Genomic DNA, 144,179 nt, shown 5'->3' with positions numbered 1-144,179 from the left:
GAAGTTATTCCAGGTTCGTGCTGTGTGATAACAAAACGCTGCTTCACCATGTTTTGTTCGAACCCTTGGGACGGTCAGTAAACTGGGCCCAGATGTCCTCAGGGTCCTAGAAGGTTCATATGTCATAAGCATGTCAGAGATCTATTTGGGCCCTGAGCCGCAGAGTGATTTATACACAAGCAGCTAGATTTTGAAATCAATTCTCTGACTCACAGGTAGTCGAAGAGGAAGAAGAAGGCTTTATTTGTCATATGCACAGTGAAATTCATCCTCTGCATTTAACCCATCTGAAGCAGTGAACACACACATACCCAGAGCAATGGGCAGCTATGCTACAGTGCCTGGGGAGCAGTTGGGGGTTAGGTGTCTTGCTCAAGGGCACTTCAGCCCAAGGCCACCCCATCCATCCATCCATCCATCCATCCATCCATTATCTGTAGCTGCTTATCCTGTGCAGGTTCGCAGGCAAGCTGGAGCCTATCCCAGCTGACTATGGGTGAGAGGCAGGGTACACCCTGGACAAGTCGCCAGATCATCACAGGGCTGACACATAGAGGCAAACAACCACATTCACACCTACGGTCAATTTAGAGCCACCAATTAGCCTAGCCTGCATGGGAGGAGGAAGCCCACGCAGATATGGGGAGAACATGAAAAATCCACACAGAAAGGCCCTCGTCGGCTGCTGGGCTTGAACCCAGAACCTTCTTGCTGTGAGGCGACAGTGCTAACCACTACACCACCATGCCACCCCCAAGGTCAACTCATGTTAACCTAACCGCATGTCTTTGGACTGTGGGGGAAACCAGAGCACCTGGAGGAAACCCATGCAGACACAATCGCAGTAATCTAACCTACTGGAAATTAAGGCATGGGAAAGCATCAATTCACTTCATAACATTAATTTGTAGTCGAGTTGACTTTCAAAAAACATGAATTATAAATATTCACATAGAGTAAGACTAGGTTTGTACAATTAGACATATTTCGATTAACATTTGAGCTTTTCAAACTGTTTTCATTACGGACCTCGGTGTTTAGTCACGTTTTATCTATTCATGTGTGTGGTTTTTTCATTATCTGACTTGTGTAGGTCTACAACCATCTTACTTTTTCATGTTAAAATATCTTTGATAGATCACAAAAGGATTTTTAATGTGGACAGCCACCTGATATTTCGACCCTGGCAAACAGGAAATGACACACAAAGACAAAATCAAAGTTCTTGGAGCCTGAGAGACATAGCATTTTTTTGTACATGACAATTAGCATTTATTTTCAAAACACAGGCTTGTAGTACTCGAGTCCGAATCGTGCCCTAATTTTAAGGACTTGTGACTCGACTCGGACTTGAGCACTGATGACTCGGACTTAGACTCGGACTCCTGCATTAACTGCATTCGGACTCATAAATTGGAGACGAGGACTCAGATTTTTTTTTTTTTTTGTAACACACCATAATAATTTGGCATAAGATATTTATATTTATACCTACATTAATTATATATATACTAATTTCATACAAGAGAATGCACATTCACCTGTTCATATGTCATGTTCAAGAACAAATGAACCTTAATGGTGCTAAAATGCCTGGAGAGAACGCCGCTAGGATTGTCCGCTTTGCTTCTACAGACTTCTCGTGCAGTGGGAAAAAATGCACTGCTCTGTACAGTATGTGTTCCATATGTAGAAGAACTATCGAGGAGATGACAGGGACAACCTCGAACTTCAATCGTCATTTGGCAAGACCACACCCAGAGAAGGAAGTGACACGCTATGTTCATTGATCTGTTGATAGTGGGTGGGGCTCGCTTGATGAGCGATGAACTAGCTAGTGTTAACCCTAGTGTGAAGATGAACACATGCTTCCTTTAAATCACATGACACCAGTTCCTGAAGGTGCTACAGTACCTACCCTCTTCTGCATACCTGAGCTCACAGACATGCATGACTGGATAGCATCACGCTGATTCAAAGATGAAAGAGAATGCCATCCTGCTCATCCGGTAACTCCCACCAGTTTTGCTCTCTGCCCTGGATGGATGTTGTAACTCACGCTCTCCCAAACCACGTTTCTATTGTACTGCTTGTAAACCCCATGTGTAGTGTTTCTTTTATTTCGTCATTCCTGCCATTTCTCTTGGGAGAACATAATGATCCTGGAGTTGACTCTATTTCCATGATGAAGGCATCACACTTTATGAGTCTTTGTCTCGAGACTATGCAGTGTGTCTAGATCCAGCCCTCAAGAACTTGGTGTATTTGTTCTGCTTTGTCTCTCAGAGGAACTTTGTAACAAACGTACAGAACACAGAACACCACGTCTCCCTTTCAGACAGGGTTCCAGGTTGAACTCCTTCAGGAACTGAAGATCCCTTAGCTGTTAAAAGATTCAAAGAACCCTTGAAGAACCCTAAAAACCTGGCTTGACTTTGTTTCCTTTCAGTGGGTTCTGTATCAGAGATGGATTTTAAGAAATCTTACAAACTTTAACTCTTAAAAGAAAGCCTGGGAAAATCTTTTTTTTTTAATTTATTTATTTTAATCCCAAGAGTTTATTAGTTGTACCATGGCCTCATCCAGCTGTTAGTGTTCCGCTGCACCACCCTGTTAGTGGTCACCAGCAACCCAGTGTTCGTGGGTAGAAAGGAAGTGTCTCATGTAGTATGAATGTTTACGGTTAATTCGTCAACTGTGTCAGAATAAAGTGATGGCCGTTCATGTCTGTTTACTAACCTGATAAATATCCTGATGCTAATGCGATAAAACGAGAATTTCCACCGAAATGTGTTAGGTAACTGCTTTCTCTGTAGCTGAAGCCTTTTTCATTTCCTTGCTTGTTTACTCACCTGAAAAATATTCTGATGCTAATGCGATAAAACGAGAATTTCCACGAAATGTGTTAGGTAACTACTTTCTCTGTAGCCGAAGCCTTTTTCATTTCCTTGTTTGTTTGTTTGGTTAGGGGTTTTTTTTTTGCAATAAACTACACCCACATCAGCCATGATTAATCGCATTCTTCATTCCTAACCTGCAGAATCAGAATCTAATTTTAGCACAAATTTATGGGTGATTCTTAGACTACGGGTACTTTTATGTTATTTGGTCATATTTTAAAAAATACTTATAATTTTGGACAAATTCCACTTTCTTTGTCACACTACCAATGAAACCCACTTAAAAAAAATTTACTAGCTTTCTATTATGATTTTTTTCATACTTTTCAACCTCCTGGAAGGTGTCAAAATCACTGTTTTCTCCTTGTCGCACACCCAGACTTTTAAACTAAAAGACTGAAAATAAAGTTTAAGAATATGACTTAGCTGGTAATTATTAATGTACCTGTATTAAATAATAGTCACATAAATACAATGTCATATAATATTTCATTTGAGTCCATCATTAATATATTTTTTTATACAAAATATACCTGTTGCACAGTCTTGGCGTCATTTCCACCACAACACTGTAATGTCCCTTTAAAATGTTTGTGAGAAAGATTGTTTGTGTGGTTAACATGGAAATCTACACTGACATCAGAGCACATGTCGAACATGGAGGGCATTTAAATTTTCATTAAAAACTACTGAAGAAAAATCAAGGTAAATATTGCTTGATCAGTAAATACATTTATTGTACGTCATTTCCAAACATGCTGTACTGTCATGGGTGTTTTTAAAGAGATGAAAATTTTAAGTTAAATAAGAGTATCTTGCATACATGAAATGCTAAGTATTAATTCAAAGCTAATCAGTGAAGCCATCTTCCATTTTTTCACAAAAAAGTGTAGAAATGTCATTTCCACCACGGTCATTTCCACCACACTGCTCTCTGTGGTGGAAAAGACAGTATGTGGTGGAAATGACATTTAGGATGATAACGTTCAGGTGACATGGATTGTGAAAGAAGATATATGTAATACTTAATATAATAGAACATGTTACATAATATTAGAATAGAAATTTTTAAATATTATACAATATTAATATATTTATTTCATTTAATCTTTTTTTAAGATGCCGCCTAAAACAACAAAACAAAGGTCACAAGCCTATAGGGACAAGATAAAAGCTGACCCTACAAAATATGAGGAGAGACTTGTGAAAACTATGAGCCAGATTGGTCAAAATCGTTTTTATTGGCCACAAAGGGATGACATAATTTGGTACCAAACCATGAATGTCATAGGTCTTATCCCTGAGCCGGTACCAGTTACCAAACGCCACAAGGAAATTATTGTGTCAGTTTGGAAAGAAATCTGTGAGACATTAGAATAAGCCCTGACTCACACACAGAGATACAAACTCTCTCTCACTCTCTCTCATACACTCTCTTTCTCATACACACCCTCTCTCATACACTTTCACACTCACTCTCTCTCATACACTCAGTCACACTCTCTCTCTCTCTCTCTCTCATACAGTACACTCACTCCCTCTCATACACTCACTCATTCACTCTCTCATACACTCACTCGCTCTCATACACACACTCTCTCTCTCTCTCTCTCTCATACACTCACTCATCCACTCTCACACACTCACTCACTCTCTCTCATACACTCACTCATTCACTCTCTCTCATACTCTCTCTCTCATACACTCACTCTCTCATACTCTCAGTATCTCACTCTCTCTCTCACACAGTACACTCACTCTCTCATACACACTCTCTCTCATACTCTCATACACTCACTCATTCTCTCGCTCTCTCATACACACTCTCTCATATACTCTCTCATACACTCAGTCACTCTCTCTTTCATACAGTACACTCACTCACTCTCTCATACACACTCTCATACACTCTCTCTCATACGCTCATACACTCACTCATACACTCTCACACACACACTTATAGGCCTAGACTGTTACACCCATCTAAGCCCCCTTCAGGTTCAGCATTGTGGGCCTTGATACCCTGTTTTTAAGACCCTCTGTTAGGTCATCTTTCTATGAGTAGGCAGTTCCATGATGTTCCATGATACAAATCATACAATTTCAGGAGTTAGTTACAGTTTCAAGTACAGAGTGTTCATTTAAGAGACCAATTAGAAATTTTCAGAATCCACTTTTTAATATTTCTGCCTTAAGCCATAGGTTTAATGAGTTATTTGCAGCCTATGAACTGTACTCATTCATGTTTGAGACATCAAGTCAAACTGTTTGATGAAATTCAGATATTGGCTTGGCACTAAACTAAAAACAGGTGTGTTTAATTATTTTGTGAACTGTGAAATGAGTTTTATAATTTTTCTAATAAATATACTTTTATGTCAATTCATTGTCATTTCCACAACACCTGGTCATTTCCACCACCACGTCATTTCCATCATCACACATATTTTTTGAAAATATTCAAACAGTTCTCATCACACATTAAAACTATATGCACAGTTTCTGAGATCTTGTGTTATTTAACATAAAAAATAATACTATTTATTTTCTAACAAGGTCCTACCCAAACCAACGTTAAGTTTCCCACTGTGACAGGTGTTCAATACAGCATTTGGTCCATAGGACAGTTAATTTATCTCATTTAAAAATGCATGGTTGTTTTATATCATGGACAAATGGGTAAAGTTACTTACAAACATGATCCTAAACAATTATTAAATGGTGTAATTTATTCTGCTTTTACTTTACAGTTGTAGATTGAGATGTGGTGGAAATGACGTTTCTTCACTGCGGGTCAGATAAAATGTCAAAAATAACAATTTGTCTTGTAATCTAAGTTTGAACTCTTACATATCTTAAAACTAGGTATGTTATTTAAATGTATGATACTGAATTAGGTAAATTTTGAAAAAGTTTTTTTTCATCAACTTCACAATGGTAAAAGTGCCCCTAGTTGAAGAAATGCCCTTATATGATATAGCTTCTCTAAACAGTCATAATTTGCTGGTTAAGGTGTGTTTGACTCAGAAATAAATTCACGCTGTAGGAATGTAGCTTTCCAGGAACAGGTTTGGGTAAACATGGGCAGCCATGTACTGGCAGCATCGAGCATACTCAGAGAGCAGTTAATAAATTTGACTAAACACGAAGGATGTGTTATGTAATGCGAGGCAGATACATTAACATTTCGTTCAACCTACATGTGGTTTTCATTCACAGCCGTCTCAGGATACCGCCTTTCTCTCCACATGGGATGGGCGTCTTAGAAACTCATGACTGCAAAGTAGAGAGAGATCACTGAGCACATGGCCATGCAGTGAGCTCATTTTAACGAAGCTCAAGTCATCCTGAAACTTATAACATCGTAACCTGTTATTATGTCCATCTGAATTTACAGGGGGCGGCATGGTGGTGTAGTGGTTAGCGCTGTCGCCTCACAGCAAGAAGGTCCTGGGTTCGAGCCCCGTGGCCGGCGAGGGCCTTTCTGTGTGGAGTTTGCATGTTCTCCCCGTGTCCGTGTGGGTTTCCTCCGGGTGCTCCGGTTTCCCCCACAGTCCAAAGACATGCAGGTTAGGTTAACTGGTGACTCTAAATTGACCGTAGGTGTGAATGTGAGTGTGAATGGTTGTCTGTGTCTATGTGTCAGCCCTGTGATGACCTGGCGACTTGTCCAGGGTGTACCCCGCCTTTCGCCCGTAGTCAGCTGGGATAGGCTCCAGCTTGCCTACGACCCTGTAGAACAGGATAAAGCGGCTAGAGATAATGAGATGAGAATGAGATGAATTTACAGGTGACAATATTAGCCTTATTCAATCTTTAAACTGCTATGTATCTTAGTTTCATTTTATTCATCAAAAATGTAAAATCACAGCACTCGATTTTCAACCTGAAATATTTAAACCTGGTTTAAAACAGTATGAAGAAAATTCACACACATATACACACATACATGTCAACCTTTGGTCAATCAAACCTGTATAACCAACCTCCAAAATCCGTATTTCCCTTATAAAATCCGTATAAGATGCAAATTAAAATAATTTACCTAAAATTTGAATGATAATTAACAATGATATATCCAAGTTACTTTTTATTCAATATTAATAACAATAAACCTTCAGAATGAATACAAAGCTCCAATGTTCGACAAAAACACAAAGTGTCACTCTAATGTTCTGAATTGTACACCATGACAGCTTTTTTAGCACTCTGCACCAATACTCACTAGGCTGCATGTCACAGCAAGTGTCTGTGTTGATCTTGCCGGAGTGCCCATTCAGAATCTTTTCAGTTGCTAGTGAAAGTCGCTCAGGTGGAAATACGCGTTTCAAACAAAATGTTACTTCCCGGTTGGCGGGATTCTCGCAATGTGGTGTGCGCATGATCAAAAGTGGAACGAAGTCTCGCTACCACAAGATAACGCGCGATTTCATAAGACTCTTTACTGGCTAGACCCCGAAGCCGCCGCCAGGCGCCGCTAAAACCGCCATTTAGAATTTGAGCCGCCGCCAGCCAATAATTTTGTAAGCCAATTTGAGCCGCTATCTAATAAAATTTGGCTGAGCCACTAAGAATTGTGTACATCAAATAATGGGTTTATCCACATCATGAGCTACAAGAAAAGTGACACAAACATGATCAACTGTACACACTAGTAGTAACACAATAGAGACGTATAGGCATACACTATAGAGATTTAGAACTGATATCACAGCACAGAGAGCCACCACAAGCTTGCCGTTGTGACTACCTGTCTGGCTTCCCGCCCCTCACACCGTTACCACGATACACTGGGGAACCCGGGAACCCACCCAGAGCATCAATCGACTCCGATATCGACGAGATGGCTGCATTCTTTGCCGCTGCTGAGGGAAAGTGTAAAGGTATTTTTTGTTTGTTTGTTTCACATACTTCGAGATTGATAAAAAAAAAAAGTACTCCACCACTCTACTTTCATCATAGTAAGATAGCTGCCAGTCCTTCACTGGTCATTGCTAGTGAGAGTAGATAGCTAGATGCCTTCCTCGAACAATCCAGATTAGCTTATTATTAGCATTGAACTACAATCTTGCTAGATTTATATTTACAATGAAGTAAGAGACCAGGGGACCTGTGGTAATTTGCTATTTATTCCCCCCATTTGTTTGATCCGTTCGCCCGGATATATGCCACACAGTGACGTCCAGTATCAGCCATTTGTAGCCATAAACATTTTGGTGGCTGCAGCAGCCATTAAGGTTTTGGCTGAGTCAGCTAGCCAGCCAATACTGTACTGTTTGCGCCTCGACCGACCCTTTTGCCTGTATTCTCATTTTTGATCTAGCCTGCCATTTTGGATTGTTTGCCTGTGTATAGTATATTGTCTCACTGTATATATATTCTGCACCTTATTAAACTGTATACTTCTGCACATACATCCGCCTCCCTCGCGTACGTGACATGGAGATTATTCCATACGACTTCGAACCAACTGAGAAGAGTTGGAAAGACGACAGGATAAGGACGAGTCCGTCACGCTGGTATTTACGTTATTACTGTGGCACAATTAAAACTTGTCAGATCACGCGGCTGATGGGTTTTCAAAATAAATGCATGCATGTATTTTTGTGATAAATACATATTATACTGAGCGCATTTCCCACATAATCCTCACTAAGGGTTCGGATAGCACTACAAAATGGCGTCCCCACTATATAGTGCCCTATATAGTGAGTAGGGAGTGATTTCGGACAAAGGGAAAACTTCCAGCTTGATTACGTCAGCATTCGAAGGAGGGCGCACGTGTCTTTTGACAACGTTGGCAGATGTCGGTCACTTTGATTTCCGCTGTACGTTTTACTTCCGTCCTACGATGTCTCGCACAGGTCTCAACGAATCTCGTTTACGGCCATTGCTTTGACATCTGGACTGATATATTACAGAGCATGTTTCAAACACTCATAACTTGCTATAGCAGCGACAAAATAGCTCTCAAAAATGCATTCCGATATTTAATAAATTGAGATAAATAGAATTTTGATAATAAAAAATTTACCTTCAGTTCCCCTTTAAGAGGATTTTGGGAAACCCACTCCTGTCCATTTTTCTCTGACCTCTCTTATCAACAAGACGTTTGTTTCCACCCACAGAACTGTCACTCGCTTGATGCTTTTTGTTTTTCGCACCATTCTGACTGTCTATCAGACCTAAAGTTGTGGATGCAGAATAATTTTCTCAAACTTAACACAGATAAAACAGAAATCATGCTTATTGGCCCCAAATCTTCATTGTCCAAATCCTCCAGCTTCAGTCTTAACATCAACGGTGCACTTGTTAAATCTTCACCTGTTCTCAGAAACCTTGGAATATTGCTTGACCCCTCACTCAACTTTGATCCTCACATTAAATCCCTCATCAAGATTGCTTTCTTCTGCCTCCGGAACATTGCCGCCTTTGCCCTTTTCTTTCCATTAGTGATGTTCAAACTTTGGTCCACTCCTTCATTATGTTCCACTTAGATCATTGCAACTATCATTTCATTGGCCCCCCACTAAATCCCTTCAAAGACTACAATACATTCAGAACTCTGCAACGAGACTCATCACCAGAGGTGGACAAAGTACCCGACTTCATTACTTAAGTCAAAGTCCAGATCCCACTGGTCAAATGTTACTCCGATACAAGTGAAAGTTGTCCAGTCAAATTTTTACTTAAGTTAAAGTACTGAAGTACTTAATACTTAAGTATTAAACATACAATTTCTGTCAACACATTGTTGTATTATTGACTCATCACTTATAATACCTCATGCCTCTGAAGCAACCTACGGGATTATTTTGTGAATTCACAAAATGAACGCATGCTGTGCCATCATGGTGGTTTAACGTTAAGCTAGCTAGTCAGTGATGCTCCATCTGACATGCTAGCAAACTCTTTTCAAACTCGAAATCATATTGGGTAGCTAATGCTACCCAAAGAAATGAAAGATTTCTACATTCTGTTTATTTGGCAAGATTATGCTAAAACATATTTCTGAAAGGACTTCAGGTAAGATAACGTTATTCATGTTAGCATAACTCTGTTTTTACATGCTAACTAACAGTGTCCAAGTTAACTAGCTATGTGCAAATGTTAGCCGTGGACAAGGCTACGGCAACTTGGCGGGCAAATCCATAGAAAGTCGTTTGACTAACCAGACTGCATAGCTACGTTTGCAATGTTATCACTAGCTCTAAAAGCACAGACAACTTCATTGCAAGCTTTCTCTTGGAATAAAACGTTTACATACATCAGTATGCTTCTGCAGGTTGGATGGCAAGTTTTTGTAGGCCGTGATGTGGTTCATTTTAGGCAAACAAACAAACGTTTAAAATGAAACAAATCTTTAATCCTTTCAGAAAACTGAAACATGGGTTCATGAGCCATGAGTGTGTGCATTCTCCAAAAGAACCGCCTCCTTCCATTCTGCCATCAACTGATCGAGTTCAAATAACGCTACTGAGAAATCACTGAGCTTGATTTTATACAGTCTATGGACGTGAAATGATCCGAGTGATTACTGATCGGCTGTCTCAGTGTCACCTGGGAAAAAATCAATCGTGTTTTAGAAAAGAAAAGAAAAAACATCCACTTTCAAAGACACTTCATAGTAACGAGTAATGAGGACCTGGATAGAAATGTAGTGGAGTAAAAAGTACGATATTTGCCTTTCAAAAAGTGTACTTAAGTACAGTACTCAAGTAAATGTACTTTGTTACTGTCCACCTCTGCTCATCACTCATACCAAACCATCTGCTCATATCACCCCTGTTCTTTCTCAGCTTCACTGGCTACCTGTTCTTTTTTTTTTTTTTTTAATCTTTTTTTGGGCTTTTTTCACCTTTATTGGATAGGACAGTGCAGAGACAGGAAACAAGCGGGAGAGAGAGACGGGGAGGGACGGGAAACGACCCCGGGCCAGAACCGAACCCGGGTCCCCGGATCCACGGCACGGCGCCCCATCCACCCGAGCCACGACGCCCCCTGGCTACCTGTTCTGTCCAGAATTAAATATAAAATCTTACTACTCACCTTCAAAGCTCTCCATAACCTTGCTCCTTCTTACATCTGTGAACTCCTGACCCCTTACATTCCATCCCGCTCTCTCAGATCCTCTAGCCATAATCTCCTTGCTGTTCCTCACACTAGATTCTCTACCCTGGGTGGCAGGTCCTTCAGTGCCACGGCCCCCAAGCTCTGGAATTCCCTTCCTCAACCTCTCTGTGACTGCTCTTCTCTTCTCTTCTCTTCTCTTCTCTTCTCTTCTCTTCTCTTCTCTTCTCTTCTCTTCTCTTCTCTTCTCTTCTTCAAATCTCATCTCAAAACCTTTCTGTTTCATGAACATTTCTCCACCAGTGCATAAACTCACCACTCTTTAGCAACTTTTTTTTGTGTGTGGTGTTTTCTTTGACCTATGTAAAACGACGTTGAGTTTGATAAAGGCGCTATATAAATGTAACTTCTTCTTCTTCTTCTTGTTACCTCGCCCGCGATGGAGTAAGCGGAGCGAGGTATTGTAATCAGTGCGGTTTGCTTGTTTGTTGTGTGTCTGTCCGTTAACAATCTAGCGTCTAGATCAGGGGTGTCCAAATTGATCCATAAAGGGCCGTGTGGCTGCAGGTTTTCATTCCAGCCATGCAGCAGCACACCTGATTTGGCTTATTCAATCAACTGACACACCCACCCTTTAATCAAGGGTGGGTGTGGCTGCAAGTATTTGACTGTGTGAAGACAGTTCAGTTGATTGAATGAGCCAAGTCAGGTGTGCTGCTGCATGACTGGAATGAAAACCTGCAGCCACACGGCCCTTTATGGATCAGTTTGGACACCCCTGGTCTGGATGGTTGCACCGAGTGACTTCAAATTTTCAGGGTAGGTGGGCAATGATCCGTAGATTACCTGAATACACTTTGGGGGTTATCGGGTCAAGGTGAAGGTCAAGGTCATCGGAAAGGTCAACCTTTCGGTCAAAATAACATATTTTCCATTATAACTCAAAAATAGTTGCCGATAGACAAATGATTACTTCATGAGCATATAGGAACTCCCATATGGCCTTTCATTTGGCACCATGATCTTTGACCTTGAGTGACCTTGAAAGGTCAAACTCAAGGTCATGGATTTTCAGAGGGCTGTAACTTGAAAACGGTTGACGGTAGACAGATATTTACCCATATCAACTTATAGGAAGTGCCATATGGGCTTTCATTTGGCACCATGACCTTTGACCTTGAATGACTCTGAAATGTCAAACTCAAGGTCATGGATTTTCATTGGACTATAACCTGACAGCTGATGACTGAGAAATATTACCATTATCAACATATAGGTATAAAATAAGTGCTGCCGGGAGAGGTTTGTTTTGCTTGGCAACACTTATCTCATCTCATCTCATTATCTCAAGCCGCTTTATCCTGTTCTACAGAGTCGCAGGCAAGCTGGAGCCTATCCCAGCTGACTACGGGTGAAAGGCGGGGTACACCCTGGACAAGTCGCCAGGTCATCACAGGGCTGACACATAGACACAGACAACCATTCACACTCACATTCACACCTACAGTCAATTTAGAGTCACCAGTTAACCTAACCTGCATGTCTTTGGACTGTGGGGGAAACCGGAGCACCCGGAGGAAACCCACGCGGACACGGGGAGAACATGCAAACTCCGCACAGAAAGGCCCTCGCCGGCCCCGGGGCTCGAACCCAGGACCTTCTTGCTGTGAGGCGACAGCGCTAACCACTACACCACCGTGCCGCCCGGCAACACTTATTATTATTATTATTATTATTATTAAACTCTAGATGTTTGAACATCGTGAACATTAACTGAAGCTCTTGATTTGTATCTGCATGATTTGATGCATCGTGCTGCTGTCAAAGGATTGGCTGATTAGAGAACTGCATAAAACAGCAGGTGGATGGGTGTTCCTAATAAAGTGACTCAAAGCATATCAGACCAGTAAGTATGTTGGTTTGATTTGTGACACAAAAAATGACCAACACACTTCCTGTGGTTACACTGGTATGGTTATGATGGTTAACTAACAGTTAGAATAAATACACGAAGACCAATCTCAGCTCTCCTACTGGTACCGGAGGGAGTCTCTTCCTCTTGCTCTAATGGGGAAAAAAAAAGGTAACTCAGGGCCAAAATCTCCCAGGTTGAATTCAATAGAAAGAATACAGTTATTGTCCTGAGGAAAACTGATATCTTAATAAATATGAGTAGTATCCAGAGTTTTTGTGTTATTTTAATCCAATCTCTTCGTGTTTTTCTATTGACCAACAGTACTACTTCTCTGTAAACATCTGTGTAGAATTAACTTGGTGAAGAAAGGGACTCTTGACCCTCTTGTTTCTCTTCTCAGCAGCTAGGGAACGGATAAAGTGAAATTACAACTCATCCATACACACTGTAACCACAGTGGGCAATAAAGTCACATAATAAAGGTTTATAGAGTAGAGATTGTGAAATCATTGACACAGAATAGTACGCAGAGAGCACATAAATGTCGAACAGATCCTAGTCACATGATTGTGTATTACAGTTTGTTTATATATATATATATATATATATATATATATATATATATATATATATATATATATATATATATTTAAAAATATTTAAAAATATTTAATTGCGATTAATGTCGCGACTGTCATAGTTAACTCGCGATTAATCGCAGTTTAATCGCACATTTTTGTCACATGAAAAACCATGTAATTCTCTTATCAGCATAAAAAAGTGAATGGGCTTGCTCACCGTTCGAACTACGGGGGTACTCGGGGGATCCGAGATCCCCTGAAACAGACATGAGATCCCTTGAAAACATGATTTGGGAAATGTTGGGGGGTCTCTAAAATATTGGCAAAATGATGTTTATTGACATAGCAATCATGTGTAATGGGAAGCATTTGCATATCCGAAGTGAGCGCGCGATGGAGATCCACGCTCTGAGACAAGCGCAAGTACCCCCCCAAGGGAAAAAAAGGGACCCCCCGAAAATATCGGCATAGTTCGAACACTGGTTGTACCAATGCTTTTTTATTTTTATTGCAGAGCATAACACGTCTTGTCACAGCCACTGCAAAGTGGGGCTGGAGCCGCCGATGGGAAAACGAAACCTAAGCCGAGCACCGTGGCTCTTCGGGGGAGGGCAGAGGACTCTGGCTGTGCGGGGCGTGGCATTACAGTCTAGCTGCTATCGTTTTTCTAAGCAAAGTCTCTGTTCCAAGTTCCTGGCAGTTTCAAAAGCTTATGAAAAACCTACATCATGTCACAAAGCGTTAATCTCGCGATAAAAAAATTATCGCCGTTAAAATTGAGTCAAGTTAACGCGCTAATAACGCGACATTTTTGACAGCACTAATATATATATATATATATATATATATATATATATATATATATATATATATATTTGTTGGCACTATGTTTTTAGGCTAAAATAATTTGGTTGTTTTTATTAATGTATTTTTCAAATCATAAATTATAGTGGGCGGCACGGTGGTGTAGTGGTTAGCGCTGTCGCCTCACAGCAAGAAGGTCCTGGGTTCGAGCCCCGGGGCCGGCGAGGGCCTTTCTGTGTGGAGTTTGCATGTTCTCCCCGTGTCCGCGTGGGTTTCCTCCGGGTGCTCCGGTTTCCCCCACAGTCCAAAGACATGCAGGTTAGGTTAACTGGTGACTCTAAATTGACCGTAGGTGTGAATGTGAGTGTGAATGGTTGTCTGTGTCTATGTGTCAGCCCTGTGATGACCTGGCGACTTGTCCAGGGTGTACCCCGCCTTTCGCCCGTAGTCAGCTGGGATAGGCTCCAGCTTGCCTGCGACCCTGTAGAAGGATAAAGCGGCTTGAGATAATGAGATGAGATGAGATAAATTATAGTAGGGCGGCACGGTGGTGTAGTGGTTAGCGCTGTCGCCTCACAGCAAGAAGGTCCGGGTTCGAGCCCCGTGGCCGGCGAGGGCCTTTCTGTGCGGAGTTTGCATGTTCTCCCCGTGTCCGCGTGGGTTTCCTCCGGGTGCTCCAGTTTCCCCCACAGTCCAAAGACATGCAGGTTAGGTTAACTGGTGACTCTAAATTGAGCGTAGGTGTGAATGTGAGTGTGAATGGTTGTCTGTGTCTATGTGTCAGCCCTGTGATGACCTGGCGACTTGTCCAGGGTGTACCCCGCCTTTCGCCCGTAGTCAGCTGGGATAGGCTCCAGCTTGCCTGCGACCCTGTAGAACAGGATAAAGCGGCTAGAGATAATGAGATGAGATAAATTATAGTATACACACATTAAAAATTTAAATTCCTAAGCAAACCACAGAAATGTCTTGCGGGTGCTAAGTTGGTGCTTTGGCTAGCCTTAGGGTAGCTCCAACACCCCTAAGCCCTTCCCTGTTGTCACCCATGTTGTCAGTCCTTTCATAGCCACCTTGCAACCTCTTCACTCCACCTCAACCTCCTTCTGAAATCAACAAATGCCCAGGACATGAACCTGGACATAGAATTAACAATGTTTCTCTTAAACAGGTCTGTAAACGCAATCTGTATACGACTTTGTTTGAACTGTTTGAATGGCCAGCTTTACACAACAAATCAAGTAAATATCTTTTTTTATCACAAAGAAAAGGAAAGTGAAGGCACTCATGACCACCCTCGTGTATCAGAGTAAAATTCAAAAGTCTTAGTCCCCATTTCTTTTTTTCCATACAAACTTTGTTATAGATTTCTATTTTATGATTTCTACATTATCGAGTCAAAATATTACAAAAACATTTTCAAGTTTCAAACGTTGGGTTTTTTCCAGCACAAAATTAAATGTTAGAGAAAAAATATTCGTATCTGAGCAGCATATTCCGTAAGAGAGCACTTTTCAGATTAAAAAAGAAAACATAATGAAGGCTACTGGGTTTTGTTGCAAAATGAAGAAGCGAGTGTGACAGTCAAAGTGTCCAGAAGAGCTGTGGCTGGTTCTGGAAGATGATCAGTAAAACCTACAGCTCATTTCCTTATCAAACTGCACTCATTGCACCCGAGACTACGACTTCTTTTCTTTCTTTTTTTCTTTCTTTTTTTTAAAGCTAGACAGCCTTTTGATTTCATAAACTCAGTGACATTTAGTTCCCTCTGAAATGTGCTCATTGTGATATATGTTTATTTCTGTAATATCTCACAAAATAACAGGCCATTCTGTGGCTGGGAAGTTATTTAATTTGAGGGGATTAAAGCAAATAATGTGCATGAAATCACTCGCTTCGCGCAGTCAAGCAGACAGAGGAAGTCCGTGTGTGTGTGTGTGTGCGCATGCGCAGGTTTACCTTTGAGCGTGCACTGACAGTTCCATCATTCTGTCGCTAAATGAACAGCTGATCACACCGAGGTGCTCGCTGACCGCCGATATTTATTAGTTTGATATTTCCTGTATTTCCTTTCCTTTATATATAACATAACGTCTTTTCTTCTCGCTTTCCGTTTCTGTAGTTGGTCTTTTACGTTTCATTCGCACACTCACGTCCTCCATTTTTCTCTCCTGTTTCAAATTTGTATCCCACAATGCCTTGTGCGAACGGGGAAAGACCACCATGTGATGCATGACGTAGTATCTTGAATTGGGTCATGGTGAAGCAGGAAAAAATATCGGAGAATTTAGGGCCATGTGGCCTTAAATTCATTAATTGTTCTATTAAAAAAATCTAATAAAACTGGAAGTCTGTGATTCAAATTCAGTAGCTTTCAATCCACTAAATAAAAATACTTGGGTATCGGGAAAATTCTTTTAATGACCTAGACTTGACAAATCTGAAAGGCAGTCTATCTTTCAAGCAAAGGGTTGTCTCACACCAAATACCGACCTTGTTTCATTTATTATGGCTTACTGCTTACTGTTTATAGTTTTTTTAAAATGTTGATGTGCATGTTTATTGTGTTATAACTTGGTTTTTAAGCAGTTTCATATTTTGGATAGTGATGCTAACAAGGCTCATGTGCTAACACCAAAGCAAAGAAAATGAGGACACCGTCAGCACTGGTGATCATTCTCAGAAATCATTATGAGGTGAATTGTGCATGTTTATAGTGTTATAACTTTGGCTTTCAAGCAGTTGAATGTCTTTGTGTGCTTGAAAGTGATACCCTGACAGTCCTTAGCTAAGCTAATGCTAACTCTATTTGAATGAAAATAGTTTCTTGGGGTGGATGGAGCTTTGTGTACATACATGTCAACCTATACGGAATGTCCGTATTTTATACGGATTTGATTCAATAAACGTAGTATACGGGCATACAAATAAAGTTATACGGATTCTTTAAAAAAACTTCAATATTTATTCAATATATTCAATTCCCACAATGATAAAAGAGTGCATAACATTTACAAACGTACTGTACACCACAGAAAGCACAAACAGCCAGTAATAGACCCCGAAGCCGTTTGTTTTCAGGATAATGGCTGGCTGATGAAATTACACTGAGTGCAGAATTATTAGGCAAGTGAGTATTTTGACCACAACATCCTTTTAATGCATGCTGTCCCACTCCAAGCTGTTTAGGCTTGAAAGCCTACTACCAATTAAGTATATCAGGTGCTGTGCATCTGTGTAATGAGAGGGGGTGTGGTCTAATGACATCAACACCCTATATCAGGTGTGCATAATTATTAGGCAACCTCTTTTCCTCTGGCAAAATGGGTCAGAAGAGAGATCTGACAGACTTTGAAAAGTCTAAAATTGTGAGATGTCTTGCAGACGGATGCAGCACTCTTGAAATTGCGAAGATGTTGAAACGTGATCACCGAACAATCAAGCGTTTCATTGCAAATAGTCAACAGGGTCGAAAGAAGCGTGTGGGGAAAAAAAGGCGCAAAATAACTGCACATGATCTGTGGAAAATCAAGCGTGAAGCTAACAAGCAGCCATTAGCATCCAGTTCTGCCATATTCCAGAGTTGCAACATTCCTGGAGTGTCAAAGAGTACAAGGTGTGCAATACTGAGGGACATGGCCAAGGTAAGGAAGGCTGAAAAACAACCACCACTGAGTAAGGCACACAAGATAAAACGTCAAGACTGGGCCAAGAAATATCTTAAGACTGATTTTTCTAAGGTGCTGTGGTCTGATGAGATGAGAGTGACTCTTGATGGGCCTGTGGCTGGATCAGTAATGGGCACAGAGCTCCACTCCGACTCAGACGCCAGCAAGGTGGAGGTGGAGTACTGCTATGGGCTGGTATCATCAAAGACGAGCTTGTTGGACCTTTTCGAGTTGAGGATGGACTCAAACTCAACTCCCAGACCTACTGCCAGTTCCTGGAAGAAACCTTCTTCAAGCAGTGGTATAGGAAAAAGTCAGCATCTTTCAAGAAGAACATGATTTTCATGCAGGATAATGCTCCATCTCATGCGTCCAAATACTCCACTGCGTGGCTAGCCAGTAAAGGTCTGAAAGGTGAAAAAAATAATGACATGGCCCCCTTGTTCACCTGACCTAAACCCCATAGAGAACCTGTGGTCCATTATAAAACGTGAGGTCTACAAAGAGGGAAAACAGTACACCTCTCTGAACAGCGTCTGGGAGGCCGTGGTTGCTGCTGCACACAATGTTGGTCGTGAACAGATAAAGAAATTGACAGAATCTATGGATGGAAGGCTTTTGAGCGTCCTCATGAAGAAGGGTGGCTATATTGGTCACTGATTTGTTTTTGTTTTGTGTTTGAATGTCAGATATGTTTATTTGCAAATCTGGAGTTGTCATATCAGTGTACCTGGTGAAAATAAATAAGTGAAATGGCTACATATTTGGTTTTTATTAAGTTGCCTAATAATTCTGCACAGTGAAAGTTACCTGAACACATGCATATTCTCCTAAAATGGCCAAAACTAAAAACACCCCACTCTAACTTCCATACATATTCAGCTTTGATATTTATGAGTCTTTTTGTTTGATTGAGAACATAGTTGTTGTTCAATAATAAAACTAATCCTCAAAAATACAACTTGCCTAATAATTCTGCACTCCGTGTACATCAAAGGCTAAGCGAGGACAAGAACGATAAACAGGCACAAGGATCGTGAAACAGGAAATCAAGACAACGGGTAGAAAGGCTCAGTAATGCATACATGCATATCGTAATACTTCGCGATGCAAATGCATCAGCACAGTCCTTAAATAGGCAAACACAGTTCCTTAATTGAGCTCAGGTGCGCCTTGTTCACGGCATGCGTGCTGAAGTTCACTCGGCGCACGTGCAGCCCAAGGCGCGCCTTCAGGTGCACGCGCCACAGCATGCAGGACTGACACTCCATCACTGATGGAGCTGGCAAATCTCAAAATTAATCTAAACTGGAATGATATGGTGATCTGGCCTCTGTGTAAACAGTTTTCAAAATGGTGGCGCTGACACTTCACATTTGAAGTCTCGCACAAGTCTCGTGAAGATCGCACCGATAAGCAACGCCTGCCGTGGACCAAATGAACTACACTCAACATGGCTAAAAACCGAAAAGGCTGATAAGTGTCACATAATACACGGAGTGCAGAATTATTAGGCAAGTTGTATTTTTGAGGATTAGTTTTATTATTGAACAACAACTATGTTCTCAATCAAACAAAAAGACTCATAAATATCAAAGCTGAATATGTATGGAAGTTAGAGTGGGGTGTTTTTAGTTTTGGCCATTTTAGGAGAATATGTATGTGTTCAGGTAACTTTCACTGTGCAGAATTATTAGGCAACTTAATAAAAACCAAATATGTAGCCATTTCACTTATTTATTTTCACCAGGTACACTGATATGACAACTCCAGATTTGCAAATAAACATATCTGACATTCAAACACAAAACAAAAACAAATCAGTGACCAATATAGCCACCCTTCTTCATGAGGACACTCAAAAGCCTTCCATCCATAGATTCTGTCAATTTCTTTATCTGTTCACGACCAACATTGTGTGCAGCAGCAACCACGGCCTCCCAGACGCTGTTCAGAGAGGTGTACTGTTTTCCCTCTTTGTAGACCTCACGTTTTATAATGGACCACAGGTTCTCTATGGGGTTTAGGTCAGGTGAACAAGGGGGCCATGTCATTATTTTTTTCACCTTTCAGACCTTTACTGGCTAGCCACGCAGTGGAGTATTTGGACGCATGAGATGGAGCATTATCCTGCATGAAAATCATGTTCTTCTTGAAAGATGCTGACTTTTTCCTATACCACTGCTTGAAGAAGGTTTCTTCCAGGAACTGGCAGTAGGTCTGGGAGTTGAGTTTGAGTCCATCCTCAACTCGAAAAGGTCCAACAAGCTCGTCTTTGATGATACCAGCCCATAGCAGTACTCCACCTCCACCTTGCTGGCGTCTGAGTCGGAGTGGAGCTCTGTGCCCATTACTGATCCAGCCACAGGCCCATCCATCTGGCCCATCAAGAGTCACTCTCATCTCATCAGACCACAGCACCTTAGAAAAATCAGTCTTAAGATATTTCTTGGCCCAGTCTTGACGTTTTATCTTGTGTGCCTTACTCAGTGGTGGTTGTTTTTCAGCCTTCCTTACTGTTAGAACCTGTGTCTGTCTCAGTTCAGATGCGTTGACGTAAGAGCGCTCTGGAGCAGGGTTAAAACAAACCACACGAGTTAAATCAATCTGGTTTATTCAAGCACTGCTCAACGATACACAGAAAGAGCAGGGTTTATATACATCAGAAGCTTGCGTGACAAGATAAGTAAGGGGCTCGGGGGCACAAGGTCAACTCGCCAGATAAGGAGTCGTTTTTATTATACATGAAAGAGCAGACCATACACCCCCTAGAACAGGAGGAACCAGGAATGTGGTTTCAGCGAAACTAGAAGGTACAGAGAAAACAAAAGAGTATGTTCTCGCGATTATGCACGTTTACCAGGGTGTGAAAGGGTCATAAAGCTCAGGACAGCTATGCACGAGAACACACACAATCTTACAATCCCCTCTTTTATACTTTGTTTACAGAGTATAACTACAGTTTAGACTCTAACGTATTGACAGACATAACAAGACTGATTAGTATGTTGTTTAGCAGTCCAATTGGCAAATCGCCAAAAAACGTTGTCCTCGTGGCTGGCTTGAGCGGGATTCCCTGCTCCAAGCGCTAAGACCAATACCAGAAGGAAAGTCATACTGGTCACTGACTTTGTTCTTTCTGTGTCCACAGGATGTAGATAGTTGAAGGTAGCCCAGGCTCACGTGTCTTCCAGATTCCTCAGTTCAGAAGTCTGCGGGACGCACCGACCATCCCCTCTTTGTAGATCAGCCGAAACCGGATTATTCCAGATGCTGGGGAGAGGATCCCTGAAAAGGCCGTCAGCTATTGTCACAGCAACTTTCTGAAACACAAAAACCTGTTAAGCATCAACAATATAGATTTCTATTACATTGGAGCCTTCTTTATTCGACTGGCATGAATCCACTGTGGAAAAAGGTCAGTTAGTACAGCCGTTCGAGTTACAGCGAGCACATCCGTGGGTTCACTGTAGGGCGGTTCCTCTAGAGGAGTGCCTAATTTAGCGAATTTCTTTACCAACACTTTATCCCCTACCTCAAAGGGGTGAGTGGGTGCCTCAGGAATGGGAGGCTTTTTGGAATTTAGTCTCGTCCAGTACTCATCCAACACCCGCATGAGACCCACGGCGTACTCACTGAGATGTACATCAAGATCACTCGTTCCTATAGCCTGCATACCTCTGCGCCAGGGTGTAGGAAAAGGCCGGCCCATCACGAGCTCGTACGGAGACAGGTTGTCGAGGGCCACTTGAGCGGTCATTCGCATGTCAGCGAGGACTAAGGGTAAAATTTGTACCCAGTTTTTAGTGCCGGTTTCTTGCATTGCCTTGCGCAGCTTACCCTTGATTGTTCTATTTGCGCGCTCCACAATGCCGGAGGATTGTGGATGGTACGGGATGTGGAATCGCCAAAGGATTTTTAGGTCCTTACATAGTTCTTGGGTCACCTTAGAGGTGAACGGCGTCCCTTTGTCAGAGTCTATCCCTACCGGGAGGCCATAACGCGGAATGATTTCTTGCGTCAATTTGTTTACCGCCGTGCGAGCGTCTTCTTTCCCGCAAGGGAAAGCCTCCACCCATCGTGAAAATTTGTCGACCATGACCAAGAGATACTTAAAGGGGCCCTGTTTTGGCATGTGAGTAAAGTCAATCTGCCATTCCTGGAACGGCGTGTCAGGTATGGGAAGGTGCTGATGTACCGCGCCTGGTTTAGATGGATTATTCTGGGCGCACGTTAAACATCTGTCTAGAATGTGATGTACATCGGTGTGTATTTTGTCGATGCAAAATATTTTGGATAAATCCTCCACTACCCCCCTTCGTCCGCGGTGAGTGGGACCATGAAACTCGCGGACGAGGAAAGGAGTGCAATGTCTAGGCAAACAAAGGCGGCCCTGAGCATCGATCCGAACGCCGTCAGACGGCTGCGCGCCGCATGAGTCCCAGAAATGGTTGTCTGAGGCCGAAGCGGAGGCCTGGAGGGAGATCAAGTCAATGTCCGGAAGAACGGCACTAATCATACGGCTGGATGAGACCAGGGAGAGAGTAAGCGAAGGCGGAAAAACACCGGAGGCAGCCGCGGCTTTGGCAATGCGATCGGCGAGAGAGTTTCCCCTGATCTCAAAAGAGTCCCCAATACAATGAGCACGAGTCTTAACAATGGCTAAAGAGCGCGGGAGAAGACACGCTGTAATAAGATCAGTAACAAGCGAAGAATGAGAAATGGGCTTACCGTCTGCAGTGGTGAACCCACGCGAAGCCCAAATCCGACCAAAGTCGTGAGCAACGCCGAAAGCGTAACGTGAATCAGTGTAGATAGTGACGTCTGTGTCCTGGGCAATAACACATGCACGGGTTAGAGCGTATAGTTCGGCAGCCTGAGCCGAGGAGAAAGGAAGAGAAAAAGCTTCAACAGTTTCATCAGGAAGGCGGCACACAGAATAACCACACACAAAGACGCCGTCAGAGGGGCGTGAACACGAGCCATCCACGAACAGCGAATCACCTGAAAGTAAGGGGGTGGAACGTAAGTCGGGGCGGATACTTGTCTCAAAAAGAATGCTAGAAATGCAGTCGTGTGTTTCAGAAGGAAGAAAATCATCCTGTGAATTGAGGAGGCGCTGAAGCGCGTGCGCGAGAGAATCAAAGGAGGAGGAGGGCTTAACAGTAAGGTTTTCGGTGGCCAAAAGAATAGACTCGTATCCAGAGCGACGCTGCGCAGATAAATGCTGGGTACTGAGGTTCTTTAAAACGTGCACTACATCATGTGAGGTGTGGAGAACGAGCGGGTGAGACAAAACCAGCCGTTCAGCGTCCGTGACCATGACAGCACATGCAGCCACCGCCCTGAGGCAAGCAGGGAGGCCCTGTGCCACAGAATCAAGAGTTTTAGAGAGGAACGCACAAGGCCGCATACCCCCCCCGTGCTCCTGCGCCAAAACCCCAGACGCAGTTCCCTGCTGGTTGCACACATATAAATGAAACGGCAAACGGTAATTCGGAAGTCCGAGAGCAGGGGCCGAGCATAAAGCCTGTTTCAAGGCCCTGAAGGCCGTCAGCATCTCATCAGACCACACCAGGGGCTGAGTCAAAGGGTCCGAGTGCAGAATTGCAGAGCGCAGACACTGTTCCACCTATGACAAGTCAGGAATCCACTGGCGGCAGTAATTGATAAGTCCCAGAAAAGCCATGAGGGCGTGTTTGGTGGCAGGCACCTGAGTGTCTAGGATGACCTGCACACGCTCGGGGCTGAGCCTGCGGGAGCCCTGGGAGAGATCGTGACCCAGATATCGAACAGTGGGGAGGCAGAACTGAAGCTTAGTTCGTGAGACCTTGAAACCTTCTTGCGCCAGAAGAGAGAGGAGAGCGAGTGTGGCTTTAGCGCAAAGGTCCTCGTCCTCCGCCGTTACCAGAAGATCATCCGCGTATTGGAGCACGGAGGAGCCCGAGGGGAGGCACAAATCGGCCAAGGCGTCCCTCACTACGGCTGTAAAAACCGCGGGGGAATCGACATATCCTTGGGGTAACCTGGTCCATGTGTACTGCTTTCCCCTGTGCGTAAAAGCGAACAGGGGCTGCGTGTCGTGGCCCACAGGGACGCTGAAAAAGGCAGAACAGAGATCAATTACAGAGAAAAAAGCATGTTCACACGGAATCGAGGCCATAAGAGAGGGAACGTCTGGAACTAATGGGGCGACTGGGATAATTAACTCATTAATCTTACGCAAATCCTGGGTGAAACGCCACGTGCCGTTGGGCTTCTGCACCGGATTCACTGGGGTGTTATAAGGGCTGACACAGGGAACAACCACACCTTGCTCTAGGAGAGAACATAAAACATCATCAATGCCAGATAGCTTAGCGGGGGAAAGGGGGTACTGTTTCACATACACAGGCGAGGAATGTTTAATGACCGCCTCGTAAGGGGTACAGTTAACAAAGCCCACCTCGTCCTTATGTTCCGCCCAAAGAGAAGCTGGGAGATCAGAAAGAGAGGGTGTGAGGCAGGTAACGGCACAAGCAGCATTGAGAAGGTTATGGGGGAGAGAAAGAGAGGTGAGGGCAAGAGCAGCCGACGAGGTTTCGTCTGGTATGTCAACAACCATGTGTGAGCCACTAAAAGAAATAGAGAGCCCTAGGAGGCTCATGAGGTCCCGTCCAAGCAGGTTAAAAGGGCAATCAGGCATGCAAACAAAGGAGTGAGAAAACTTCAGTAAAGGATCAAGGGCACAAGTAACAGAAAGGGGGGGCGTGCAACTGGAATGGAAAGGAACCCCTTCTATTCCCACAGAGCTTACAGACCGTGTAGATAAAGGACCCGCATATTCCCTCCCCACTGAGGACATGGTAGCCCCGGTGTCGAGTAAAAAAGGATATTCAGTCCCTGCCAGGCATAAAACAATAGTGGGAAGATCTTCGTTAAGAGGGGAGCTGAATAAAAGATTTAACATAGCAACGGTCGGGGTTTCATCGCTCTGAGGGCAGCCCTATGGGCGGGCAGGATCTCTCTGCCCTGTGGGGCTTGAACCGGCGCGCATGACGGGTTTCTCGCGTTCCTGCTCATCTCGCTGTTTCGCATGACATTCTCTTATCCAGTGCCCCTCTTTTCCACAATAGTGGCACTTTCCATTTCTCCTCCCTCCCCCGCCGCGCGGTCCCGTTCGGCGACCCCTCTCCTGTCGTCCCTCCGCTCGTCCGCCCGGCACGACGGATAAACATGCTTTATTCGTTTTACAGTCTAAAAGACCATCGCTCTCCAACGTGCGCACCCGCTCCCCGGCCTGACGGAGGACCAGATTATTCCGGTCACTCCAGTGATGTTTTAAAACGCTCTGTATTTCGGGGCGACAATTAGACAGAAAGGTGGACAAGAACATTGGGTTCGGGTTTGCCAAATCAAGTTCAAGACCTCCCAAATGTTGCCAAACTTCCCCAAAGCGCTTCCAGAAAGCCGACGTCAGCTCAGAACGCTCCTGTTTGCAATTAGTGACCTGTGACAGGTCTCTATTTGCTTGTTTTAAGGCGAGCAGGTATCGCGTCAATTGCTCACGAAGCTGCTGCAGTGCGTTCGGCGTGTCCTTCCAAAAGAAGGTAGTCACGGTGCGCCGACGCGGGCGACCGTCATCCCCTTCATACTCTTCCTTAATATTTTCAGCTTGATCATTGACGGGGGCGAGAACCTGAACGTTTTCTAACAGGGCTGTCTCATCATATGCGCCTCCTAATTTATTTTGCAGAATAAACCGGTAATCAGCTCCCGTAAGCTGACAATTACGAGAAACATTAATTAACTGATCAACAAAAAGCAAGGGCTTATCGGGTGACGGAAGAAGCGAGATGATGTCCTTAAGAGCCGACGGGGACGGAGGAGTTATATCAATACCACTGCGCTTTGCAACCCATACACAAGCAGCGTTTTGTGGCGGATAAGGACGCGAGCCGGCGTCTGGACCCACACCATCGGGATTATCCCAATCGTCATCATCAGTGTCATCATCGGTATCGTCACTACTTTCTTCGTCTTTGCCGTTCTTGGCTGATGCAGGCGCACCCTTTATCCCTCCGGGACGCTGCCCTCTGTCAACCGTGGGGGGGGGGGGCACGCAGACACAGCAGCCAGGGACGGATAAATTTTAGGAATCGTTTTTGCAGCTGACGGCGATTTACCAGTAATTTTTCCAGCCTTACTATAAGGTGGAGGTTTACTATCTAATGAGGCTGGAGGAGCAGAATGAGATTTGGATTTTCCTAGCGCCGCCTCCTCCGTTTCCTTGGTGACGGGTGCAGCCCGAGGCTTCGGGATGGATTTCAGGACTGAACGGGGAGTATAAGCCTGTTTAAAATTATCCCAAATCTTCTTCATATCATACCATTTGGCATATCCTTCCCGCATATACGGGCGATCCCATCCGGGGTCCCCTAATCCCTCATAAATCATGCGATAGGCTGATGCAAGATAACCAGGATCGAAAGTACCTCGGCGAGGATATGAAGGAATTTGAGGGTTGGCCTCGGTCCAACCTGCCAAATTATCGAGCCAGGGAGAAACATAATAAGCGAAACCGCACCTAGTCATCCATTCGGCCGGGGTTTCCCCTGGCGCAGGCTTAGGGAACGAGCTCCCCATCGTACAATGACAACAAACGGATCTGAAGAGGAACAGACAACAAATATAGTACAAATTTGTATAGCGCGCTCTTCCTGGACTCGAACCAGGGAAAACTGTCCTCCGTAGGACACTACGAAACTACTGCCAACCAGGTAGTCAATCAAACATGTCTTACCTGATTGAGAGTATCACGTCGGGGTCACCAAATTGTTAGAACCTGTGTCTGTCTCAGTTCAGATGCGTTGACGTAAGAGCGCTCTGGAGCAGGGTTAAAACAAACCACACGAGTTAAATCAATCTGGTTTATTCAAGCACTGCTCAACGATACACAGAAAGAGCAGGGTTTATATACATCAGAAGCTTGCGTGACAAGATAAGTAAGGGGCTCGGGGGCACAAGGTCAACTCGCCAGATAAGGAGTCGTTTTTATTATACATGAAAGAGCAGACCATACACCCCCTAGAACAGGAGGAACCAGGAATGTGGTTTCAGCGAAACTAGAAGGTACAGAGAAAACAAAAGAGTATGTTCTCGCGATTATGCACGTTTACCAGGGTGTGAAAGGGTCATAAAGCTCAGGACAGCTATGCACGAGAACACACACAATCTTACACTTACCTTGGCCATGTCCCTCAGTATTGCACACCTTGTACTCTTTGACACTCCAGGAATGTTGCAACTCTGGAATATGGCAGAACTGGATGCTAATGGCTGCTTGTTAGCTTCACGCTTGATTTTCCACAGATCATGTGCAGTTATTTTGCGCCTTTTTTTCCCCACACGCTTCTTTCGACCCTGTTGACTATTTGCAATGAAACGCTTGATTGTTCGGTGATCACGTTTCAACATCTTCACAATTTCAAGAGTGCTGCATCCGTCTGCAAGACATCTCACAATTTTAGACTTTTCAAAGTCTGTCAGATCTCTCTTCTGACCCATTTTGCCAGAGGAAAAGAGGTTGCCTAATAATTATGCACACCTGATATAGGGTGTTGATGTCATTAGACCACACCCCCTCTCATTACACAGATGCACAGCACCTGATATACTTAATTGGTAGTAGGCTTTCAAGCCTAAACAGCTTGGAGTGGGACAGCATGCATTAAAAGGATGTTGTGGTCAAAATACTCACTTGCCTAATAATTCTGCACTCAGTGTATACCAGTACGAGTCACGGTATAAGGTTAATAAAACCGAAAACGTAATTGAATAACACGTTAATTAAGAAATAAAGCAAGTTTAAAAATGACTTCAGTTCCCCTTTAACACTAAGAGCATCTTAACTAGGAGAGAGAGCATTCGTTGTGCTGCTCGCCCTACCATTTAATGATGATCTTTGTGCTACGACGCTTTTGGGAAACTCAGGCGTGCTTGGTTCGAGCTTTTTTTGCCAGGAAGGATATAGTAACTCATATAATCTGTCTTTACAGCCGCGATGAGCAGAAAAGCATCTCAGCATGCAACAGCAGAAAACCACATTGCATTCCACTCCTGCAGCCAAGAACAGGAATCTTAACATCAAAAACAAGTTCCGATTAAAGTGGCTACAGAGTGTACAGCAACAACAAAAGAACACACGTGCAGTTGATGAAATGAAAATGAGTCAAGGTGTGGAAAACCTGAAACCCATTTACATAATTACCGTATGTGTGTGTTTGGGTGTGTGTATGTGTGTGTAGGAGGAGGTTGTCTTGATCAGTAATGGGTTGGGTCAGTGAATTAAAATATAATTATGTAATTCATGGTTAATTATGTAATTATCCACCATGACTCGTTTGTATGTTTTAAACCTCTACAAATATCACAGCATAATACATTAGAACAACAAATATGTATGTAGGTATCAGAAAATGTTTTAGGCATTGTATGTAATTTGCGTTAGCAGCGCTGGCGCAAACTATTAGTCTCACTCAGGCTCTTTCTACTTTATTATCCTTCTTATTATTATTATTGTAATTTTTTTAGGACGCTCCCTTATTTCTGCCTCAGTTTTCAACCAACCATCACCAAATTTCACATGAAGAATACCGCTGGGCTGAATTACACTGCTATGACTTTTGGTGCTGATCTGGATCAATGATCCGGAATGATCCATGAAAAACGGGCTTTTTTTCAATCACTTATAACTGTCAATTTTCATGATTTTTTCAATCAGTTTTTTTTATTTTGTTCAGGGCAAAAGGGTGCAATTTTTCCTCACTAAGTGTCATTCTCTATCTCTTAATGTTCCGGATCTATAGGGTACGGTGACCAGACATCCCGGTTTGTAACATTTAGAGCAAATTATTGTGACTTTAGTCACAGTCTTGATCTAGTTTCTCTTTGAAATTTGGCATATTTGCTGGAATATGATAATCTGGTGACATTAAGAGAAGATTTGTAACATGAGATTATTTCATACAGTGGTGCTTGAAAGTTTGTGAACCCGTTAGAATTTTCTATATTTCTGTATAAATATGACCCAAAACATCATCAGATTTTCACACAAGTCCTAAAAGTAGATAAAGAGAACCCATTTAAACAAATGAGACAAAAATATTATACTTGGTCATTTATTTATTGAGGAAAATGATCCAATATTACATATCTGTGAGTGGCAAAAGTATGTGAACCTCTAGGATTAGCAGTTAATTTTAAGGTGAAATTAGAGTCTGGTGTTTTCAATCAATGGGATGATAATCAGGTGTGAGTGGGCACCCTGTTTTATTTAAAGAACAGGGATCTATCAAAGTCTGATCTTCACAACACATGTCAACCAACAAAGATCACTCCAAGAGCAAGGTGTGTAATAGTCGGCGAGGTCACAAAGGACCCCAGGGTAACTTCTAAGCAACTGAAGGCCTCTCTCACATTGGCTAATGTTAATGTTCATGAGTCCATCATCAGAAGAACACTGAACAACAATGGTGTGCATGGCAGGGTTGCAAGGAGAAAGCCACTGCTCTCCAAAAGAACATTGCTGCTCATCTGCAGTTTGCTAAAGATCATGTGGACAAGCCAGAAGGCTATTGGAAAAATGTTTTGTGGATGGATGAGATCAAAATAGAAATTTTTGGTTTAAATGAGAAGCATTATATTTGGAGAAAGGAAAACACTGCATTCCAGCATAAGAACCTTATCCCATCTGTGAAACATGGTGGTGGTAGTATCATGGTTTGAGCCTGTTTTGCTGCATCTGGGCCAGGACGGTTTGCCATCATTGATGGAACAATGAATTCTGAATTATACCAGCGAATTCTAAAGGAAAATGTCAGGACATCTGTCCATGAACTGAATCTCAAGAGAAGGTGGGTCATGCAGCAAGACAACGACCCTAAGCACACAAGTCGTTCTACCAAAGAATGGTTAAAGAAGAATAAAGTTAATGTTTTGGAATGGCCAAGTCAAAGTCCTGACCTTAATCCAATCGAAATGTTGTGGAAGGACCTGAAGCGAGCAGTTCATGTGAGGAAACCCACCAACATCCCAGAGTTGAAGCTGTTCTGTACGGAGGAATGGGCTAAAATTCCTCCAAGCCGGTGTGCAGGACTGATCGACAGTTACCGGGAATGTTGAGTTGCAGTTATTGCTGCACAAGAGGGTCACACCAGACACTGAAAGCAAAGGTTCACATACTTTTGCCACTCACAGATATGTAATATTGGATCATTTTCCTCAATAAATAAATGACCAAGTATAATATTTTTGTCTCATTTGTTTAACTGGGTTCTCTTTATCTACTTTTAGGACTTGTGTGAAAATCTGATGATGTTTTAGATCATATTTATGCAGAAAGATAGAAAATTCTAAAGGGTTCACAAACTTTCAAGCACCACTGTATGTACAACCCCGATTCCAAAAAAGTTGGGACAAAGTACAAATTGTAAATAAAAATGGAATGCAATAATTTGCAAATCTCAAAAACTGACATTGTATTCAAAATAGAACATAAACAACATATCAAATGTTGAAAGTGAGACATTTTGAAATTTCATGCCAAATATTGGCTCATTTGAAATTTTATGACAGCAACACATCTCAAAAAAGTTGGGACAGGGGCAATAAGAGGCTGGAAAAGTTAAAGGTACAAAAAAGGAAGAGCTGGAGGACCAAATTGCAACTCATTAGGTCAACTGGCAATAGGTCATTAACATGACTGGGTATAAAAAGAGCATCTTGGAGTGGCAGCGGCTCTCAGAAGTAAAGATGGGAAGAGGATCACCAATCCCCCTAATCCTGCACCAACAAATAGTGGAGCAATATCAGAAAGGAGTTCAACAGTGTAAAATTGCAAAGAGTTTGAACATATCATCATCTACAGTGCATAATATCATCAAAAGATTCAGAGAACCTGGAAGAATCTCTGTTCATAAGGGTCAAGGCCGGAAAACCATACTGAGTGCCCGTGATCTTCGGGCCCTTAGACGGCACTGCATCACATACAGGCACGCTTCTGTATTGGAAATCACAAAATGGGCTCAGGAATATTTCCAGAGAACATTATCTGTGAACACAATTCACCGTGCCATCCGCCATTGCCAGCTAAAACTCTATAGTTCAAAGAAGAAGCCGTATCTAAACATGATCCAGAAGCGCAGACGTCTTCTCTGGGCCAAGGCTCATTTTAAATGAACTGTGGCAAAGTGGAAAACTGTTCTGTGGTCAGACGAATCAAAATTTGAAGTTCTTTATGGAAATCAGGGACGCCGTGTCATTCGGACTAAAGAGGAGAAGGACGACCCAAGTTGTTATCAGCGCTCAGTTCAGAAACCTGCATCTCTGATTGTATGGGGTTGCATTAGTGCGTGTGGCATGGGCAGCTTACACATCTGGAAAGACTCCATCAATGCTGAAAGGTATATCCAGGTTCTAGAGCAACATATGCTCCCATCCAGACGACGTCTCTTTCAGGGAAGACCTTGCATTTTCCAACATGACAATGCCAAACCACATACTGCATCAATTACAGCATCATGGCTGCGTAGAAGAAGGGTCCGGGTACTGAACTGGCCAGCCTGCAGTCCAGATCTTTCACCCAGAGAAAACATTTGGCGCATCATAAAACGGAAGATACGACAAAAAAGACCTAAGACAGTTGAGCAACTAGAATCCTACATTAGACAAGAATGGGTTACCATTCCTATCCCTAAACTTGAGTAAACTTGTCTCCTCAGTCCCCAGACGTTTACAGACTGTTGTAAAGAGAAAAGGGGATGTCTCACAGTGGTAAACATGGCCTTGTCCCAACTTTTTTGAGATGTGGTGTTGTCATGAAATTTAAAATCACCAAATTTTTCTCTTTAAATGATACATTTTCTCAGTTTAAACATTTGATATGTCATCTATGTTCTATTCTGAATAAAATATTGAATTTTGAAACTTCCACATCATTGCATTCCGTTTTTATTTACAATTTGTACTTTGTCCCAACTTTTTTGGAATCGGGGTTGTATTTGTTATTTTGGGGAATTCCAACAAGAAGCTGGAATATACAATAAATGGGCAATTTTTCAGATCCGTAACTGGAAGACTATGAGTCATTACTTCCTGTAACTTTAATTGTACTAAAGTTAAAGCAATGTTTATGCATGTTAGAATACATTATTATTATTATTATTATTATTATTATTATTATTATTATTATTATTATTATTATCTAGTAGATTTTATACTTGGTAAGATCACCCATGACTCATGAAGCGATTTTATTTTGAAGTTCTTGATAGTTACTGTATATAATAGCACAGATTGAAATTATATGAAAAAACAGGACACCAGTGAACTTAAAAAAAAAACTTCTTTGGAAGGTGTTTGTGTCTGAATATTCCAGCTTGGTTATTATACACACACAACATTTATGAGGAAACAAGTTCTATATTCATAGAGTACTGTGTGAAAGTCTTGGCACCCTATTTTAGTGGAAACTTTATCGATTTTTCTTTTATTTTATGACTTCTACATTATCAAGTCATATTATGCAAGAGTCCACTTTTCAGACGATAAAACTAGGCTTTGCTGCTTTTTTTTTTTTAAAGCAAAGGATCGTCACATCAGATATTGACTTTGTTTCATTTCTGTTCACTGCTCGCTCTTTATAATATATTTTTTTACGTAGAAACACTTAATTTCATGATTTCTGAAGGCATCCTTGCTCTCCAGCTGTTCTTCACATGGGCCTTTTGCACGTCCTTGTACCTGTAAAATATATATCAGTGATCAAGTTGAAAGACGTTGCTGCTTCAGAAAATGTATGACATGAGGAAGTTTCAGCCGTCGCAAGTTCAAAAGAGGTTATTTAATTCACTTCCCTGTGAAGGAAGTATTCAAAACAGAAACATCTAAGAGCAAATGTTTTCCCTCTGAGAGTGACTTGATTTTTTCATCACACACCTTTCTGAGAAATTAAGTAGAGATAAAGCTGGAAAGAACTTCAACCTTGGATTTTTTTTTTCCTGGTAATATTTGTGGGACCATAAATGTAGCTCTTCAATGGAGCCATTGTATTGGGGTTTTATCTTCTTTAGCTAAGGAGATCAATAAGCTGATATGAAATGACTGATCTGAAAACGTCTCCTGCTATAAGTATTTCACATTTATTCATGTTTGAGTGAATCCTGAGTTCTGTGAGGACACGCTCGTAGCTCTGATTGCTTCATGTTACAAAACAAAAACAGTAGGGCTATGAGATAGGTAAATGATAAAAATGACAGATTTAAGCAATGGCATTGCTTAACATTTCTATTCCTCTGACAAGCCCTTCCAGTGTAAAGCCATTTCATTGGAAGACCTCAGGTTTTCAGATTTGATGTATTCTATGATTCAAATCCGACAACACACATAATCTGTTGACGCACATTTCGACAAACGTGTACCATCATGTTTATTAACAGAAACCATGCATGCTTTTTTAAAAAATTATTATTATTATTATTATTATTATTATTACTGTTCCTGATCTTTCCACCTTAAGAAACCAGATACACTGAGACAAAATGTCCCATGAAAACAGCTCAGATTATAATATGAACTTGTTCAGAAAGGTCAGGTTAACTCTAAGTTTGTTTAAAAAAGCTTTGTTGTCTAATTTATCCAATCGTTCGCCAAATGCTCTTTATGATTATAGCCTTAATAGATATTCGTCAATTTTACATACTCGATTGAGGTTAAATGCATGCTCGCTTAATTATTATCTTTTTCGTATTGGATGTAAAATATCGCCTGCTTGCTCATGTGGTTTTCATTCTGAAACAATAAAGCATTTTTTTCTTTATTGTCCACTTTTTGCTGCCTGTAGGAACAAACTGCTCTCCTCGGCTGCTCATTTATTTGCAAGCAGTTGGTCTACTATGTCGGATTCAGTTAAAGTATCCTCTTTCTTATTTGGTTCCAATTTGTTATCTTTTGATAACAATAGAAATGTATTTTCATATGTCCAAACTTTTATTGAGGAATCTAAACGATTCCGCACACAGGAATAGTTGGGCCAACTGTTTGCTTGCATTCCCCCTCCCCCCCTTTTTTGTTTGTTTGTTTGTTTGTTTGTTTGTTTGTTTTGTCTGTTGTCTTGTCGTTTTTGTTTGTTCTATATATCCATGTAAAATGTTATTCAGAGTAAGCCCCCTTAGATGAGCTTTAATGCTCTTGGGGCAAACTCAAAATTATGTCAATGCAGGATTAGAAAAGGAATCAAAATAAAGTAGTGGCTAGTTAATTGCCTGTTTGTTAAAAAAAATTGGCTGCTTATCTTCCATCTGTTTGATGCGTAACACGGTATGCTGTTGTGATGTCGGTGTTTTCTGGTGAAACAAAGTCGTGATCGTGTCATGTCTTGCTTCTTCCAAGTGATTTTTTTCACACAAATCCTCCACAAATCCACAACCTTCTGTAAAATGCTCACTGCACAATTTGCTGCTTTTTCCAGGAGTAAAGTTTTCTCGCTTTACTTGATGAAGCCACTCAGCCAAACGTCTTGGATCCAGGACGGAATGAAGAAGACATGCGGAATCCTATGTCACACAGCGCCACCCTCGTTTTCGTCTCCTAATACATCCATCCATGTATCTGGCTAATCCAGTACAGCCACGCCCAGGGAAATGGCCCAACGGACTGATGTTACAATTTTAACATGTTTTTTAAGCTAAAGTCCACTTAAGTTTTTTCGTCCAGAGCATCTTGTATTAAAGTATAATGGATGACTTTTCATAACCCAGTAATTTCAAAGTTTCCTGGTTAATCGCTTTAAAATAAATATCAAATAAATTCCACTGACCCTTTCTGTATCTGTACAGATTTATTTCATGAGCACAATTTAAACATGTACAACGATTGGTATTTTGCCTATTTATTCGAGCTATTTATTAGTGCTTTCCGTTCCGAAACTTTCCACTGGCGTTAAGTCCAAGTGGACATGATTTACAGCTTGACTTGTTTTTGAGTCGTTAATGTTTCATTAGGCAGCATGGTGCCTCCAGGGTTCCTGAGTTGGCTCCTGAGTGGAGTTTCTGTTCTGTGCATGTTCTCCCTGGATGGGTTTCCTCCAAGGTTTCTCCCACTTCAATAGGTGGATTTACTAAGATCAGTTGGACTCTGGATCCAACAATCAGGATGAAGCATTTCTTGAAAGTCAGTAAGTATGAGAGGTTTGTGCATTCATGCAAAAGATTTAGAAGGCAAAGACTAAAAAGAATCAATGCAACAAACATAAATGGGTAATTATGAATTAAACAGGACGGACGAATAGTGTGTCAGAAATAATGAATTTTTTTTAAACTGATGTGTATATAGTCCAGCAAGGTGATTTGGCCATAACTCTGATATTTTAAAGAGCACTTTTCTACATCATCATCATCATCATCATCATCATCATTCGCAAATTAATGGTAGGCCGGCTATCAATATCATAACATTAATATCGATTAGAGGCTTCATATGGTATCATAGCAGATTCAATGGCATCATCAAATATCACATCGTTGCCTTCAGAATCAAAATCATATCCTATGCTGTGCTACTAATAATTATAACAACTTGATCATAAATGTAATAGCTTTGATAATGCTGGGGTGTGATTTCCACCACTGTGAATAAAATGTAAATAAATAAATAAATAATCAAGCCATTGATATAACATTGTAGTAACACTTTCTAGCAGTACACTGGTGTTCCATTCTGGGAGTGGAATAGAAATTGATTTATCAGACATTTTCAGTCAGTATAAACAATCACCACGAGTCTGTTATATACAGTAATTTAGTTTGGACACTGCTGCGTTTCTGATTGCAGAGTATCATGACTATGTGTTTAGCTGCTAGTGAGCAAGAAGCCTCATAGCAAGAAGGTTCTGGGTTCGAACCCAGCGGCTGATGGGAGCCTTTCTGTGTGGAGTTTGCAGGTTGTCCCTGTGTCTGTGTAGGTTTCCTCCGGGTGCTCCAGTTTCCCCCACAGTCAAAAGACATGCAGTTAGGTTAATTGGCTACTCTAAATTGCCCATAGGTGTGAGTGTGTGCGAATAGTTGAGAGGAGAAAACCTCAATAATAATCCAGTCAATTTAGGCAACGGGAAACCACTACTGTAATTGTCCCTACTGGTTGTAATTGTCCTTCCTTACTGATGGAGGTCAGAGTGGCCATGGCACTCTAGTGACATGCCAAAGGGGGGGGGGGGGAAGAGAGAGAAAGCAAAGTGATGGGGGAGGGGGGAGGTGGGGTGTGAGCCCCCTGGCTGCTGGGCAAACAAGAGCCCCCGAGCATAACTATGTCATCACTTGTTTACCGCGATGCATTGTGGGAGCTATCCGGGGTAGGTAGTTGAGCAATATGATGGACGTCAGATTAATTTTACGTGAGGGCGATGTGAGAGGAGCGATTTTGCCATGCTCTGTCGTGAAAGACAATGAAATTGGTGATTTAAAGAGGTGGAGAACATGTAGAGGGTTTCCAGCAGGAAAATTGGAATCCAAATCAAGCTTGGTGAGAAGGTAAGAGTCTAGACAGAATCTACAGCACTGTACAACAACAACATCATCAAATCTCAGAATGTCTTATTTCTGAGGATGTATATTGCACCAGCTAAACTTTATCGAGAAAACAGATCTCTCTAGATATCGGGAACTGGCGCGGAGCAGCTGCACTCTCGTGGGGGATTCGTGGGTGAATAACGGTCCGAGTGATAAATGAGTGATTAGTTAAATAAAACTTGATATCAGGAAACATTACCAAAAAAATCTTTGGAAACCCACTGATCTGCCATGTCATGTTCAGTATAAATGCATTTTCTTCAATAAATGTCACTAGTGAGGTTCACTGAACATTATCCATACTCGAAAGAGAACCCTTCGTGGTTTGGGAGTTTTATCGGTCCGACAGGCTCATTCGGCTGCCAAGTGCTTCGGTACGTCGAGAGGCAAAGGCCAAAGAATGCTTCTTTGTTTTACAGGCTTTGGAATATCGCTAGTTTCAGACGATGAACAGTGTCGATTGTTATAATCTTCTATAACCGAAGGCCGTTCTGCAGACCATGGAAATATTGCTGGGTCACAGTTTGTCTTTTTCCCACCAGATAAATGTAGGCTACAAACACTGGTCCATTTCGATTCAGTTTGAAGGTTTTCGTTGTGGATTAAATTTACCCATTTCTTTCTTCTCTTCTTCTCGACTGGCAGCTGATAAAAGCTCAAATTAGGTGTTCTATTTGTTGTGGAGGCACAGTAAGGCACACAGCACTTCACTTTACACATGGTTAAACCAGTTAGACAGAACAATATAGCGTTTAATAAAGGCGAAAGTAAACTCTACAGTGGAGCTGATCCCGGGTATCACCCATAATGCATTGCAGTAAACAAGCAATGACATAGTTATGGGTTAGGGTCATTCATACCTCTTCACAATAACATCAGGACAGAGATACTATCACGGACAGTACAACTAAAGCTTTTGTGATAGTAACACACCATATACAATTGCCAACCTAGTCAAATCGTAGTAGGCTTGGTAAAAAAAGAAAAAAAAGGAAAAAAAAGAAAAAAGGAAATACTTATGAAAAAACGCAAGTTCTTAAAGCCCTGAGTGTCGAATTTCATACAGTGGTGGAATGTAACTACAATTTACTCAAGTATGGTACTTAAGTACAAATCTGAGGTACTTGTACCATTTGATGCTTTAAACACTTACTTCATGATATCACACACAGACGCAAATACAGGGTGACCCAAAAAGATACGTACCCATGAAAATTTCAATTGTGGCTTTGATTAAAAAGGTATTTATTTCAAATTACACCCACACATTATTCAGTTTATGGAAGACCATTCACCAGAGTTTCAGCTATTTCTGTCAATTTTTAGTCAATTTATGGCTTTCCCAAGATGTGTTCTAGATGTCCACCATTTCGTTGCAAGCAAACCTGTACTCGTCTGGCAAAGTTTTGAATCACTTTTATACACTCCTCTTTCGGGATGGCTCTTATTAGGATGCAGTGCTGCAGCACAGCAACCTATGGGCTCCCCTAGGGGAGCCCATAGGTTGCAGTGCAAAGCACTGCAACTATTGTTCTTCTACGTATTTCTTCTTCTTCTTCTTCTTCTTCTTCTTATTCCTACGCAAATTTTGATTTCGAATACCTCAATAACCGTACGTCGCACACAGACAAACAATACATCAAAACGTGCGGCTCGATCGGACTCGCTATGCTATTACTTTTCTCTACAGTTTACGATTTTTTCGCGACGTAGTCGCGAAAAAATCGCCCCAAAAAACCCCATTCATTTCTATGGAATTAATTGAAAAAAAAAGCACTTTTTCAACGTTTTTCAAACATCCGCTGCTCTGGCATGCTTTCACCTAGAGACATGATTCAAACTCTAAAACGTAGGAAAACTTCTCCTCTGTGGATCTGGCATTCAACTTTTCTACTAGGTTTTACACTTTCGGATCAGGCCCGGTTCAAACGCCATGTGGTTTCTGGGAGAAAATCCGGCTTTTGAATGGGTGTCTATTGCGTTACACACCAGTGAGGGTCATTAAGCTTAGAGTGCAGACAGTTTGAAATAAAAGCTCAAACTTTCTCGCTTAAACCGTGTTTTCAGCCACAAATTTCACTCTACAGACATGATTTTCTCAAAAGTAGTAGGAAAACTTGTCCTGATTCACACAATGTGTCTACCTAAACGATAGGATTTACGGTTTTTGAATGACAAGCCTCAAAGTGAGGAGAGCACAGGTGAGCGGCCTCATTGACTCCCAGTATAAACGTTGCTGAAAAGTCACTCGTTTTTAACTCCCTGTAGCGTCCTCATTTTTAACAATACAAACAAAAAAAATACATCATTTTATTCAGGAGACCCTTCTAGCGCTCACTGTGAAAGAATTTTGTGAATAGCTGCTTCCGTTGTCGAGTTATTTGTCATTGTTCGAGGCCTGGTCCTTCATAAAAAAAAAACAGTAGAAAACTCCAGCCCTTGTGTGTCAGCCTCACCTTAGCCGCCCACTTTATTAGGAACACTTCTGTTCGTACATACAAACTACAAACACTCTTCTTAGAGTTTAGAGTTTATTTTATTTTTAAAAGGGACAGTGCACAAATTAAACATTATCCTTGTGTTAAGGACAGATGTCTGTCCCAGGTTATAGCAGTACATGCTAATTTCCGCCTGTAGTCACTTTGGTCATACTCTTGAATAGGTCTTCTTCATGATGGCTGCTGTCTCAAGCACACACACGATCATTGCATTGAAACATCATTGCGGGTCACACATTCACGGCCAGCGAACATGCGTGAGCGAATTGCTTCGCGCACTGCATCCTCTCACAATTTCCCCCGGGGAATTGTCCGGTCTAGTTTTTGCTGTGATGGCAGTTTTCACGTCCTGCAACAGAAAAGACATTAGTTAAAAAATGGATTTTTTATCGAATAAAATATGGGTACGCATCTTTTTGGGTCACCCTGTATTAAACTTTTTGCTCCACTGCATTTGTCTAGCACCTTTAGATACTAGTCACTTTTCAGACTGCAATATTTCAAACTCCTTTCCTGTCCTGTGAAAACTGCGTATCTCCAAATGTGGAGATTTTGAAAATTTGTCATAAACTGATAAACTGAGGCGGCACGGTGGTGTAGTGGTTAGCGCTGTCGCCTCACAGCAAGAAGGTCCTGGGTTCGAGCCCCGGGGCCGGCGAGGGCCTTTCTGTGTGGAGTTTGCATGTTCTCCCCGTGTCCGCGTGGGTTTCCTCCGGGTGCTCCGGTTTCCCCCACAGTCCAAAGACATGCAGGTTAGGTTAACTGGTGACTCTAAATTGAGCGTAGGTGTGAATGTGAGTGTGAATGGTTGTCTGTGTCTATGTGTCAGCCCTGTGATGACCTGGCGACTTGTCCAGGGTGTACCCCGCCTTTCGCCCGTAGTCAGCTGGGATAGGCTCCAGCTTGCCTGCGACCCTGTAGAAGGATAAAGCGGCTAGAGATAATGAGATGAGATGATAAACTGAAGGATTAGCACTTCCTTTATGGGTTGAGAAAATGGTTCTACTTCTTAAGCGAAATAAATTATCGAATGACCCTCTTGGATTAGCTGGAAAAAGCATCTTCACAAAGCTGAAAACTGGGTTGTTTTTCTGAGCTCATGAAAAGTTGACTTTTTAGAGATACGCAGTTCCCACAGAGCACTGATTCTACAAACATACAATGATTGAATATAATTTGCTGTAGATTAAACTACACGCTGCTGCTATATAAAGTAATTAAAATGGGCTCAACCTTAAAGATTTATGGCAGTGAAATGCAACTGACACGTTAATGCAGCAGTAATATTCATCCAAAGGATCATATATTGGGGAGAGCGGAGAGACTTGGGACAAGTTTTCAGCTTTTGTAGATTGTTTGAAAGTCTTTGCAGGTTGTGTCACATTCACATTGAATTAGAGAGTATTTACTACACCCTCTTACCACAACATTAGTTTCTTAGCTTAGAGCATATACTGGCTTTCAGGCTTCACTTTTTCTGTCATTATGTCATTATTTGCAGGGAGACATGGGACATTATGTTGGGAGGCTTGGGACATAGTGAGGAGACGTGGAACAAAATAAAATACCTAGCTTTAATCCTACATGTTTCATTTTTATTTATTATCTTGTAAACTTGTACCATATGAACTGTATGAACACACAATGCTGGTACAGCGATAGAAAAATGTCCGTTTGCCCAAAACCTGACTCGACAAAACAGTTCCATTCTCAAGAAGGAATGAAACGAGACCGTCAAATGACGGCGTAGCACACTCTGGCCCTGTCTAGTCCAGAAGGAATGATCTAAAGCGGGCTACCTTGCGCAATAAATATTGCAAGTTACAGTGGGGCAAAAAAGTATTTAGTCATCCACCAATTGTGCAAGTTCTCCCACTTAAAAAGATGAGAGGCCTGTAATTTTCATCATAGGTACACTTCAACTATGAGAGACAAAATGGGGGGAAAGAATCCAGGAAATCACATTGTAGGATTTTTAATGAATTAATTGGTAAATTCCTCGGTAAAATAAGTATTTGGTCACCTACAAACAAGCAAGATTTCTGGCTCTCACAGACCTGTAACAACTTCTTTAAGAGGCTCCTCTGTCCTCCACTCGTTACCTGTATTAATGGCACCTGTTTGAACTCATTATCAGTATAAAAGACACCTGTCCACAACCTCAAACAGTCACACTCCAAACTCCACTATGGCCAAGACCAAAGAGCTGTCAAAGGACACCAGAAACAAAATTGTAGACCTGCACCAGGCTGGGAAGACTGAATCTGCAATAGGTAAGCAGCTTGGTGTGAAGAAATCAACTGTGGGAGCAATTATTAGAAAATGGAAGACATACAAGACCACTGATAATCTCCCTCGATCTGGGGCTCCATGCAAGATCTCACCCCGTGGGGTCAAAATGATCACAAGAACGGTGAGCAAAAATCCCAGAACCACACGGGGGGACCTAGTGAATGACCTGCAGAGAGCTGGGACCAAAGTAACAAAGGCTACCATCAGTAACACACTACGCCGCCAGGGACTCAAATCCTGCAGTGCTAGACGTGTCCCCCTGCTTAAGCCAGTACATGTCCAGGCCCGTCTGAAGTTTGCTAGAGAGCATTTGGATGATCCAGAAGAGGATTGGGAGAATGTCATATGGTCAGATGAAACCAAAATAGAACCTTTTGGTAAAAACTCAACTTGTCATGTTTGGAGGAGAAAGAATGCTGAGTTGCATCCAAAGAACACCATCCCTACTGTGAAGCATGGGGGTGGAAACATCTTGCTTTGGGGCTGTTTTTCTGCAAAATGACAAGGACGACTGATCCGTGTAAAGGAAAGAATGAATGGGGCCATGTGTCGTGAGATTTTGAGTGAAAACCTCCTTCCATCAGCAAGGGTATTGAAGATGAAACGTGGCTGGGTCTTTCAGCATGACAATGATCCTAAACACACCGTCCGGGCAATGAAGGAGTGGCTTCGTAAGAAGCATTTCAAGGTCCTGGAGTGGTCTAGCCAGTCTCCAGATCTCAACCCCATAGAAAATCTTTGGAGGGAGTTGAAAGTCTGTGTTGCCCAGCGACAGCCCCAAAACATCACTGCTCTAGAGGAGATCTGCATGGAGGAATGGGCCAAAATACCAGCAACAGTGTGTGAAAACCTTGTGAAGACTTACAGAAAACGTTTGACCTCTGTCATTGCCAACAAAGGGTATATAACAAAGTACTGAGATGAACTTTTGTTATTGACCAAATACTTATTTTCCACCATAATTTGCAAATAAATTCTTTAAAAATCAGACAGTGTGATTTTCTGGATTTTTTTTCTCATTTTGTCTCTCATAGTTGAGGTATACCTATGATGAAAATTACAGGCCTCTCTCATCTTTTTAAGCGGGAGAACTTGCACAATTGGTGACTGACTAAATACTTTTTTGCCCCACTGTGTGTGTGTGTATATATATATGGCGGCACGGTGGTGTAGTGGTTAGCGCTGTCGCCTCACAGCAAGAAGGTCCTGGGTTCGAGCCCCGGGGCCGGCGAGGACCTTTCTGTGTGGAGTTTGCATGTTCTCCCCTTGTCCGCGTGGGTTTCCTCCGGGTGCTCCGGTTTCCCCCACAGTCCAAAGACATGCAGGTTAGGTTAACTGGTGACTCTAAATTGACCGTAGGTGTGAATGGTTGTCTGTGTCTATGTGTCAGCCCTGTGATGACCTGGCGACTTGTCCAGGGTGTACCCCGCCTTTCGCCTGTAGTCAGCTGGGATAGGCTCCAGCTTGCCTGCGACCCTGTAGAAGGATAAAGCGGCTAGAGATAATGAGATGAGATATATATATATATATATATATATAAGCAATATCCACACTTGGAATACCGACCCATTTGCCAGAAAGAATCCAAAATGGCGAGGAACTGACCGAGAAGAAGCGAGTTTTGTTGAACTGTTAATTGCTAAGGCTTAATTAGTCCATAACTTCATTAATAACTGTAATTCAGTAAATCTGGGTAGAAGTTATATGCACCCTAGGTACTCCTACCTTCCTGCCAAAAAGAATAAAAATCAGTGAAGAACTGAGAAAGACGAAGCGATTTTCGTGAAATGTGGACGATGACAGACAGACAACACATGATGACATAAACTCATCTCCTGTCAGCCGGATGAGCTAATAAGCTTAATCATCATGCAGGGACACGGCCACATTTTTTAACAAACATTTTTAAACTATTTTATATTTGTAAACCACAAGAAAAAAACGTGTAACATGATGAACTGTAGCGGCACGGTGGTGTAGTGGTTAGCGCTGTCGCCTCACAGCAAGAAGGTCCGGGTTCGAGCCCCGTGGCCGGCGAGGGCCTTTCTGTGCGGAGCTTGCATGTTCTCCCCGTGGCTGCGTGGGTTTCCTCCGGGTGCTCCGGTTTCCCCCACAGTCCAAAGACATGCAGGTTAGGTTAACTGGTGACTCTAAATTGAGCGTAGGTGTGAATGTGAGTGTGAATGGTTGTCTGTGTCTATGTGTCAGCCCTGTGATGACCTGGCGACTTGTCCAGGGTGTACCCCGCCTTTCGCCCGTAGTCAGTTGGGATAGGCTCCAGCTTGCCTGCGACCCTGTGGAACAGGATAAAGCGGCTAGAGATGATGAGATGAAATGATGAACTGTCCCAAGTCTCCCCATCTGGCCATTTTGAAAAAGAAAAAAAATTCCTTAAATTTTTTTCCCCCCAGAATTTAAGTTGAATAAATAATACTATATCTGGTAACTCGAGGCTACATACTTTAATTCCTAACAAATCCCCAATTGACAAGCGTACATTACACCATAGAATGGAGATGGAGGCAAAGTAGAAAATAGTTCAAGTTCAAGTCAACTTTATTATCAGTAATGCCATATGTGCAGGACATACAGAGAATTAAAATTGCGTTTCCCTCTTATCCGCCGTGCAAACAGTAATAAACATGAAATATAAAATATAGGTAAAAGATATAAACTTAAAAAAAAAGATATATATACACACACACAAGCTAAAGCTATCTAAGAAAGAAAAGACAGTGGCAATCCAGAAAGTATAAATATGGCAAGTGTGGCAGTGTGAACAGAATTAACGGTATAAATTTAAATGTGACGAATGACAATATAAACAGAATGAACAATGTAAACGGGAACAGCAGTCTGACAGTATCGTAGGGCAATATAACACGATATAAACAGAATTATCAGTATAAATATAAATATGGCAGTATGAGCAGAATTTACAGTGTAAGTATAAATATGGCAGATATGACAGTATAAACAGTATACCAATGAAGTCTGTCAAAGATAAAAGATGCATAAAGTGTAAACAGTGTTGTAAACAGTTTTTATATAGTGCAATTGAGTAAAAAATATAACATGTAAACAGTACTGTAAACAGTTTTTACAGAGTGCAATTGAATTTCGTTAAAGTTCGTTAAAGTGGCTGGTGACATTTGGTTTGTGTATTAAGGGAAGGGGGTACTGGCCTGGGAGGGAGTTCAGGATCCTGACGGCTTGGTGGATGAAGCTGTCTCTCAGTCTGCTGGTTCTCGCCCGGAGGCGAACAAGTTTGGGTTGATAAAAATATTGAACTGCACAAACCTTCATGACTCCAAAGGAAGTCGGTTACTCTAAGGCAGCCTTTCTCAACCGGGGTGCCGTCTGGCTTCATTAGGGGTGCCGTCAAAAAATTATATATTCTAACATTGAAATAAATATTTTGAATTAAAATTCAAAAAAGCGATAGTTACACTAATGCAGATCATTGCCACCTCATGCATCATCAAAATTTGTCTCACGGCCACCTTTCCCATGTCACAATGTCACTGCCGGGGTCAGCGTATGGTCAGCGTGACTGCTTATATTTTATATGGGGGTGCCTTGAGAATTTGCATACTTCTGAAGGGTGCCGTGACTGAAAAAAGGTTGAGAAACACTGCTCTAAGGAGCAATATCGAACTTCTGATGGAATCTAAAACCTGATTGGTTGAAATTAATGTATAGGGCAGGGCTTTTCAAAGTGTGGGGCGTGCCTCCCCTAGGGGGCGCCAGAGTTCTTCAGGGGGGGCGCATCGTGAGGAAAAATAAACCAGAATAAGTTACTATTGCGGACATTTAGCGAACTTCAGCTAGCCTTTGCCAGAGACAAAATGGATTGATTTTTAGTACCTAAAGCTACAGTGAGTGAGGAGACAGAGTCTGGGCCAAGCAAAAAAAGAAGGAAGTATGACCACGATTATTTAAAGTTTGGATTTTCATGGACTGGATCTGAAGATGCTCCACTGCCACAGTGTGTTGTCTGCCAAGAGGTGCTAGCTAACAATGCTATGAGATGTTTAAAATGTGTAAAACAAGATGTTTTTAAAAAAAGCACAGATGTTTAAAATGTGTAAAAAAAAAAAGATGTTTTAAAAAAGCACAGATGTTTAAAATGTGTAAAAAAAAAGATGTTTTAAAAAAGCACAGATGTTTAAAATGTGTAAAAAAAGATGTTTTAAAAAAGCACAGATGTTTAAAATGTGTAAAAAAATATGTTTTAAAAAAGCACAGATGTTTAAAATGTGTAAAAAAAAAGATGTTTTAAAAAAGCACAGATGTTTAAAATGTGTAAAAGAAAAAAGATGTTTTAAAAAAGCACAGATGTTTAAAATGTGTAAAAAAAAAAGATGTTTTAAAAAAGCACAGATGTTTAAAATGTGTAAAAGAAAAAAATGTGTACAACAACCATTTTTTTAAATACGAATGGAACATTAAGTATAGCAACAACAAAAATTGTAAGAGGGGCGCTGTTGTTTATTTGCTCTCGAGGGGGGCTGATTCTCCCACACTTTGAAAACCCCTGGGATAGAGATCTTGCAGTCACGCGACCGGAAAGTTAACAGCCGCCATCTTGTCGGTAAAAAACACAGCTGAATACTGCTGCACTCGTGTACAGAATGGATCAATTTCAACCGACGGACTACACGGCTCATTTTTCTAATGAACAGATAACTAGATATATGTCTAAAATAAACGACCTACAGATTAGTGACCCTTATGGCTTTCCGGACATAGTTTTCACGACCGTGTCAGTGGATATTAAACTGCCAGCGGAATACCCAGACGTGTATAATTACCTCATCAACTTTCCCTCGCTGTTCAGTGGTGAAGCACTGCATGCTTATAAATCTCTGGACAGTTATCTTTACAGAAATTCAGGATTTGTCAGCGACTCAGATGTGGCATCTTGTAAACAAGAAAATAACAATCCTCATTGGACGGGTAAGTCGCTTAAGTATTGAGTATAGCACTGACCAGCAGATTATAGAATAGAATAGAATAGAATAGGGTAATTCCAGCTGTAATTCCAAATCGTCCGTCTTGTTTACCATGGATCTGGCGTTGGAGAGGTAGCGGCTTAGCAGTGGAGATTTGAGTGGCTGTTTTCTGAGCTTAGTCAACAGGCCGGCTCTGCCTGCAGCCTCACTTTTGCTTCCGCTCCCGACGCCGCCTCCTTCGCTTTGCTTCCGATAACAATCCACGGAGACCCCGCTGGTCTCGCTATCTCGTCCGGAATGTTGTGCATGCGATGGAAATCGCTACAAACCGTCATTTTCTGCTGGAAACCAATGTCCAGTAAGTCCATACGGTTATAGTGGATATTGAAGTCCGGTACAGACGAACAACACGCAAAAATACACACAAAAAGCATAAAAAAAACGTGCACAGGTAGGGAGAGCTTGTAGCCGCAGCCGTTGTAGTAGAATTGTATATAGTAGGGTTTTCCAGAAGAAAAGGTAGAAGGAGAAGGTGGAAATATGGCGTTTGACCGACAAGATGGCGTCTGTCACAATCTGGATCGGCTGTGACGTCACATGCAAGTGCTCCATACCAAGTCTCCCCTGTAGCAACTCTCCCCGGTCTCCCCTACTGTTAATACTTTAAATACATTTTGTTGATAATGCTTACATACTTTTACTGAAGTAAGGGTTTGAATGCAGTACGGAGTATTTTTCATGCTGTAATATTTAAGAACCTTCACTTAAATAAAAATGATCTGGACATTTCTTCCACCACTGTAGAGTGTGACGTCACAAAAAAAAAAAACCTCAGTGCTGAATATGGGCATCCAGAAAACAGGCGGAAATTACATTTCTAGCCTAAAAGGAGTCCAAAAGAGTTAACTGTGGTAATGTTTTTGGGCGTGGCTGTGTGTGCTGACGTCACTACGCCTGCTCATTGTTCAAAGTGTTTTTGTTTTGTGGATGAATTTTGAGTTAAGTAGAAGTGGGCGTGTCCAGGGTTGGCATGGAAGCTAGAGAGAGAGAGAGGGAGAGAGAGAGAGAGAGAGGTGGGGCAGCTGGGTTTATAAGTTGAACGCAAGCTGTGTGTGTGTAGGTGTGTGTGTGCGTGTGTGTGAAAGCGAGCTGCGATTTATTGCACTTTGTTTGAAAAAAGGACTTCATTACAATGTGTGGTAAGTGAATGCATCTTATTCTAGATAGATAGATAGATAGATAGATAGATAGATAGATAGATAGATATGAAGAGATCCATGATGAGATGAAGAGTTTGTGGTGTAAATGTTGGGGGGGAAAAAAACAAACAACGTTATTATGAATCAGCCTATAGAGAAAGACTTGTTCATTAACTCATTTTCATATTCATTAATGAGATCATGGGGACATGTTAATGAGAGCAGGGACACATCCGGTTGTGTGCGAGCTCCCAGTGCTGCAGATCAGCTATTCAAGCTACGTGGCTTCATGAAAAGTCTCCTTGTTTTCTCTGACTTGTGTAAAAAAAAAAAAAAAAAAGCCCTAAAGTCACCATGCATTATTTCAAATTTGGTCTTTTTCCTTCCATCACACTTGCATTGCCATTGATGCAAGACATCAAACTCTTCTTCTTCTTCTTTTTGTTGTTGTTTTTGGCATTTCCTCTGTTCATTCATCTCCATGCAACATTCTCAGGAAGCACTTTCTGAAAGTATCTGATATCCACTAACCTTTCCTCCCTCCAGGGATTTTCGCCTACCTGAACTACAGAGTTCCTCGGACGAGGAAAGAGATCTTTACGACCCTTGTGAAAGGACTGCAGAGGCTGGAGTATAGAGGTTATGACTCTGCAGGTGAGCCAGTTCCTCCTGAGTTCCTCTTGAGTTCCTCTTGAGTTCCTTCTCAGCTCGCTGAATATCACAGCAGCGTGTTGTGCTCGTAAGAGGATACGAGTCCGAGCTCAACAGAAGGCCTGTTTCATGTGCTTTTTGGCAGCAAGGAGGCCCAGGTGCTCCTTTTCCCTGATAACTAGTCCACTGAGTGAACTGGAGTAGATCTCAGTGGAGATTTTAAACGAATACTTTAGTATTTTCAGCTTGTTAGGTTTTGCTAACACTTTTTGCTGTTTGGTGTATCTAATGTGTATCTATTATTACATTTGTAGAGTTCTGAGAAAAGAACAACTTGTTTACCGCAATCAACAAACGAAATGCCAAATTTAGAGCTTAATCTTCATTCGATCAGTGTCCCTGAGTGAAGCAGTCATTAATATAGGTGAAAAAATGTTTCACGTAGACGTTCCTTGTAACTGCCCTTTGACTTCCATTATGAGTGAAGAATTTTGTTGTTGTTGTTATCTCATCACAGTACAATGTTGAAATCCTTGTCCTTGGTAATGTCTCAAATGCTACACAGATGCGATAGATAGGTTAGAGTATTTCTTTAAACCGTGCATGATCTGACCAGATTACTCTTACGGTTTTTTTTTTTTTTTATGATCTGCACTGTAAAAAAATAAGCCATGTCTAGGGTATTTACATGAAACACCGGGGTATTTAAATAATACTTCAGCGTCTTCTAGGAAGACATGGCGGATCCAAGAAAACACGTGTGTCTATTATAAAGACACTGGCGTCTATCAGTAGACACAAGACACGTCTTCCAGGCATTGCTAAATACCCTAGACGTGCCTTTGAAGTATTTTTAAATACCCAAGACATGTCTTCTAAGCGTTACGTTTAGGGGTATTTAAATAAGACACGTCTAAGTCCTTTTTATTTACAGTGTGTCTGTTTGTTTTGTCCAGGTGTTGCGGTGGATGGTACTGGGAAACATGACAAAGAAAGCATCTGCCTGTTTAAGAAGAAGGGAAAAGTAAAGGCGCTGGACGAGGAACTGTACAGTGAGTCTTGTCTTGTTTACTTTGACTCCTCGTCTTGTTCTCACCGATTCCTAATCCGTATTTGTATCGACTTGCTTTGATCTTGTCAGAGAATGACACACTTGATTTGGAAATGGAAATGGATACGCACTTTGGCATCGCTCACACTCGCTGGGCAACACACGGAGAACCCAGCGCTGTCAACAGCCACCCTCACCGCTCTGACAAGAACAACGGTAATACACTCGAGCACAAGTTCACATTTCAGGTTATGAAGTGAAAACAAAAATTAAACAACATTTCCCAGCAACTAACCAGCATCACCTAATTATTATTATACATAACCTAGTAATTTATCTGGAGTGTAACATCTGGAATGTTGTCTAACCACCTAGTCGTTGTCAGGTCACGCTACTCACTGTCACTTCCCAGAAGTCTACACATCGCTATCCTTACTCACCAAACTACTTTCCCAGTCAAGACATAAGCTATGCTTTTCATGACCGAAAGGTGTTTGGATGTCAAGTAGCATCATCGTACATCTCAGAAACATGACTAACACATGACTACAAACCTAATCTCTCTCAACCATCGCATATCTATTTACAGACGACAATTTCACTTTCTTTTTACATTTTTTTGGACAGACTAATCTAAAAAAAAATCATAAAATTCAAAACAGAGCAATAAACCCACAACTCACGTGGCTTATACTGTACATGGCCTTGTTTAGGAAGAAATGGACGCATTTGTGTTTGAAGCTGAGTTTTTGTCGACAAAAAAATCAATAAGGACAACTTGTACACTTTTAAAACTTTATTCATAGATATCTTTTATGAAGCTACGGTAATGTTTACTGACCACCACAACTCCATTATCATGAAGCCATGGTTAGAGAAGCAGCTTTAAGACCAAAAGGTTGCTGGTTCAATTCCCTGGACCAACAGGAATGGCTGAAATACCCTTCAGCAAGGCACCTAACCCCCAAAATGCTCCTCAGGTCACGCTGGGTATGTTGTACGTCTCAGGTCGCTCTAGATAAGAGCGTTTACTAAATGAGATTTAATTAAGTGTATGTTTTTATTTTGTCTTTTTAACAATAATGACCACACGGAAACAATATACACGACAGATATGATTGATAGACTTTGCATCGAGAAATGTTGAAATATTCCTTTAATCCCTTTGAATCCTGGTGAATTTGTGTAAACAGTACACGTTGAAGCTAAGTGTTCAATTAGGTGAAAGGAAATGATGGCTGATTTTTCGATGCGCCATTTTATGATGTGAGGATAAGCGTTCCAGCATAACCTGTTGTACTTGAGTTTAAAGAGCAACTCCTGCAGCAATTATTCTGTAAAACACCAGCAATCTGATATCATCACTGGAGAGGGCGTGTCCTTTAATTCAGATGAACTGAACTGAACTTGACTTTATAAGGCTTGCTGTGTCTGTGTCCTTGACATAGCTTAATAGTAAAAAAAAAAAAAAGTTTTGGCTATTCTTTAACGCCTTGTAAGACGTTTTACTTTTTGTTTTCACTTCTTGCTCTGCCGATGGCGCGCTGAAAAGAAGATAAAAGCAAACCGAAGGGTCAGAACCAGCATTTCAACATTAGCTGCGTTTATGTGTCCTGTAGTAACACGTTTATTATAATCTGACAACCAATTCAGGATCTACAGTACTGTGCAAAAGTCTGTGGCCCCCTATATATATTTTTTTTCATACAGATTTTGTTATAGATTTCTATTTTATGACTTCTACACTATCGAGTCAAAACGTTGTCTGGTTTTTTTCTTCCCCAGCACAAAATTAAATGCTACAGAAGAAAAAAGTTTGTACCTGAGCAGCGTATTCCATAAGAGAGCACTTTTCTGATTAAAAAAGAAAACATAATGAAGGCTGCTGGGTTTTGGTGCAAAATTAAGAAGCGAGTGTGACGGTCCAAGTGTCCAGAAGAACCGTGGCTGGTTCTGTAAGATGCTCAGTAAAACCTACAGCGCGTTTCCTTATCAAACTGCACTCATTGGACCTGAGACTATTTTTTTAAGCATAGCGAATTTCATCTCACACCAAATACTGACTTTGTTTCATTTATTATGGCTTACCGATTACTGTTTATATTAGTTTTTCTTAAATGTTGAAACATTTCATTTCATTATTTTAAGCCATTTTTCATCTACAGCTTTTCTCAGACTTTTACACAGTACGGTATTTCCTTATCTGTCGTGAGAAAGCACCTAAGTACCGTACAGCTCCATGCTTTAATGAATAAATAATGTCCCAGCCGGTATGAATTAAATAAATAAGCCTCAGGCAGTGTAGAAGAAATTAATGCTTTGTGATTAATCATTACAGATTACAGCTTGGTTTGTTTATTTATTTTTTTTGCTATGCAGAAGCAAAGCTTGTTGATTTTTGATGATCTTTCAGTCGTGTGTTTTTGTGCAAAGATGTGTTTTGACCAGAGATTAGAAACGAGGAAATTTTTCTTTGAATGTAGTCAATCACTTTTCCAGATTGTTCCAGCGTACCAATGTTCATTTAAACAGTAGTGAACTGGTTAACAGTCTGAGTTCACAAAAGTATAGACATTTTCCCAAGACACCGAAACTACCGTCCAGAATTCATCACTTCTTGCACAGGAATATTTAAGGCAAGGGAGGCAAGGCAAGTTTATTTATATAGCACATTTCATACACAATGGCAGTTCAATGTGCTTTACAGAAGCAAAAACAAAAACAGTAAACAATAGAGAAATAAAATTACATAAAATAATTTTATTTTTAATCTAAAACAATTAATTAAAAGAATTAAAAGAAAATAATAAGAATTAAACAACAGTAGAAATAAAATAATAAAATGCCAAAAAGAAAAAAGGAGAAAAAGAAAAAGAAACCAGCGGAATAAAATAGAATAAAATTAAAGTAAATTTAAAACATGCAGAGAAAGTAAAGATTATAAAAAATGTAAAAATATTAATTATTTAACAGAAAGCATCTGAAAACAGCTTGCTCTTTAACCTAGATTTGAAGCTGCTAACAGCAGGAGCATTTTTAATGTCCTCTGGCAGTTGGTTCCATAGATGTACTACATAGTAGCTAAAAGCTGCTTCACCATACTTTGTTTTAACAACTGGTTTTAATAGTAAATTTTTCTGTTGCGATCTGGTAGATCTGATTGGGTTAGGCCGCTGCAACATATCAGAGAGGTAATTGGTCCCTGTACCATTTAGAGATTTATACACCAGCAGCAATGCTTTAAAGTCAATTCTGTAGCTTACTGGAAGCCAGTGAAGGGACCTTAGAATTGGGGTAATGTGCTCTGTTCTTTTTGTTCGTGTGAGAACCCTCGCCGCTGCATTTTGAACCAGCTGAAGTCGTTTGATGGTCGTTTAACAGTTATTCCACAAAATCAAGTCGTACATGAGCTGATAGCCGACGAGGCGCGTAGCACCGACTTGACTATAAGCCATTTATGATAAGATTGAGTGGAATGACTGTTAAATATTCCTTTTATTTTTAATTTTTTGCAAATTCAATCAATAAAAACTTTATACAAAATGTCAACAAAATCATTTCCGCTTCGAATGTAAACAACCCGGCGAAATGACAGGAGCAATTTGTGAAAAATGCTATAATAATATAAATTCTTGAAAAATAAAAATGATACGTTCTTACCATCAAATACTTTCATTCCTTTTTTTTGTGGTTTTGTTTTCGAGTAGAGTTTTTATTTCGTCCTCGGCTGGTTCATCAACACACGTTGCCATTTTGTTTTTCTCTACTCACGGAATATGAGCTGATATCTTAGGGTGTTTTCACACTTGGTCCCTTTCAGCCATCTAACCGAACTCAGATCGATGACTCAGCATTTTTTGCGCATATGTGAACACTCCAACCGTACCCAGACCCCTTTAAAGCGAACCGAACTGAGACCACCTCAGGAGGTGGTCTCAGTACGGTTCGCTAAAAATCAACGGTGCGGTTCGCCTAATCTGCGCATTGTGAACAAAAAGCGCACCGGGTTCACTTCGCCTTTTTCACTGTAGTTTAACCTTCTTCGTTTGCCGTAGTTGGTCACGTGACTGTAGCAGGGAAACTCAACTTCCTTTTGGAACTTACCAGCCGTGTTTTGTGCTCATAGATAGCTGGAATAAGTTTATTTTCCTTAATCCGCACTATTTTGATCAAAGGATACAGCAGGGCAAGCATGGCAGCAGACATTTTGATTCAAGAGAAAATTACCCAGAATTCCGTGCACTGGGGGTCTGAGGGCTCTAGAGGACCTGGTGTGAACAGAAAGAGGACTGAGGCCCCATCAAAGCTTAACTGGACCAGAAAGAGAACCCAGTCCTCTTTGTAATAAATTCACAGTGTGAACACAAAAAGAACTGAGTTCTTTTACTGTTGGTCCACTTTTTGGTCCACTTAAAGAGGACTGAGTCTGGTTTCTTTAAAGGGGACCAGGTGTGAAAACACCCTTAGTAGTAGAGTAGCCAATCAGCGTGCACAATTGCTCATATCCAGTGAATGTGGATAGAATAATCAAAAATAAACCTCCTTTACTCACTTTATGCAGAGGACTTGAAGAGGACGTTAGTGTGGACCTAATTTTTTCGATAACACATTAGTAACAAAAGTCAGAAATTAGGTAAAATTAAGAGGTGTAGGTTAACATGATGTTTTTGTTGCAGTTATTCAAAGAAATTGCGATTATTTTTAGCTCACCCAGCCGACAGGTGATGAGTTTATGCCATCATGTTGTCCGGCGTCGTCCACATTTCACAAAAATCGCTTCTTCTCTCACAATTCTTCACCGATTTTTATTCTTTTTGGCAGGAAGGTAGGTCTGCCTGGGGTGCATATACATAACTTCTACCCAAATTTGCATAATTGCAATTAATAATGAAGATATGGCATAATTAATCAATCAATCCCTAACGAGCAGTTTCTACACAAATCGCTTCTTCTCCCTCAATTCTTCACCGATTTTGATTCTTTCTTTTCTGGCATGAAGGTAGGGGCACCTAGGGTGCATATAACTTCTACACAGATTTGCTGTGTACAATTATTAATGAAGTTACGGACTAATTAAGCCTTAATAATTAACGTTTCAACAAAAATCACTTCTTCTCGGTCAATTCCTCGCCGTTTTGGATTCTTTCTGGCAAATAGGTCGGTATTCCTAGGGTGTATATTGCTTCTATATATACAGTAGCTTGTATGTAGTGTATATAGCTTGCAACATTTATTGCACAAGGTGGCCCACTTTAGATTGTTCCTTCTGGACTAGACGGGGCCGGAATGAGCTACGCCGTCACTGATGGTCTCGTTATTATTTTCTTTTAATGAAGCAAGAAAAAGAGCAGAGTATGCATTCATAGCTATGATTTAAATAATTCCTGAATTAATGATATCTCTTTCTGTCTCTCTTTTTTTTTTAATCTGTAGAGTTTGTGGTGATCCACAATGGTATTATCACTAACTACAAGGAACTGAAGAAGTATCTGGTGAGTGAAATTAAAAAAAAAAAAAAAATTGCACACATGCTTTGAATTAATTCAGTGGTGAAACCATTCCAGCCGAGGCACTGAGCGAAAGTCAAAATGCAGTTTTTTTTACAATAAGAAAAAAAGACTACACTTAAGTCATATTAAGTAAAAAAAAAAAAATAAAATAAAATTCTGTGAGAAAAAAGTGCAGATGTACAGATGTAATCATCAGTACTTCTTTTTTTTTCTCTCCTGTGGATAAAATGATGGCAGACTTGGCTGAAAACTTGAACAGATGACTAATCCATCCAGGAAGCCGTTTGGCTTTTAATTCATGTCTCAACACAGCATTCCCCAAAACCTTACATTATGAGGTTATAGTAACAGAAGACGATATTGTGTGTGAATTAATACACACGAGTCAGATCTAATTCTCTGTGCAGGTGTGCGTGAGTTACGATACGAAAGAAGCGATCTAACCAGTCGTGATTAATGTAGTACATGAATGTACAGTGTAGTCCAATCCTTAGAATCCATTATGAGACCATTTTTGTTCTTTGTTAAGAAAAACTAAATATTAGTGTATTTTTTCTCTTGCTTGTTTGTGAACCATGACGCTGCCGGATCCCACCCTTGTGCAGATCTCCAAAGGCTACGAATTCGAGTCAGAGACAGACACTGAAGTTATCCCGAAGCTGATTAAGTATCTTTATGACAACCGTGAGAGCGAATATATATCCTTCTCCACCCTGGTAGAGCGTGTCATCCAACAGCTGGTAAGCAATATGAGTGTGTGTCTATGGGTGTATACGTTTGCATGTGTGGGACTCTTACTCAGATTCTTCTGGGACTTTTTGCTCATAATATTGGAAACGAAGTCCAGTTGTTGCTCAGTTTCTGCGTGTGTGTGTGTGTGTGCGTGTGTGTGTGTGTGTGTGTGTGTGAAAGATATTTCCATTACAGTTTACAGCCATTTATTACCAGCTTTATAGCCTGTTGTATATCTTCGGTTATAATAACTCATAGTAGATTAGAATGTTACATATTGTGTCAACATTATTGTTCATATTGTAGATGTAAAATTATTTTTTTAATAGATTTATTCTCAAAAGCCTGCTTTGACTAAACAACACTAAGTGCCAAGCCCTTCCTTTGTAAGATTTGTATTCTGTACTGTCATATACATAGATTGGATGGCTTTATCAGTCATCAGTACTACCTTTGGACAGGCTTCAGGACCATCCTTTCTTTTTTTTTTTTTTCCCAGAAGGTTCCAGAGTCCACGTATCTAAGTGGCTCCCATGAGAACACTGTTGAACTGTGCCACCCTTATAACATATCCGTGTCCTTGTCATGTTCCTGAACTTCTTCTTACCGGAACCTGTGGTTTATCATGAGTTCATAAAGAGCAGCTCTGCCTATCAGCTGAGCCCTGTTCGACTTTCTGCTTTTCTCCGCGTCACTACAAAGAGACTCGTTTTGCTTTATGGCTTTTATAAAACCAATTCGTTATCTAAATTGCGTTCGGCCGCGTCTTCTTGGGTTAGCGCTGAAATTCTGTGAGTTGCCTTGAGCCTTGTAGTACGTGGGGGTTTTATGGGTGTTTTGTCTTCCTTGTAGCAAGCTGGGCTCAGGGAGGACTCTGGCATTAGAGGGGCCAGAGGGAGGGAGAGTGGAAAAAGACTTTTGGTCTGAGTAGAAACAGACTGTGACTTCACTGTTCATGTTCGAGCGATTTTTTTTTTTTTTTCTAATGGTGTGTGTCTGTCGTTGTAACTATACTGTAGGTTTGATGTTTTTGCGAATGATGTATGCCAAAAATCAGAATACATAAAGATATTTTCAGGACATACAGTATTCAGATTTCATAAAGGACATTTAGGACATTTAATTCACACATGAAACAATCCTGGACGTCTCTCCTGAGCCCATGTATGCGGAAGAGGGTAGATAGCACGTTTCCTGTGATTTAGCATGCAAATGAGTAAGCGACAGTCGACTTCATATGTCTTCGAAGAAATCTGTGCTTGCTTTCCCCCTCCTGGGTCTCATCACCGAGAACTCGCTAGTGAGTGGGCAGTTAATTCATCGTATTAGGAAAAAATGGTGTAAAAACAACGAGGTGGAAGGATTGGACGATTTGGATCAATGGATCAATTATAAAGCAATGAGTATAAATCGAAGAAGGAAAAAAAATCATTTTTTAAACTGATAGTGAGAAAAAATTCAAGCTGGATTTTAATTATGATACACCATTTTGTTTTAATATCTCGCAAGGTACATAGTGAGCTGGTTGTAAATGCAGGATGCTTCCTTTATCTAAGAGTCATAATCATATAGTTATCCAGAGGTGGAAAGCAGTTAATATGCTTTATTATTATTAGGGATGAGCGAGTACAGCATTATCTGTATCTGTTAATCATTATGAATTATCTGTATCCGTATCCGTACTCGTTGTGGGCGGGATTTAACCCGGAAGTGGGCGGGATTTAACCCAGAAGTGGGTCTGGTTGTCTTAAAACGGGCGGGGCTTTAACCAGTATGTTATTTTAAGCATGCAATTGATATGGGTTGATCAGAAATTGTTATATTTATTGCTGATTAGAAAACTATTTACAGGACAGCATCAGCACTGAGCTTCAGATCAGTGGTTTTGATCACGATAGCAAACGAACTATTTACAGAACAAGTTTTGCAACAGTGAATACAACACATGCGGTTGCAATTCTGAAATGAAATGTAATGAACAAGAGTTTTCATACTCAACATAACTTTCTTTTTTTAACTTTTAATTTTTTTGTGATCAGTGTGATTTTTTTTTTTGGTTCTTTTTTATTTCTACACCAGGTGTGTGTGTGTGTGTGTAGCTTAATTTGTAATATTATTTATACCACTACTACCTAGAAAGTGTCAGACAGTGTGTGAAGTAAAATAAAACTGGTTAGAGCCAACTGACGGTTTAAAAAAAACAAAACTCCGACGACCGGCAGAGAGAGAGAGTGTGTGTGTGTAGCTTAATTTGTAATACTTATACCACTACTACCTTTATTTTTACATGAATTACAGCAAGAAAGTGTCAGACACTCAATGCGTGAAGTAAAAAAAAAACCTGTTTTTAACCGATGGTTAAAAAAGAAAAAAAAATCTCCGACAGGCAGAGACGCAACGCGAGTCGCTTTCTACCAAGCACCACGTCTGAACGAACCCATGTTTACCAGAACTCTACTGGTTATAAGTAAGTACAAACTGAAATAAAAACAAACTTGAAGCTGAAGAAACCCGAAACGTTAACGGAAAAGAGCCGCGAACCTGAGTGACTGAGGGAGAGACAGAGAGCTGTTCTCTGTGTGAGTGAGCAGAGCAGTGTGTGTAGGGGAGGGGCGCTGTGATGCTGTGTGAGGATTTTCATTCAGTCCGAGCACAGATATTGACTCGTATTACTCGTATAATACTCGTACTCGGCAAAAGTGCTTTATCCGTACCGGATACTCGTTTCAGCCGAGTATCCGGCTCAACTCTAATTATCATACATACAGGACACTCTTTTATCTTATCTTTGACTCGTTCAATATCATGCTAACCAAATGGAATGCATCTGATAGACCATGAAAAAAACCCAGCCAATATTATTTAATTATTATCCATACAGAACACTTTTTCGATGTAATAAAAACACATGTTCTATTCCCTTCTAGCAGGTTTTATTAATTTGGTTCGATAGCATGCAATATTGTTAGCATATCACTTATCCTACGTGTATTACATCACTCTACTCAATGGAGAATGAGCGTTGAATATGGTTTACGATATTGCACAATTGTCAAGGCAACATGATGTCACATGTCGGAGGTGATGCAAATATTCAATGAGAAATTTTTCTGCTCCACATGCGCAGAAGCATTTCTTTGTTTGCTGGGAAAGAGAAAGACGCACTGAACATCCAAAAGGCTACCAAAACTTCATTAGATATTCTTCATGCATATTTACAAGAGAAAAACATACCAACGGACATCGAAAAACTGGAAAAGAGAGTGTGTATGTCAGTGGCGAACTGTTACTATTAGAGCTGGGACTTGAGCTCAGCCAAAACTTAGCCAGACAACAAAAAAGCAACAGGGCAAAGGATTATGCAAGGGATTAGCATCAGGGTGCCAGGTCACTCTGTTGTGTGTCGTTGTCGATGTTGATTTTAAAAGTAACTAAGTAAATTACATGGGGAAATGAATACTTACGTCTGAGTGAAAAATACTGTAGCGAGCGTGCAGCATGGAAGAAGAGTCTGGAGACAGAAATCTTAGTTTCTCGGTCGTTAGCCTGTGCTGCTTGTTCTCGACAGATAGCACTGGCTTGACCGCTTTATTAGCATTCGCTAACACTACTGATGAACGCTACATCGGCTGGAAGGTGACTTCACTGCTGTGCTGACGGCGCTGAGTCGTGGGTAAGCTAGCGCTGCCCTTCGAGAATGCTGATATGAAGAGACTCTGTATGTATAATAATAATAATAATAATAATATTGGCTGGGTTTTTTGTGGTCTATCAGATATATTCCATTCAGCTACTCTTCTTCAACTCGTTCAGTATCATGCTAGCTGAATGGAATATATCTGATATACCACTCAACGCCAGCCAATATTATTTAAATATCACTTCAGATAATTTGTACTTTCCCCAAGTAAAAATTTATACTTGTACTTTCACACACTGAAAAAGAAAGTAGTTACTCGTGAAGTTTTTATTATACCCCCACTCCGGGGGGGGGGGGGGGGGGGGTGTTACTGGTTTTTACCTCTGTCCTTTCATCCGTCCGTCGATATCTCCGTCCATCCAAAACACCCTTTTTCTCAGCAACCACAAATCATACCCAGTTGGTACTTGGTGCCAAACTTCAGCTTGGGGTTCTATACCGTGTATACCGTTTTCAGGTCTGTCGCACATCGACTTCCTGTTTACCGACTGAATGTATTTGCGAAACATATAGCGTGGATTTACAAAATTTTCGTAACATTTTTCTCAGCAACTACAAATCACAATTGCTTGATATTTGGTACTGAGCTTCAACTTTGGGTTCTATACCATGTATACCATTTTCAGGTCTGTCGCACATCGACTTCCTGTTTACCAACTGAATGTATTTACAAAACATATAGCGTGGATTTACAAAACTTTTGTAACACTTTCCTCAGCAACTACAAATCATAACTGTTTGATATTTAGTACTGAGCTTCAGCTTGGGGTTCTATACCGTGTATACCGTTTTCAGGTCTGTCGCACATCAGCTTCCTGTTTACTGACTGAATGTATTTACGAAACATATAGGGTGGATTTTGACGCTATTTCAAGAAGCAAAATGCTATTTCAGAATGACAGTTTACCAGGATGCTGTTTGAAATCCCTGGGGAGAGATGCTGCTCTTTACTTACTCATTTTAGGGTTAATTATTTGTTGAAGTCAACATTCATAATAAGTGTCCTGTTCCTTCGATTGCTTGCGTTCTGATATAAGCGAGAGTGGGGGGATACGCAAGTGAGCAGTAGCTCACAGTTTGTTTTTGTGAGATCGGTAACTTACAAGTGCTTGCTATGAATCTTATAATAACAAGATCATCTATTTTTTATGTCAGTAATTTGATAAATCTGTACATTCCTGTACATTTTAACTTTGTCAACTCGGTTTAAAGCATCCAATTCAATCCACATGGATTCCAGAAAAACTGCCTGATTACAGTAGATTCAAGCGCTCCTGACACATTTAAGAGGTTGCATTTACAGAAGAAAAAACTTTACGATCAGAAAGACTTAAATGGATGACTTAAAAACCTCACTGGTGGGGTTGCGTTTGTGAGTTCCTGTCTTATTAGTGAATGCAGAGCAGCTCTCGCTCGTCCCTTGACCTCCTCACTCGTGCACATCAGTGCACCGTGGCAGGACATTACAGATAAAAAACACAAGAATCTTTGAAGATGTATTCGTTCAGATTCAATACGGAGCATGTATTTGATTGAGTTTCATTTGGAGGAGTGTGCTAATCACGATCTTGTGTTTTGTCTGCAGGAGGGGGCTTTTGCTCTCGTTTTCAAGAGTATTCACTTCCCAGGAGAGGCCGTCGTCACCAGGTTTGTACTGAAACACTGTCTAAGAAATCCTTACACACTTTTTTTTACACCCACTCACTATATCATTCTTATAATTATTTTGCGCTAGGAGCGCTGGCACAAATAGCCCCCAAGCATAACTACGTCATCACTTGTTTACCGCAATGCATTGTGGGAGATATCCAGGGTAGGTAGTTGAACGATACGACGGACGTCAGATTAATTTTACGTGAGGGCGATGTGAGAGGAGCGATTTTGCCGTGCTCTGTCGTGGAAGACAATGAAATTGGTGATTTAAAGAGGTGGAGAACATGTCAAGGGTTTCCAGCAGGAAAAACGGAATCCAAATCAAGCTTGGTGAGAAGGTAAGAGTCTAGACCGAGTCTACAACACTGTACAACAGCAACAACATCATCAAATCTCAGAATGTCTTATTTCTGAGGATGTATATTGCACCAGCTAAACTTTATTGAGAAAACAGATCTATCTGGATATCGGGAACTGGCGCAGAGAAAAAGAAAATACAAAAGAAATAAATCTTTGGAAACCCACTGATCTGCCATGTCATGTTCAGTATAAATGCATTTTCTTCAATAAATGCTGCTAGTGAGGTTCACTGAACATTATCCATACTCGAAAGAGAACCCTTCGTGGTTTGGGAGTTTTATTGGTCCGACAGGCTCGTTCGGCTGCCGAGTGCTTCGGTATGTCGAGAGGCAAAGGCCGAAAAATGCTTCTTTTTGTTTTACAGGCTTTGGAATATCGCTAGTTTCAGATGAGTGTCGATTATTATAATCTTCTATAACCGAAGGCCATTCCGCAGACCATGGAAATATTGCTGGGTCACAGTTTAAGTATGTCTTTTTCCCCACCAGTTAAATGTAGGCTACAAACACTGGTCCATTTCGATTCAGTTTGAAAGTTTTTGTTGTGGATTAAATTTACCCATTTCTTTCTTCTCTTCTTCTCGACTGGCAGCTGATAAAAGCTCAAATTAGGTGTTCTATTTGTCGTGGAGGCACAGTAAGGCACACAGCAATTCACTTTACGCATGGTTAAACAAGTTAGACAGAACAATGTAGTGTTTAATAAAGGCGAAAGTAAACAATACGGCAGGAGCTGATCCCGGGTATCACCCATAATGCATTGCGGTAAACAAGCGATGACGTAGTTATGGGTTTGGGTCATTCTCATCTCATTATCTCTAGCCGCTTTATCCTATTCTACAGGGTCGCAGGCAAGCTGGAGCCTATCCCAGCTGACTACGGGCGAAAGGCGGGGTACACCCTGGACAAGTCGCCAGGTCATCACAGGGCTGACACATAGACACAGACAACCATTCACACTCACATTCACACCTACAGTCAATTTAGAGTCACCAGTTAACCTAACCTGCATGTCTTTGGACTGTGGGGGAAACCGGAGCACCCGGAGGAAACCCACGCGGACACGGGGAGAACATGCAAACTCCACACAGAAAGGCCCTCGCCGGCCACGGGGCTCGAACCCGGACCTTCTTGCTGTGAGGCGATAGCGCTAACCATTACACCACCGTGCCGCGGTTTGGGTCATTGTTACTCTCAATTCAGGATCTTCCTACTTTATTATTACTACTACTACGACGAGTACACAAAAACTGAAGTGGAAATGGACAAGGGTCATTTCTTGCTCAGTTTTCAAGATATCCGGATGAAACTTGGTGTGCATATAGGTAGTGACCATCTCAGATCTCCATATCATGCATGACATCATGACATCATTTTATGATGTCATAAAAATTTCAGGAATGGCTATGAATGGGACCACCTGGTACAATACCAGGACAAGCTAGACAAAATTCTTTCATGCCATCTCTGGGCCTTATACCTTAATATTTTTTGCATGCATTTGACCCCTGACCTTGACCCTTTGCCAGAATTAGGTCAAAGGTCACTTATGCGTTAAATTGGTGCTCCTCCCTCATTTTTTCACGAATTTTCACCAAATTGGGTACGGAGAACCTATTGCGTCTCATCACATCGCTCCTGTGGAGGATGGCCCCATATGGACAGTTGAAAGTCACACTTGGAAGACGCTCTGGACACTTACAGTAATGCTTTTATGGCTGAGGACTACAATTGACTTGCTAACTTTAGGATTGCAGTTGTCATGAACTCAAGTTTCCATCAATGAAGAGTTTATAACATCAATGAAACAGACTTCATGTTAAAACTGTTAAAAATGTTATAATCACGTTGTCTGTTATCACCCAAATGAGGATGGGTTCCCTTTTGAGTCTGGTTCTTCTCGAGGTTTCTTCGTCATGTCATCTGAGGGAGTTTTTCCTTGCCACCGTTGCCACAGGCTTGATCATTGGGGATAGATTAGGGACAAAATTAGCTCATGTTTAAAGTCGTTCAAATTCTGTAAAGCTGCTTTGCGACAATGTCTATTGTTAAATGCGCTATACAAATAAACTTGACTTGACTTAGGGGGCTTCGAAATAGTTCGCATCGGTTTAGTGATTTGACCCATTTTCACTGACCTTGAACTTGTCAACTAGGTGACTATAGCAAAAAGTCAGAGTTTTGTCTATTTTTCATGGTCTTTGAGCTCGCCTTGCTCCTTCGCCATAGAAAAACGTTTTAATGAATATTTGTAGTTTTGACCTATTGACCTTTGTCAATATTAGGTCACATATTTTCAATGGCCTGCATGATGGCCCATGAATCCATGTTTCAGTTTTCTGAAAGGATTAAAGATACGTTTAATTTTAAACGTTTGTTTGTTTGGCAAAAACGAACCACATCACGGCCAACAAAAACTCGCCGTCCAACCTGCAGAAGCATACTGATGCATGTAAATGTTTTATTCCAAGAGAAAGCTTGCAATGAAGTTGTCTGTGCTTTTAGAGCTAGTGGTAACATTGCAATAGCTATGCAGTCTGGTTAGTCAAATGACTTTCTATGGATTTGCCCGCCAAGTTGCCATAGCCTTGTCCATGGATAACATTAACACATAGCTAGTTAACTTGGACACTGTTAGTTAGCATGTAAAAACAGAGTTTTGCTAACATGAATAACGTTATCTTATCTGAAGTTGTTTCAGAAATATGCTTTAGAATAATCTTGCCAAATAAACAGAATGTAGAAATCTTTCTTTTCTAGTAGCGTTAGCTACCCAATATGATTTTGAGTTTGAAAAGAGTTTGCTAGCATGTCAGGTGGAGCGTCACTGACTAGCTAGCTTAAGATTAAATCACCATGATGGCACAGCATGTGTTCATTTTGTGAATTCACAAAATAATCCAGTAGGTTGCTTCAGAGGCATGAGGTATTATAAGCGTTGTATCAATAATACAACAATGCGTTGACAGAAAATGTACTTTTAATACTTAAGTATTTTTAAAATCAAGTACTTCAGTACTTTAACTTAAGTAAAAATTTGACTGGACAACTTTCACTTGTATCGGAGTAACATTTGACCAGTGGGATCTGTACTTTGACTTCAGTAATGAAGTTGGGTACTTTGTCCACCGCTGCCTGCATCAAGGAATTGGTGAAAGATAGGAACTTAGTTAATATTATTAACCATGGAAGTATTATATTCTTTTCCCTTTGTCATCAGATTCCAGACAAATGGCCTCATTTCTTTCAGTTCTATGACCTTGACCTTTGTCCCAAGGCCTCAGGTGTGGAAATGGGATACCACTGTGCCCTTGGCACAGTACCTCTAGTTATTATTATTATTATTATTATTATTATTATTATTATCCTAACGTTTTTAGGATGCTATTTCTCCCTCAGTTTTCAACCAATCATCACCAAATTTCACATGAAGAATACCTCTAGGCTGAATTACATTACTTTGACTTTTGGTGCTGATCTGGATCACCAAACCATAATGAGCCATAAAAAACAGGCTTTCTTCTTCACTGAGCGTCATTCTCTATCTCTTTACCGTTCCAGATCTTTAGGATACAGTGACCAGACGTCCCGGTTTATAACAGCTAGCGCAAATCACTGTGACTTTAATCACAGTCTCTATCTAGTTTTATTTTTCTCATTTCTTGTACAAACCACAGAAGCGTTTTAAACTTCGAGAAGTCAGAAAAGCTGTATTCTTTACACATTCTGTCAGCTGAAAAAAAAATTATTTGGTCTGTTAAACAGCAGGAAAAGAAATCACAAATGGACCACAAATATCCAACCAGTCAGAAATTAGAGGCGTCTCTGCTTGCCTGCCGTTCATGTTGCACTAGCATTTACGAGCAACCTTGAGTCAAGGCAGCATGTGTGTTTTATGGGTGTGGCTTTGACAGATTTCAGATATCCCTGACTACTCTATTAACCCTTTAAAGTCTGAATTATACAGAAAGTACAAGACAGTGAAACGCAAAATCGAAGACGGTATAATAGTGGGAAATACAGACAGGTAAGGGTTAGTGCAGCGATTCAGTCCTGAAACAAAGAGACAGTACAATAAAGAGGTACTTTGGGAGCATGAGACGTATTTGAATATGTTTTACTCAAGCAGAGTTGTGCTGTAAGGATTTAGAAACAGCGTAATATTGATTTATACATGTGGAAGCGAGCCGAGCGGGATCACGTACAGAGTTAATGGCTCCCATCTGCCTTTGTTTCACTGTGAATGACCGTGCTGTTGGTTGTGGTCATTTGCTTTGTTCAGATCAGGGAATTGTGCAAGTCAGTGCATGGATAATCTGTTTTATTCTTCAAAAAAAAAAAAGTGGTAAGGGAGGGAGGGAGGGAGGGTGTCCAAGTTTTCTCCTAAAATCTGAATTGCTTCCTGGAAGGCATAATCGAAAGACGTGCATCAGCAAAATCTGTTCAAAGTGTCAAAGAAAGGTGTTCTGTCTCTGTCTCACTCTCTCTTTTTCTCCATCCACTTTCCTCAAAGCTCTCTCTCCACTATTCTTTTCCCATCTGCATAACCCTGCTGTCATTTGACTTCATTTGAATGCACATCTCACTGAGCCTGTTCAGAAATCTGCACATTCTTTCTTTTTTTTCCTTTGCTCTATCCAAACTGATTATTGTCCAGAATTACACCACCTTACAGTTTGGTAGACACAATTTAGTCGCATGAACTTATTTTTAATCAAAGTCCACACCTATTCAAACAACGCACACGAATAAGGACATTTCTGTTTGGCACAAGTTCCCATACTGTCATGTATTCCACAGTAGAATATATTTATCAAGTGTCATATTTCCTTTGTCTTGTTCTGGCAGAAAGGATCTGAACACGGATGTTAGGAGAACGTCAACAAGCTTTTATTTTCCCACAGGCGTTATTTAGTTTGTAGTTAAAACCAAGTCTGAGTTCTGGCTCAGACTCTCAGGACTGCCAGGAGTTTATACTACCTTCCATGTTGTGAAAAGCAATGAAAGAAAAGGCCTGGAAGAACACTAAGGAAGAAATTAGATTGGCTGGGGCCAAATTGACGACTTTGCATCAAAATGGAGACCTGTTTTGTGAAAATAAAAGTAAAAAGTAGTGCACTAAATAATGTATCATCTATCAAAACTGTTGCATTAATGAGTAATCTGAATAGACTTGGGTTCAGGGTCATGGAGGAAATTATAACACCATTTTTTGTGTTTATTTTTAATCTTTGTGGATAATATGTGTTTCTTTTATAGTCATTAGTGTGATTAGTTTGTCAAATATCAGCTATTATTCTATCCACATTCACTGGATATGAGCAATTGCGCGCTCTTATTGGCTACTCTATGACTAGGATACCAGCTCATATACCGTGAGTAGAGAAAAACAAAATGGCGGAGCGTGTTGCTGAACCAACCGAGGATGAAATAAAAACTCTACTCGAAAACAAAACTCCAAAAAATCAAAAAAAAAAAAAGCAACAAAATATGGAATGAAAGTATTTACTGGTAAGAACGTATCTTTTTTTAAAAGAATTATTATTATTATCGCATTTTTCACAAATTGCTACTGTCATTTCGCCGGATTATTCACATTCTAAACGGAAATGATTTTGTTGGACGTTTTGTGTAAAGTTTTTATTTATTGAATTTGCAAAAAATAAAATAAAAATGCTCCGTTTCTCAAAATCCAGTGAATGTGGATAGAATAAAACAGTTATTCCACTCAATCTCGTCGTACATGGGTTATAGCCGACTCGGTGCTACGCACCTCATCAGCTATCAGCTCATGTACGACTCGATTTCGTGGAATAACTGTTAAATATTATCCATACAGGACACTTTTTCGATGGAATAAAATCATGTGTTCTATTCCGTTCTAGCAGGTTTCCTTCATTTGGTTTGATAGCATGCAATATTGTTAGCATGTTGCTTATCCTACGTGTATTATGTCACTCTACCCAATGGAGCATGAGCGTTGAATATTGTTTACGATATTGCATGGTTGTCAAGACATCATGACGTCACACGTCGGAGACGTAAAACTTCCGCACTAGCGAGCGACTATGACAATTTGTAAACAAGCATGGCCACCAGGTTTGCTTCGTTAAATACGGAAGATTTTGAGAGAATTTTGAAAGAGAAAGATGCATTGAAGGCAGCACGGTGGTGTAATGGTTAGCGCTGTCGCCTCACAGCAAGAAGGTCCGGGTTCGAGTCCTGCGGCCGGCGAGGGCCTTTCTGTGTGGAGTTTGCATGTTCTCCCCGTGTCTGCGTGGGTTTCCTCCGGGTGCTCCGGTTTCCCCCACAGTCCAAAGACATGCAGGTTAGGTTAACTGGTGACTCTAAATTGACCGTAGGTGTGAATGTGAGTGTGAATGGTTGTCTGTGTCAGCCCTGTGATGACCTGGCGACTTGTCCAGGGTGTACCCCGCCTTTCGCCCGTAGTCAGCTGGGATAGGCTCCAGCTTGCCTGCGACCCTGTAGAACAGGATAAAGCGGCTAGAGATAATGAGATGAGATGAGAAGATGCATTGAACACCCGAAAGGAATGTGTATGTAGTATAATAATAATAATAATAATAATATTGGCTCACTTTTTTTATAGTATATCAGATATATTCCATTCAGCTACTCGTCTTCGACTCGTTCAGCATCATGCTAGTTGAATGGAATATATCTGATATACCACAAAAAAAGCGAGCCAATATTATTTTATGATTTAGGAAGGATGGGTTCATCAGGGCCTGCAATCTGCAGTCTTATTTTTTCTTTCTTTCTGATTTTTAATACTCTGACATACAATATACAGAAGATTGCACTACATTTGAGAAATTCTGTTTTGTGTCTGCTAGGAGAGGAAGCCCTTTGCTCATTGGTGTCCGAAGCCAGTACGAGCTCTCCACCGAGGAGATCCCCATTCAGTACAACGGTGAGCCTCCAGTCTCTTCCAAGATACAGTAGTACTGTACAAAAGTCTTAGGCACATGTAATGAAATGCTGTCGACCAAAAATTACTTAAAAATAATGAAATTAAATGAAATGTTTCAACATTGAAAAAAAATACTATAAACAGTAAGCAGTTAGCCATAATATGGCCTAGTGGTAGCGTGTCCGCCTCCCGATCGGGAGATCGTGAGTTCTATTCACGGTCGGGTCATACCAAAGACCATTATAAAAACGGTACCTACTATCATCTGGCAAGGCATGCTGCAATACAGATGTGCATGGGGAGTTAAACTCTCGTGGTTACCAGAGAACTAGCCCCCCACTGTAACCCTAGCTATGTAATAGGCGAGAGGCCGAGGGAAACGGAGATCGGCGCCGCCCAATGCACCACCATCAGAGTTGGGCCTGGTTAGTACTTGAGTGGGAGACTGCCTAGGAATACCAGGTACTGTAGGCGTGGGAAGGACTTTGACTTTTTTTTTTTTGAGTTAGCCATAATAAACGAAACAAAGTCAATATTTGGTACCGTATGAGACACAATTCCTTTTGTTTAAAAAAAAAAAAAGTCGTCTCCGCTCCAACGAGTGCAGTTTGATAAGGAAATGCGCTGTAGGTTTTACTAAGCATCTTACAGAACCAGACACAGTTCTTCTGGACACTTTGACTGTCACACTCACTTCTTCATTTTGCACCAAAACCCAGTAGCTTTCATTATGTTTTCTTTTTTAATCTGAAAAGTGCTCTCTTATGGAATATGCTGCTCAGGTACAAACATTTTTTCTCTAACGTTAAATTTTGTGCTTAAAAAAAATGAACGTTTGGAACTCTAAAATGTTTTTGTAATATTTTGACTTAATAATGTAGAAATCATAAAATGGAAATCTGTAACAAAGTTTGTATGGAAAAAAAAAACAGGGCGCGGAAGACTTTTGCACAGTACTGTATATGTGATTTCTTAATGTGAAACACGCATGCATGAACGCACACACACACACACACACACACACACACACACACACACACACACACACACACACAACCACGGCTTGCCAAACCAGTTCTTTTTCCCTTTCAGTGCTCTGCTTCGTTGTCTCCTTCACTCCCACCCTGCCCATGGTAGAAGGCACGGCTTTATGACGAAAGCAAGCTGTAACAGAAAAGCATATCGTCGTGCATGACTGAAAAGAAAAAGAGATCAAATGCATTAAGACACTTAATGCACTTTGACACAAATAGGGAGAAAATAACAATCGTAGGATGAGCAATACGACGTGTATCCCAACACAGAACCACAAATTCTTCGCCACATAATCTCCTCATTTTGATAGATGTACAGGTTTAGGGTTTAATTTACAAATACTGAAGAAGAGCTGTGTTATAAGTCTGATGATGAGTTTCAACCAAACAGCATTTTTCCTTCTGTCCCATTTCCAGTTCTGGAGAACATCTCTGAAATATTTTCCACATACACTTTAAAACAATTTAGTGTCAAAGCTACAGCCATGTAGCAAATGAAGCCATGGCTGAATGGTCAGAGAAGCAGCTTTGTTTGGACCAAAAGGTTGCTGGTTCAATTCCCTGGACCAGCAGGAATGGCTGAAGTGCCTTGATTTAAGCATATGACATCAAATCATGTGGGAAGCCATTGTCTAATGGTTAGAGAAGCAGGTTTGGGACCTACAGGTTGCTGGTTCGATTCCCTGGACCAGCAGGAATGGCTGAAGTGCCCTTGAGCAAGGCACCTAACCCCCTACTGCTCCCCAGGCTGCTCTGGGTATGTTGTGCATTGCTCTGGATAAGAGTGTTTGCTAAATGCCATTAATGTAAAGCAGCATTTACTGTAAATATTCAGGAAATAAATATAATACCATCCTCTGGAGCAGATAGGTTCAATCTCTTGACCACTGACAGTTGTTGTCAGGACGAAAGCTGACAGTCTCTTGAGGATTGTGGATTTTGACAGAGCAAACAAGAGGAGTAAAAGTAAATAGCAAGTATTACATTATAGTAGATACTTTTATCCAGAGGAACATACAACATACCCAGAGCAACCTGGGGAGCAGTTGGGGGTTAGGTACCTCGCTCAAGGGCATTTCAGCCATTCCTGCTGGTCCAGGGAATTGAACCAGCAACCTTATGGTCCCAAAGCTGCATCACTTTGCCCAATAAGAGGCCATTTCTGTCCCTCAAGGTACAATCAACACTAATGTACACCCTTGGGCTCATTATTGGCCCTCAAGGTAACTGGTACCCCTTTTCCACCAAATCAGTTCCAGGGCTGGTTCGGGGCCAGTGCTGGTGCTGGTTCACAACTCGTTCAACTTGCGAGCCAGCTGAGAACCAGTCTGCTTTTCCATAGCTCGCGGTGCTAAAGGAAGCCACGTCATTACGTCGCTGTATACGTCAGTTACGTCGTTGTATGCATCATTACGTCGCTTTATACGTCAGTCACGTCGCTACATTTGCATAAACCTTGGCGCGAATATCGAAGCAAAAACAACGCGGAAGAAGCAGCAGCAGCAACAACAACAACAATAATAATAATGGCTGACTTCGCGTTTGTACAGCTGCTGCTTCTCGTCGCTTAAAAATGGCGATCTTTCGCGGTCTTGTTATTGTTGTTGGTCTTAACAACTCCGCCCCCCCCCCGCTGGCGTAAGCGGTTCTTTCCTCTGGCCCAGCAGAGAGTTGGTGCTAGCCTGGAACCGGTTTTTCTGGCCCCAGAGCCAGTTCTTTGTCAGTGGAAACAGAAAACCCGGTTCCAAACTAAGCACTGGCCCCGAACCAGCCCTGGAACTGCTTTGGTGGAAAAGGGGCATATGTGTACCTTTTTAGGGCCAAAACGGTACATATATTTTCCCAAGCAGTATATAAAGAGTACAAATTAGAAGGTATTGCCCTAGTAACAAGCCATTGTACTCCTAACGGTGCACTAATAAATATATATCCTGTTGGTCCAGGGAATTGAACCATAACCTTATGGTCCTAAATATGTTTCTCTAACCATTAGGCCATGGAATTGCAAACACTTTCAGTACAATAAACCCGTCCTGTATCACTTGGACCTTCAGTATGATGTTTGTGTAGAATGCATAGAAATATTTTCAAGTGGGTTTAAATAAAGAAAAAAGAAAGTGTTCGTAATTCCAAATCCGGATTCCACATGCATACAGAAAAACTTGGACGTTCTGCTGATCTGAATAATCTGTTAGACTGAATAATTCAGTAGTCTTGCTATTTGTTTTGTGATTGTGCCAATGATTTTATTTACAGGAGAATCAAAAGATGTTACGAGTAAGAACTATATCAACGGGGACAGCAGCAATGCCCTGCACTCTGTCCATGACAGGATGGCTGTGGAGTTTTACTTCGCCTCCGATGCCAGGTGACCACACACACACACACACACACACACACACACACACACACACACACACACACACACACTCACACATTCATGATACAGTCATACGGGACGTCAGTATAGACTCATGAGTCTGTCTGTGTAAATAGCTTGAGTAACTTCAACACAGACTTCGCCCATGGAATTCCGTCACTGATATGATGCATATGCCCAGCAAGCTCAGTGCTGCCTCTGTGTGGCCACCAGATCTTCCTACAACGTCTGTTTAGTTTGGAGCAGAATTGCCATGAAGTCATGATTTAAAGCACAAAATAAAAAATCCTGTCTGATTTTTATTGTCAAATCAATGCACTTACTTGTCTCTCTGTCTGTCTTTCTGTGGTTCTCAGTGCGATCATTGAGCACACCAATAAGGTGATCTACCTGGAGGATGATGACATCGCGGCCGTGGCGGAAGGGAAGCTGTCTCTGCACCGCGTGAGCCGCAGTGCTGGAGAGGACCCTGTCCGAGTCATCCAGACCCTGCAGATGGAGCTACAGCAGATTATGAAAGGTCTATATACACACAGCTATCCTCTAGTGAGAGCTTTTTCAACCACCATTTTATTAGCGTTTCATGAAAATTAATGCCACAGGCTAAGCAAAGTCACTGGCAGTTAAATAAGGGAAATTATTAACCAAGTGCTCAACCACACAAAGACCTACAGCTAAAGAATTATTTACTTTCAAGTACTAAAAGGACCCGGAATTAATCATTTATTCATAATTCATAGTAGATGGACTTGGAGAGCAAATTAGACTGTCCTGACCATCCACTAATACCTGTACACGTGATAGCACATGCAATTATCAAATCAGCCAATCACGTGGCAGCAGCTCAGTGCATAAAATCATACAGGGTGTTCACATCGAGCATCAGAATGGAGAAAAATATAAAGCAGCAGTTACGTGGGAAGAAATCGATGAGAGAAGTCAGAGAGGAATGGCGAGGTTGGAGCCTACAGTAACTCTTTACAACCGTGGTGGACAGAAAAGCATCTCAGAATGCACAACATGCCAAATCTTGAGGTTGATGGACTGCAGCAGCAGAAGACCACATCAGGTTCGAGTCCAGAACAGGAAGCTGAGGCTACAGTGGACATAGGTTCGCCAAAACTAGTCTGAAACATTTAACGGTTATTCCATGAAATCGAAGATTGAGTGGAATGATCGTTTTAGTACACAGAGCATTTTTATTTTAATTTTTTGCAAATTCGATAAATATTTGCAAAAACTTTATCCAAAACGTCCGACGAAATCATTTCCGCTTAGAATGTAAACAAACCAGCAAAATGACAGGAGCAATTTGTGAAAAATGCTATAATAAAAATAATAATAATTCTTGAAAAAAAAAAGATACGTTCCTACCAGGAAATACTTTCATTCCGTATTTTATTGCTTTTTTGGGGGGGATTTTTTTGGGGTTTGTTTTCGAGTAGTTTTTATTTCATCCTCGGTTGGTTCATCAACACGCTCCACCATTTTGTTTTTCTCTACTCACGTTATATGAGCTAGTAGTAGAGTAGCCAATCAGAGCGCACGATTGCTCATATCCAGTGAATGTTGATAGAATAAATATATATTATTTACTAGCTGGGAGGTCCGTATCGTGAAATACCGTGACCGAGGTCTTGAAAATACTGACCGAGGTCACGGTATTTCACCATACGGACCGACCTTAAGCTGGTAAATAATATATTTATTTTTTTCTTTGCCAAATTCTAACAGAAAATGAGAGCGCCCGAAAGGGAAACCATATTTAGAACAAACCTGCTACAAGCTCGTCAGAAACACGCCCTGGCTGCTTGTGGACGGTTTCCCTTCGCGAAAACCTCGACCAACTGCCATTTACGGGCCATAAGGACTTCTTTTGACTTGTTGAACTCAGGGTCCGTGAAGATATTTAGTTTCGAGCCGGACTGATTCAGATAGCGCTGGGTACTTCTCTGGAAAGACGTGAGCGAGGACGGCTCGTACACATCGACATTTTTCTTTGTCGCGGACATGAAAAAGAAGCACAGCAACATGTTTAGTTCTTCGCCAGGTATGTCTTCCACCTTTCGACCTTCGTTTAGGTTCTGACAGAACTTCCCAAAGACATTGAGGTCGTAGGTCGTCTTTTTTGTTGTATTTTCTGCCCTTTGCTCCTCAATAAACTGCTGGATTTGCTCGGCGTTAGCAACAGTTACAGGTTTTCGGCTTTCTCCTGAAATGTTTTCTTTTATTTTGTCTTCATCGGGGTAGTAAAACTCGCTTTCGCTATGAACACTGTCGTTATCGCTATCCATAATATAAAATTAATGCTATTATACTGAGAAATGCGAAAATAAATGTTGACAAACAATTGCTACTATGTTTGTTGTTGTTGTGAACGAGCGAGTCGCCAAAGGTCTGTAACCGGGGTCCGTATCGTAGGATTCCGGACCGCTCGCGAGCCAATCAGAGCGCATGATTTGATGGAAACCAGACCGCGAAAAAAATAATGCCTGTTATTTTTCCAGTCTTCTTCTGCCCACTGCTACATGAGCAGCTGACTGGATAATTACACGAATGTATATGTTGTGCACTACAAAGTCACAATCGTTCTCCAATTCTTTTATACGTATTCTTTATTATGGTTTCTAAATGCAGGCCCATTTCTTGAAGTAAGCCTAAACACCAAAATATCAACCTGAAGGAATGAATATTTCTGTTTCCTCTTTCCTTTCAATCCCTCCTGTCTGACCGTTTGTGTATATCCATGTTCCTAGCTACATGAACTCTGCTCCATACGCTTATGCAAGCTCTCATCATTTTCTCCTTCAGGCAACTTCAAAGCCTTCATGCAGAAGGAAATCTTCGAGCAGCCCGAGTCTGTCTTCAACACCATGCGAGGACGGATCAGCTTTGACGAAAACAGAGGTAGAGTCCGAACCCAGTCACCACCAGCTGTGAAACAGCACTCACTCACATTGCACTTCCTCCAGAGCTAAAACGTCCCAGTGATTTCGGGCACCTCGTAGAAACGGGCGCCATTTTAATCGCTGCTTGTTTTTCTTAAACTTGGACTTTTTCGCTGGAAACATTTAGATTTCAGACAGGGTTGGTAGAGAAAGGAAGGATTCTTAACAACCCGTGCGCTTGTGTGTGCAGTGGTGCTTGGTGGTTTAAAGGATCATCTGAAGGAGATCAAGAGATGCCGCCGCCTCATTATAATTGGCTGCGGCACCAGCTTTCACGCAGGAATTGCAGTGAGTTACATTCAGCCGTCTTTGAAGATTAATTTTTTGTGCTTGTACATGGATTAAAATGTTTTATTTGATTGCTTTAATTGACGTCATTGAGTGTGTGCTCAGACACGGCAGATCCTAGAGGAGCTTACAGAGCTGCCCGTCATGGTGGAGCTTGCCAGCGACTTCCTGGATCGCACCACTCCGGTCTACAGAGACGACGTTTGCTTTTTCATCAGCCAGTCAGGTACAACACTTCACCTTTTGTTGGCGCTCCATTCTTTAAACTTCATTAAATGAACAATTCAGTGCAAAGTCTGCATAGTTTTGGACAGTTTACTCTCACAAGCTCTGACGTTTGCTTTTTTAGATCTGAAGAACGATTCATGAACGCATACATACTCTCCTTATACATTTTTTTTTCCATGTACCGTATTTTTCGGACTATAAGTCGCACTTTTTTTCATGGTTCGGCTAGCCATGCAACTTATACTCCGGTGCGACGTATATATGGTTTTTTTTTTTCACCGCGGAATAACTGGAGCTGATGCTGAGTCTGACGACAGCCACGCAGAAGAAGAGGAAACGGCGCTTCGTCTGCCGCTGGAGTTGGCAGAGTTGTTCAGAAGCGACACCGAGGATGAGGAATTCAATGGATTTGCTGATTTGGAGTGAAATCGCCAGCTTGATAAACTTGATTGACCTGTGTTTTATTATTAATGATAGGCCTATAGATATTTAAATAAGTTATGTAATGATTTTAGGCAGTGCTTAATTTGTGAAGTGGGAGGTCCCAGAACGCAGGAGGTGGGTGGGTCCGGCGACTCAAAAAAAAAAAAGGTGGGGGGTGGTTTACTATAACTTTACGCACACGCGCTTATTGTGTGTGTAAAAAAAAATAATAATAATAATAATATCAGACATTATGATCTTAGAAAACGCTTTAGTGACCAACAGTTACAGACAGTAATATGTCGTGATATGTTATAAAATATTATTTTTATTAGGCTATATATTAAATTATATATTACATTTATCTTCTAAAATAACAGACTACTCATATCACAACCGGTTTATTTCACCATTGGAGATCAGATCACACAAGACATGAGTTAAATTACTCTTTTTAAGGATTTAAGTAGGGGATTTAAAAGCGGTTGTTGTTGTTTTTTCACTAGACGGTTGTCTTTGGAGATGATATACCTATAGCCTACTTGACCTCTGATTTAATGAAATAAAATTCGACAAAAATGAAGAATGACTCTCCTCGATGATGACTACAGCTTTAATAACGCAGATGAAAGAGCCATGGGGCGATAATAAGCCCTACCGGTAAAAATATTCTAAAAGCAAACTGATTAATGCATCAGTAATAGGCTACTAATATTAGTTATAATAATAATATAGGCTATTAGTAATAACGATAGTGATAGTATTAAAGATAGTAGTAGATATTTAAAATAATCAGACTAGGCTACTTACAGGGCAAAGGGCGCGTTATCACTGCTCAGCTGTTCGGTTATTAAATAAACAATGCAGTCGCGCAGTAACCGCGCACCGCTTATCAGATACAATCACAGATTCTATGGATAGAATAACCCTTCAAAAAAGTGCGACTTATAGTCTGGTGCGACGTATATATGTTTTTTTCATCTTCATAATGCATTTTTTGGCTGATGCGACTTAAACTCCGGAGCGACGTATAGTCCGGAAAATACGGTAATTCCATTTTTTTTGTAAATAATTGGAAACCTAAATACAGAAATTGTAAATCTGTTATTTTTTTAAAACCTCGTTTAAGAATAATGATACAGTTGACTTAACTTGTCTCTTAACTTTTTGAGGAAAAAATGGACGTGTCATGAAAGCGCGTGTTTTGTTCGCAACAAGCTAGCTAGCTTGCGAAGATTAGTAATTGTGTGTTTATGATGTATTTACTTTCTCAAAACAGCAAAGTGTATGGTCAGTGTTATAGATTAAACCAACTAATGTGCCTGTGTTGGTTGAGCCAAAGTAAATACAACTTAAAGTGGTGTAGTGATATTTTTTATTGCGACTAGCCATGTTGATTTACATTACATGACATTAATAGCATTTAGCAGACGCTCTTATCCAGAGCGACATACAACATTCCTAGAGCTGCCTAGGGAGCGGTTTAGGTGTTAAATACCTTGCTCAAGGGCACTTCAGCCATTCCTGCTGGTCCAGGGCATTGAACCAGCAGCCTTTAGGTGCCAAAGCTGCTTCTCTAACCATTAGACGATGGCTTCCCACATGATTTGATATCATATGCTTAAATCAAGGTTGAGGACGCCTTGCTGACTTTCCTAGTAGTTGACAAATCATTTTCTTTGTTTTTTCCTCGTCGGAAATACAAGTTACAAGCTTAGGCGTGTATTCAAAGAAATATGGCAAGCCGTTTAAGCATTTAATATCTAGACTGGATATTCATTACTGATATCAGCAACATCATTTTGCCTCGTTAAAGCTCTGATTTAAGATATCTGTAATTCAGTTTTGACCAGTAAGATTCAAACTAATTTTGCCATTCATTTGTTTCTCGTTAAAGATATCTACGGTTCAGTTGCGGATATCTGGAATTCTTATCGCGGATATCTGGAACTGAATCGTGAATATCTCTAATTCCAGTTTCGGCTATCTAAAATTTAATTCTGACTAGTCCTAATTCAAGTTCAAGATATCTTTAATTCCCCTCAATTGAAAATATCTACATTGTCCTTTTTAGATATCTTAAATTAAGTTTCAAATAGTCAGAATGAAGTTGTAGGTATGTCAAACTGGAATTACAGACAGTCATAATGTAATTATAGATACCTATTATCAAGTTATTGATATCTTGAAATCAATTTAGATTAGAGATATCTGAAATTGCAGATATCTTTAACAGTTATTCTGCCTAGTCAAAATATAATTAGAGATATCTTGAATTAGAGTTTTGACTTGGCAAAACGACACCACAGGTATCTGTAGTTAGGTCAGAATCAACCCTACCACCGTGTCAGAGCAGCCGGAGGAGGCAGAATCTCGGGTGTTCGACATGGTTTTTAACGCTGCAGCCCGTGCACGTTATAAGCTCTTTCTATTTCATGGCATTTCCTAACTATCTTATCCACGACTGCGACCACCGTGGCCTCTGCAAAGTCTTCGAATTTGGTTCAAAACAAATGCTTGGCTGGGCCAATATCCAATGGGAAGCCTCGCATGAGCAGTGTCATGCACGACAAGTCATAATGACGTTTGAAATATCTGCAACTATTATTTGGAATAGTCAAAACAGATATCTGCAGTTGTTATTTAGGATGTCTGACGAGTATTGTTTTGAGTGGCATCAGTGCTGCTATCTGTAATTCGGTTGTGACTAGTCACAACCGAATTGCAGATATCTGTAACTGTAGTTTTGCCAAGACAGAATGACATTATACTGTAGATATCTTCAATTAAAATTCGTACTCGTCACAGTGAAATTACAGCTAGTCAAAATGACGTTGTTGATATCTGTAATGGTAATTCCGGATCGTCAAAATTAGCTATTAAATGTTAAAAGGGCTTGCTATAAAGAAATGTTTTTGGGTGAAGGAGATAGCACCAGTGCAGTGTTAGTAAGTGGAAGATAGTGGCAGTAGTGAACAAGCTGGTGTGTGTGTGTGTTACTAGGTGAGACAGCTGACACTCTGATGGCTCTGCGCTACTGTAAGAACAATGGGGCTCTCACCGTGGGTGTCACCAACACAGTAGGCAGCTCCATTTCCAGAGAGACGGACTGTGGAGTCCATATCAACGCTGGGCCTGAGATTGGCGTAGCCAGCACCAAGGTCTGATACAACATCCACCACAAGTTGGATCTATCTCCTTCTTGTTGTCTCTTTAAATGAGTAACGATTCTATCTTGTGCTCCTCCGCAGGCCTACACTAGCCAGTTTGTGTCTCTGGTCATGTTTGGTCTGATGATGAGTGAGGACAGGCTCTCGCTGCAGAAAAGGAGAAACGAGATCATCAGTGGCCTTCGGCGACTGCCAGGTAAATACAAATGTGCATGTTGTAAAAATGCATCGTTACGTAGAAAATTGAATTCACCCCAATTAAGAAGAAGAAGCCTTTATTTGGTCACATTTACACTCAAGCACAACGAAATTCCTCCTCTGCATTTAATCCTCCTGAAGCAGTGAACACACACACATACCCACAGCAGTGGGCAGCTATGCTACGGTACTTACATTCTTATACACAGCATTGTGTATTATTTGGACATATACAGTATAGACTAGTCAAAACAGATGTGTAATAATCTCATCTCATTATCTCTAGCCGCTTTATCCTGTTCTACAGGGTCGCAGGCAAGCTGGAGCCTATCCCAGCTGACTACGGGCGAAAGGCGGGGTACACCCTGGACAAGTCGCCAGGTCATCACAGGGCTGACACATAGACAGACAACCATTCACACTCACATTCACACCTACGGTCAATTTAGAGTCACCAGTTAACCTAACCTGCATGTCTTTGGACTGTGGGGGAAACCGGAGCACCCGGAGGAAACCCACGCGGACACGGGGAGAACGTGCAAACTCCGCACAGAAAGGCCCTCGCCGGCCACGGGGCTCGAACCCGGACCTTCTTGCTATGAGGCGACAGCGCTAACCACTACACCACCGTGCCGCCCAAGTGTAATAATAATAATAATAATAATATTATTATTACTACTAATAATAATATAATGGTATTATGTAATAGTACTTTAATAGTACTATTACTAATAGTACTAATGGTACTACTAATAGTAATAGTACTAATAGTTTTATAATAGTAAATATACTACTACGACGACTCATAATAATAATAATCATCATCATCATACATTCGTGCGGTCAAGTTGTTACATATCAAGCTTGTGGGTGAGAGACGAGTGAGAGGTTAGGTTTAGTGATTTACGACATGCCTACTTCGGATATAAATCCAAATCCAGATAGTGACACCCGTATAGGTGTTACACTTGTAATGTGAAGTCATCTAGATTATGTTCTAATCCCAAACAAATTTGTATATTCACTATTTAAAGCTAGACGGCCTTTCGATTTCATAAAATCAGTGAAATTTAGTTCTCTCTGAAATTTGGTCAGTGTGATATATGCTTATTTCTGTAACATCTCACAAAATATCAGGCCATTCTGTGGCCGGGAAGTTATTTAATTTGAGAACATTCCCGAGCAAATAATGTGCATGAAATCGCTCGCTTCGCGCAGTCAAGCAGACAGAGGAAGTCCGTGTGTGTGTGTGTGTGTGTGTGTGTGTGTGTGTGTGTGTGTGTGTACATGCGCAGGTTTACCTTTGACTGTGCACTGACAGTTCTATCATTCTGTCGCTAAACGAACAGCTGATCACACTGAGGTGCTCGCTGGGCGCCGATATTTATTAGTTTAATATTTCCTGCGTTTCCTTTCCTTCGCATGTAACATAACGTCTTTTCTTCTCACTTTCTTTCCGTTACTGTAATCGGTCTTTCACGTTTCATTCGCACACTCACGTCCTCCATTTTTCTGTCCTGTTTCAAATTTGTATCCCACAATGCCTTGCGCGAACAGGGAAAGCCCACCACGTCATGCATGATGTAGGATCTTGAATCAGGTCACGGTGAAGCAAGGAAAAATAGCAGAGAATTTTGGGCCACGTGGAGATAAATTCATTAATTGTTCTGGGTTTTTTAAAAAAATAATAACAAAATTGGAAGTCTGTGATTCGAATTCAGTAGCTTTCAGTCCACTAAACAAAAATAATTAGGTGTCGGGGAAAATCCTTTCTATGACCTACACTTGAAAAATCTGAAAGGCAGGCAGTCTACCTTTAATATTAATCTGGTATTTTATGAAACTCAAATAGTATTTACTTAGCATAATTATGTCCATTGTGTGTGATGATTTAGGGTGCCATTTCTTTTACTTCTTAACTACATTCAACCTTCATTTCTATATATTCACTCAGAGATGATCAAAGAGGTTTTGGCTCTCGATGATCAGATCAAGAGCATAGCTGATGAGCTGTACCAGCAGAGGTCTCTGTTAGTCATGGGTCGTGGATACAACTATGCCACTTGCCTCGAGGGGGCGCTGGTGAGTATAATATATTTCGACCATGATTCTATGAATGACATTTCAGTCATGAGATAGAAATGTAAAGTGTCAACATATAGACCTCTTGCAGTCACGTGACCGGAATGTAAACAGCCGCCATCTTGTCGGTAAAAAACACCGCTGAACACTGCTGCACTCGTGTACAAAATGGATCAATTTCAACCGACGGACTACACGGCTCATTTTGCTAATGAACAGATAACTAGATATATGTCTGAAATAAACGACCTACAGATTAGTGACCCTTATCGATTACCGGACGTAGTTTTCACGACCGTGTCAGTGGATATTGAACTGCCAGCGGAATACCCAGATGTGTATAATCACCTCATTAACTTTCCCTCGCTGTTCAGTGGTGAAGCACTGCATGCTTATAAATCTCTGGACAGTTATCTTTACAGAAATTCAGAATTTGTCAGCCGCCCTCAGATGTGGCATCTTGTAAACAAGAAAATAACAATCCTCATTGGACGGGTAAGTCACTTAAGTATTGAGACCCCGCTGGTCTCGCTATCTCGTCCGGAATGTTGTGCATGCCATGGAAATCGCTACAAACCGTCATTTTCTGCTGGAAACCAATGTCCAGTAAGTCCATACGGTTGTAGTGGATATTGAAGTCCGGTACAGACGAACAACACGCAAAAATACACACAAAAAACATAAAAAACGTGCACAGGTAGGGAGAGCTTGTAGCCGCAGCATCCCCATCATGCGCCGCCATATCCACTATTATGGTTGAATATTTTATATTATCAGTTAGATCAAGTATCAGTAGTCTATCACTATTACTGTATATATGGTATACCTGATAGCAGCAATCCATTTTGCACGCCTGTCAGGGTCCCGTGGCAGCCTACTGTCAAGTGTATGTGAGCATCATGGGTTTACCACACTTGAAAGGGAAGGACTCGGACACAGGATTCCACTCGTCTTATGTTTTATTGATTTTCAGTGGAGTTGACGTTGTAGTAGAATTGTATATAGTAGGGTTTTCCAGAAGAAAAGGTAGAAGCAGAAGTAGAAGGCGGAAATATGGCGTTTGACCGACAAGGTGGCGTCTGTTTACAATCTGGATCGGATGTGACGTCACATGCAAGTGCTCCATACCTTCGAACGTAGTCCAGGTCACTCAGAGAAACATTCAGAAGTCTTTTTGTTTCGCTTTTAAACAACACAGGTGTGTGTAGCTGCTTGAAACGGAAGAATTGAGATCCCAGAGGCTATTCAAATGTCAGTAATTATCAAATAATAATGCATTTTGCAGAAAATTAAGGAGATCACGTACATGCACTCAGAAGGCATTCTGGCTGGAGAGCTGAAGCACGGCCCCTTGGCGCTGGTTGACTACCACATGCCTGTTATTATGGTGATCATGAAAGACTCCTGCTACACCAAGTGTCACAACGCCCTGCAGCAAGTTACAGCCAGACAGGTAACACCAACAGACAATACAATACAATATAATACAATAACTTTATTAGTATTTCCCAATAGGGATTTTCAATTCCAATTTACAATGCAGTAAAAACAAACAACTATTTGCAAGAGAAAACTTACATTTGTATAAACCTGTTCCTGTAATAATCTTGTGATACTCATGATAATCAAAAATACTAATACACTAATCCTAAATCAAATAACAGTTCAAAATCCAAATAAAATAATCCTAGAAATCCAAAATATCCTGAAACTATCCCTAATCCTGAGTTAATGTAATAAGCCAAACTAGATAGAGACTGTAACTAAAGTCACAGTAATTTGCGTTAGCTGTTACAAACCAGGACGTCTGGTCACCGTACCCTATAGATCCGGAACGGTAAGACATAGAGAATGACGGTTAGTGAGGAAAAGTTGCGCCTTGTCGTCCTGAACAAAATAGAAAAGAAGAAGAACAACTTTATTCATCACACGCTTGTGAAATTTCCTCTCTGCATTTAACCCATCTGAAGCAGTGAAAACACACACATACCCAGAGCAGTGGGCAGCCATGCTAACAGCGCCCGGGGAGCAGTTGGAAGTTAGGTGCCTCGCTCAAGGGCACCTCAGCCCAAGGCTGTCCCATATTAACCTAACCGCATGTCTTTGAACTGTGGGGGAAACCGGAGCACTCGAAGGAAACCCATGCGGACACGGGGAGAACATGCAAACTCCACACAGAAAGGCCCTCGCCGGCTGCTGGGCTCGAACCCAGAACCTTCTTGCTGTGAGGTGACCGTGCTAACCATTACACCACCATGCCGCCCCAAAAAACTGATTGTAAAATAATGAAAATTGATGGAGTTATAAGTGATTGAAAAAAATCCCGTTTATCATGGCTCATTCCGGATCAGTGATCCAGATCAGCACCAAAAGTCATAGCAATGTAATTCAGCCCAGAAGTATGCTTTATATGAAATTTGGTGACGATTGGTTGAAAACTGAGGGAGAAATAGCGTCCTAAAAAAAGTTAGGAGGAGAATAAGAAGAAGAAAAAGAAAAGTAGAAAGATCCTGAGTGAGAGTAACAGTTTGCGCCAACGCTGCTAGCACAAATTAATAATCCGAGAAATCTCAACAAAACAAGATCTATACCAGTAAACAAAATCGATAACAATGATCCTGGTCAAAATCACGAAGAGAGAGATTAATTACACAGAAGAAGAAAAAAATAATGAGTTCAGTACTATTCACACACTTTTTAAACATTTATTTATTTATTTATTTATTGTACTAATTGACTAATTGTAATTTGGTGTCAGGAAAAAAAAAACATCAGAATAAATCCATTTCGTGACGAATTATATAAATAAATGTGCATTTTTATTACTATTTTGATCTGTCCTCAACATGAAGTGACACGATGTCCAGAGTCGAGCGATTCGAAAGTAATTTCTATTCATAGCGCAAATTTTAAAGGACTTTGGATGGATTTTTTTTTTTTTTGAGGAAATTTTCCTTAATTCTACGACAGTTATGTAACCAGTGATGCACTTTCCAAGTTATTATTATTTTTCTGCATCTTTCTCCAAGAAAATAAAAATCTTGTGTCTCGTAGGGTCGTCCCATCATCCTGTGCTGCAAAGATGACCTGGAGAGTAGTAAGATGGCATACAGGACCATCGAGCTTCCCCAGACAGTCGACTGCCTGCAGGGGGTCCTGTGCGTCATCCCCATGCAGCTCATGTCCTTCCATCTGGCTGTACTCAGAGGATATGATGTAAGTCAACATCCATCTTCTAGAATTTACAGCACTCAGCTTGACATGGGTTCTCTTAAACCTACATTTTGCCGTTTGTATTATTCAGGATAATTTCCTGTCAGGGCAGAAATGTTACATAATTCATGTACCATAAAGAGGGCCAGACAGAGGTACAGGTTTTTCCTTAAGAATTACACAAAACCAAAGTATGTTGTTGAAAAAAATGATTAAAAACTATACTGGGAAGAAAATTATTCAACGTACTTGAATACGCATCCAAACAAAGCTCCAGTTTTCAATGTATTCAACAGTGTTACATAAGATATCTTTAAAATGTTAACATTTTTAAGAAATGTATGATTATGTACTGTACATTTAGGAAGGATGTCGATCATACAAATCCCGATTTATGTTTTATAGAAATGACAATGTTTTAGAACGAGCGCATTAATATAAACCTTGCGCTGGAACTGCTGTTATAGAAATTAATCAACGTCTTTTGAGTCAGATCTGAGAATTCAGTAAGACTATGCACGAGGTGAAAATGTAATTGAATTTAATTGCATTTAATCTAAACCTTAAAGGAACCTTTAAGTATTTAGTTGTGTATTTAAGTTACCTTTAAGACCAGATCTTAAATTCAGTAGTAAATTTAAGTACCTTTTAGTGAACATTTTAAAATTCATTTTTAAATTCATTAAATATACTAATAATAACTTTCAAGTCAAGTCAAGTCAACTTTATTGTCAAATATGCTATACATGCTCGACATACAGCACAGATGAAATTTCAATCCTCTCTGACCCACGGTGCAAACAGGCAATGCAATAAATAAAAATAGAATAATTGAAAAAAACAAAACAAACAGTATAAATACTCTAGATAGGAACCAGACATAGACTAAACACTCAGACAAACAATTTAAACAGTATAAATAAACAGTATAAACGCTAGATAAAACAAGACATGGACTAAACACTCAGACAATATAAACAGTGTAAACACTAGATAAGAACTACACACAGACTAAACACTCAAACAGACAATATAAACAGTATAAACACTCTAGATATGAACTAGACGTAGACTAAACACTCATATACACACACCAGGGCTTTGAACCGGTTCAAGGAACGAAAACGAAAACCGGGAACTTATTCTATTTCACATGGAACAGAAACGAAACCAGAAACTTTATTATTTTTTATGTTCCGGAACAGAAACACTTATTAAAAATAATGGTAACCGGTTAATACCGGTTTTTATTTCGTTCCTCAAAGTTTCCGTAGCCTACAAATAAAAAAGTCATTCTTCTCCTGCGCAAGTTTCTATGACCCGCTGGGGTTCACTTCCTGTGTGACGTTCGCTGACTTTATGTAGAGAGCGGGAGGGTGGACTACTATCACGTCTCCATATCTTAAATAAGAGGTAAATATTGCAGTCTATCGTTATTCAAAAACGTCAATTTCAAACACGATATCAATATATTTGTCCACGTTAATGAGAGGCTCGCGAACATTAAATGACGTTAACCTCTTTTAGCCTGTCAATGCATATGGGGCTTTCCACTAAGGCTCATACTAGCCAGCCATGACAAACAAGTAGCCAGCCAGGGGGGTGTTAAACACAAAATAAACTCCGCCGAGTGCACGCGCGCGCACGCTACTGCCTCCGCCGAGTGCGCGCGCACACCGCATGTCGGGGCCGCGGATCAACGAAGTCGGCGGGGAATTTGTGGTTATTATCGGTACAAACAGCGCGAATCACAACTTAAATGAGTGCGGTTCAGTTTGACATTATTGTCAGTCCGTTAGATAAACATTTAATTTTATTAAAATCGAAAATTAATATTTAGAACCTGTGGGATACAAAAATAATGGTCATTAAAGTAGCCGGCTGGACTTAATTGTGTGCCAGCTGTATGGCCGGCAGCCGGCGCTTGTGGAAAGCCCTGTATAGGGCCTGACTAGCCTTTGGTAATGCACTAAACAAATTATCTTTCATTTTTGGCACTTTTTCTGTTTGTGTAGATGGGAAGACATACTGAGAATCCAAATCGCCAACATTTGAAATAATAATTGTTTTGAATTATTTCTTGTCTTATTTAATGAAGGTTGTAATAGAATTAGCCTACATTTGGCTTAAGCTGGATGAGACAGAGACATAATTTTATAGCCATTTGTTAAACAGCTGACAGGGAACGTAATTAACCGTTCCGGGAACGAAATTTTTTTTGTTCTAACCGGTTCGGGAACGTCTATTTAATGGTGGAACCCAAAACCGGAAACGTTAAAATTCCGTTTCTGTTCGGAACGAACCAATAGGAAAAAAATTCTGGTTCAAAGCCCTGACACACACACACATAAATTGGTTCAAATAACCAAACAGTCAAGGGCACTTGAGGTATAGCAGACCCTTTACTAGTATTCTTAAAGTAGTAGTAGTAGTGACTTTAAGTACATTTAAATGTTAAATTTAGTAAATTTAACAAAGTGACATCATAAACGTTTGGGGGGGGGGGTTAACAGCATTTCGTTATCTTTAATGTCATGGAAAGTCACTTAAAGTTATGCTAAAATAATTCTTCAGTTATCATCAAATAAATACACTGAAATTTAGCATTTTGTAAACTTTTAGGATATTTTAAGAATATCTTAAAGCTGTTAATTCGTCTAGTGATGGAATAAGAAGAGAAATATTACAGAATTACAGAAGGATCACTGATGAATGATGCGTCAAATGGTTCCTTTGAGAACGCAAGCATTAAACGCTAAAAAGTTCACGACATAATGCGCATGCCTAAGCGTGTTTTTGCAACAAGCACATGCTAATCTAGTACTCTCTCTTCATCAGGTGGACTGCCCAAGGAACCTGGCCAAATCTGTAACAGTGGAGTAACCCGTGATCGGAAAACCGTATATCCTAGTAGCAATGAAATGGAGAACATCTCCCATCCTAGTGCAATTACAAGTGTGTGTGTTTACCTGTAAGACTGTGCGTATGTGTAAATTTTATGCATAATTTATGAATTATGACCAAAACCCACTGAACCAATGTGAAGGTGATTTGTTTTTATGTGCATTCGATCACCTTTATTTCCATAAGTGCCTAAAGTGAAGGGAACCCGAAACTGTGCCTTAAAACCTCTGTGCTCTGGAGAATGTGCTCCGCTTTCCAGAGAACCACAGCCAGGTAGAATGTTTACTTCTTTCATACCAATGTGCAATACTTATAAGCTAACAGGACCCTAAAGACCCTCACAGGGTCGTGTTGGTGAAAGAGAGATGAATGACACATGAAATGGTTTTTGCTCAGATTGAAGTGAAAGTTTAACTGATGACCACAGCACAGGAAAACACTGTAAAGCCACCTGCCCAACAGTTTTCTCATGATACATTTTTATTAGTATTTGTTCAAGTGAATAAAGCATTTTTCTTTTTTTTTCACATTTTTAAAGAACATGTCATTCCTTACATACTGGATAATATAGGGTCAGATTCATGGCATACACTTTTCAGTGACAGATTCTGAAGAACACACCCCGTTGTGTTATGACGTGTACATTAAAAATTTTTTACTTTGAAATATTTACATGATTTAAGTGATTTCATCTATTTATGTTGTGTAGAAATAGATAACTTATTTTATACTTTCTGGGGCTGAGCTTGATTATCAGCTTTCATTGTCCCTGGTTGGTCTTATGTAATTCTTTCTATATTCTACTTCTTTTTATGTTTATATTCATAAATGAAAAATCAGTTTTATTATACTTTTTTTTAAATATGGGATTATGGATGAATGTTTTGCATATAAAGATCAATTATTTGAAAGTATTTGTTATTTCTAACTGTGATCACTTGTAATGAGACAAATGAATAAATCATATATGATTGGATTTGTTGTTGTGTTGATTTCTTTTTGGGGACAAGGAGCTCGGAGGTCAGGATTTCCCTCTAGCAGCTGAAAAGTTGTGTGTTTAAATACCAGAACAACCAAAGAGCCACTACACAGAAACTCCATACAGTACTTTCCATATAACGTACAAATATTCCATCCATCCATTATCTCTAGCCGCTTTATCCTGTTCTACTGGGTCGCAGGCAAGCTGGAGCCTATCCCAGCTGACTACGGGCGAAAGGCGGGGTACACCCTGGACAAGTCACCAGGTCATCACAGGGCTGACACATAGACACAGACAACCATTCACACTCACATTCACACCTACGGTCAATTTAGAGTCACCAGTTAACCTAACCTACATTTCTTTGGACTGGGGGGGAAAACGGAGGAAACCCACACAGACACAGGGAGAACATGCAAACTCCACACAGAAAGGCCCTCGCCGACCGCTGGGCTCGAACCCAGGACCTTCATGCTGTGAAGCAATAGTGCTAACCACTACACCACCGTGCCGCCCCCATATTAAAATCTTAAGTATTTAATAATAATAATAATACATTGTTTTTATTTTCTTTCTTTTCTTATTGAGATGCCATATTTAGATTTTCTTTTTTGATGATTTATAGTAAATAGGTTAGTTTTATTTAGATTTTGAAGCATTTTAGATTGTAAAGTTGATATAGTCCCATTAAACACATGGAATATTGCTAGGACATTTAAAAAAGAGTCACAATCTAGCCAATAAGATGATATTGAGATAAATATGAACTCACAATCATAATCATAGTACATAGGGTGTCAAAGATATTGTATTTTTTTCCTTTCTTTTTGAGATGCAATATTTAGATTTTCTTTTTTCATGACCTATTGTACATAGGTTAGCTTTTTACATTTTGAAGTGTGTTAAACTGTAAAGTTGATACTGTCCCATAGGTTACTCTGGTCACCCTATGGCACTGTATTTGTATGCATTATGAAGTTTAATAAACTGCCTATTATTATTATTATTATTATTATTATTATTATTAATAGTAGTAGTAGTAGTAGGTTCATCTTAAATGTGTTTATAAAGAAGCAAAATGAAGGAAGTTTAGATTACTATACTTATCTGAGAAGTGGCCTGTTCTCACTACTTTGAGTTTTAAAACCGATTTGCTTCATCTGTTCAGAGTCTGTGGAATTACTCAAAAATGAACCGATCCACAAAACTCAGTTCTGAGAATTAATAATAAAAACAAATGTGCTAATCCATTCTCTTACTACTTTACTAAAGACTGTGTGAATGAATGGCTAAGCCTGGGTTTAGCAAAACAAAAGAAACCATCACTTATAATAGTTTTTAATAATATTATTACTTAAGAAAAATACTGTATATAAAGAGTTTATTATTTTTCTAGAAAGATTTGTCCATAGTATTTTTAAAAATAACTTTAAAATGCTTGTATGTTTTGAGGAATATTAATATTTGATGTGTCATAGCTAAGCTAAAGACTGTGTGAATGAATGACTAGCCTGGGTTTAGCAAAACAATAAAACATCACTTGTAATAGTTTTTAATAGTAATATTACTAAACAAATATTTTAATATTTTGCTTGAAAGACTTGTCCATACATTTTAAAAAAAGAACTTTAAAATGCTTGTATGTTTATGAGGAATATTAATATTTAATGTGTTATAAGTAGCTACAGTAAGCTAAAGAATATGAATGAATTAATGAATGAATGAATGAATGGTCTGGGTTTAGCAAAAAAAATATCACTTGTAATAGTTTTAAATAATAATATAACTTAACAAATACATATTAATATTTTTCTCGAAAGACTTGTCCATACTATTTTTTAAAAAAGAACTTTAAAATGCTTGTATGTTCATGAGGAATACTGATATTTAATGTGTCATAAGTAGCTAAGCTAAAGACTGTGTGAATGAATGACTAGCCTGGGTTTAGCAAAACAATAAAACATCACTTGTAATAGTTTTTAATATTAATATTACTAAACAAATATAGTTTAATATTTTGCTTGAAAGACTTATCCAAACATTTAAAAAAAAATTTAAAGCTTGTATGTTTATGAGGAATATTAATATTTAATGTGTCATAAGTACAGTAGCTAAGCTAAAGACTGTGTGAATGAATGACTAGCCTGGATTTAGCAAAACAAAAAAAATCACGTGTAATAGCTTTTAATAATAATATTACAAAACAAATATATTTTAATATTTTACTTGAAAGACTTGTCCATACTATTTTTAAAAAGAACTTTAAAATACTTGTGTGTTTATGAGGAATATTTCTATTTAATGTGTCATAAGTAGCTAAGCTAAAAACTGTGAATAAATGACTAGCCTGGATTTAGCAAAACAAAAAAACATCACGTGTAATAGTTTTTAATAATAATATTACTAAACAAATATATTTTAATATTTTGCTTGAAAGACTTGTCTATAAATTTTTTTAAAAAGAATTTTAAAATGCTTGTATGTTTATGAAGAATATTAATATTTAATGTGTCATAAGTAGCTAAGCTAAAGACTGTCTAAATGAATGAATGACTAGCCTGGGTTTAGCAAAACAAAAAAACATCGCGTGTAATAGTTTTTAATAATAATATTACAAAACAAATATATTTTAATATTTTTCTAGAAAGACTTGCCCATACTATTTTTAAAAAGAACTTTAAAATACTTGTGTGTTTACGAGGAATGTATCCTTAGCTAAAACTCTGTAAATAACAGTGGTGAACACTAACGCTATCACAACTTTCATTGGGTTTTCTATTTGTAAATAATTTTGCATTAAACACATTTAAGATGACTTGTTGGTGTGTTTTCAGTCTACTAAACTGATTTCTTTGATATTGGATTAAGTGTAATGTAATAAAATGTAGTTTTAAAAAAAGTGAACAAGACTGACTGGGTACAAAATGTAGGGGAAGTTTATAATAACATTTTATTAAAAATGTGTTACATTTCAAAATAAGACTGGTTGGATATGTTTTGGACCAAAAAATATATATTTTAGCTTATTTTTCTAGTACTTTATTAGGACGTGTGACCACATACCTGTCAACCCTCCCGTTTTTCCTGGGAAATCCCTTATTTTGACTTATTTCCCGCTGTCTTCCCGTTTTTTTAATTTTCCCGAAAATATCCTGTATTTTCACAATATAAAAAAGTCGGTAGGTCCAGAATTCATGATGCGCCTCTGACAGGAGTTTACAGCAGGAAGTCGGGCCATGAATTCACGTCCCCGCCCTCTCAGGCATCAGTAATTACAGAACTCCGTCCGGAGGCGAGGCTGAACAAGTGATTAGGTCTGAGGTGAAGATGGCGATGCTAATAGCTAAGAAAAACATTAGCCTCTCTTTCTTTGAAAGAGACGGGATATTTGACGGGATAACTTTACCCGTCAAACTCTTTCTTGGATTGACGGGTAAAGTTATCAATTGGTTAAATTCATACTTAAAAGATAGAAGCTTCTTTGTTACCCTGGGAAATTGTTCCTCAACGTCAATGTCCTTGACCTGTGGTGTCCCCCAGGGGTCGATTCTTGGACCATTACTTTTCAACCTTTATATGCTCCCACTTGGGCAAATTATCAATAAAAATTCAATTTTGTATCACTGCTATGCAGATGACACCCAAATTTATTTTGCTCTATCACCTAATGATTATGCCCCCCTTGAATGTCTCTACCAGTGTATCGATCAAATCAATAGCTGGATGTCACAAAATTTTCTTCAGCTGAACACAGATAAAACAGAGGTAATTCTATTTGGAAAAAAAGATGAAAGACTCAGGATTACCACTATTCTTGACACAAAAGGGATTAAAACTAAAGAAATGGTTAAAAATCTTGGTGTTTTCATTGACAGTGAGCTAAACTTTGACAGTCACATGAAAGCAATCACTAAAACGGCATTTTATCACCTAAAAAACATTTCCAAACTAAGAGGACTTATGTCAAAAAATGATCTGGAAAAACTAATACATGCCTTCATCTCTAGTAGGGTTGATTACTGCAATGGCCTTTTCACAGGCCTGCCAAAAAAGACCATCAAACGACTTCAGCTGGTTCAAAATGCAGCGGCTAGGGTTCTCACACGAACAAAAAGAACCGAGCACATTACTCCAATTCTAAGGTCCCTTCACTGGCTTCCAGTAAGCTACAGAATTGACTTTAAAGTATTGCTGCTGGTATACAAATCTCTAAATGGTACAGGGCCCAATTACGTCTCTGATATGTTGCAGCGGCCTAACCCAATCAGATCTACCAGATCAAAACAGAAAAATTTACTATTAAAACCAGTTGTTAAAACAAAGTATGGTGAAGCAGCTTTTAGCTACTATGCAGTACAGCTATGGAACCAACTGCCAGAGGACATTAAAAATGCTCCTGCTGTTAGCAGCTTCAAATCTAGGTTAAAGGCCAAGCTGTTTTCAGATGCTTTCTGTTAAATAATTAATATTGTCTTCTTTACAATTTTTATAATCTTTACTTTCTCTACATGTTTTAAATTTACTTTAATTTTATTCTATTTTATTCTTTATTCTATTCTGCTGGTTTCTTTTTTCTCCTCCTATTTGAACTACTACTTCATTTTATTATTTTATTTTTACTATTGTTTAATTATTATTATTTTCTTTTAATTCTTTTAATTAATTGTTTTAGAATAAAAATAAAATTATTTTATGTAATTTTATTTCTCTATTGTTTACTGTTTTTACTTCTGTAAAGCACATTGAACTGCCATTGTGTATGAAATGTGCTATATAAATAAACTTGCCTTGCCTTTGATTTCAACAAGTGCGTGGCTGGATGTTCCCAGACTCTTCCCTCGCAAAGAAATTTTCCATAGGGAAAACGAAAGCCTCCCAAATAATCAAAGGTAAGCTACACATGTTTACATTAAGTATGTCCTGGCTAAGACCTCATAAATAGCCTAGTGTAAACTAATTGGTGTATTAACTGTTTTATCCACTCATTGTCTATTTTATTTTCTATCTGAAACATCTCATCTCATTATCTCTAGCCGCTTTATCCTTCTACAGGGTCGCAGGCAAGCTGGAGCCTATCCCAGCTGACTACGGGCGAAAGGCGGGGTACACCCTGGACAAGTCGGCAGATCATCACAGGGCTGACACACTCACGCTCAATTTAGAGTCACCAGTTAGCCTAACCTGCATGTCTTTGGACTGTGGGGGAAACCGGAGCACCCGGAGGAAACCCACGCGGACACGGGGAGAACATGCAAACTCCACACAGAAAGGCCCTCGCCGGCCCCGGGGCTCGAACCCAGGACCTTCTTGCTGTGAGGCGACGGCGCTAACCACTACACCACCGTGCCGCCCTATCTGAAACATACCCATTTTAAATCACTCTTGGTTTAATATCTTCTATTACTCTTTATTACTCTATCTATCTATCTATCTATCTATCTATCTATCTATCTATCTATCTATCTATCTATCTAGTGTTCTGAGGCCATGGCTATGGTAAAACCATAATAAATTGCAATGGAATTTAATTTATTGACTGGTTATACAATGACCTTTCTTATTTTAACATAAGATACGTATTTTAGCCCTTAATTTGAGAAATAACTGGTACCACTGAAAGCAAATAAAAATAAATGTATAGTTTATTCACAAATGCACTCTATAAACCATAAGCATATTGAGTTTGGGTCTTGGCTATCACCAACATGCACCAGAGTACAGGAAATCACAAATACTAGATAGAAAATCGCCCCCCATTCAACTACACACCCACTTTTGGTGAAGGGTATGACTTTCCGAAATTTTCCCTTATTCTGAGTCAAAAATCTGAGAAATATCCCTTTTTTTCCAAACCTCAAAGTTGACAGGTATGGTGACCAGAGCTACAATCCATACTTCCGTTCTAAATAGTATGCAGAAAAGTGCCGTTGTTGGTTTACTGTAGCGTGCTCTTTAGTGCGTTAGTATGTACTAGTTAGCATGGTTGTAACTTTAGCTCTTTGCTCCATAGTGAACTTCCAAGTTGAGCTGTCGGTAAGGCCATGACGTCATTCCGGCTCTCTCACTCGCTCGCTCATACACACACACTGGCTATCCAGCAGACCTCCGCCCCTGCAACCATGCTGCCGAAACACAGGCAACACTTCGGATTTTACCCCGAAAGCCCTTAGAGAAGGAGAAGACCGGACTCTCCTGAGTCGCCTCGCGGACTTAGCAGACACCGTGACCGGGCAGAGGCGCTTCCGCAGTCCGGCCGTTGTGCGTGTAGCCATTAGCTGGCGTGTATGGGAGTGAACTGGAGAAAAGCGAGGAGCTGAGGAGGAGGTAAGCTTCCATCCATCCATCCATCCAGCAAGCAAGCAAGCAGGCTAATGACAAGTCTGTCCGGCTAACACTGCACTTCACACACATTTTAGCTCGTTTTCAGCCCTGTTTCCGAGCTCTGGCTTCAGTTTGCCTGGAGTTTTCCATCGAGTTTGTGTTTGTGACGCGCCGTGCATGCAGTGTTGGCTGGGTTGTGTTGGCTTAACCTTGGCCGCCCAACACACAACTGCACAGTTTTAGCTTCCAAGCTACCAAAAACACACATTTGTAACTCATTCACTGTTCACTTCAGGAGCAAATTAAACGCTGTCGCTTTGTTTCAGCTTTATATTGTTCATATAATTGTGCTTTAGCCGTGTTTACCCGAAGCTAACATGCTAATATTATGTACTGTATGTACACTGAGGTAACATCTCTGACCTGTGGCTCATTCTGAAATGGTAATTCACGGCATTTTAAAACATTTTACATCCAGTATAAGTGTTTAATTGCATTTATGACAGTTATAAAAATTACAATTGGGTGTAAAGAAGCAGCTTAACTAATTAGGAAGTGGTGAAAACAGGCTCCGGCCACTTCTTAATGCATACTAGGGTACTAAATAGTGTGTGAGGATAGATAGTGTGCAGTGTCTTGCGGTGTACTGTTTAGTACGGAAGTATGCACTGTGAGATGCAGTGACGTAACTGAATTGAACTTGGATCTAATAGCTGGATGTGCTGCCATTAGGACAATTTCTTGTGTATTTTGCATGTCAGGCTTTCCTTTAGGTGTTTAATAAAATGCATTTAAAATAACTACTGATACAAGGGTTGTGCGAATCTTTAGTACTATGTATTTTAGTATATAGTATAGGATGAGATCAGATTTGTGTATCAGATGATGCTTGGTACTGAGACTGATATCTACTCTGGTCAACAACCTGACTTTCTAAAGCTCTTGTTGGCAAGTTATGCAAATCCATCAGAGGTGCTGAGGTGGAGTCGATTTAACACTGGGTTGTCTTTGTTGGGCCGGTCAAAATCACAGTCTTGCAGCGTCAAATCAGAAGAGATCAGGATTACTGGATAATAGGGCTGTAACGATACACCCAACTCACGATTCGATTCGTATCGCGATTTTTGACCCACGATTCGATACACCCACGATTTTTTAAAATGTTTTTTTTTAAAGTAGTAAATTTGACTTATTAACATTTACTTACTTACATTAACTATTTAATAACAAATAATTCAGACCACTGCAGAGAATGAGTAATATGTAATTACATGCAAATTACATGCAAAAATGAACAAATGTATATCCAAAGATTGTTTTATTTCTCAAAATAATACTGTTGAGCCGGAAGCTCTGGTTTTTTTTCGGTTCTGAAAGTCATTTTTCCAAAACGTGTAAATCCGTTAAGATTTTTTTTTGGGGGGGGGGAGGGGGGTATAGGGGTGGCTCTCTCACTCTCATAGGGCCAATGATTTTCTGTGATCGCGGCAAACAGACGGAAATTACGGAATTTTTATAGTGAAACATTGCTCGCGTGTCAAAATGTAACTGCCGCAGAAGGCTTCCGCCCAAGCAGATGCTCAGTGTTGCCACATACTGTAACGTTTTCCATCCCAAAATATGTTCAAAACCAGCCAAAAAACACCTAAAACCGCCCAATCTGGCAACACTGCATGCCTTTCCGGTCAAGTGATTGTGATTGGCTTGTGGCACATCTAGCCAGCCAATGAGCTGCTTGTTTACAGATTCGCTCCCCACGTCGCAACCAGAATGGCGACCGCTTAAAAGAAATGAATGCTCTGCCAGTGGCGAGTGTGGACGTTGCGTGACTCGCAGAAGATTGTCGCAGGTCGGCGAAAAAACTACTTACTAATAGATATAAAAAATAAAAGTAATTTAAGTAAGTTTAAAATGTAATTTAAATAAAAAGTAAAGTATTCATAAATTGAAGTTTGGAAGCACCTCTGTTTTTGGGCTGAGGAGAAGTTTGAAAGGGTGTACCGCGATTCTGCCTTCTTGTATCGCGACACGGATCGTGGCTCTGCATATCGCGATTTCGATTTCAATACGCATATTGTTACAGCCCTACTGGATAAGGTGTCAAATCTGATCTGATATCTGTCGATCTGGGGTTTCAGGTCAGCATCTGTTCTGAGAGAGAGGGAGAGAGATGCTCAGGATCAGATCGGTGCTGATACTAGTTCTGTTGACTATCTGGATTTGATTCGAGTTACTAAGACATTTAGCGTTTACATGTTTTGGAAGGAATGTCTCTGTCTGTCTGTCTGTTTGTTTATTTATTGATTTATTTCCAGCCATACACCCACCCTCCCCTCCCGCCGTCGCTCTTTTCCTATCACTGTGATTTATGATGTCAGATGACGTCATCGTATTTAATCTTAGGACATGATTAAAGAGTCGTGGCTCATACCTCAGCCTGGAGCTCATCACGAATCGCATGAGTGGAGTGGAGTAGAGTGTTAGGACTCAAATTTTGATAAGCACCATTACTCAATGTTTAGAATGGAGTCCAATTTAACCACAGCTCGTAAAAGACAAAAAGAGGAATAACGCAGGATGAGGAGGGCAGGAACGACCCCCCCGGCTGAAGGTCTGTCATGCTTTTCTAGGTCACCGGACTATTTACATACAGTATCGTCAGGCTCTTGAGTGTCACAGGCGCACTCTCCACGTTCCTCTGTGTAGATTTGTCAATCGACTTCTGGATTTTGCAGCGTGATGCATCCTTGTTAGCTTGTCTTGCTCGTAATTACTAACCTCTTCAGTCCATCACTTTGTCTGGATTTGAATTGCTTTCCTTATCAGGCTTTAGCTCCATCGTTACTGAGCAAACAAACTGCAGTAAATTTAAAAAAATAAATAATTCCTCCTCTCTCACAGTTTGGGAAATATGGGAATGAAGTGCCAGAAGAGAGAGAGAGTCAAGGTGAGTGGGACCCGTTTGCTGCACTCTCTGCTTTCTTTGTGTGATTTAGCACCAGAGGGGTTCAGCGCAGCAGAATGGATTTGTTCAACACAGAGAGAGTTGTATTTTAGCTGTCATGTCCCTAAGGTTTTTTTTTTTTTTTTTTTGGGCCACCTTTCAGAAGGATGTGTATTTCACTGTCGAAGACATGTAGCTGAGACCAGGATTTGTGCATTCTGATAACTGTAGGAGGAAAAAATGGACGACATGGCTCCATGCCCTTCTGTTCTATAGAATCCAAAATATGAAACCAAGATTCTTCTGCCATGTTGTCAAATTTGGAGCCAGAGTCTGCGCAGTAGAGACGAGTCAAAGTCGGGTACACCTACTCATTTGGTAGGCCTGCCCCCTTCTCCAATTCCAGGGTCCAGCGCATCGCCAAGGCTGTCAATCACGTCATTCCCAAATATATCCATGCCTTTTACAACCCCGATTCCAAAAAAGTTGGGACAAAGTACAAATTGTAAATAAAAATGGAATGCAATGATGTGGAAGTTTCAAAATTCCATATTTTATTCAGAATAGAACATAGATGACATATCAAATGTTTAAATTGAGAAAATGTATCATTTAAAGAGAAAAATTAGGTGATTTTAAATTTCATGACAACAACACATCTCAAAAAAGTTGGGACAAGGCCATGTTTACCACTGTGAGACATCCCCTTTTCTCTTTACAACAGTCTGTAAACGTCTGGGGACTGAGGAGACAAGTTGCTCAAGTTTAGGGATAGGAATGTTAACCCATTCTTGTCTAATGTAGGATTCTAGTTGCTCAGCTGTCTTAGGTCTTTTTTTGTCGTATCTTCCGTTTTATGATGCGCCAAATGTTTTCTCTGGGCGAAAGATCTGGACTGCAGGCTGGCCAGTTCAGTACCCGGACCCTTCTTCTACGCAGCCATGATGCTGTAATTGATGCAGTATGTGGTTTGGCATTGTCATGTTGGAAAATGCAAGGTCTTCCCTGAAAGAGACGTCGTCTGGACGGGAGCATATGTTGCTCTAGAACCTGGATATACCTTTCAGCATTGATGGTGTCTTTCCAGATGTGTAAGCTGCCCATGCCACACGCACTAATGCAACCCCATACCATCAGAGATGCAGGCTTCTGAGCTGAGCGCTGATAACAACTTGGGTCGTCCTTCTCCTCTTTAGTCCGAATGACACGGCGTCCCTGATTTCCATAAAGAACTTCAAATTTTGATTCGTCTGACCACAGAACAGTTTTCCACTTTGCCACAGTCCATTTTAAATGAGCCTTGGCCCAGAGAAGACGTCTGTGCTTCTGGATCATGTTTAGATACGGCTTCTTCTTTGAACTATAGAGTTTTAGCTGGCAACGGCGGATGGCACGATGAATTGTGTTCACAGATAATGTTCTCTGGAAATATTCCTGAGCCCATTTTGTGATTTCCAATACAGAAGCATGCCTGTATGTGATGCAGTGCCGTCTAAGGACCCGAAGATCACGGGCACCCAGTATGGTTTTCCGGCCTTGACCCTTACGCACAGAGATTCTTCCAGATTCTCTGAATCTTTTGATGATATTATGCACTGTAGATGATGATATGTTCAAAGTCTTTGCAATTTTACACTGTCGAACTCCTTTCTGATATTGCTCCACTATTTGTCGGCGCAGAATTAGGGGGATTGGTGATCCTCTTCCCATCTTTACTTATGAGAGCCGCTGCCACTCCAAGATGCTCTTTTTATACCCAGTCATGTTAATGACCTATTGCCAATTGACCTAATGAGTTGCAATTTGGTCCTCCAGCTGTTCCTTTTTTGTACCTTTAACTTTTCCAGCCTCTTATGCCGCTTTTCCACTACAAACGCGGCTGAGTCGGGCTGAGCCGTGCCGTGCTGAGTCAGGCTGAGCGGGGCTGTTGGAGTTGCATTTCGACTACAACTGCGCTGAACCGTGCTGGCTGGAAGTGGGTGGACACATTGGGTGGAGTTAGCGAAAGTGGGTGGACGTCAGTTGATGTCGTTAAGCAGCGCAAACAGTGACATCAGTGAGCTTTTAAGCGGTAGTCTCACGACCCGAATAGTAAACAATAAACATGGAGGACATGGAGTCGTTAGTGTTGCTGGTCTTGGTGCTGTGGCTTGTTGCCACCGACAACGCCAACAGATACTGGCAAGAGCGTATAGATGAGGCGAGGCGCATAAGGCTTCATAATTCTCGTAATTCGTAATTCTCCTTCTTCCGGGTTTACGGTGTTTACAGATCCCAGCGCGCTCGCGGGGCGTGTGTGGGCATGTGAGGACACTCCTCCTCACCAATCAGTGCACAGGGGAGTGTCTCCTCACACCCCTAGCCCCACTCGGCTCGCTTTGGCTCGCTTCAGCCCCACTCCAAAACGGTGCGAGTTTTGGGTGCTAAGCAGGGCTGAAGCGAGCTGAGTCGTGCTGGTTTTTGGTAGTCGAAACGCGAGCCGTGTCGGGCTGAAGTGAGCTGAAAAAGGGTAGTGGAAAAGGGCCATTATTGCCCCTGTCCCAACTTTTTTGAGATGTGTTGCTGTCATGAAATTTCAAATGAGCCAATATTTGGCATGAAATTTCAAAATGTCTCACTTTCATTTGCCTATGTTCTAATGTGAATACAATATCAGTTTTTGAGATTTTGTAAATTATTGCATTCCGTTTTTATTTACAATTTGTACTTTGTCCCAACTTTTTTGGAATCGGGGTTGTATGATGTTTAACTATTATTTGCCAAAGGTGAAACAAATATCGGTGAATAACAACAGAGTCAAAGTCGAAGTTATTATTCAGGCTAGTTTGCACTTTAGTGGGCGCAATTCCGCCATGCTGTTTACGTTTACCGAGCCTAGCGGTGTTTGAGTGAATTTAAGCAGGAGTTCAGGGGCAGTAGCCCCTGTATTATCAATACCTAATACCTTATTTAGGTATTGGTAATACCAGTACCTCAAACAACAATACCTAGAACAATTCCTTGTTTTATTATATGTCGAAGTCATCAAAACCGGTGTTTGTCTGGGTTAGGGTTATTTGCGCCCACTAAAGTGCAGTAGTCCCATTATTCACCGAAACTGAGACGGCTACACAACTTTTAGTATAAATACATGAGTGATTTTTTTTTTTTTTAAAGTAAATCGTATTTAAAAAATGTATTTCAATTTTCAAAAGTGGCATGCAAATATAATGCGTGCAGATTTGTCACTTATCTCTGCCGACTCACATAAAATACTTTTGTTTTGAAATTGATAAAATAAATCTCAATCCCAGCTTGCCTTTGAATAGTTTTAGACCAAACTTCGTAGCATCTTTGACCGGCGAGTGGCCTTGTGGTTGGCGTGTCCACCTCTCGATCGGGAGATCGCGAGTTCGACTCACGGTCGGGTCATTCCAAGGACCATCATAAAAATGATACCTACTGTCGTCTGGCAAGGCACACTGCAATACAGATGCGAGTGGGGAGTCAGACTCTCTCGTGGTTACTAGAGGACTAGCCCCCCACTGTAACCCTAGCTATGTAATAGGCGAGAGGTCGAGGGCTACAGAAACGAAGCTCTGCGCCGCCCTGTGCGCGACAGGCATGGGAAGGACTTTGGATTTGGTCGTAGCATCTTTATTGCTTTTAGGAACAGCATTTTTTTTTCCATCATTTGTAATTCTTCCTCACTCGCGGTGACGAAGCGATTGGCCGCCATTTTGCCGAGTCGCTCAAGGCGATTATTGAGAAGTATTCTGAATTTCTCGACCAATCAGTGCGTAGGATTTCCTATAATCACCTCCGTATTTATACGACAGTAGAATAACTTTTTAAAAGCTTATTTCTGGGGAAAATAAAAATCCGTAGAGATCAGCATTGGGAAAAGAAGCTGTTCGGTTTAGACACTAGATCGAAAGACAGTTTAGATAAGAAAACTAAGATGTTGAGATATTTTTTTTTTTTTTTGAAACTCATAGGGATGGGCGGAGCTATATATTATACCACAGCCAGCCAGTAGGGGCGCTAGACTTATAGTTTCACCACCTTTTTGAGACGTTCCGCTGTCCATGTTTGTTTTTTAAAATCATTGGCGCATACAAATCGATGTCTCCATCTGTACGTTTCGGTATGAGCACATGTTTGGTTTTTGTTTTAGTGATGTTTCACTGTGTGACTGTGCAGTTGGTACTTAGTGGTAAGTACAGTGTCTTGGAAATGTGACGAATGCCTTTCTAAAGGTCACGTTAATTTGTTTTGACATGGTGTAAGCCTGATTATTATCATTTAGCTCTCTGCTGAGACAGTGCTGATATTTAGGACAGTGTTTGTTGGGGGAACACTGAGGAGTGAAGCTTTTAGAACGACTTCCTGCAGAAACTGCAGATTATAACATCTCTAACGCGATATAATTTGGTCACGTTTCTTTTAAGTTTATTCGCCGAGTCGAATCTTCGAGCATCCTCGAGAGAGACAACAGCAAAGACGTATCCAGTTAATGAACCCAACCATCATCGATCATCCATCTTCTCTCTCTTCTGTAGTCTTCTCAGCCAGGCAGATATAGCCTATCATGCCATACTTTTCATCAGCTTGATTTTTTTTTTTTGATTATTGATCTGTATACTTCAGCAAAATGCCGTAAGCACATTGTGTTAATTTCTTACCGTAAAAATGGTATGACTGCTCCAGCCTGTTGACAGAAGTAGCTCCATGAATATATTGGATTATAGAGCTCTCTTTTTAACCTGATTACGTTCATCCATTTCTATGCCGGATCAGACAGCCTTATTACGAAGCTAGTTGAACCTTCGCAAAGCCTCTGCTTATGGTGTTAAAGCCTTAGCGAGTGTGGAAATGCTAATCATGTTAATCTTGCTAGGATTGGCGCAATGTATGTGATTCATACCTGTTCACTGTTCATCAACGCATAAGAACGAGAGGAGACTTTTAAGAGGTTAAGAGAAGACAGAAGTTTAGCGAGATGTCGAGAGAGGGTCCTGTTGAGCATAATCAGTTCTTTATTCTTGTATAAACTCGAGGACGCCTGGTCGACTCGCGTCACCATGTTTTCCGTGCGCGGCTGTCAGGCAGTGATCGGATACTGATTAGAAAGTCACTAATTATGATGATAAGTAGGATTGCTGTCGAAGCATGGCATTATCTTGGTCTCGTTGATGAGTTAATATTGGATTCTAGTAGTCGTTTTTCTGATATTAGCCTCACTGATTTTAATGAAGCTTCATGTCTGGTGGTGGTTCTTGTATGAGTCATTCAGGGAGTCATTTCCCCAAACGCAGCTCGGAGCCGAGCTGGCGAGGGATGAGTGTGCACACTAAGCGATGACTTGGCGTAATATCTCTCAGCAAAGTGCATCATCTCTCTCTCGCTCTCACTCTCCTGTTTTTTTTTTTTCCTTTCAACCTTCTAAGGTCTGAATTGTCCAGCGGGACTCAGCTAGAGGAGCCATGACTGAAGGGGAAGGACATTTTTACAGCGTGCAGGTGGGAGACTCGACCTTCACAGTGCTGCGGCGGTATCAGCAGCTCCGCACTATCGGCTCTGGAGCACAGGGCATCGTCTGGTGAGTGGGCACCGAGTGTCACCTCCGTCACACCACCTCCATCAGTGTAACCCATTAACACTGGTATCGATGAAGAACTGATCTGTTCTTCTGATGTGGAAAAAACTACAACTCCAAACAGCCTTAAATATTACCTGTTGAAAAATATTACTGCTGGTTTATGAAGCAAAGAGTCATATGAATAGCGACGGAAAGGGGGTGTGGCCTTTGTGATGGCACTTATGGTTTTCTACCCGAGGTCACATACTGCTTTGTAGCCTTAGCATTTAGGAGGAGTGAAAGATTCGGATCGTTACATGGCTCTGTGAACCCCAAACAAGAAATTTATTGATGGCGTAGCTCACTCCGGCCCCGTCTAGTCCAGAAAGAACGATCTAAAGTGGGCAATAAATGTTGCAAGCTATATACACTATATAGAAGCAATATCCACCCTAGGAATACCAACCTGTTTGCCAGAAAGAATCCAAAACGGCGAGGAATTGACCGAGAAGAAGCGATTTTTGTTGAACTGTTAATTATTAAGGCTTAATTAGTCCGTAACGTCATTAATAATTGTAATTAAGCAAATCTGGGTAGAAGTTATATGCACCCTAGGTCCTCCTACCATCATGCCAGAAAGAATCAAAATCGGTGAAGAATTGAGGGTGAAGTGATTTGTGTGGAAACTGCTCGTTAGGGATTGATTAATTACTCCATATCTTCATTATTAATTGCAATTATGCAAATTTGCGTAAAAGCTGTTATATGCACCCCAGGCAGACTGATCTTCCTGCCAAAAAGAACAAAAATCAGTGAAGAATTGAGAAAGAAGAGGCGATTTTCATGAAATGTCGACGATGCCAGACAGCACGTGATGGCATAAACTCATCACCTGTCGGCCGGATGAGTTAATAATAATGACCGTCAGAACCTGAAGTGGTTCGGTAAGCAGGTTCTAGAGAAGGTGCTAAGATGCTGGAAAGTGGTTTTACTTTCACTTCTTGAAGAAGGCATCCAGGTGATTTACATCAGAGTTCACAGACCTACAGGTACCTACATAATTATTGGTTTGTCCTGTGGCTGGGCGATTTAACAAAATAAACTTGATAAATGATGTCATTTTTATCATGACATCGCATTGTAGGTATTGTGATTTTTTTTTTCTTCTTTTTATAACAAATGATTTTTAAAATAAAATCACCAACTCTGAACGCATCTTGTTTTGTTAGAAATTGTAAAATAATGAAAATATATAACATTTTTCCACTCCTGCTGGATGATATTCAAAAGAATAAACATCAAGCTCATTTTAATGGGTGTAATATAAATAAGTTCAATTTATATGGTGCCTTTCTCAAAACCCAAGGTCGCTTTACAATTATAGAGGGGGGGAAAAAAAAAGTCCACCAAATAAAGGTCAGGATGTCATTCCAATGGTGTAGCAGCCATAGTCCCACCAAAAGGCGCACAGAAACCAGTCCCGCACTGCCAGCACAGCCGCCGCGACAGCACCAGGCAACATCACTCAGAACACCGCGCCATGGATCCACAAAGCGAGCGCCGGTATGTCCCAAACCACCTGCACAGCCGCCATGACGCCACCGAGCAATATCGCTCGGAGCATCACGCCAAGCACTAAAGCACAGAGCACTGGGCAACCATGATGTTAAAATGAGCAACGAGTTCACTGCAGTCCATAGCGAGGAGCACAAGCATCACCCACAGCGAACAAAGGCCTGGAGGGAACCGACACCCAAAACTGGGTCCCGAGCTACACCACAACTGGCAGACAAAACACTCAAACAAAAATCAAATTACACAAAAAAGAAAAACAAAAGAGAAAATAAAATAAAAAGCTCCAGTAAGAAGCAGCAGCCAGAATGCACACGGCGTACTCTCAACTGGAAATGAAAAAGGGTCAACATGGCATATATACAGTGGGGCAAAAAAGTATTTAGTCAGCCACCAATTGTGCAAGTTCTCCCACTTAAAAAGATGAGAGAGGCCTGTAATTTTCATCATAGGTACACTTCAACTATGAGAGACAGAATGGGGGGAAATAATCCAGGAAATCGCATTGTAGGATTTTTAATGAATTAATTGGTAAATTTCTCTGCAAAATAAATATTTGGTCACCTACAAACAAGCAAGATTTCTGGCTCTCACAGACCTGTAACTTCTTCTTTAAGAGGCTCCTCTGTCCTCCACTCATTACCTGTATTAATGGCACCTGTTTGAACTCGTTATCAGTATAAAAGACACCTGTCCACAACCTCAAACAGTCACACTCCAAACTCCACTATGGCCAAGACCAAAGAGCTGTCAAAGGACACCAGAAACAAAATTGTAGACCTGCACCAGGCTGGGAAGACTGAATCTGCAATAGGTAAGCAGCTTGGTGTGAAGAAATCAACTGTGGGAGCAATTATTAGAAAATGGAAGACATACAAGACGACTGATAATCTCCCTCGATCTGGGGCTCCACACAAGATCTCACCCCGTGGGGTCAAAATGATCACAAGAACGGTGAGCAAAAATCCCAGAACCACACAGGGGGACCTAGTGAATGACCTGCAGAGAGCTGGGACCAAAGTAACAAAGGCTACCATCAGTAACACACTACGCCGCCAGGGACTCAAATCCTGCAGTGCCAGACGTGTCCCCCTGCTTAAGCCAGTACATGTCCAGGCCCATCTGAAGTTTGCTAGAGAGCATTTGGATGATCCAGAAGAGGACTGGGAGAATGTCAGATGAAACCAAAATAGAACTTTTTGGTAAAAACTCAACTTGTCCTGTTTGGAGGAGAAAGAATGCTGAGTTGCATCCAAAGAACACCATACCTACTGTGAAGCATGGGGGTGGAAACATCATGCTTTGGGGCTGTTTTTCTGCGAAGGGACCAGGACAACTGATCTGTGTAAAGGAAAGAATGAATGGGGCCATGTATCGTGAGATTATGAGTGAAAACCTCCTTCCATCAGCAAGGGCATTGAAGATGAAACATGGCTGGGTCTTTCAATATGACAATGATCCCAAACACACTGCCCGGGCAATGAAGGAGTGGCTTCGTAAGAAGCATTTCAAGGTCCTGGAGTGGCCTAGCCAGTCTCCAGATCTCAACCCCATAGAAAATCTTTGGAGGGAGTTGAAAGTCCGTGTTGCCCAGTGACAGCCCCAAAACATCACTGCTCTAGAGGAGATCTGCATGGAGGAATGGGCCAAAATACCAGCAACGGTGTGTGAAAACCTTGTGAAAACTTACAGAAAACGTTTGACCTCAGTCATTGCCAACAAAGGGTATATAACAAAGTATTGAGATGAACTTTTGTTATTGACCAAATACTTATTTTCCACCATAATTTGCAAATAAATTCTTTAAAAATCAGGCAATGTGATTTTCTCGATTTTTTTTTTCTCATTTTGTCTCTCATAGTTGAGGTATACCTATGATGAAAATTACAGGCCTCTCTCATCTTTTTAAGTGGGAGAACTTGCACAATTGGTGACTGACTAAATACTTTTTTGCCCCACTGTATATATAACTTTCTCCACCTCGTCTCCTCTTTTGGAAAAAGCCAACATACTCGCGCCGCCTCTTCTTTTTCGGAAAAAGCCAACACACTCGCTCCACCTCTTCTGGAAAAAGGTAAAAACTTCTTCCTGAACCGGTCCCGTTGTTACACTTCACTGCACAACAATAAGGCATGGTTTTTCTTTGGAAATTCCCGAACGCACGTCTGCACTCAAGCCGAACAGCAACATAAGTAAATGGAAGTGAACTCAACTCAAGCGGTTTGTTTGTCTTGAATGACGTCACGAAAATCGCCGGACAGAAGTTCGCCGTGATCCGCGCAAACTTATTTATTTATTTATTTATTTTTTTGGGCTTCTTTCACCCCCTTACTATTGGATAGGACAGTGCAGAGACAGGAAACGAGCCGGAGAGAGAGACGGGGAGGGACCGGGAAACGACCCCGGGCCGGAACCGAACCCGGGTCCCCGGACCCACGGCACGGCGCCCCATCCACCCGAACCACGACGCCCCATCGCGCAAACTTATTTTAATTATTACTTATTAACAATACTTCTTGGGACCAGAAGAAAATTACAGAGGGTTTTTTAGCATGTAAAGTTTAAAATGTGTATAAAATTGAAAACCGTTGCCTATGAGCTTTAAGGCCAAGGCCTTTTACATATAAGTCATATAAATAAAAATTCGTGATGAAAGTAAGAAATCCCGTTACCGACTTGCTCAGCTAAGACTGATTTGACTTCACTGATTGTGGGTTGACTCTCATTAAAACAGGATGGGTGTTATAACTTATGCAACGTACATGCATGCATTTTCACTGATAAAACATAAAAGGCTAATTAAATAATCAGATAAACTGAAACAATCACATTCTGAAGCAAATTAAATAATCTTATACCGGTAACTTCAACACACAGTACAAGTTACATGTATTAATCTAAATGCAAGTAAACGACAAGTGATGGTGTTTTTGTTGTTTTGTATACGAATGAGAGTCGCATCTTACCCGTTTGCGTTCTCGCTTCTTGAAAGCCGATCTTGTGGGCGGTTGTTTTGAAACAATCTGACTTTCAGTTGTTCGTTCAGTTCTTCGTTCATTCACTTCTTCCACGTAAGGGCGAGATATTGCCGCCGAGGCGAGCATATCCAGCGGAGAAATCAGACGGCTGCTCCACTCATTCTCCATTTTCTTCATACTGAGTACTCCGCCATTACTGCTCGACTCAGGCAATTACTAAAACCCGGGATGGAACGGGATGTCACCGGTTTTAGCAACAAGAGGAGAGACCACTTTGTAGGCACCCGATATGCCCATGAACTTCTCGGAAAATGCGTTCAACTCTTTGCAGTTTGAACATTCTTGGGCCATGAATACAACGTAAATCCACCTTCTGTCGTGTTGCTGCACCCGCCAGCAACACATCTACGTGGCATGGCGATAAATTAGCTCAAGATGGAGGATTGGAGTTGCAGTCAGCTCTGTTTTTTACTATAGCGGAAATGGCGATGAGACCGATAGACTTCCTGCTGTGACGTCACAGACATCAAGGTCATTCACTCAGACCCAGTGGCGGTTCTAGACCAAAATTACTAGGGGGGCTGAGGTGGGGCCAGTGTTTTTTTTTTTTTTTGTTTTTTTTTTAAGGGTGGCACATATAAGGACAAAACATGGCAATATTTAAGCATTCAAAATGTTTTTTGTTTAGTTTATTTAAAACCAAACCAAAATACATTGAGCATAAATACAATGAGATAAACATTCTGTGTCAATAGCCTAAACATAAAATAAATTGTGCTCAATAAATCTTAAACCCATGTTTCTCTTTTTTGTAAAATAAGATTTCTATTTGTGCATACAATGAACCTTTTATCTGTACAATGACACTTATTAAATTCACAGCATGAATGAATTTTCTTTTTCACAGCATGAGACTTGAATGTACAATCACTATCTTTATCTAAATCACACTGTCATCGTCTCACTATGTACAGTAGGAGGGAAAATAGAAAGAAAAAATAAATTCACATACAGTGGTCTCAGAATCACCCTATAGCATTCACAGCAGGCTGAAACACTACAACAACAAGATTCTGCGATTGTGACTCCTTGAGAAACGGTCTACAAATGCATCAAGGTTCAAAGCCTTGGACCTTCTGGATTCAATGCTGAACACAACAAGATTGTCCGAAGTTTACAATTCGCGCTGCTGCTGGTAACAGTGTGCATGTAGCACTTTAAGGAGTCCGTGTAGAACACTCCGTCATGTCAGTTCCGATCTTCAAGCCAGCGCACGTCGAAATGAATAAATCTTATTATCTGTTCAGCACAGGGGCCACAACAGGGGCCAAGAGCAATTTTACAGGGGCACTGGCCCCTCCGGCCCCCCGTTTAAAACCGCCTATGCTCAGACCGCTACCTATATATGAATAATTTTAATCGTAAAAATTACTATATTAGATTTCTTGTTAATGCTTAAAACTATTCCTGTGCCATTCTTGAGGTCTCATAGCATTTATAAACAAAAAGCGAGGCCATGGCTTTGCGTATCTCCTTTAAGTAAGCTCAAACTAAAGAGGATTATTTTAGTTTGATGGTGCCCAGGCTGCCCAAAATCAAGTCGTTCTTATTTGAGGTTGGAGTGGAGCCTAAATTTTATATGTAGTGGAGAGGCCTAGCTGTATCTGTACAAATATTTGAATTGTGCCAGTTTGGTTGGTATAAACCTGTATTAAGTCCACTTCGATAAGTCAGTAAAACACAGACTACGAAAAAGTGAAGAATACTTCTTTTGACTTTATTTTTCAAGGAAAAAGCGTAGAATGTTTTCAGAACCCGGAGGGAGCCCTGAAACCTCTTCGCTGTGATGCAGATCATATCCTTCCTCTTTCTTGTGCTCACACTAAATTAGGAGCATCACCTTTTAAGCTGTTGGATATCCTTACTGGAATGTTACTTATGATGGAGTATAATAATAATAATAATAATGCCCTCTTTTTCCACCCGCTGCATTAAGCTCTGCTCTGGACACTGTCTTGGGCATCCCTGTAGCTGTAAAAAAGCTCAGCCGACCTTTTCAGAACCAGACCCACGCCAAGCGAGCCTACAGAGAACTGGTGCTGCTCAAATGCGTCAATCACAAGAACGTACGTCACGTTCTCCACCACCACACTCCTCTCCCACATTTTCTCATCACGCTATTCATTCTGGCTGACTCAGTGTCTCTCCATATCTCTCTCCAGATCATTCGTTTACTCAACGTCTTCACACCTCAGAAGTCCCTGGAGGAGTTTCAGGATTTGTAAGCACCAAGTTCTTTTGTATTTATTTACGATGCTTTTATACACTGGATGGATTTACTGCTTCAGGGAATTGATTTGTTAGTGGCCGGGCTCAGGCTGTTATTATTATTCATAGCTTTGTTGAGGCTGGAATGCACTCTGCAAGGGTGCAGATAAATTCTGTGGTGCCTCCTAGGTATCTGGTGATGGAGCTGATGGATGCCAGCCTGTGTCAGGTGATCCACATGGACCTGGACCATGAGAGGATGTCCTACTTGCTTTATCAGATCCTGTGTGGCATCAGACACCTGCATTCAGCTGGTATCATCCACAGGGTAATGAGCGGATTGATAGATTGGACTGTTCCTTTAAATCAGACACACGAGGCACGCTTTCTCAAGGCATTATAAAGAACTGAAAACTTGTTATTCCAAGAGTCTGAAGCGTTTTTAGAGAATGTTATCGAAGATAACTCTGAATGAAAGCTCTTTTATGAACCGACAGCTTTTTAAGTAGGAAGGATTTGCAGTGTGAATCTGCAGTGGGGCGTATGCTTTGATGCGCAAAGTTCGAATAAGATGCTATGCCTTGGTGTCTCGATGGGACACGTTTTCAAAGAATAAGCATCGGCAGAAAGTGTGTTTTGGTTTTTATTTTCAGCTGGCCACTTGCGCTCAATGCTGTGACACGGCTCAACATGAACTTTTTTTTTTAAATGTATATTTTTTGGGCTTTTTTCACCTTTATTGGATAGGACAGTGCAGAGACAGGAAACGAGAGGGAGAGAGACGGGGAGGGATCGGGAAATGACCTCGGGTCGGAATCAAACCCGGGTCCCCGGATCCATGGTATGGCTCCCCATCCACCCAAGCCACGACGCCCCCCTCAACATTAACTTTTAAACCCACTTGCCACCCAAGGCAAGTGGGGGTTAATGTCCACCCCCCCCAATATTATCACTTTCCCCCCATTTTGTGAATGCCTTTTTTTTTTTTTGGAAAACCATAGAATAGTTGTGAATTGCAACATAAAATGAAGATCGTACATTGAGTTGAAATTTGGTTATTGATTAAGTTTTTACTTATAACGGACAATAACAATTTTATCCAAAATAGTTTTTCCTGCGGGCGGCACGGTGGTGTAGTGGTTAGCGCTGTCGCCTCACAGCAAGAAGGTCCGGGTTCGAGCCCCGTGGCCGGCGAGGGCCTTTCTGTGCGGAGTTTGCATGTTCTCCCCGTGTCCGCGTGGGTTTCCTCCGGGTGCTCCGGTTTCCCCCACAGTCCAAAGACATGCAGGTTAGGTTAACTGGTGACTCTAAATTGACCGTAGGTGTGAATGTGAATGGTTGTCTATGTCTATGTGTCAGCCCTGTGATGATCTGGCGACTTGTCCAGGGTGTACCCCGCCTTTCGCCCGTAGTCAGCTGGGATAGGCTCCAGCTTGCCTGTGACCCTGTAGAACAGGATAAAGCAGCTAGAGATAATGAGATGAGATGAGTTTTTCCTGCCTTAGTCGATTTATTTCCATTTCACATGCATGCGGTAGTTGTAAAGTTCAGTGTGTTTGTGTAGAACTCTCTCAGACTGTAGGTTCATTCCTTGATAATGTAGAAATCATAAAATAGAAATCTATAACAAAGTTTTATGAAGAAAACAATAGGGTGCCAAGACTTTTGAACAGTACTGTTTGAGTGTGTATATATATATATATATATATATATATATATATATATATATATATTTATTTGTGTAGGTTGTGGGTGTTTTATGCAGACCTGGCAACCTGTAACTGAATCAGTGCAGCCGGTTTGTCATAATGCAGCGTGTGGTTTTTTTTTTGTGTTTTTTTTTTTAAATTTCCTTTTTTAACCTAGAGGTGGATGATATAACAACAAAAAAAAGCCATATATAAATATTTTGCACAGGACTGTGTTCCTCTGATAACAGAAACAGAGCTCCAGCTCTCTCTGCTCTTAATCTGTTCTGTTCTTTCAGGATGTATCGCGCATGTCGCTCTTTGTTGAGTTTTTTATGCCTGAGTTGTTTGAAACCAATCTGGGGTTTCTGTGTCGAATAAGGAAGCGGCTTCACCTGTAAGAAAATGAAACACTTTCATGAAGGCGCTAACTCGAATGCGAGGAGGAAAAAAATAAAATGTCATAAGCAAACTCTTCCATCCTCACTTCCGACTTTTGTTTTTGTAAAATACGTTTTAAATACAATCATGAATTTCTCTGGAGTTTTCAGGCTGAGCTCCTCTCTTTGTATTCTTTAACCGCTCATTTCCTCGTTGTTCTTGAAGCATTTGCTTCTATTTATTAAAGTTTTTCTTGATAGCAAGGATACGGTAATGCCTTTTATCTATTTCTCTGTTTGAAGAAGCAAAAACGGTGCAAAAATTAACCATACTGAAGACAGATTAAGCCTTGCTTGCATGAAAGACGATGCCTATCTGACCCCAGCTGTAATTATTACGTGACGCGTGACGTCATGCACAAGGGGTCTATAAACAGTACGCGTACCATACTACAACAGCGGGGGGATATAAAATAACCTGCAAAGCAGTAAATGAAATCAAGACTAAGAAAACAGCCAAGACATCATGGCGGATATGTAGTGACGAGGGACGCTCTTAGGAACTGAAATAAAAGATAAAAAAAACCTCATTTTTGTGGCGTTAGTTCGTAATATATGCTCATTCCAACTTGCCCGGTCGGGCATATCGGGGACATATCCCGCTTACCCCGGGCAATCGGGCAGTCCTTAATGTCAAGCCCTGTGTGATGTGATGCATTTCCATTTAGAATTAGCACAGATCTCACTGTCCCCACAAGTCATCCAGTAGGTTTCCATTAACCTGCGTAATGCACAGTTTGAAAAAGCTGACAGCAGTATTTCACAAAATTGGAATAGAAACATTTTTCACATTTAAGTCACATGACATACAATCGAAATCACTGTGCCAGCACTTACCAGGTCTTGGAGGTCCGTCACCATGTTTAATTGGAATAACTATCACGAGAAAAGAGAACCCAGCTTTAATCACATATCATCACTCCGTGGTACTGCAAGCTGGCCTAGTGGTTAGCGTGTCCATCTCTCAACTGGGAGATTGGGTTCTACTTGTGGTCAGGTCATACCAAAGACCATTATTAAAATGGTACCTACTACTATCGGGCGAGACGCGTCGTAATACAAATGTGACTAGGGAGTCAAGCTTTCGCGGTTGCCAGAGGACCAGCCCTCCACTGTAACCCTAGCTATGTAATGGCCGAGGGCTATAGAAACGGAGATCGGCACCGCCTGATGTGCCTTGTGGCATGGGAGGACTTTAAAAACTGTAAGATCACTCAGTGGAAACACAGACCATTCATAATTGTGTTTTGTTTATTTGTTTACTAATTGCTTCTATTTTGCACAAAGCTGCAATGGGAACCTGCCTATTGTGTTGGACTAACATTAGCTTTGGTGATCATTTCTATAGGTGTTTTCTTAATCCATAACAAAGCATACATAATCTCTTTCTTGAGCTTAATAAATATTCAGCATTTATTCATGTAAAATAATTGAAACTTAATGACAGTGTAGTGTTGCGCACTGTTTGTGTGAACCATTCAGACTCTTAGTAGCATATACTGAAAAAAAAAGCTGTATATTAGAATAAAAAATATTGGTGTAAACTGATAATTAAACATTATTTCTCTTAAGCTTTCCCTGAGATGATGTGTTTTGAACCGTCATAACATAAGTCTTTTTTTTTTTTTTTACTGGATAGATTGCATTTAGTATGTATTTAATACACTGACGTATCGAATCTACCTAGAGTCTCGTATCAAATGATGTAATACTCTACTGCATGGTTCTGGTTGTTCATACCCTGTGTCCGAAATCGCTCCCTACTCACTATATAGGGCACTATATAGTGAGGACGCCATTTTGTAGTGCTTTCCGAAATGATAGTGAGGATTATTACACCCTATATAGTGTACTCAAAGTATCCCACGAAAAGTAGTGTACAACCGATGGTCACTAATCAAGCAATATATCCCATCATGCATTGCAGTTGCGCTGAAAGAAATCAAATCAAAAGCCTCAAATGTGATTTAATAAAAGGCAGCGGCAAGAAGAAAGTATTCAGCCTTGATTTAAAAAAAACTGAAATATGCAGGGACTTTGTATTGATAAATGTGGGAAATGCGCTCAGTATAACATGGATTTATCACAAAAATACATGTTATTTACCAGCTGGGGGGTCCGTATCATGAAATACCGTGACCGAGGTCTTGAAAGTACTGACCGAGGCCGAGGTCACGGTATTTCACCATAGGGACCGACCTTAAGCTGGTAAATAATGTATTTATTTTTTTCTTTACCAAGTTCTAACAGAAAACAGGAGCGCCCGAAAGGGAAAACCGAGCCGAGCCGCCATTTTGAATCCTCATTCACAACTGTAATGCAAATGGCTTCCTCCTCGGTATACAAGTGCACTTCCATGGCAGGGGAAAAAACTACATTTTGCCGCCTATGTAGTCCCCTATTTATACAAAATTGAGTCATTCAGGATTCAGCCATGTTTTTGCTCGGCGTGAACAACAGTTACAGGTTTTTAGCTTTCTCCTGAAATGTTTTTTCTTTTATTTTGTCTTCCTCAGGGTAGTAAAACTCACTTTCGCTGTGAACACTGTCGTTATCGCTGTCCATGCTGTAAAATTAATGCTATTTTAAATCCTCATTCACGGCTGTAATGCAAATGGCTTCCTCCTCGGTATACAAGTGCACTTCCATGGCAGGAAAAAAACTACATTTTGCCGCCTATGTAGTCCCCTATTTATACAAAATTGAGTCATTCAGGATTCAGCCATGTTTTTGCTCGGCGTTAGCAACAGAAACAGGTTTTTAGCTTTCTCCTGCAATGTTTTCTTTTATTTCTTCTTCCTCAGGGTAGTAAAACTCACTTTTGCTGTGAAGACTGTTGTTATCGCTATCCATGATGTAAAATTAATGCTATTCTCCTGAGAAATGCAAATATAAATGTTGACAAAAATTGCTACTATGTTTGTTGTAAACAAGCGAGTCGCCAGAGGTCCGTAACCGGGGTCTGTATCGTAGGATACGGACCCGCTCGCCAGCCAATCAGAGCGCAGGATTTAATGGAAACCGGACCACGAAAAAAATAAATATATATTATTTACCAGCTGGGAGGTCTGTATCATGAAATACCGTGACCGAGGTCTTGAAAATACTGACCGAGGCCTCTGGGCCGAGGTCATGGTATTTCACAATACGGATCGACCTTAAGCTGGTAAATAATTATATTAATTTTTTTATTTACCAAATTCTAACAGAAAATGAGAGCGCCCAAAAGGGAAACCATATTTAGAACAAACCTGCTACAAGCTCGTTTTCGGCTTTCTCCTGAAATGTTTTCTTTTATTTCGTCTTCATCAGGGTAGTAAACCTCGCTTTCGCTGTGAACACTGTCGTTATCACTGTCCATGCTGTAAAATGAATGCTATTATACTGAGAAATGCGAAAATAAATGTTGACAAAAAATTGCTACTATGTTTTTGTTGTTGTTGTGAACGAGCGAGTCGCCAAAGGTCTGTAACCGGGGTCCGGATCGCAGGATTCCGGACCGCTCGCGAGCCAATCAGAGCACACGATTTGATGGAAACCGGACCGCGAAAAAAATAAATGCATGTATTTATTATTTTGAAAACCCACCAGCCGACTGATCTGGCACGTTTTAATTGTACGACAGTAACGACGTAAATACCAGCGTGACGGACTAGTGTCCGAAAGCGTTTTTTTCGTTTTACCAATGAGCTCGCTATATAATCCTTTATATGGGCCCGTCTCAGAAACTGGTCTCTCATTTGGGACATTATGGTCAAAAAATAAATTTTCTAATTTTACTTTTTTTTTTTTTTGCATTTACCCAACACTCAATGTTTCTTTTGTCATGTTTAATAAGAATAAAGATAGTATCTTGCTTTATCTGGCCTCCACTGTGGAAAATTTTTTTGATTACAATTCAAATGCTTTTGTAAAATTGGTTTCCATATAAAATAACTCCATCATGAAGAATTAAAGCCCCTCCTTCACAGATGAGTGAAAATATTGAATAAATTTCCTCTTTTTGATTGCTTGGGTTAAAAATGCCAAGTTATGATGACTGAATTGATTATTCACTTAAATATGAATAATTTGATACGGCGAAATAGGACACAATGGAAAAATCAAGAACACACCGGAAAGATGAGAATAACGGCGCTGGTAAAAGAACAGCGACTGTACCGGCTGAAGGTCGCGCGGGTCTCTGCTGCGGCGCGCGAGCAACGGGACATCACTACCGCACCGGATGGAGCGGGGGCGGGGCAAAACGACTGGCCGTAGATTCTATCAAAAGTTCGATCTAAATTGACCATGGTTGCAAAATATTGGCCAAAAATACGCAAACACTACGAAATATGAAAGTAAGATGAAAAAGAAACATTCTATTGCCTTATACTGCAAGACTAAAACAAAATAAAACCGTCAAAACTCACCTTTTCAGCGATAACGTCCGAACAGATCACTCGCGTAACAGAAAGACCGCAAATGGAAGCACGATCAACTTCTCACTGTTGGAGTGGAAAATTCCATTCTACACATGCAAATTGTTAATGTGTGTCCTTCCCCGCACGCAAATAACACGCTACGGTAAAAAATAGACCACAACTCATTTTATAGCTCAGAAATTCATACAAGACCAGCTATCATCGTAACATATTCTGTAAGAAACGTATTCTATACCTAACTTTCAGCTTTCGTTTTAAAAAACAAAATCGCAGATTTATAGCTAAATTTTTATATGGCGTAGTTATTTTAAGTTCCTACTTTTGGTGAGGTAGTGACCTCGACCCTGAGGCTTTCCGTTTAGATCAAAACACACGATTGTATTGGTTTTGGGTCTGCGGAAAATGGAGTTACAACGGTGATGAAATATTTTGCATGATGTTTTATTACGGTTATGATTATTCTGTGAGCGCACCAATCCTTAGGTGTATAAAGTTACAACTTAAAATACAATTAGTGATAACTGTAGACTTTTCAGTGGACTACAGCCTTTTTAAGGGAATGCGATGTAGTCAACCATTTATCATGTCCCAGATCAAGCTGCCATTTTTCCACAAATTTGCAGAATTTTTTGCCAAATTCTGAAGAGTATTCACATCAAAGATTTAGTTTAATCTGTGTTATTTCTTTTATCATTTTATTTCAAATTAAAACCAACATCACCATTCAAAACCGTATAGTTTATTGACTGAGGGTATATTTAGTGGGGTACCCCCACAGTACCCAGTTTCTGAGACAGACCCATATAGTAATTCCCTATATAGGGAGTAGTGAATGAGTGAGCAATTTCAAACACAGGGATGGATACCAGAAAAACTTACGGAAAGCAACCGGTGTTGGAAATGTGCAAAAAACCTACATAAGCACAGATGTGTGTTATGGTTGTTAAGGTTGACACGAATCACCACAGAGATTTGCCTTTTCCTTTCCTGCCTCTCAGGACCTGAAGCCGAGTAACATAGTGGTGAAATCAGACTGCACTTTAAAAATCCTAGACTTTGGCCTGGCCAGGACCGCCTGCACGAATTTCATGATGACTCCATACGTGGTGACCAGATACTACAGAGCGCCGGAGGTCATTTTAGGCATGAAGTACAAGGAGAACGGTAATGTTGTGCTCACGTTTCTGGAATGTCATCTGTGGTTAACTTGGAAGTTTGAGTTTTGAATATCATTTGTTTGTGTGTTTGCCTTTGCAGTGGATATTTGGTCAGTGGGCTGCATCATGGGGGAGATGGTGAAAGGCAGTGTTATATTCCAAGGCACTGATCGTATCCTATCATATCGACTCGCTCCAAAATCTCAGATCTGTCACATTAACACTCTCGGTAGTGTTTAACATAGCAATTCTGAAGCTCGTCCAGAAGATCCAGAGTTTTGCTGTGTCTTGTCTTTTTTTGAGGTGGCATTGAGTTGAGTAATGTGACAGGATTCCTTCTTTTCCCACAGTCAGCGTTAGCAGCTTTCTTTGATTAGGTTCTTGCGTTGCTGCTCAACTCTTTGGTGGACACACAGGTGGCAGCAGAATGCATCTGCAAGGCCTCGACTCCCCTGGGAAGCTGGAGACTGTTCTTTGGACTAATAGGCATGTAACAATATATTATGCGATGATAAAATCATGATAGAAATTTATGACAAATTCAAATCGATGAAATAAAAAATGATTCGTGATTATTATCAGGCTGCATAATCTCTTAATATTTCCTAGCAGTAATTGCATTGTTGAGACAGCAGAGGGCTAAATCAAGTTATTCCACGAAATCAAGTCGTACATGAGTTGATCACGGCTATAAACCATGTACGATGAGATTGAGTGGAATAATAGTTTTAATCTACCGATTTTTGAGAAACAGAGCGTTTTTTATTTTTTGCAAATTCGATAAATAACTTTATACAAAACGTCCGACAAAATAATTTCTGCTTTGGTGGACTTCTTAACCTATCGATGGCTGCGCGAATTGACTGTAGTGTTGTTATTTTTTGTGGAAAGTGTCGTTTTGCTGCCGTGCCGAGGTATTGAATTGCTTTAGACATTTATTTAATTCTTCCTTGGACATTTCAGTTCTGTAATTTTCAAAGTCCTTTGAGCTTTTGAACCAGTCTAAAAAATATTCATCAAATTTTAATGCTTAAAGATTAAGAATGTAAACAGTCTGACGAAATGACAGGAGCAATTTGTGAAAAATGCAATGACAATTCTTGAAAAAATTTAACAAAAAAAAGATGCGTTCTAACTAGGGCTGTAACGATACACCCAACTCACGATTCGATTCGTATCGCGATTTTTGACCCATGATTCGATACGCCCACGATTTTTTTAAAATGTTTTTTTAAAGTAGTAAATTTGACTTATTAACATTTACTTACTTACATTAACTATTTAATAACAAATAATTCAGACCACTGCAGAGAATGAGTAATATGTATGCAAAAATGAACAAATGTATATCCAAAGATTGTTTTATTTCTCAAAATAATACTGTTGAGCCGGAAGCTCTGTTTTTTTCGGTTCTGAAAGTCATTTTTCCAAATCGTGTAAATCCGTTAAGATTTTTTTTGGGGGGGGGTATAGGGGTGGCTCTCTCACTGTCTCACTCTCATAGGGCCAATAATTTTCTGTGATCGTGGAAAACAAATGGAAATTACGGAATTTTTTATAGTGAAACATTGCTCGCGTGTCAAAATGTAACTGCTGCAGAAGGCTTCCGCCCAAGCAGACATGCCTTCAGTGTTGCCAGATATTGCTAACGTTTTCCACCCCAAAATATGTTCAAAACCAGCCAAAAAGCACCTAAACCCGCCCAATCTGGCAACACTGCATGCCTTTCTGGTCAAGTGATTGTGATTGGCTTGTGGCACACCTAGCCAGCCAGTGAGCTGCTTGTTTACAGATTCGCTCCCCGCGTCGCAACCAGAATGGCGACCGCTTAAAAGAAACGAATGCTTTGCCAGTGGCGAGTGTGGACGTTGCGTGACTCGCAGAAGATTGTTGCAGGTCGGCGAAAAAACGACTTACTAATAGATATAAAAAATAAAAGTAATTTAAGTAAGTTTAAAATGTAATTTAAATAAAAAGTAAAGTATTCATAAATTGAAGTTTGGAAGCGCCTCTGTTTTTGGGCTGAGAAGTTTGAAAGGGTGTACCGCGATTCTGCCTTCTTGTATCGCGATACGGATCGTGGCTCTGCGTATCGCGATTTCAATACGCATATTGTTACAGCCCTAGTTCTAACCATCAAATACTTTTATTCCATATTTTGTTGCCCCTTTGTATTTTTTAGGTTTTGTTTTCAAGTAGCTTTTATTTCATCCTTTGTTGATTCAGCAAAACGCTCTGCCGTTTGTTTGTTTGTTTGTTTGTTTTCCTCTACTCACGGCATATGAGCTTGTAGCCTAGTAGTAGAGTAGCCAGTCAGAGCGTGCGATTGCTCATATTCAGTGAATGTGGATTTAATCACATACAATAGCAGGAATACACATGACTTCACCCTAGGCGGAAGTAACCCAGCTCTAACATGGCGAGAAGATACAAAAAAAGGATCTAAAATGGGAAAGAGCTGTTGTGTGATTGATTGTACTAATAGATTTATTTAAAAAAATCAGAGCTCTCTTTATGCAGACTGCTGAAAGATGAAGAAAAGAGAAGCAAATGAAGGTAGTACAAATGTTCATAAACGTTTATTAAGAAAAGGACTAGGTTATTAACTTTTCAGTTTTAATAAAAGGAATATTTTTGTTAATAGGCGATTATATTTTATTGCAGCATTTACAAATATGGGAGAGTAAATAATTATTGTTGGTCATTAAGAAAACGAAACAAAAGGCTTTTTTTAATTAAAAAAAGAAATATTTAAGTTGATAAAGATTAGGAAAATTAATATTGCTCTTTTTTTTTTTGTCATAAAATTTTCTTCATTTAATATTTTTTCAAAAATATAATGGGGGGGAAAAATCGAATCATGAACCCGATGTCGTAAATCTAATCTAATCGTTACATGCCTAGCAGCTAAATATTTTGTCTTGATAACATTAAACAGACTGTATTTAGTACAGAAACCTGAGGCTGAACACAATGACTGCAAGGAATTTCGTTTAATTTGTCTGCCCTGTATGTCCACTATGTGCTCAGCATATTTAATTAATGCCAGGGATTAATTATAATGAGAAACCGAAGATTAATGTGGCTGTAAATAACACGTTGTATTAGGACAGCACAGTAATAATCATGGTCCATTTTGGCTTCCCTGATTGATGCAGTGTGTATTATTTTGTGACTCTGGGGCATTGCATCATTAGCGCCAATATCTGTGTGTTGTAATTGTTTGTATGGTCGTGCACAGTGCTGGCAGATTTCTTTTCAAATCAGCTAAAATGCCTACCAGCCAGTCTTTTTTTAAATTGCTAATCCTGCAGTTTTGCATTTAGTCCAGTGTTAAAATCTAATGGTCTGTGCACGAGCCTCCTTGGCTTTTAAATGATTAAATAACTTTTTCTACCCCAATGTCGCAATGTTGTTGTGTGTAAATTTGCAGCCGGATCAACAGCAGACTTTAGACAGATGATTTGTTTGGATTATTTAAAAAAGAGAGAGAGAGAGGAAAAAAAGGCAAGCTGCTGTTTGCTTTTCACCAGCTGGCTGTTAGTCGACATTGCTGCGTGCGTTCGTGCACTCGCTTCCTTTTTTTTTTTTTCATTCAGTTTTGCAAGTAACAGAGGATTTAATCATTACACATCTAACAGCAATCTAGTGGAAAACGGATCTGCAGACAGTTTATGATTTCAAGATGATGTTGCATACATGTCAACCTTTGGTCAATCAAACCTGTATAACCAACCTCCAAAATCCGTATTTCCCTTATAAAATCCGTACAAGATGCAAATTAAAATAATTTACCTAAAATTTGAATGATAATTAACAATGATATATCCCAGTTACTTTTTATTCAATATTAATAACAATAAACCTTCAGAATGAATACAAAGCTCCAATGTTTGACAAAACCACAAAGTGTTATCAGCGTAGTTACGAAGGAAATACTTCGTTGTTTGGAGACAGGTTTCACCGAGCGGCTATTATGCGCGAGACTTCATATTAGCCACAAAGTCAGGAAAATCTGTTCGTAAAATTACGTTATAATGACCAAATACAATGAAAAGTATTTTTCCAGTCTCACCTGTGAAAGGTAATCCCATGTGATCTCGTTTGGACGGTAAACCTGTTGGTACAGTTAAACGCAGCACACGAATGAGGCATCTTTATTCTCGGCTACTGTAGCTATACCAGAGACGGTTGAAGAATCTCCACTTTGCCACATCCAATATGGCGGCGAGGATGACGTATGATTCTACGCAGAAGGCGGCGTCTATGTTTATATGTCTATGACTTCACGGTTGGCGGGATTCTCGCAATGCGGTGTGCGCATGATCAAAAGTGGAACGAAGTCTCTCTACCACAAGATAACGCGCGATTTCATAAGACTCTTTACTGGCTGTCTGTGGTGTACAGTACGTTTGTAAATGTTATGCGCTCTTTTATCATCGTGGGAATTGATTATAGCTCTAAATAAATATTGAAGTTTTTTTAAAGAATCCGTATAACTTTATTTATACGCCCGTATACTACGTTTATTGAATCAAATCCGTATAAAATACGGACATTCCGTATAGGTTGACATGTATGATGTTGCTGTTTTAACCTTAAATTAACTGCTGCTAGACATTGACCAGTGGAATAAGGTTATCGAGGTGCTGGGAACGCCTTCTCTAGAATTCATGAACCGTTTAATGGAGACAGTGAGGAACTATGTGATGAACAAGCCACATTTCCCTGGAGTCAGCTTCAGCGAGCTCTTCCCAGACTGGGCTTTCCCGTCAGAGACCGAGCATGACAAACTTAAAAGTAAGACGAGTGTTTTTGATTCCCCCCCCCCTTCCTGTCTTATTTTTTTAATTCTTTCTGCAGTCACAACACAACTCTCTCAAATGTATTCTTCCATTGTCTCTCCTACAGCTAGTCAAGCTCGGGACCTGTTGTCAAAGATGCTGGTTATCGATCCAGAGTCTCGGATCTCTGTCCAGGAAGCCCTGAATCATCCCTATATTCATGTGTGGTACGACCCAGCTGAGGCCGATGCGGTGTGTAAACACACACACACACACTCCTTCCGTTTACAGAACGAATGGATTATGTGGCAAATAAAGTCTATCATCCAAAATACATACTAAAAAAAAAAATACATAAATCTCTGTATATTTCCTGATCATAGTCATGGTATATCCAGAGCCTATCCCAGGAACTTTGCAGGGTTTTTTTTTGTGAATGCATCCTGAATGTTAGATCAGTCCATACACTTATTTAATCTCATTTATAAATGAGCAATTTTTTAAAAATTTGATAGTCGACTGAGGTTCAAAGTAGAACTATTGAATCATTCAGGTCCAGAAACGTTCAGATTTTCACTAGAATTCTGAACTAGGGATGAAATGATACCAAATTATGCTTGGAGGACGATTCCAGTTGTCTAACATTTGCATACATTCACACCGTAGTCTACCGCTTTTGACAGGTGAATCCCGTCGACCACTTTTCATTCTGATCGATCAGTATATATCCTTTATTTAACCAGGTAAAAGACGCATTGAGATGAAAATCTCTTTTCCAAGAGTGACCTGGCCAAAAGAGCAAAATAAACAACAGACAAAATGCACCGAGCGCAAAATTACAGATAAAATAGTGTTCAGTTAAAATGTCATAAAAATTCAAGGTTAAGAATTTGATTAAAAACGAGAGGTATTTTGTCTGTCTTTTAAAACGGATTCAAATTCACCCAGGGTTATCAGTTTTGACACTTCCAAGTCCCTTTGTAAATTGTTCCAGGAAGGGGGAGCAATTCTAAAAACGAGACCGTCAGTGACGGCGTAGCTCACTCCGGCCCCGTCGAGTCCAGAAGGAACGATCTAAAGTGGGCCGCCTTGTGCAATAAATGTTACAAGCTATATATAGAAGCTCTATATACTAGTGCATCTCAAAAAATTAGAATATTGTGAAAAAGTTCAATATTTTACATCATTTATTTAAGAAAGTGAAAATGTTATATATTATCGACTCATTACACATAAACTGAAATGTTTCAAGCATTTTTCTATTTTAATTTTAATCAGTATGGCATACAGTACAAAAACAAAAAAAAATCTCAAAATATTCGAATATTTCATTTCGAGTTTGAGTAAAACAGTATGAACACAGTGTATCTCTCGGTCTAGTTCAGTACACACAACCACAATCATGGGGAAGACTGCTGACTTGACTGTTGTCCAGAAAATGATCACTGATGCCCTCCACAAGGAGGGTAAGCCACAAAAGGTCATTGCTGAAAAGGGTGGCTGGAAAAGGTGCACAAGCAACAGGGATGGCCGCAGTCTTGAGAAGATTGTCAAGAAAAGTTGATTCAAGAACTTGGGAGAGCTTCACAAGGAGTGGACTGAGGCTGGTGTCAGTGTATCAAGACCCATCACGAACAGACATCTTCAAGAAAGGGGATACAACTTTCGCATGCCTAATATCAAGCTACTCCTGAGCCAGAGACAATGTCAGAAGTGTCTTATCTGGGCTAAGGAGAGAAAGAAATGGACTGTTGCTCAGTGGTCCAAAGTCCTCTTTTCAGGTGAAAGTACATTTTGCATTTAATTTGGAAATCACGGTTCTAGAGTCTGGAGGAAGAGTGGAGAGGCACAGAATCCAAGGTGTTTGAAGCCCAGTGTGAAGTTTCCACAGTCTGTGATGATTTGGGGTGCCATGTCATCTGCTGGTGTTGGTCCACTGTATTTTATCAAGTCCAAAGTCAACACAGCCATCTACCAGGAGATTTTAGAGCACTTCATGCTTCCATCTGCTGACGAGCTTTTTGTAGATGCTGATTTCCTTTTCCAGCAGGACTTGGCACCTACCCACAGTGCCAAAACTACTACCAAATGGTTTGCTGACCATGATATTACTGTGTTTGATTGGCCAGCCAACTTGCCTGACCTGAACCCCATAGAGAACCTATGGGGTATTGTCAAGAGGAAGATGAGAAACACCCGACCCAAAAATACAGATGCGCTGAAAGCCACTATCAAAGCAACCTGGGCTTCAATAACACCTCAGCAGTGCCACAGACCGATCACCTCCATGCCACACCGCATTGATACAGTAATTCATTGTAAAGGAGCCCCAACCAAGTATTGAGTGTATAAATGAATATACTTTTCAGAAGTTGGACATTTCTCTATTGTAAATCCTTTTTTTGATTGATCTTGGGGAATATTCTAATAATTTGAGATACTGGATTTCTGATTTTCATGAGCTATAAGCCATAATCATCAAAATTAAAACAAAAAAGGCTTTAAATATTTCACTTTACATGTAATGAATATAGAATATATGAAAGTTTACCTTCTTGAATTAAATTATGAAAAAAAGGAACTTTTTCATGGTATTCTAATTTTTTGAGATGCACTAGTACATCCTAGGAATACCGACCTGTTTGCCAGAAAGAATCCGAAACGGCGAGGAATTGACCGAGAAGAAGCGATTTTTGTTGAACTGTTAATAATTAAGGCTTAATTAGTCCATACAGGGCTCTACACTTTTTTTTTTCTTCTTTTTTTTCAGGAGCACACGTGCTCCTAAGTTAAAAATTTTCGGAGCACAGGGAAAAAAATGGGGGCACAAGCACAAGTAGGTTTTCATTTTAAAGGTTTATTGCAGCGCAAACCTTAGACACACCAACACACACAAAATGCAAAATTCAATTGAGAATGAATGAATGAACAAACAAATGAATAACGAACAACTGAATGAATGAACAAACAGTAGCTAAACAGAGAGCAGAGCTCAGCAGAGCTAACGACATCATCAAGGACAGCTCCCACCCTGGCTCTGAGTTCTTTGACTTGCTGCCCTCAGGCAGGCGTTACAGGTGCATTGAAGCAAGGACCAACAGACAAACAGTTTTTTCCCCACAGGCCATAACCACCTTGAACAATTAGCCTTTTTCACATTACGTCACTTGCAGGGGAACTCGTATCCGTTTTCAGCCTTTTGAATGGAAGAAGAGGTATACGGCGGCAACATATGTTAACAAAACTGTGTCATTCACAGATAAGATTGATAATAATATTTCGCATTGTTGTTTATCATTACGTATTGTTAGCGACCATTCCAGTCACCTTTCTGCCTTGTTTTGGAAAGGAAGTTTACTGACTTCCTATGGTTGCTACTTGTTAGCCAGCAGATTAGCATGCCGCCTCTTCTTCCATTCAAAAGGCTGAAAACGGATGTGAGGTTCTTCTGCAAGTGAAGTAATGTGAAAAAGGCTAATTACATGCACTGACTGATGCCACTTCTGGTAGGTGCAACAATGCACCAACAAGGACCTAAAAGGACAATATTCTCACACTTACCTGATACAGTGCAATACTTATTACAGTGCAACCTCACAGAGCAACTTTTTAGTTTTTATAGCTTTTGTATATTTTATATTTATATTTCTGCACTTTTACATCCATACCCAATACAATGCAATGCCAAATACAGTGCAATATCCTGAGTTTTGTAGCTAAACTGAGTTTCTATAACTAATGTGCAATTAACATCTGCAACTCAACACTCCCAGTTGTGTGTATATATATTCTTTGTTTTTCTGCTGTGTTGTGACATGCACCATTTGTATATACTGTATATTATTTGTTTATCTGCTGCGTTATGTTCCCATCTAAATGTTTGCACTGGGGTGTGTGCTTTCCATCTCATTATATAATTTTCCCGCACCTTCTCCCGTCGTTCTAGCTTTCTTCACTACACTTTCTTCCTTGTCCGTTCTTTTATTCTTGTTTCCACCATCATTGCTTTTAAAAAAAAACGCCGTTATTCTCTGCATAGTGAATATATTTCTCAGCTCGGTCCGAACCAGCTCTCAGTTATCTCTCAGTTCTGATGAATCCCTAAAGAGCACTTTTCCCACCTAATGCCACACCCACAACATACAACCGTGGGAAAGAGGGGCAATCACAGAAAGATGAGTAGAAAACGGGAAATGTTACGGGGGATATTTATTGTGATAGTAGGCTATTGTAGCGTCAGCACAAAAGCACCAGACCCAACTTTAACTGAAAGTGTTATTCAGTAGCCTAAACTTATTCAAGCTACAGACCGAGAAGAATAAAAATGCTGAAATCTCATGTCCCGGTAAAACGCACTAGCATGGCAGAACTAGCATTCTTTCACATTGAGCACTACAAGGCTCTGATGAACACATTGATGTAATTTTCTTGTCTCTAGTGTAAAAAATGATATTAGGTAGGCTATCCAGCGCTGGATTTACATACTTTGCAGTTTAACGTTTGATACATTTTAGAATGTTAAACTCGTCGCGTCTGTGCTCAGTGCTTTCCTAAATTGTCGGCCGCAAGAAGCCCTCTCACGAATGCGCGGTTTTTTTTTTCGTCGTTCGCATGCCGAAAAATTCGCTCGCAAATGCGAGTGAAATGTGCGCACTGTAGAGCCCTGAGTCCATAACTTCATTAATAATTGCAATGAAGTAAATCTGTGTAAAAGTTATATGCACCCTAGGTACCCCTACCTTCATGCCAGAAAGAATCAAAATCAGTGAAGGAGTGATTTGTGTGGAAATTGTTCGTTAGGGCTTAATTACTCCATATATTCATTTATTAATTGCAATTATGCAAATTTGGGTAGAAGCTATGTATATGCATCCCAGGCAGACCTTACCTTCCTGCTAAAACAAAAATAAAAATCAGTGAAGAATTGAGAAAGAAGCAGCGATTTTTCGTGAAATGTGAACGACGCTGGACGGACAACGGACAATGCACGATTGCATAAACTCATCTGTTGGCCGGATGAGCTAATAATCACTGAACACTGTTGGATTCGTTCTTCTCACTTCACTTCAGCTGTTTTCTGCAAAGGGGATACAAGTATATAACATCAAATAGTCATATTAAGTCAAGAGGCAATGGAATGGCGTGATAATGATGTTGAATCTAAATTGTATCGTGCTATCGCTCCGTTCCATTGGTTCTTGTTATATTTCTAGCCAATCGGCAATGAGCTCACATTTTACAACAAATTACGCCAGTATTTGTAAAAACCAAGCACATTCTGGTGATCACGAACAATGAAAACTCGGGGGGGGGAGATTTGCTATGACAGTAAGTTCAAGGTGACTTGATCATCTGTGCATCAAAGCATCGAGGCAAGATGAGAAGCGTGCAATTTGTGAAGTACAGTATGCTGGTCCGATTTCCCGATCAATTTTCTTCAGATATGGCACTCAGAATGCAGGAGAACGCATCATTTTACACTTATTTTCCCTTCCTTCAAAATTTTCCAGGGAGCATGCCCCCTGACCTCCCTAGAAGGGGGTGGCTGTGGCGCGCAATCTGATCTACCGCTTTTCATTCTCTGGGGGTCGGCAAGTATGATATTGCGGCGTTCATGAACCAGAAGTTGGTTACATCATGAAGATCCGGTTACTGTGTTCCAAGTCACATCTGCAACCTCCATTTCTTGAGTGACTTTACTGAAGAAGTGGAGGCAGTTTGAGAGATTTGAGGCAAATATTTACTAGAAAGATTTTCCTGATATTGACTTATTAGCCTTGTAAGCAATCATTGAACACCAAAGACACCTTATCCTTTATATATTCATTGTGTGTGTGTGTGTGTATGTGTATATATATATATATATATATATATATATATATATATATATATATAATGTGTATGTGTATATATATATATATATATATATATATATATATATATATATATATATGTATGTATGTATGTATGTATGTGTATGTATAAAAATATATAAAATGAGTGATTCCACGCTTATGGGTACTGAAATGGGGACATGAACTTATTTTTAAAAATTCACCTAAAACCATTTCTTTTTTTTACCATCAGGTCACAAAACATGTAATCTTTAATGAATGATATGTTAAAAGATAACTTTAATTTTCTGAGATGTAATAAAAACATATTTATATGCCAAAGTCAAGCCTATGAGTTCCAAAATGATGTCTGTTACATTACTTCTGTTACGATTGTCCATCTCGCGTCTGTTACAAATTAATTACAATCTAGCTATATACCATATTAATCTTATTGAAAGGATGTGTATGTTTATTCTACTACACATGTTTATTAATTATATTTGCTAAAACATCACCTTCCTATGTTTCAAAAAGTAATTCTACATTGTTAAAATTGAGAACTATGTCCACAACACTTCTGTTACGTTCTGACTTTTTGGCATATAAATATGTTATTACATCTCAGAAAATTAAAGTTATCTTTTAACATATCATTCATTAAAGATTACATGTTTTGTGACCTGATGGTAAAAAAAAGAAATGGTTTTAGGTGAATTTTTAAAAATAAGTTCATGTCCCCATTTCAGTACCCATAAGCGTGGAATCACTCATTTTTATATATATATATATATATATATATATACACACACACACTACCGTTCAAAAGTTTGGGGTCACTTTGAAGTTTCCTTATTTTTGAAAGAAAAGCACTGTTCTTTTCAATGAAGATCACTTTAAACTAGTCAGAAATCCACTCTATACATTGCTAATGTGGTAAATGACTATTCTAGCTGCAGATGTCTGGTTTTTGGTGCAATATCTCCATAGGTGTATAGAGGCCCATTTCCAGCAACTCTCACTCCAGTGTTCTAATGGTACAATGTGTTTGCTCATTGCCTCAGAAGGCTAATGGATGATTAGAAAACCCTTGTACAATCATGTTAGCACAGCTGAAAACAGTTGAGCTCTTTAGAGAAGCTCTAAAACTGACCTTCCTTTGAGCAGATTGAGTTTCTGGAGCATCACATTTGTGGGGTCGATTAAATGCTCAAAATGGCCAGAAAAATGTCTTGACTATATTTTCTATTCATTTTACAACTTATGGTGGTAAATAAAAGTGTGACTTTTCATGGACAACACAAAATTGTCTGGGTGACCCCAAACTTTTGAACGGTTGTGTGTGTGTGTGTGTGTGTGTGTGTGTGTGTGTATATATATATATATATATATATATATATATATATATATATATATATATATATATATATATATATATATAAATAAATCTCACTCACAGTTCTCACACACACTAAGAGAACCAGTTGTACAAATTAGGTTTGTTTTTTTTGTTTTTTTTGGCTTAACTCTTCGCTTTTGTACTCAGATGGTCCGTCTTGGGTTGAGGTCCAGATTTGTAACAGCTGGGTTTTTTTTTCTTTTTCTCTTCTCCATTTGCAGCCCCCACCTCAAATCTCAGACAAACAGCTGGAGGAGAGGGAACACAGCATAGAACAGTGGAAAGGTAGAAGTCCTTGCCAGAAAAATAGCCTATAAGAGAGATTAGTAATAATGTGTTCTGATGGTAAGATGATTAATTTTCTGTGTGTGCCTTTTACTAGAGCTGATCTATAAAGAGGTGATGGACTGGGAAGAGAGGAACAAAAATGGTGTTCTGAAGGAGGAGTGCTTAGGTGAGCGAGTTGGACCAAATATCAGCTGTATTCTGTTTTATGGCTGCATTAACTTGTAATTGACTGACTGCATGTGTGCGCTTGCTATTCTGTCCTCTGCAGTCGACGGTGTGGTGAACAGCAGTGCTACAGCCTCTCAGTCCTCGTCCATTAACGACATCTCGTCTATGTCCACTGAGCAGACGCTGGCCTCAGATACAGATAGTTCTTGCATCGACACCGTCGCTGGGGGATTAGAGGAGTGACTGTGAGCCTCTGCACTCCGTAGCGTGTTTTTTTTTTTTTTTTCCCTCCCTCTCTCTCTCTTGCCCCCTCTCTCTCTCACTCTTTTTTTTCCTCCTCCACACATTTTTCCAGATGGCAGTGTGGGCCCTGACTTGTTCCAGACAGACAGGCTGTGACTCTCTCGGGCTCTTCTCTCACACAATCCCTTTTCGTCGAGTTTCTTTGCGTTCAGTTACGTTTCCTAGCCTGATCGTTTGAGAAGCAAGTCTAGTGTGCTGTAATAAGATTTTACAGCAGGAACTGAGACGCTTCCTGCAGCTGTGGCCTATGAACTAAATTTGGTCTTGAATGAAAATCTGCTTAAAGCTTTGCGTCCCTTCCGAGGTTCCTGCACCGACGATGTTCTTATTAGTTAAGTTTAGTAAAGAGTTGGAAAAATCAGATTTGCTAAATTTTAGCTTTCGTGTTAAAATTGTCTTTTAGCTTATTGTTTTTATGTAGGCATGTGGCAACACGTTTTACCCCTAATTCAGTTTAAAATCTCCTGCTAATGGATTAGAAGAAACTTTTCATGATTACTACTACTACTGTAATCACTACCCTCCTCTCTCTCCCTCTCCCTCTCATTCTCTTCCTTTCTGTCCGTTCCACGTAGCTGATATTAGCGCTCGTATTCTCACTCGAGAAGCACAGACACTCCTGGAACAAGCTAAACGATAGCAAGTTCCTTCTTCTGGAAATGTAAAAGTTCTCAACGCTCTGTATTGCATGCCACTCATGTTGAACTCTTAAGAAAGAATGTTTACAGCACCGCCTCCCCCCCCCCGATGATGCCTGAATACACTCACGAAATGGTAGTGCCTGGCTCTGTATATAGACACGATACAACCATGTTTTCAATCAGAGAACTTGATGATGCATCTCACTCATATAGGGTGTAGCCGTGTGTGTGTATGTATATACGTACATGGATTGTATACTTTTTTTTTTTTTAAGTGTGCTGTGGAAACCTGATTTTACAGCTTGGTTTAGGAAAAGTATTGTATGCCATACACCTTTATTTTGAAACAGGATCCATTGTCGGAAATTTGGATTTGTTGCAAATGAAAAGAAAGCTGCGGTAAGTAGAAGCAATTGTATCGTTGATGAGAAACGATAAAACTGTAGAAACTACGTGCACATTTTTTCCTTACTGTATCATTCCCAAAAGAATTCTGCACAACCTGCAGCATCGTGAATAATTTGTGAGAATTGTACATATAAGCTCAAAAGCAGATTGCTTCTTTTTTTTTTTTTAAATCACTTATTGGAAAAAAAATGCCCTTTTACTGAAAGAAAGAAAGAAAATTAGCTTTATTTTATAGTAAACTCTTCAGAACGAGATGATCTCGTTTCCCCTGTGTATGCAATCTACATTTTCACTGCGTTTTATTTTTTACTAGTTGGCATGCTGTGGCTGAGCACAGCACGTAGCACTGTGTTATAAATCTCTGTCCTGTTAACACAATAGCATGTGCTTCACATTGAGCAGCTCATTGTTACTTGTTGATCCAATTTTACTTTTTTTTTTTTTGCGCCCTGGAAAAGGAACCAACACTTAACATTGTCTGTGCTGAGACTTGAAAATAAAATTGTATAATATAGCTGTGATACAAATGAAATGCATGAAAGCCGTTGTTCAGTACGAATCTTACTTATAGGTGCACACCAAGGAACGTTTCTTTGAAACACGTCTTTGAAGAGCGTTTCTTCGGTTATATAAACGACTCTAAGCCTCGTTATTGACTCCTCTGGAGGCGAACATGGCCGGCTTCATCTTCATGTGGTGTGTGTGTGTACACTTCAGGCTTCCTCGGATGGACTTTCAGAACCGGACCTTCATCGAGTGGTGCACACAGAAGTGCAGCCTCAGCATCACGAATGTTCCTCATGCCTTAATATCCTCGCTATTTCTTTTCCAGTCTGATCTGACGGTTATTAAGAAGCTTTAGGTGGCTGGACAGGACGATCAAAGACATTATCTGTCACCAGGCAGCATTATTTGCTCTTGCACAATAGCTTTCTTTCTCATTCATGCACATTTATATCAAAGTGCTGTAAAGACAAGTCTGACAAGGTGCAGGTGTGTGAGAGATGTCACACAGTTCTTGTTTTCATAATCATAGCACGGTAATAATGCACGTTATGTATTTCAGTAGTCAGAGGCGATTCTAGAGTCCGTTGTGGCCCCAAGCAAAAATTTCCAGGGGGCCCTTCTGACCAGCGTTCATCACCAATATGTTATAATCTGACACCAACGAAAAATGTATGAAACCAAAGTTTTTTAAATTCCAAATGTGAAAATACAATGGTAAAAAAACAAAATAAATAAGCCCTCGGGCCCCGACTCTTGGGGGGCCACTGGGCCAGGGGGCCCCAAGCAGTTGCCTGCCTTGCCTGTTCACAAGTCTGTAAATAGTGCACCGTTGGTGTTTTTTTCCCCCTGTAAACTTTCACAAGTGAGCTTGATTTGCTAATGAGCATGATTTTGTGAACAAAAGAAGCACGCTTTGCGGTATTAAATCCGAGTACAAGCTGGACATTAACTCTCTTAAGGGCTTACTGGTGTTTCAGAGGGTATGTCTCGGACATTGTCACTTTGACAATCTGTATTGCAAGAAATGGGACCAGAATTTTTTTTTTATTTTTTTCCCTCCACAGTGATATTCACTCAAGTTTCCCTAACACTTTTTTTTTTTAGCCATAATTTCATCATCACTCAAACATTTCTGCAAAAGAAAACTATAAAGTATCTTAACTGCTATGTATGAATAACGCTCTTCCTGCTGCTTTGTGGTTTCTGTTGTCGTATCCCGTATGGATGTGTTCTTTGTGGGTTGTCGCGAACGAAGACTCCTAACGAGTTTCTGTCATTCAACCCTGTCTGAAACATTATGCAAAATCTGAAACAGGATTATAGGTCTGCTGCAACTGAGTGTCCAATCCATTAATTTCTATGTGAGGAGGGGGGGGGGCAAAAAGAAATAATCTGTAACAAATTGCCAAATAAAACACTTTAAATGAAGTGCTCTTCTACATTTCTTACACATTTTATTTTGGTACAAATGCAGGTTTTTTTTTTTTTTAAAGCAGTTTAAGTATTTTCTTTACAGATCTGCTTGACTGTTGATTAAATTTATAAATACACTTGTTCTTAAAGTGCCATTCCACCATTGGATGTATTTTTTTTGGCATAAAATACAATATATTTTATGACAACATGACTAGACAGAGGAATCTTTTAGCTTCAAAATGATATATCAAACATAATTTTTGACAACGACAAGTATGTTAATTTTGCGACCAAAGTCACCTACCCTTTTAATTTCCGCACGATAGTGAAACGTGATGTCATCGGCAGGTTCCCCTTCTTGTGTACCACGTCACGTGTGACGTGGCACAGATTATCAGCAATGGCGGATAGAACGCGATTGTCAGCTTCGGAAAAGAAGCGAAGAAAAATAGCAAGTGATGCCCAAAGGAGACGGTCGATGGTGAATATCGGCACAGCAATCGACAAGCGGAAATCGCGTTCTATCCGCCATTGCTGATAATCTGTGACACGTCACACGTGACGTGGTACACAAGAAGGGGAACCTGCCGATGACATCACGTTTCACTACCGCGCGGAAATTAAAAGGGTAGGTGACTTTGGTCGCAAAATTAATATACTTGTCGTTGTCAAAAAATTATGTTTGATATATCATTTTGAAGCTAAAAGATTTCTCTGTCTAGTCATGTTGTCATAAAATATATTGTATTTTATGCCAAAGAATACATCCAATGGTGGAATGGCACTTTAATTTGAGTTTAATTTCACTTCAGTCACTCATACAGAGAAGTTTAAACAGTCTCTTAAGATGTTACACTCAATAACGTCACAAGAATTGACTTCTGTGTTTTACAATGCCATGCTTGCTAACACCTTCTACCTTCCACTTGTGGGTCATTTCATTGTCTTTGTAGTTATAACTGTGTAACAAAAGGCATTTTTCAGACATGCGTGAGTTCTTTTTCAATGCTTGGATCCTTTTTTGCACCCTGCTTGGTCCAGTAGGCTTTTAACATTTTGTACATGCCAGAGAGAAATGTTAGGTGTTACCAAAGTCAGTCTCAGAGATTGGGAGTCTCAGAAGCTTTGAATGATGCGCTCTGTTTTCCGAGCCTCGGAGTTTAGCTCTCCAAAGGTGTCAAAGAACTGCTCCATTTCCTGTTGGAGTGCTGCGTTTCGCCGATCTGCGTCAGCCCGAGCTCGCTCCATGTTCCGCATCTTGATTTCAGTAACGCTGACACATCGGCGCTGTTGCTCCAGAGTCGCACGCAGTCCTGCTACCTGCCCCTGGAGGGCCTCGTTACGCTGTTCCAACCTTCACAGATGGATTAAACATATGGTGAATATTTTTTTTTTTATTATCTCCTAAAGGAAACAAAGTGCATCCAAGACTATTTCTGTGTGTGCTTAACAAAAAAGTTATGCTGCTCATCAGTTTGGGGATGTGAAACCTTCAAAGTGCTCTCAGTATGTACAGTGCTCAGCGTAAATGAGTCCACCCCCTTTGAAAAGTAACATTTTAAACAATATCTCAATGAACACAATTTCCAAAATGTTGACAAAAGTTTAATATAACATCTGTTTAACTTATAATGTGAAAGTAAGGTTAATAATATAAACTTGGATTACACATTTTTCAGTTTCGCTCAAATTAGGGTGGTGCAAAAATGAGTACACGCCACAGCAAAAACTACTACCGTACATCTAGTACTTTTGTATGGCCTCCATGATTTTTAATGACAGCACCAAGTCTTCTAGGCATGGAATGAACAAGTTGGCGACATTTTGCAACATCAATCTTTTTCCATTCTTCAGCAATGACCTCTTTTAGTGACTGGATGCTGGATGGAGAGCGATGCTCAACTTGTCTCTTCAGAATTCCCCATAGGTGTTCGATTGGGTTCAGATCAGGAGACATACTTGGCCACTGAATCACTTTCACCCTGTTCTTCTTCAGAAATCCAACAGTGGCCTTAGATGTGTGTTTAGGATCATTGCCATGTTGAAAAAGGGCATGGAGTGATGGTAGCATCTTCTCTTTCAGTATAGAGCAATACATCTGTGAATTCATGATGCCATCAATGAAATGCAGCTCCCCGACACCAGCAGCACTCATGCAGCCCCACATAAGGACACTGCCACCACCATGTTTCACTGTAGGCACCAGGCATTTTTCTTTGTATTCCTCACCTTTTGTGACGCCATACAGTTTTGAACCCATCAGTTCCAAAAACGTTTATCTTGCTCTCATCATTCCAGAGTATAGAGTCCCAGTAGTCTTCATCTTTGTCAGCATGGGCCCTGGCAAACTCTAGGCAGGCTTTTTTGTGCCTGGGCTTTAGGAGAGGCTTCTTTCGTGGACGGCATACATGCATGCCATTCCTCTGCAGTGTACGCCGTATTGTGTCACGGGAAATAGTCACCCCAGTTTGGCTTTCTACTTCTTTAGATAACTGCAGTGAACTCGCATGCCGATTTTCTTCAACCCTTCTCATCAGAAGACGCTCCTGTCGAGGTGTTAACTTCCGTGGACGACCTGGACGTCTCTGTGAGATGGTTGCAGTTCCATCTTTCTTAAATTTTTGTACCACTTTTGCTACAGTATTCTGACTGATAAGTAAAGCTTTGCTGATCTTCTTGTAGCCTTCACCTTTGTGGTGTAAAGAAATGATTTTCTTTGGGGAATTCTGAAGAGACAAGTTGAGCATCACTCTCCATCCAGCATCCAGTCATTAAAGGAGGTCATTGTTGAAGAATGGAAAAAGATTGATGTTGCAAAATGTCGCCAACTTGTTCATTCCATGCCTAGAAGACTTGGTGCTGTCATTAAAAATCATGGAGGCCATACAAAGTACTAGATGTAGTAGTTTTTGTTGTGGGGTGTACTCATTTTTGCACCACCCTAATTTGAGTAAAACTGAAAAATGTGTAATCCAAGTTATATTATTAACCTTACTTTCATGTTATAATTTAAACAGATGTTATATTAAACTTTTGTCTTGTCAACATTTTGGAAATTGTGTTCACTGAGATATTGTTTAAAATGTTACTTTTCAAAGGGGGTGTACTCATTTATGCTGAGCACTATATGTATGTCCTGTATGTATATTATTATCCATCCATCCAGTATCCCTAACTGGTTATCCTGTACAGGGTCACAGGCAAGCTGGAGCTTATCCCAGCTGACTACGGGCGAAAGGCGGGGTACACCCTGGACAAGTCGCCAGATCATCGCAGGGCTGACACATAGACACAGACAACCATTCACATTCACACCTACAGTCAATTTAGAGTCACCAATTAACCTAACCTGCATGTCTTTGGACTGTGGGGGAAACTGGAGCACCTGGAGGAAACCCACACAGACATAACATGCAAACTCCACACAGAAAGGCCCCCATCAGCCACTGGGCTCAAACCCAGAACCTTTTGCCATGAGGCGACAGTGCTAACCACTACGCCACCGTGCTGCCTGTATATTATTATGGAGAGCTTAAAAACAGCACCAGAGTTTCATGTTCATTGTACTAGGAGTGTTGGAGCACTGATGAGGGTATTTTTACCTGTTGATCTTGGCTTCATATTCTGCTTTCTGCCTGGCCATTTGCTGCCGTAAGCCAACCACGAGGCACTGTATTGCTTGAGAGGCTGGAGGGTCTTGTGAATCTGAAGGACCATTTGGAAGAAAGACCTCACTGCTACCTGTACTCAATGGGGCATCAGTGGGGGCAGTAGAAGAAGCAGGGGAGTTTGGGTACAAGTCACATTCCCCAAGGTCTGACCTGAAAGAAGGGAAACATACAGAGCTGTGGCAAGGGCTAGCAGTTCCACCACTACCAGAGCCCCCATCCCCAAGCAGGATTTCACAGGAGGACAAAGAACTGGTGCTGTCGGCCATTCTAGCAGTACCACCCTCCAAGTCTACTATCCCAGTGCCAGCTTCCCCGTCTTCTACACGGTAATCCAGCTGCACCCCAGTTACCATGTTGTCGTACACAGATAATGTGCTCTCCTGGGCTTCACTACTCCTACTGCTGTCCCCTAGAGCTCCCTCCGTCTCCCAGGTGCATTGCCCCAGACGAGGCCAGCTTGTAGACTCCAAACAGCCCTCGTGCCCAACTTCTGCCACTGTAATTGTTGAGGAGGAGGAGGCAGTAGGTGGTGTGGTAGGGGGAGGCACAAGTCCAGAGTGAGAAGACTCCTGTGCTGAAGGGGATGGACTGTGGTTTTCATAAAGAAGAGCTGAGCTTGCCTGAGAAGAGACTTCCATTTTTTGCTGCTGGATCTCGGGTAGGTGATGCGGCGTGTGAGAACTTTGGGAAGAAAATCTCCGTTCGTTCATAAGAGGTAGAGAGAATTTCCGGGAAAATGGCTTGATCGTCTGAGCTGGTTGGGGCACATGATCATTGTTCAATCCTAGCTGAGGCTCTCTTCGAGGAGCAGTAGTCTTGGTGTACACCCAGTCTACCTTGCTGCCTTGTCTATGTGTGGAAGCAAAAGCTGATATGGAGGTTCCTGGTACCTTGCGATTGTTTTCTCTTGAGAAGAGCACACTGTGCTCTCTGATCAGCTCGGACATGAGATGTTGCACTACAGCTGCACCTAGAAAGAAGGGTTAGTCAAGAATGAGTGGTCTGACCTAAAGGTACTAGATTTTTTTTTTTGAAAACATTTATGCCACCGAGTACTAATGTTCTCTAAAGAATGGTTATCAAGCCAGAGTCTTGATATCAGTGTATCTAAGCTTATGAGTTCTTATTCAGGGTCTTGTTCTCAGGTTATGGTCTCGGACAAGAGATCTTTGCCGCCGGCACCACCACAGGCAATCCACTACTCTCAAATCCATTTTAAACAAAAAATATCTAGCAGACTGCAATAATTAATGAAGCATGATGTAGTGCAAGTCAAGCCATTTTATTTAGCTAATTTGGTCAACTTGCTAATCTCTTGCTAACCCTGGTGACCTGCTAATTAAGATTCTAAGGCTAAAGTACTTCAAAAAACATCAGATCTCTGATAGTTGAGGTCTAAGGTTGGTCTAGTCAAGTTTGACTAGTACTTCCCCATCTTTTTTCATAATTTATGTCTTGCTCTCTTTTTTTAAACATGCAGTTATTTAAGGGTCTTACCCCCAATTATACTTTCAGGGTCTTCAGCTTTAGGTCGAAGAATGTTTGGCCCAAAAACAGTTGCTAGGTTTTGGATACTCATCTTATTGGTGCTAGAGAAGGACTGGACCTCATTTAAGAACCTGCAATAAGAGAACTTGTCCATCACTATCTATGTATATTTAAGTTATTCCACAAAATCGAGTCGTACATGAGCTGATAGTCAACGAGGTGCGTAGCGCCGAGTTGGTTATAAGCCATGTACAACGAGATTGAGTGGAATAACTGTTTTATTCTATCCACATTCACCGGATTTTGAGAAAGGGAGCATTTTTATTTTCTGCAAATTCGATAAATAAAAACTTTTTTGGGGGGGGATTTTTTTTTTCTTCTTTAGGTTTTTTGTTTTTTTTTTGTAGTTGGCAAACCACCTTAAAGGTGCTTTACCACCACCGACTGGGCTGGAGTGTGGAGCAGGTGATATTTGGTAGGGGGAAACAAAGCTATTCTTTTAATTATTTCTGTTTCTTTTAAATACGTGATAATTTTTGGGATTTTGTTTTCGAGTAGTTTTTAATTCGTCCTCGGTTGGTTCGGCAACACGCGCCGCCGTTTTGTTTTGCTCTACTCACGGTATATGAGCTGATATCCTAGTAGTAGAATAGCCAATCAGAGCGCGCGATTGCTCATATCCAGTGAATGTGGATAAAATAATAATGAATATTTGTCCATGGTAGAGATGCAGAAGTTTAATGAATTCATAGCAACTATTCTTACAATATGAAAACGAAGCACTTACTGACAGATGTACTTCAGCAGTTTAAAATTCGCTACCGGGAGTTCGTGAAGAAGGTTTCTTAATTCCAGCAATCCCTGAAGCCAGACCACAAGAAGGTTATACAAAATCGTATGTATTATCAAGAGACCTTAACTTCAGAGAAGAGAAGTGCTTCTACAGGTGCAGCGTTAATGGTTTTTTATTTTGTTTGTTTTAAACAGTGCGAATATGTACCTAAGGTAAAGTCCATACGAACGGATCCTATTCAATATATTATAGTTTAACAGAATAGAAGATGAACTGATTACCTGTTCCCTGTCCGAGGGGATTTTTTTGCCACATATGAGAAACTCTTGATAACGAGAGAAGGGTACTAATGGTTCAGGCAACTCTCTGAGGTACAGTTTCAGCAGAGAGGCCACTGTGTGGACATCTGTGTTGCTGAGATAGGGGGGAAAAACCACACAGACACACAAAGAATACTGACATTTTGTGCTACATCTTGTCGACATAGCTGCCTTTGTAGCTAAAAGTCTTTGATCCTTTGGCATGCTGTGGTGTGAGTAATGCAGCCGATATATCATATCACCAAAAGGGCATGTCTTAAAAACCCGTAACAGATGTTCTTAGTGTTCTAACACTTACCTATCAAAGGACGGCTTTTCACCAGCATCAAAAGCCTCTTGTAGCTCTTTGACGAGTGTTGCCTGGCCAGGTTGCCTGAAGAGCCCGACTTCCATCAACCCCTGCTCCCTGATGAAGTCCACACACTGCTCCACCACAAGAGGAGCCATGTGGTCTCCATACCGACGCTCATACAGCACCGTCTCCTCCAACCGCTGCCCAAACACACCTTTTTTTTTTGAGGGGGGGAGGCAAGGGTGTAATTGATCAGATCAAACCCTGGGTTCTGACCTGCCCTTAAAATGATCTCAAAGGGTTATGATGCAGTCATCATTTCAGAAAATATACTGTAGCATGCAAGATCAGCATGTGGTTCAGAGAAATCATAAATTGAATGTCATGTAAGATGCTGCAGCACTGCAGCAAAATGGTCTCTGGGAAAAAAAAAAAAAAAAGCTTGAAATACTCACGCCTTCTAAAGCTCAGCACCCTTTTAATTTTTCTGTAAGCAGAGTTCGAGAGGTAGCTTCCTGTTCGGTGGACTGCCTGCTTGCTCTCGGGCATCTTTCTCTCTCCTCCTTGCTGGTCTTCGTGTCTCAGATGCACACCCTCGCACAGTTTTAAAATCACAGCGTCTCCAAATTACTTAGTATCCCAGAATGGAGCAAAGGGCTGCACAAAGGTAATTAAAAAAATATGCCTCTTGCTCGTTTTTTTCTGAGCAATTTTTGTTTTATATAGTGAGTGCTGCCTCCCTCTCTCTCTCTCTCTCTCTCTCTCTCTCTCTCTCTCTCTCACTCACTCACTCCATTTACTTCCTTGTGTCCCTCTTTCTTGTGTGTGCAGGTAAATGGGTAAACCCCAGTGCTCTGTTAGCCTTGGAGCTGAGAAGAGGCAGTCCTTGTCTTGTCCTGTTTATGTGCAGTGACCCTCAGGCTCAAATATGCAGGCTAATCAGATATATCAACATTCCGATGGTGGTGACAAATCTCATCCTTTAAGAGCAAACATTGTTCCAGTGCACATAGGTTTTAATAAACTAGCTGAGCTGTTTCAATGTCAATAAAAGTTGTCGAAGAAGAAGAATATGGAACCAAAATCCAAGTCTCGGATGAATGTTTCTGTTCTGGAATAGAACAAAAGATATATAAAGCTTCAGTTTCTGTTTCGGCTCTTTACGAATGTCCCACCAGCTCAGACTTGTCCAGTCCTCTCGGAGCGTCCAGCACCTCCTCTCTTCAGTGCATGTCCTCTGAACTCCAATCAGCTTTGGGGAAGGGGCCAGCCATCCATGTTTTTTTTTTTTTTTTTTGATGTTTCAGTTGAAGTTTCCTTGAAGCCACTTTCACACATCTAGGTCATGGAGCTTGGTCTGTAATAATTCAGTGCCTGTTTTTTTTTCTTTGATGAGAAGTATTAATTGTCTTAAGGAGTTTCCAGTGACGCAAACCAGCACCTCCTTAACGTTTCTGTCAGAATTATTCAAGGCTGCTCCTTCATAGAATACCTTTGGAATTTCTCAGCTCCCCCACATCATGTTCACAGCTTTCTGCTCTTTTTCTTTTGCCTTACCTGTCTTCATATAGTTTCCTTTTCCTTTGCACTCTCTCTCTCTCTCTCTCTCTCTCTCTCTCTCTTCTATCTCCGTCCCTTCCTCACCCCCTATATCAAACTACCCCACTGAAGGCTCTTTGGAGCAAGGCCAAGTGGCGCAGACTCCCTCTTCCCTTATCCTTCTCGTCTCTCCATGAATCATTAACACTGAACACCACTGTCACAGATTGACTAAAATAAATGAACTAGAACATGTAGCTGCTTACCCACCCTCTCTCACTCTTTCTGTCAGGTATTTTTACCTCTCTCTTCTCTGTTTGTCACCTTATCCCATGACCCCCATCCCTGCACCCATGCTTACTAACTTTACATAGTTATCCGTCTCCAATCACTTTCCATTGGCCCACAGTGGGCACTCCCTCATTTCCTTTTAATGCTCGTATCCGGTTTGGGTAACTTGGCCCCTGATGATGAATCCAAAATGGCTCCTAAGACACTGACCTAGCATGTAAGGAACTCGAGTGTGAGTGTTATCTTTTAGAGAAATCTTTCTCTGTGTAGGTGCCCCAGGCTGGTGAGTAGTTATGGCTAGGAGGTCATGTGGGGAATTCATTGGGAATGTTAATCTCTCCTGGGAAATGAGCGATGAGGACACGGGAGTGTGAGATCAGCGCTTACAATCGCAGCACAGCAGTCTTTAAACAGCTCCCCCAGGCATTGCTCAATCTATGAATAGGCCCAGACGAAATTGGCAAACCTTTGTGTTGGGGTTCATTCTGGACTGGTACATTGATACTACTGTTGTGTGCAACTCTTCAGTGGCGAACTGTGTAGTAGTACTGTGGTAGAGAACGACAGTAAGCTGATCGACCACTTGAGAGACGCAAGATGTGCTGTAACTATGGTGGAATTGGGCAGTTTGCCAAATTGAACTGCTTCCTGAAAGATCTCCCCCTCACCACCACCCCAAGCCAGGAGGTCAGACAAGGATTTTGTTCTCTGATCTGCCTGGATTGAGCTTGAGCCGAAATAGTTCATGAAGGGCATGCGGAGGAGCTGCAATCCAGAATCATCTGTTTATACCAGGAGGTTTATATCTGGCGAACAGTGAGAGGCTTCAAGTGTGTGAAGTCTATATTCACCTAAGTGGCAATGCTCGGACTTTCCCCGCCTCTTCCAGTTCAGATACTTTTATGCTTGTTGCCGCAAATAAAGATGACCAGAATTCTGTTTTTGGAATTGTAAGAGTTTTGCGATAGGAAGTGGTAAACAAAGGACAGTCACTGATTTGTGTAACGCAACAGAAATGTCTGGGAAACGGTCGTAATATGGTTATTGTGTCAGGAGATGAGTGTCTTTTGGTGTGGAATGTGTTATGACTTGAATCCTCTCACACTGTGTAGCGTGCATGTGTGTGTTAGTCCAAACACACTTATCATTATGTTTTTATCAACTATGCATTCAGGGAACCACCTGCAGGATTTTCCAGAGACATGTCCGTGTCCGAATGTATACGATTACCTGTAAAAGGTATCCAGACTCCTTTGTTGAGACTCTTCAGCCATTCCTCTCCTTGGCCACAGCTGTTAGACAGGAAGAAGTATGATCCTGGGCTTACTAACACGTCTCTGTTTCCTGTTAGAGAGAAAGGTAGGGTGGTCATCGCCGATGGAAGACATGTATAACATTTTCTCATGAGGTGTATTAGACAATTTAACCTTTATTATCATGATCAGAAATTTGGCTTGACCAAATTGGAAACTAATCAAGAGGAAGCATCTTGAGGTTGATGTTTTAGCTCAAGGGGATCGTGAGAGCTTTTGAACAGTCTCCAGTGAACTTCATCATGATGTTCAGTGGAGCTCAGCATAACATTTCAGACCACTTGAAACTTTGCACAAATCTTTTTTTTTTTTTAAGTTTTGGACTTTGCCTGGGAAGTCTGTCAAGCACGGATAGATAATACACTCGGTTCAATCGTTTCTATAGTAACAACTTTCCCAAGAGCTTGTTTGGGGGATGCGCTACCTAAACAGATTTCATAAACATGTAATAGTTTTCTGTGAGGAGAAGTTTATTGAGCATTTTTTAAATTTTTTTAGGAGTCTTCAGTGTCAACACCATGGAACAGAGATACAGAGCTGTAACTTTAAGGTTTCTGACACTGGAATGTTCAGGATGGAGGACTTTGCGGTTTCTTGGTAACATAGCAAGCTGTTTTTTTTTTTAAATCTTTTATTAATTTCGAGAGCAAAAGAAAAAAGAGGCTCTAAGCTTAGAACTTTCCCCCTGTAGTCACACCATACCAGCCCACCAGCCAGACATGACAAATCCACACACTCATAAATGTCTCGGCTTTCCACGCCTGAACTGTCCCAACCCTCCATATGATGTAAGGACCACTATTCCTGTGGTCTGGGGGACATGAAAATAGACTTGATTTGTCAGTTTCAGTTCATTTATTTAAGTGAATATGACTATGAGGGAAGGGAATCATGATTATAAATACAGTGGACATGGAGGCCTCCACAATTATTGGCACCCCTTGCGAAGCTTAGGGGGAAAAAATCCACCTACTGGTGAAGTCGCTTCATCTCACACTGAAAAAATGAGGAGAAATCCAACTTTTAATTGAAATAAATTTATTCAGAGAAAAATGACTCTCTCTTCAAGAAGTAATTATGTTAAACAAAAACACGTGCCACTATCGGTGGTGTAGTGGTTAGCACTGTCGCCTCACAGCAAGAAGGTCCGGGTTCGAGCCCCGGGGCTGGCGAGGGCCTTTCTGTGCGGAGTTTGCATGTTCTCCCCGTGTCCGCGTGGGTTTCCTCCGGGTGCTCCGGTTTCCCCCACAGTCCAAAGACATGCAGGTTAGGTTAACTGGTGACTCTATATTGACCGTAGGTGTGAGTGTGAATGGTTGTCTGTGTCTATGTGTCAGTCCTGTGATGACCTGGCGACTTGTCCAGGGTGTACCCCGCCTTTCGCCCGTAGTCAGCTGGGATAGGCTCCAGCTTGCCTGCGACCCTGTAGAACAGGATAAAGCGGCTACAGA

General features: G+C 40.6%; 3 protein-coding genes across 3 annotated transcripts; 2 read left to right on the top strand and 1 right to left on the bottom strand.

Moving 5' to 3' along the window:
- Positions 1-47,372: 47,372 nt before the first annotated feature.
- On the top strand, positions 47,373-87,915 carry gfpt2 (glutamine-fructose-6-phosphate transaminase 2). Its single transcript, XM_060936373.1, has 19 exons — positions 47,373-47,481; positions 48,028-48,135; positions 49,089-49,184; positions 49,274-49,399; positions 54,617-54,675; positions 55,299-55,433; positions 60,711-60,772; positions 67,995-68,071; positions 71,362-71,473; positions 71,842-72,005; positions 74,297-74,392; positions 74,624-74,721; positions 74,827-74,947; positions 78,376-78,533; positions 78,624-78,738; positions 80,695-80,822; positions 82,108-82,275; positions 83,877-84,038; positions 86,874-87,915. The coding sequence occupies exons 1-19, from the start codon at positions 47,475-47,477 to the stop codon at positions 86,916-86,918; spliced, it is 2,037 nt and encodes a 678-aa protein (XP_060792356.1). The 5' UTR covers positions 47,373-47,474; the 3' UTR covers positions 86,919-87,915.
- Positions 87,916-93,915: 6,000 nt separating this feature from the next.
- mapk9 (mitogen-activated protein kinase 9) lies at positions 93,916-133,033 on the top strand. Its single transcript, XM_060936372.1, has 12 exons — positions 93,916-94,245; positions 102,616-102,767; positions 109,293-109,422; positions 109,519-109,577; positions 109,754-109,892; positions 117,115-117,280; positions 117,374-117,445; positions 121,891-122,073; positions 122,185-122,309; positions 129,512-129,575; positions 129,673-129,744; positions 129,847-133,033. The coding sequence occupies exons 2-12, from the start codon at positions 102,652-102,654 to the stop codon at positions 129,987-129,989; spliced, it is 1,269 nt and encodes a 422-aa protein (XP_060792355.1). The 5' UTR covers positions 93,916-94,245; positions 102,616-102,651; the 3' UTR covers positions 129,990-133,033.
- Positions 133,034-133,823: 790 nt separating this feature from the next.
- On the bottom strand, positions 133,824-143,921 carry si:ch211-247j9.1 (rho GTPase-activating protein 24; the record flags this gene model as incomplete). Its single annotated transcript, XM_060935215.1, has 8 exons — positions 133,824-134,375; positions 136,624-137,662; positions 138,190-138,311; positions 138,968-139,041; positions 139,255-139,387; positions 139,592-139,799; positions 142,646-142,761; positions 143,905-143,921. Coding segments are annotated over 8 exons (1,947 nt in total), but the record flags the coding sequence as incomplete, so codon positions are not given.
- Positions 143,922-144,179: the final 258 nt, after the last annotated feature.

Source organism: Neoarius graeffei, chromosome 12, assembly GCF_027579695.1.
Source record: "Neoarius graeffei isolate fNeoGra1 chromosome 12, fNeoGra1.pri, whole genome shotgun sequence".
Lineage (NCBI taxonomy): Eukaryota > Metazoa > Chordata > Actinopteri > Siluriformes > Ariidae > Neoarius > Neoarius graeffei.
Note: the sequence above shows the minus strand (reverse complement) of the source record. Positions and strands in the feature narration are given on the sequence as shown.

Excerpts from the sequence above, each read along its gene's own strand:
- gfpt2 (XM_060936373.1), top strand. Across the intron at positions 80,823-82,107 it reads CTTGCCTCGAGGGGGCGCTG|AAAATTAAGGAGATCACGTA; the intron begins GTGAGTATAATA and ends TGCATTTTGCAG. Across the intron at positions 82,276-83,876 it reads AGCAAGTTACAGCCAGACAG|GGTCGTCCCATCATCCTGTG; the intron begins GTAACACCAACA and ends TGTGTCTCGTAG.
- mapk9 (XM_060936372.1), top strand. The coding sequence starts at position 102,652 with ATGACTGAAGGGGAAGGACATTTTTACAGCGTGCAGGTGGGAGACTCG. Across the intron at positions 129,576-129,672 it reads CAGCATAGAACAGTGGAAAG|AGCTGATCTATAAAGAGGTG; the intron begins GTAGAAGTCCTT and ends GCCTTTTACTAG. Across the intron at positions 129,745-129,846 it reads TCTGAAGGAGGAGTGCTTAG|TCGACGGTGTGGTGAACAGC; the intron begins GTGAGCGAGTTG and ends TGTCCTCTGCAG.